General features: G+C 43.5%; 2 protein-coding genes and 1 long non-coding RNA gene across 12 annotated transcripts; 1 reads left to right on the forward strand and 2 right to left on the reverse strand.

The window, feature by feature from the left end:
- Positions 1-395: 395 nt before the first annotated feature.
- On the reverse strand, positions 396-28,654 carry AMER1 (APC membrane recruitment protein 1). 4 transcript variants are annotated; one of them, XM_045029224.1, is made up of 3 exons: positions 28,610-28,654; positions 7,468-11,011; positions 396-2,746 (listed from the first exon to the last, which is right to left on the reverse strand). In XM_045029224.1, the coding sequence occupies exons 2-3, from the start codon at positions 10,915-10,917 to the stop codon at positions 2,681-2,683; spliced, it is 3,516 nt and encodes a 1,171-aa protein (XP_044885159.1). In that variant the 5' UTR covers positions 10,918-11,011; positions 28,610-28,654; the 3' UTR covers positions 396-2,680. The 4 variants fall into 4 exon arrangements, with proteins under 4 accessions (XP_044885159.1, XP_044885158.1, XP_044885160.1 ...); XM_045029223.1 differs by lacking the exon at positions 28,610-28,654 and adding an exon at positions 28,225-28,326; XM_045029225.1 differs by lacking the exon at positions 28,610-28,654 and adding an exon at positions 28,018-28,086.
- Positions 28,518-79,349, forward strand: LOC123376944. Its single transcript, XR_006582004.1, has 3 exons — positions 28,518-28,653; positions 44,601-44,719; positions 79,229-79,349. It is a non-coding gene; the product is annotated as an uncharacterized LOC123376944 (long non-coding RNA).
- Positions 50,806-99,251, reverse strand: LOC123376942 (myotubularin-related protein 8). Of its 7 annotated transcripts, XR_006582003.1 has the most exons (16): positions 99,134-99,251; positions 93,744-93,866; positions 92,325-92,487; positions 89,368-89,525; positions 87,356-87,484; positions 84,389-84,523; positions 82,122-82,254; positions 80,063-80,172; positions 78,762-78,887; positions 75,999-76,048; positions 73,093-73,293; positions 72,531-72,659; positions 71,414-71,540; positions 70,131-70,473; positions 58,479-58,625; positions 57,623-57,656 (listed from the first exon to the last, which is right to left on the reverse strand). XR_006582003.1 is itself a non-coding variant. In XM_045029227.1 (15 exons), exons 1-14 carry the CDS (start codon positions 99,155-99,157, stop codon positions 70,180-70,182), a joined length of 1,902 nt encoding a protein of 633 aa, XP_044885162.1. In that variant the 5' UTR covers positions 99,158-99,251; the 3' UTR covers positions 57,605-57,656; positions 70,131-70,179. The 7 variants fall into 7 exon arrangements, 6 of the variants coding, with proteins under 6 accessions (XP_044885167.1, XP_044885165.1, XP_044885164.1 ...); XM_045029227.1 differs by lacking the exon at positions 58,479-58,625 and having other exon boundaries at positions 57,605-57,656; XM_045029232.1 differs by lacking the exons at positions 57,623-57,656; positions 58,479-58,625; positions 70,131-70,473; ... (2 more) ...; positions 73,093-73,293; positions 75,999-76,048 and adding exons at positions 50,806-51,584; positions 53,766-54,568; positions 60,458-60,477; positions 67,308-67,323 and having other exon boundaries at positions 78,760-78,887.
- Between the last annotated feature and the right edge of the window lie 3,613 nt (positions 99,252-102,864).

Genomic DNA, 102,864 nt, shown 5'->3' on the forward strand with positions numbered 1-102,864 from the left:
ACCAGCAGTGTAATTATACTGGTATAGGGTATTCTCATTCTGAAATAAGGATATTAGGCAGCAAATATTTTAACCAGTGCTCAACTCATGGGTCTCAGGGTCCTTTTTCATACAAATTAAAGTGATTCTTTCAACACATTTCTTCCCTATACTGTAGCTTCTAATCAGCCAAGAAAAACTGGCTGGGTACACTGAAGTGTTTGAAAGTAGCCAGAGCACGTTGGGCTCAGGCTTTTTTTATTATTATTATTATTATTAATTAATTAAAACACTCTTCCCAATCACTTTTCACTTTACTTTCAAAAGCCTTTTCCCCTTCAATTGTAACACCAGAGAAACACAGAGATCTGACTGAGCAATAAAAAACAAACCACATACACCAATGAAAAAGGGTGTTCTCTAAAAACCTGAAGTTTATTCATTAGAATTCAGTGAAAGAAACATTCATTTTAAAACACAGTAAATACATTAAGAAGTTTAATAACTAGTCATGTCAAGGACAAAAAAAGAAAACATGAAACAATTGGCTATCAAGAAAGGGGCAGGGGAGAACCTGGCTGCCTTCCCTTGGCTCAAGCTGTGCAGAACACACAAGGTTTCCAGTCTGCAATGTACTAAAGTTATTTGTAGAAACAGGTGACTTACTTCTGCCACATGCACGAAGGGGAGATCCTATAGTGCCTTAAGCAGAACTGATGGAAGTTTGGGAAAAGGTTAGTTTCTTTACAAGGGACATGTGCCTTCCCTCTATCCCTCAATTATCCTTTTTGCCCAAGCATAATCTCATCCATTTGTTTTTGTTTGCCAATAGAGGTGACAAAATAGGAGTGGTGGAGAAGGAGGAACAAGCAGTTTTCCATCTCAATGGAATGTCTAAGGACAAGGACTGTATAGAAAATGCATTGCCGTGAACTATCCATTAGTGGCAGGGAGATGGGGTGGATAACTGAACAGGTCTTTTCCCTAACTTCTAGAATAATACAGATCTGCAGGAAAAAGTGAGCTGCACAGCCTAAATACAGCTCAGCAGACACTACAGATAACTGCATAAGACTGAATACCTTTAGAATTAAAGGGGGGGCGGGAAGGGAACGTTAAAAGGAAGTGTGGGTCAAAATGCCCCAGGAATGTAAGCAGCACAGCCCTCCACCCAATTTGCATTTTAGTAACAGAAGCAAAAACCCATACAAGAAACAAAACAAAAACCATGCACACAATAATGAATAGGAACACTGTCAGGTTAAGAGTCATTTAATTAAAGACACACAAACCCCATGCACAGTGAAGTATCTCCACCTGCATTGCCATCACTTTCAAATTTAAAACAAAACTCTACTTTCAACTTTAATAATTTAGCTTTCCACCATTTCATTTGCTTTTTGCTCAGCAGTGAACATAAATTTGTCAATTCACTCCCTGCTCCTAGCCCATTTCACTTTCTGGGCCTCATACTCCATGCCACTGCGCTTGGGTTGCAAATCCTGCAAGGTGCGGGGGGGGGGGGGGAAGAGGCAGGAGGGGTTGGAACCTACTTAAAATCAAGAGGAAATCAAACTTTGAATTGAAAGTTTAAAAAAAAAAAATCCCCAAGCACATTCACAATGAAATTTCAGGCCTTTGCTTACTTGCGATGTTCCTTTAAATCACGACCAGCCACTAGGTGAACAATAGGGCCCTTAAAATTAGTGTCACAGTTGCCAGATTTCCCTGGACAATGCTGAGCAGCAGCCAGGGTTCTGGTGACTGCTGAGGAACGAAGCTGCTGGTGGGGCTGAGGAGGCAGGAGAGTTAGGAAGAGGCAGGAGCTAGGGTGAGGCAGCTGACTAGTCCCATTTTGGCAGGAGTGCCAGTGGAGGAGCTGCTCTGTAGCATGCTGGGAACAGGTAAAGCTCCCTGCACTGTAGGGAAGCAGGGGACGTCACTCCTGCTGATGGGTTGGAATTAGTGGGGGGCAGCACCCACTGCTCAGCCCAGCAGGAGGAACAGGGCCAGGGGGATGCAGTTGCCTTCTTCACTGCCTGCCCCAACAGTGACAGCCTCTCCCCCTTTGAGGAAACCTAACTGTTTGACACCCCCGCTCTCTGCCTCCCTGCTGGAGGGGAGAAGGCTGCAAAGCACAAGCAGCACTGCTACTACTGACTCGGTTAAGAGCCAGGACACCAGCTCTTCAGCATGTATGTTCAAAACCCGGGACTGCCCCAGCCAAGCCCACACTCTTGTCAGGCACAGAACAGGAGCTTTGCCTTGGTTTTCCTGACAGTTTCACTGGCCAAAGCCCCGACATCTCCCCTCCCAGATGGGCAAGTCCTTAAAAGGGCAGAATTCCCTTCCAGAGCTTATTTAGGTATCAAAAATGGACCCACCCTGCTGGATAAAGTCAAAAACATTACACACACACAAAAACCCCACCATGGTTTTCTAGCTTTAAAAGACAGTCAGTGATACTTTCAGAGAGGAGACAGAGACAGTCCACAGACTGGAATTAAAAACAAAGCTAAAAACAGCACTTGACAGATGTGACATTCCTGTGTCAAAAGATCTAAGTAGTGTCCATGGAACGGGTGGATGGCAGGATGGGGGCCGGCTTCTGATCTTCAGAATTAGCCCTCAATGTGTAGCAGAGAAGAGAGAGAGTTTCTTCATTGCACAGATGGTGGCAGCAGCAATTGCTTTTTCTTCGTCAGAAATGTAAGCCACACCATTTTAACATGATGCACAAGTAAAAGAAGAGTCCATAAAATTTCCCCTATGAATATAAAATGTAAAACTATACAAAAATAGATAAAATTGACCTCTCATATGTATAAAAAAATCCCAAATGCAATACAGAATTACTTGGTAGTCTGACCTGAATGTCAGTGGTTTAGACTGCATGTGCAATAGCCACAGTTAACCATGTGAGGACAGACATTTTGTGCAAGTGCCACGTGTAATAAAGTCCTTCTGTTTTTAATGCCTTGGCAGGACAACTGGCTGCTCCTGACAGTTGATTACTGACTCAGACACCACTTTCATTAAACAACTAGGCTACAGTTTTCCAGTATGGATGCCTAACTTCCACCAGATAAAGAGATGATTGCGTGATCCTGTAACATGATGAGCACTAACTGAGAAGTCAGACCATCCTTAGTTAGGTGCCCAACAGGAAGAACCCAGGGTTGGAAGATTTTGGCCATGGGCCTTAATTGCAATTTTATTTATAAATGCTGTAAGTCAAGCAGGGTGAAAGAGTCAAACCCCACACCTCCCCAAAACCCCCACAACCAGGAAAAGCTTTTTGTGGTGTCAGAGTGCCCCACCGTACAAAAAGCAGCGGAGGGTGTATCATTCATTTGGTCAATCCATTCGTTTTGGGTGTGTGTTGGGTTTTTTTTTTTTTTAATGAAACAGGTGTTTAAATTTTTTAAAAAGCAGCTACTATGCATGCTTAGTAATCAACTGACAAACTAGGAAATTAGAAGTTAAGGATAACTCTCCATCCTTAATCTGCCCCATTTGTGTCAAGATCTATTTTTGGGGGGCCATTGGGCAGGGGGGAGGGAAATAAGGTTTGTAATAGAAACACCAGCTGTTTCAACCATGAGGTTAGGAAGGCTTCCCTTAAAAACAACAGGGCAGGAGAAAGACCAGCGAGCTAACCCTTAGCATATGCTCTGGAGCTGAATGAAATTAGCGACACGTGACTGGAGAAGTTGTAGTGGGTTCCCCAAGATCTCTGCTGAAGTAAGAGAACTTGCAATTCCGTTGTCAATTTAATTCCTTTCCCTACCACAAAGCTCAAAATAAGTTGGAATTTGAAGTGTGCTTCTGAAACTTTTGCTTTTATTAATAAGCACTTAAGAAATTATTTTGTCATTTCAACCCATCAGCTTTTTTACATTAAAAATTTATAGTCCAATTTTTTAAGATTATTTCTACCAGAAGTCTGATCACCATGGAAGACTGGTCCTATTTACCCCTCAATAGACAGGAGTTTTAGGAGCATTGTAGATTAAACCTCATAGTGTTATGTCCCCTTCCCAGTTGTACTTTAAAAGTTTAATTAGAATATTGAAAATTCTTATTTCTTAACGGGGCAGAATACACCAATAACCCAGCAAATTGGAACTAAAATGCTTTAGAAATATATAATTTTATCAATTTTCTCTGTTGGGAGTTCAAATCAAATTAAGAATTTATGAAAAAATGGAAGAAAAACCTTTGGTATAAAGTCAGATTAACAAGTCCTAGCTGTATTGCCTTCACATTAGTTTATAGAAACAGTTTACAATAGGTCTTCCCATTACGTACCTACAACCAAAATGCTTATTATTAGAGACATGCATTTGTAAGTTAACATTCTTTTTAGCACTGTCACATTTATGCTTCACCAAAACTTTGGCAAAGGCCGCACCATTTAAAAACAAAAACCACAAAACAAAAATCCACACCCACAAGAGGTCTTTGGTGACATACTCAAAACAAAAACAAAAATTTAGTGTTAGAGACTTGCTCAGAGCAAGAGAAAGAGTGAATGTTACAAATACTTGTCTGTGGAGTAATGTCTTGGATCATGCTAGCAATATTTCTGAATGGCAGTAGGTAGAAATAGATCTGAGTTACGAAGTTGGGATCTGGACTCAGCCAGATCTGGTAAGTCCTAGTGGAGATTCTGAGGATTAGTGCACCCAGGCCTTCATTTAGGACAGTACTTAAACATATACTTACGCCCCATTGAAGTCAAAGGGACTTAAGCGTGTGCTAAATAGGGATTTATTCCTGAATCAGGAAAGGAGGCTCTGCCAGTGAGTTTGAAGCCAAGGGGGCTCCCTTTGTCCACTAGCAATTAGGCTTTTCATAGGATAATGTCAGACTGTGATACACCAATAACATAAATTCACTGCAATGATGAATAAACTCTCAATTACTGATGGCAGGTTTCACTGTAACTCAGAGTAGAATTTGTCCCATGCAATCCTACACCCCTCAAGAGGGCTGCATGATTGCAACGGAGCAGAAAGTAGCACAACAGGCCTACACGGTAACATTCGCACAGTGTTACCAATGCAATAATACTGAGGAATGGAGAGTTAATCCAGGTACAACACAGAAATGGGTGTTCTTGGTCCTGAGTTCCATTTTTTTTTTTTTAAGTGAACTGCCAAACAAAAAGCAAGCCTGGTTTTGCCCTTCGCTGTTCTATATGAATGTATAAAGACAGCATCTTATATTCTCTTTTCCACCGAAGCATCAGAGCCCCGTTTCTCTTTCTTTGCTGGAGGAAACACTGTAAATACAGTGACCGTGGAGAAACCTGGTTACAATTCAGATGTTTGCTAATCCATTTAGGAACATGACTCCAAACATGCATCATAGATGGGACTTTCAGCCTGGGTATACAAAACCATTAAGCTCCAGTCTACACTACAAATTGAAAACATATTTGTAATTGGGTTATGGGATAAGAGAGTTCTAGCCTGGTTATCTGATGTGACTGGAATTTATGCACATTTCAGAATCAATATTAGCTGGGGAGAGTATGTGACAGAAAGATACGTGTGGGACATCACTATTTAGATCTTCCACAGATTTTGCCAAAAGGAGGCAGAAAGAGGAGGACCTGATATATTTCTAGTTTAAAATTTGGCAATTTTATTTTTAAACCATTGAGAAAGTCTTTCTGCATCACAAATAAAAACAAAAACCAAAAAACAGGAAAGGGCAATTTTTTTAGTGCACTGTAATCCACCAGAAACCAGATTAAGTCCAAGAATATAAACCTTGACTGAGGCATGGAGAGACTCAGCAAGACCCAGATAGGAGGAAAAGAGATCTATACAAGAGACTGAAATCATGTATTTAAGACTGACAAGGACAAAGGAGTTTCCTTGAGTGAAGACGTGTTCTGCTCCAATAGCCCGAAACAGGTGCTTTCAAGAGCTTTGTCAATGCAATCAGCCCTCTCTCAAGAGCAAAGTGCATCCCCACAGCTTGCTACTTCCTCTGTCTTCCCTGCAAGGTGTGGGAGCAAAAGGGTGGCACTACGTCCAGCTTTGTGGTTTCCTCCAGACAGGAGAAAGAGAAATTGTGAAGCCTAATTTAGGCTGTTACATCCCGTATTCCAATTAACAGAATACTTTCCTCATATGAATTTATGCAAAGAAAATAAAATTCCAAAACACAAAACTTCCTTTTGAAGAAAAGTATCAACATCTGCAACTTAACAGCTACAGGCGTGATCCAAGTTAGCTTATATAAAGGATATTAATAATGTCCCATGTCTTAGGGAGATGGGACAAAGCACATAAGAAAAATATTTCAGCTGAACATTATATACCATGAGGTTTGATCATGCCAAAGAAATAAGGGGACAGTTGACATTTTATTCTTAAAGGGACACCATCAACATGTAGGTTGCTTTTTTATTGTGGGGGGGGGGGGAGGAGGGTGTTGTTTAAATAAAGTGAATTAAAAATAGAGCTGGTTGCAAAACTCCCTCCCCACTGCTACACACAACGGAAAACATCTTTTTGACCAAAATGAAAATCTATAGGAAAGTTCTCTGTTTGGCTTGAAATGTTTCTCTTTTTGAATGATGTTTGCTTTGGTGGGGAGAAAACACATATGCAGATGCCATACTTTCTCTCACTTCTCCACTGGGAAGGGATCTGAGGTGATGAGAGAGAGTGCGGAAAACATTCCAAAATGTGTCAAAAAGAAGCTTCACAGGAAGTAAATTGTAACAAAAACCTTTAATTCCTTTTGAATATTCCTCTAATTGTTAAGTAGTTCCAGGTACTGCACCTGTCTCAAGTCCCCTGCCAATCTGTAGTTTTACATCCACTTTTTCCTGTTTTTTTCCCATGTCACTGTGTGAAAGAGCCACATAAATGGGAGGAAAGGACCACACACGTGAAACCATAAATCTGAGTATGTATCAAGTGTTGCCAAATGCACAAAGCAAACACACTGGGAAGATATTATTTATCATCCCTCTGATGCTACAGTTACAGCCATTCATTTCGTGTTAAAAACATTCAGAGTTATGATTTTTGGCAGTTGATGGTGTTCCTTTAAATAGAGCTGCAGAAAACTAGCCTGAACTGGGAGTCTATTTCCAGGAGATTTTATTCCAACAGCAACTTCACTATGTATTGATACTCGCTCTGCAGAGTTTATTATAGTCAACAGAGTGGTGGTTCACACTGACAAAAACTGGTGCCTCAAGCATTAGTCTACGAAACTAGGAGGTGGCCTACACAAAACCACAACAGAGCACCCACAGCAGTGCAGAACACCAGCAGCATTGTGAGCGACTACATACTGCACCCAACTGCAAGAGAAGAGTTCATCTTTGTTGGACCAATTCTAAATGAAAACCACTCATTGAAGTCCACTTTCCCCCTCCCACCACCCCACCCCTCCCCTCCCTGAAAGTTAACCCTTGGCTGCCCTCCCTCACCCCTCCAGTATTAGCTATTTGGCTACCGTTACATTCACTGTAGTGCTTTGACAGCTAACGGGCAGCGTGTTCCCATGTACGGGTCCCCCTTTCAGCAGGTCTGCACTGGAGCTTCCATAATGCTCAGCAAAGCAAGCGGAGGGTTTTAAGGTCTCAGTGCCATCGTGAAACTGGAGCGTTCCTTGCGTGATGCCAACAAGTTTGCACTTTGCTCTTTTGTTAGGGGACTGCGTGAAAGCAAAGCTTTGAGGTAAGTCAGCCCCTTTTTCTCCCAAAGGTAGCACGCGAGCCAGCTTTTTGGCCATATTTTCTCTAGGATACCTGTAGGAGCTAGACACCTCTTGGGCCTGTCTTGTATCAGTCTGCAGAGGTAAATTGGATGGTCTGACCATGTGTCTAGGCATCTGAAGCATTAGATTACTGGCCCCAGTATCCTGGGGCAACCTGTCCGGAGTCTCCCTGGCATTGTTCCATCCAAGGGACACGTAAGGGGAATTCACTTCTGATTGCTCAAATGTATCCCAGTTGCCTTCGACAACGGCAGCCCTTGCAGTCGGAGTACAGCTCCACGGTTTCTCTCCCCCTGAAGAAAGCTCGGCTTTGTACTCTACATGCTGCAACACTGGCCAGGTAAGGACCCCATCAGCTTCTCCTCCTTCGGAAGAAGACAGCTGAATGCTATCCTTGCTTCTGCTCAGCCTGGGGACAGAGTCCTTTTTGCCACTGTCCCATTTAGACCAGAGCTGACAAGGCTTAAGGCCATTCCTGGAGAGAGGCATATCTGCAAGCTCCAACTCCAAGCGCTCCGTGTCAAGCGACCTGCTCCTTCTGTTGATGGAGAGTGGTGCTGGCATGGAGGGGCTCAAGCCGTGCAGGTGCAGATGATGGGGAAGGCTGCCAACACCCCAGTTACAGCTCTGGAAAGAGTCTTGGGGATACCCCAGGAACATTCGTTCATCACATTCGGCAAAGGACTCCTTTTGCACGTAGCTGTCATCAAAGGCCTCAAAGGATGCAGCAATGTCCTCGTCGGCATTCATCTCCAGATGCTGCTCACATTCTCCCTCGCCTTCCTGCTCCACATCCACTATGTCAAAAGTGACCATGGTTGGAAGGACAGAAAGGTTCTGAGTGAAGGAAGAACCTGAATCAGAGCTACCAAGGCTTTCAGAGAGGCTGGAGAAGAGAGTGCCGCTGCTAGTGAACTCAACCAGTGCCTGAGTGAAGTTAACAGCATGCTCGGGTTCACATTCACTTTCTGTCTGGGGTTCCCTGAGGCAGTTTTCCACTCGGCTGTGGTGTTCATTTTGAAAACAGCTATCAGGGTCATGTGTTCTGTAGCTGGGATAGGTCACGGTCACAGTTTTGGCTGGGACTAAGCTACTTAGTCCCCCAAACACTGCATGATCCAAATCAGAATCAAACACAGAGTTGTTTTTCATGAGCTGAATAAGGCAACTTCCTTGGGCTTTTTGGCCACTGTAATACTTTTCTGGACATAGTGTCCCCTGAAAATCCCTCCACTCGGGATTTTCCAGTCTCGACACTGAAATCCCAGCATCTACACTTTTGCTCAAAACTGGAGAAGCAACTTGCTCGCTACCAAGGCAACTCTGATTTTTGCCAATTAATTTGGCTGCTCTAGTATTACATTCAATGTATTGCTTGTCTCTGGGACATTTCTCTTTGCTGGGGACATCCAGACGTTTTGCAACTGGTTCCCTCTGAAACTCCCAATATAGCAGCTGTTTCTGAATAGCAGCCAGCCTCTCTTCCTCAGTCTCCATCACTCCGCTGCTCTGCCCCGTCATCTGAATAAGGTTCTTCTCAGCAGGGACAGCAAAGTCTAAGAAGCGGCTGAAGATCTCTGGATGAGATGCTTTGCTCTCAAATAAGGATTCGTTCCCGAGAGAGGGGCTCATCAGGGTGTCATCGGGCTCATAAAACTCATAAAGTGCATCACCGCTGTAACTGTCTCTTGGGAGACGGTCCTTCTTGATTTCCCCGAGTTCATCCTCTGGCCCTGGTGTGGTAGAGTCATAATAACCCTCATCACTATTGGGGGCAGATTCTTGCTGGTCACTGGGCGGTGTTAAGAGCTCTACGTCATCCATCACACCTCCAGCGTACAGATGGGCCGCCTCCTCATGTAAGCCGCAAGTCTCCAGCTTGCTATTCACTCCCTGCAGCTTGGGACTGTTTATGGGCTGAGGCAGCTTGGTTTCGTAGCGGCTGTCCGCCTCGGTGGTGCCCTCCCACAGCTGCTGGAGGTACTCCTCTATCTCCTCCGGCGTGGCCATCTCCTCCCCTCCTCCCTGGTAAGTGACAAGGCATGAGCTTCTCTTGGCAGCGTCTCTACTGCGCTCCACGGAGATCGTGCTCTCAGCAATACTGTCGATGTCTGGCTCAGCAATTATGTCTCCACACCCAGTGAGGGAATCAAAACTTTTAAGGGAAGTAACATCTCCAAAGATCAAGCTGAGCTGGTCTCCGGAGTGTACTGAAGGGGGGTCGTTGTCTGGGGAGTCAGGATGGTGTGCGTCTGGGAGGCCACCGTAGGGTGAGCTGGCACAGACAATAGTCTCTGCGTCCAATTTCACATCTAGAATATCGTCTTTGCCCACAGGCACCATTGCTGCATCTCCTTCCGAGCTACTTTGAGCAGCCATGAGCCAGTCAGTGTTTTCTCCAAGGTTGGTCGTTGTGCTCAGTGAGCAGTTACCATCCAAGCTCCCTGTGCATGGTCCGGGGAGAGGGGTGCCTCTTGGACTCTCCTCCTCAGAGGCTCGCTGGGTTTCAGCCCCTGCCCCTTGAGTTTTCTTGGCTTGCTCTCCATCCCCACAATCAGCAGCCCACTCCGCTTTCTCAGATTCAGCAGTTTTGTTCTTTCTGTGGCGCCGGATGCTGTTGAAAAGCCCCTTCAGCCCTTTCTTGGGTCTAGGGAAGGACAACGATTTGTCTCCACTGGGCTTTTTCTCAAAGCCCTCGGCACTCCCCAAGGGAGAGCTCTCCTGCCTGCCAAACTCAAATTTGACGCTGGCGTCTGTTGCCAAGTGAGCGCTCTGAGAGCTTGGCAGTGGGCGAGGATGCGAGTCCATCCTTCCATTCAAGGGGCTCTCCAACCGCAACCGCAACCTCCCTGTCCCATCCTCATACACAACGTCGCTGATCCCATCGTGCGTCTTACTTTTACTGAGACTCTTTTTGGAGGCTCCCTTCCCTTGGCCTTTGTTTTTTCCTCCAAAGAAGCTTGGCAGGGTGCATATGCTCCTCTTCCCCCCAAAGAGCTTGAAGGCAGTTTTCTTCAGCTTGCCAGGGGGTGCCTGCTCCACAGCCACGACAGAAACATCGCTCCATTCAGGCAGCCGGTCACCTGCTCTGCTCTCCTCCCGCTTCCGGTCTCCTCCCTCAACTTGCCTGCAGATGACAGATGGAGAGCTGGTTCCAACGGCCTCCTCTGTACAGCACGTTTCCATGGCAGCTGTTACAGCCAGGTATATTTAGCTGGAAATAAAGATTTTGGTAGCAAAGTCTTCTTCAGGGCGTGTGGACCAAAACATCATGATTGATCTAAAGGGACGAAAGAAAGAAGAGACACATGAGAAACCATTAATGCTTGGCTTGGAATCACTTGAGTGGGTGAAACAAGGCAAAGAGGTCAGGCACATTCATGACCACAGCTGGAACACTAGCTAGCGAGACCTCTACAATGCACTCGATAGGTTAGTTCTTTTTATCGTCTCTCCTCTCACTAATGACTGGGGTTTGAACTTAATGCTGGTTGCCAGACTGCTAGTTTGTTAAGCCTCCATTTTATCCTCAAGGCAGAAGTACCACTTCCTCAATATAAACACTTCCCATACGGAGAGACAGATTTGCTTTCTCTGGCTCATTGTGGTTGTCTGAGAGCACGTGTGTTGTGGCCACATCTCCACAGAGTACTGGACTAAGACCCACCAAACTCACTGCATTGACTTTAGTCACCACCAACTTTCCAGTATTAGTTAGCCTCCGATTTCAGCGCCTCTTTGATTCTCCGGAACAATTCTCCAAAATATTCCCTATTTTGAGCTTAACATTTAAATACAACCAATTCAAAGAGCAAGCACTAAAATGACAGTGTTTCTCTGAATAAAAAGAGTGATTTTTATTTGCACTAGATTTCACTTGTCTTTAAACATCTTTCAGGAAAGCTAGAATTACATTAAAAAACAGTTCAGTACAAACCTCCCTGATCAGATTATCTCAGAAACACCACAGATAGAGGCTTTAATCTCATGCTGACTCGATGTGAGCAAAATAAAATTATTATTTCTTTTTGGCGTTGGGACAGGGATGGGGGGGGGAGAGAGAGAGAATAAATCTAGTGAAAATTGTTATGCACTGCTGGTCTTTTAAGCCTGCAGCTTAGATTTTTCTGGTCTTAGGCCAGCAAAGCTTCTCTCCACCCCGAGTTTAAACAAAGGGCTGGACCACTGAGGCTCAGCACCTGGAGGCTGAATTTGAACAACCAGAGACCAGGGCTATTAGAGGGGCGCAGCGTGGGGCCATAAGGATCAGGAATGCCTTGAGGCAGCAATTTGAAGCTGAAAGCCACTAATATTTGTTGCTATACTTGGGAGTGCCGTGCTTGTAATGCTAGGAAGTAATTGTGTATTGGGGTCGGGGGGGGGAGGGGGGGAGAGAGAAGAAAAAAACCACCCAAATCATGGGCCTCCTAACACCCACAACTTGAGGGTAAATCCTGATGGCGAAGGATTTTACTGGAATCTCTTGGGGACCTGGCAGTCACTGGAGGAACAAGAAAGCAGCATTTTTATTGGCTTCTATTATTAATAAAAGCCTTGGCATTCACTCTGCTCACTAAAATTAATGGCTAAGCAGCAGATGGGGCAGGTTGTAATTATATTAAAGTGATGGTTACTAGAACGTTACAAAACAGAGTGATACGCAGGTAGCGATTTGAAAACTGAATTCATCCTCCCCTCCCCCCTACAGACTGTTGTGCTGCAGAGACAGCACGTATGGTACCTAAGCATGCACAAAGAATGAAAGCAAAGGAGGGCACTTTGCCACACCATACCTGGTTCTGCACGGTACAACTCGGGAGTTTAGTACAGTATTAGAGCTTGGGACTGGGAATTAAGGCACTATTTCTAGCTCTGCTGTTGATTTGCTGTGTGATCTCAGAGACGTCAACCACTCTATTGCTCAGTTTCACTCCTCTGAGAAGGGGGGGGAGAGGAGATACTGACCTGCCTCACTAATTTCACTGGTGTGTATAATGGACTTAGTGGTTCCTGCAATAGAAGCATTCACTTGTGACATACACAATATACCCACCCCAAGTTCCAATGTAGGAGATCCCTTGTTGCTTGGCAAACGTATGTAAGTCATTGGTAAATTTGATTAAACAACATTATTGGGATGCACGATATTATGCTTTGGCCATCCTTCCTGTTAACTCCACCCATGCTAGGGCGTGTGCATTTACCCAAGCAGGAAAGGGAAGGGAGGAATGAAACTTAGGGTATGCCTACACTGGCAGAGTTACATCACCAGCAGATACATCGCCACTCAGAGAGCACTGAAGGGAAACCGCTGTTGTGTTTTCACACTGTCAGCTGCCTGCGCAATAGCGTGTTCACTTGCAGTGGTATTCGGAACAGTGCACTCTGGGCAGCTATCCCAGAGAATCTCTTCCGCCGCTAAGAGTTGTGGGAAGGCGGAGGGGGTCGCATGGCACCTGGGTCCTGTCCCAATATTCCATGATGCATTGTTTCGCATCCCAGCAATCCCTTTCAATCCGCATTTGGCACCATCTTTCAACGGTTTGCATACTGAACGCTCTGCCTCTTCAGTCTGCGGGAATGGATCCCGCACTCTTGACCAATATGCCGCTCACTCTCACTAAACATGCCATGAATGGCAGTGGAGTTATTCCTTAAACCACAAAGGCAAGAGGAGTGCGACATTGATCTCGCCATGCCTAGTAGCTACGATACGAGATTTCTTGTGGCATTCACGGATGTGCTGACCACAGTGGTCCTCTGCTTTTGGGCTTGGGAAACAAGCACTGAGTGGTGGCATCACATTGTGATGTATGTCTGGGATGACGAGCAGTGTGGCTGCAGAACTTTCGGATGAGGAAAGTCACATTCATGGGACTATGATGAGCTCACCCCTATCCTGCAGTGCAAGGACACAAGAATGAGAGCTGCCCTGTCACTGGAGAAGCATGTGGCGATTACACTGTGGAAGCTGTCTACTCCAGACTGCTACCGATCAGTCGCTAACCAGTTTGGAGTGGGAAAGTCGACCACTGGACTCATGTTGACGGAAGTGTGAAGGGTCATTAATCGCATCCTGCTCCAAATGACCGTGACTCTGGGCAACGTGCGTGACTTTGTACAAATGGGCTTCCCTAACTGTGGAGGGGCAACAGATGGCATGAATATTCCAATTCTGGCAGCAGACTACCTAGCCACCAAGTACATTAATCGGAAGAGGTATTTCTCAATGGTTCTCCAGGCACTTGTGGATCACCATGGACATTTCACAAACACTGACACAGGCTGGTCCGGAAAGGTGCATGACGCACTCATCTTTCGGAACACTGGCCTGTTCAGGAAGCTGCAAGCAGGGACTTTCTTCCTGGACCAGAAGATCACTGTAGGGGAAGTTGAAATGCCCATTGTGATTCTTGGAGATCCTGCCTACCCCTTATGAAGCCATACACGGGACACCTTAACAGCAGCGAAGAGTGGTTCAACAGGCTGAGCAAGTGCAGAATGACTGCTGAGTGCGCTTTTGGCCATTTAAAGGCCCGCTGGCGCTGCCTATATGGGAGGCTGGACCTAGCCGATAACAATATTCCTATGCTTATAGCCACATGCTGTACGCTCCATAATATTTGTGAAGGGAAGAGTGTGAAAGCTTCATTCAGGGCTGGACCACTGAGGCTCAGCACCTGGAGGCTGAATTTGAACAACCAGAGACCAGGGCTATTAGAGGGGCGCAGCGTGGGGCCATAAGGATCAGGAATGCCTTGAGGCAGCAATTTGAAGCTGAAAGCCACTAATATTTGTTGCTATACTTGGGAGTGCCGTGCTTGTAATGCTAGGAAGTAATTGTGATTGGTGCAGACAATGCACTATGATTCTGTTTGCTTTCAGTTAATGGAATAAAGATTGCTTTCAAACCAAAACAATTATTTTATTAAACAACCACCACCAGAGGAGAGACAAACAAAAATAAAGAACACATCAGCATTGTGGGGAAAGGGGGAAGGGAGGGTCCCAGGAGGAGGTGGGGTCCCGGGACGGTTAAAGATTTGTGTATGTCCAGGTATCATATGCAACCTTGTCCTCTGGAGTACAGTGCAGCGGGTACTGTACTTCAGGAGGGCTAAACTGCAGAGGGACGGGTGTTGAGTGCAGTGGGTACTGGGAGTCCACAGGGCTGGACTGTGATGGGGCAGGAGTGGAATGCAGAGGGTACAGACTGAAACCAGGAGGTTGATAAGTGTGTTGGAGGTGTTGGGGGGGGTGCAGGGGAAAGAGTTTTGCGACAGCGGCTGCAGGGGAGAGCAGGTGTGGAACTGCTCGGTTTGCAGTGCTGGTAGCATCTGGAGCCTGTCCGCTTGGAACTCCATAATGTTTAAGAGCTGCTCCGTGGCTTCTCACTGTCCTGGCACTCCTTCAATTCTTTTTTTTTTGGGCCATGGAGAGCATCGTGACTTCACACAGAAAGTCCTCTTTAGTTCTTCGCGGCCGCTTTCTAGTTGTGCGCAGCCGTTCAGCCAGCAATAACAAAAAGGGCGGCTGGGCTCCCCAGGCCATATCTGTGAAGCCAAAATGCAACATTTTACAGAAGCAGTATTGTTTGCAACACACAGACCACGGATTCAGTGATTTAAAACACAGCCACTAGTCACATACCTGGTCACTAACTGACTGACTCCAGGCAAGCACACAGGAGCCACAAGACCCCCAAAATGGTGAGTAACCACGGGGGCAGGGGAAATCAGTGTCCCAGGATCATACTGTACACTGGGCACATGGCTCTTGGGGAGACCCAGCACTGTGGGGGGTTGGGGGGGGCAGAGGGGCTTATAATCATTACTGTCACCACACTTTCCACAGGCTGCGTTCGTTATGGAAGATATCCCGCTGCTGAAGGTCAGCAGGGAATCAAGGGAGGGTCTTCTCAAAGACTGCGGCTTCCGGTTTGGCCCTTATGCAGCTTGCCGGTGTGCAGCAATGACCCCCCCCCCCTCCCGTGATGGTACAGTGGCGCAGGAAAGTTACCCTTAATGGGGCAAGAAACAAAGCAGCTCTGCCAAAGAACCTGCAGCAGAAGATTGCCCAGTATCTCCATGAGAGTTTCGTGAAGATCTCTGAGACAGATTCCCGTGAAGTGAGGGAGTCAATCAACACCCTGTTCCACCGCTCAGACTAGGCATGTGGTGGTACGCGCATCAGACAGACACAAGCCTGTTTTCTGCAACCCTCCGGCTCCCAACAACTCGTTTCAGCAATTTCACAAATCAAAGCCACTTACCATGGGCCTCCTCTTCTGTTTGCACTTCGCCAAGATCCGACAGCTGTGACTGGCTAGCCTCCTCCGGGGTAGAGAAGAGCTCCTGGCTGCATGCATCTCTGACCTCCGAGTTGTCCTCTGCCTCTGGGTCTCCCTCCCCCTCTTCATCCAAGAATGCCTCCTCCTTGCTCGATCCACTCTCGATGGGTATGTGAGCCACCGAAGTATCCACAGTGGCCTTTGCAGTGGAGGTGGGGTCGCCACCTAGTATTGTATACAGCTCTTTGTAGAACCGGCAGCTCGTGGGCACAGCACCGGAGCATCGGTTTGCCTCCCATGCCTTGTGGAAGGCGTTCCACAGCTCCTTCACTTTGATACTGCACTGCAGTGTGTCCTGGTCATGGCCCCTTTCTGTCCTGCATCATGAAATCTGTCTGTAAGTATCGTAACTCCTACAGCTGGGGCGCAGCTGAGACTGGACAGCCTCCTCTTCCCAAATGCTGATGAGGTCCAGCAGTTTGGCATTTCTCCATGTGGGAGGTCGCCTGGTGCGTGGAGCAGGCATGGTCACCTGGAAAGATGCGCTGAGACCACTGCACACGTCACTGAGCAAACAGGAAGGGGACTTTCAAAATTCCCAATGAATTTAAGGGGGGGGGGCGCGCTCACAGTTGGTCACCTGGGGGCAGGTTCTGTAGAGTTCAAAACAATGACCAGAGAGGCAAGAACAGGCATTGTGGGACACCCCCCAGAGGCCAATCACAGCACTGTAATCAACCAGGGTATCTACACTGGCACCGCAGCGCTGTAGCCCAGGCACAGAAAGCTCTACACCTCTTGTTGGGGTGTTTTTTTTACAGCACTGCTACCGTGCAGTTTCTGTGCACTAACTGGCTTGGCGATGTGTACACCTTGGGAGTTGCAACGCAGAAAGCTGCTTTACTGCACAGAAACTTGCCAATGCAGACAAGGCCTTAATAAGACTTTCCAAAGGTTGCACCTTGTCAGAACATGCTGCTTCCTCCCACGCACACTCCCAAATCCCCATCACACTGAAGTGGTTGCTTTGCAATTACTTTAGCAGTTCTCCTAACTCCAGCAGGAGACAGACACTACAGGAAGTAGTGGGACATGGGCAGTCTACAAGAAATTCTCTCTCTAGCGGTCTGGGGGAGAAAAACATATATAAAGCACAACCAGTGCCTAGTTTGAAGGCTCTGCTCTAAAGGCGGCAAATGATCAAGGCAACAGGGCTCTGCCTTGCACTGTATAGCTTCTATAGGAAAGGGCCCTGCTCAGTTTCTGTTCTCTGTAACGGTTAGAGATGGGTCAAAACTGGATCTCAAATCCCAACCCATCTGATTTTCAGTTAGCGAAGCCACCTCTACAATTCTGATGCCAGGTCAATTCCAAAGCGTGAAGGGACCTATTTTCCACATCAGGTGGGGATGCAGTTGAAATCTCATGAAAGCCATTTACAAGATTATACACCATCTAATCTCAATCCAAACACCAACTCAGCCTTACATAGGTTGTAAACCTAATCTGGATATGGATGCTTGAATGCCTTGGCAGCCCATTGCTACTAAAAAAAAGTGTCCACCTAAACCAGCTTTGATAATGGTCTATGCTAAAGGGTGAGATTGACATAAACTGTCTTGTGTCAACCTAGCTGTGGAAGTGTCTTCACTTAAATTTGGCTCCTATCAAAGTCAGTGCCTCTCTATGCTGTAACACCCGCTCCCCAAGCGGCGTAGAGTCACAGACGATGTGATTAGGTCGGTGCAGTGTCAGTGCAGACACTGCTTAGCTTACGTCAATGGTTCCTGGCCTTCAGGAGCCATCCCAAAATCCCCACAGACAGACAATACAATTGATACAAGCGCTGCTGGTGAGGACACACGCCATTGACACAAGGAGCCAAGTGTGCACACACACAAGTGATTTAATAACTATGGTGGCTGTATGCCGACATAAATTAGGTCCATATAATTTTGTTCAGTTGATATGGCCTTTGTGTTTTTCGTAAAGCCCCAGTCCCTGGAATCTGCCATTATGTGTGAATCTCAGCTTTCACTTAAAATATAAATAAAGAGAGAGATCATAGTCCTCATGGCTGTGAAAAAAAATCTTGAAAGATGACCTGAAAGACCCCTTAAGGCTCAAAAGACAAATAAAAAGCACACACACACACCCTTTTTTTTTTTTTTATAAAGAGAAGACGAATCTCATTATTAAGCCAATCCCATTATTACTTTTGGTTCTGTCTCTTGTTTTTTTGACCACTTGGGCTTAAAAAGATGCGTTTCCAACTTGAGTTTAGTTAACTCAGGTTAACTAAAACAAAGTAAAATCCTCCTAGTGAAGACAAGACAGTTTGTAGTTTCCCACAGATTAGCAGGCCGAGGTAAATCCGAGCCTCCCCTAGAGCAGGCTGAGTTAAAGACGAGCTCCAGCTTCACTAGGAATTTTCTTCACGTCGAGGCTGACTCGACTGAAGAACACACTTTTTTTCGCCCGCTCCTGAAAATGCATCACTGGGGTCGGCAATACTGTTAGCACAAATGCTGGTCCCACAGCAGGGAGATGCCTGTTGTTGCAAACGGCATAGTAGTGGGGGAAAAAAAAAACTATTGAAAAAGCACTTCCACTGCAAAAATGTAGTACAAAAAATTTTTTAAAAAAATAAACAGGAAAATATTTATTTTAAAGTTCACCCTGGCTCAAAAGCAGCACTGCTAACAATGTATACCCACTCTGTAACCACAGGACTAAACCAGAAATATAGTTGCCAGGGGCAAAAAAGTATCCTTAAGAAAACGAACAAGGTTAGAAGCCATGGTGGGATGAGACTGCATTAGCATTAGGCTTTTTTTTGGGGGGGGGGGGGGGCTAGATTTTGTTTGTCCTAGAATAACCACCACCACCTATTACTAACATAGTGCTTTTCCTCAGTAGATCTCAAAGCACTTCACAATCTTTAATGTATGGAATCTCAGAACACCCCTTGAGGTAGGGAAGCATTATTATCCCCATTTTACACAAGGGGAACTGAGGCACAGCAAGGCTAAGGGACTTGCCCAAGGTCTCCCCATGTCCTAGGCCAGAGACCTAGCCATCCTTCTGCTCTCAGCAGGATAAACTCAGTCAACCACCAGCATTTTAAACATGTCATCATGCTCCGCCAGTATACAGTTATACAACCCAGTGGTTAGGACATCAGCAGCTATCTGCAGCACGGTCTACAGTAGCAATACCCATTGCTACTACTGGGGAAGCTGAACTGATGGCAACAGTATATGAGATGGTTTTAAAAAAAAAATAGCTCCTCGTCTACATCATTATACAAGGCAGGTTTACATATCACAATGGGAGAACATCCAAGTCCTGTCTGCAGTAAATGGTGGGTACTAATTATCCAAGTTTTTTTTCCTGTACAGACACACCCAGAATCTCCAAACAAGATCACAGCCCCAGTGGGCAAGACTACAGTCAGAGACAGGCCCTAACCCACAGTGCTTAAAAACTAAAAAACAGACATGATGCTGCAGAGTGGAGATGTATTCCAAGACTTGTGTTAGAGAATCATGTACCTGCACAACTGACAACTTCCTAGTGCTCTAGCAACTTTCCTTCTTTATCTATATAGACAGGGGAAAACAGTGTTCACATTGCATGCTGCCTGGCCTTGCTTTTGGCTGTGAGACAAATTTTTCTGATCATGCTGGCAAGAAGAGAAAGATATTATACAGACACTCCTAACTACAGCAGAGAATCTTGATAGTCAGTGGATCTTTCTATACAGTTACACACCTTCATCTAAGTATGGTGGCAAAACGCGAATGACTTTTGCCCAAATCATTTGCAGAGGATCATGCTGGCCCCTTAATGTTTTGACAAAAAAAGTTTAAAGAAAATCCATCATTGACTCTGTTAGCCGTGGTGTTTAAAAGACAACAAAAAACTCCCCCATTCTGCATTCTACAGACTTGGGAAAATATCACCGCTGGATTCAGGGACATTTTATTCCATTAATAGCCATGTGTAATCACCTTGTTGAGTCCCTCTGCTTCACGTGGACTGACACCTCTGATAGTAAACTGGCTGCTATCTTTTCATTGTGTTGCATCAGAGATTGTTTTCAGTCAATCAAAGAAAACTAATCAGTGGATGCACATGGTATTTACTCCAGGCTGCCACAGTTTGTTTAACCCTGTGCTATTTCTCTGCAAACAAGTTAAACTGGAGGCTAAATGCAGAGTCATTCTGTGCAGTAGACAGCGCTTTAAGTTGTCAGAGCCAGATCCTGCATTCCCACTGTACTTGGGACTCACACTGAAACCAATGGGAGTTTAGGATAAGCTAGGATTCACAATCATACCACGACCAATTAATTCTCACAGCTGCCAGCCAGCAGAGTACCACCACTCTCACATTACAAAGGGGGGGTGGTGAATTAAGAGACTTGACGAAAGCCACAGAGGGAGGGATTTGGTAGCAGAGTCAGGAATTGAATACAGAAGATCCTGAGAGTACAGATCTCGGAGCCAGGAACACAGCTACTGCTAGTGCTCAGGCAGTTCTGTTTGTTTAAAACAAAAATCTATATAATTAGGAATAAAAAAATAAAAACACTCAGTGACATATCTCCTACTTTGTCATTATTTTTAAATGCAAGCTTCCCACATGGCTTTAAAGCTTTACAAAGACTAGGAACTACCCTAGCGTTCAAGTCAAATATTTAAAACAGAACCCAGCTCTTTCAGGCACTTATTGTTCTGGCATCGTAGGCAACATTTGGGTTTTACTTGAATGCAAGAATTAAATTCCTATTTTTTTCTATGCCTTGGTGAGGAGCTGGGTGTTTCCTTAGTGGGAACACTGAGGAAATTTAGGCAGTTAGCAGCAGAGAACTCATGCAAAACTTCCAAGAGAGATTGCAAACAATGTGTTATCAGATTATCTGTTATCATCAGAGGCATTGTTTCACTCAAAATGTAGTTTCACACAGCAGTAGTTTCTCTTTGCAAGCAGCTTAGCAAAGGTAAACAAACAGTTGAGACGATATTTATAGCTATGAATAGGAACCAACAATGTCTGGAATGTAGCAAATATAACAGCACCAGATAGCCCAATGGTAATTCTACTACAGCCTTGTCTACACCACTTTAACTATACAGTGTGTATATATAGTTAAAGAGGTACAACTCGCCTACTGTACAGAGAAAAGCTGTACCAGAATAAGCACCGTTATACGGATATTATTGCATCCACACTAGAGGTTCTACTCGTATAACTGTTCGTTTAAAAAAAATAAATAAATCCACACACACTCTCACAGTTTAACTATTTATTTTGGTTAAGGAGCTATGTGTAGACGAGGCCTTATGCTGCTAAAATAGATCTCCCCAGTCCCTATGCATAAAATATGTAGGGCCCTACCAAATTCGCGGGCCATTTTAATCAATTTCATGGTCAGCAAGCTCCCTCCGTCCTGAGCCCTGTTGTGTCTCCTCCCCCCCCCCCCGCCCTGTGGAGATGGGATATAGGGGCTGGGGGAAAGAGACACCCTGACATCAGCGCCCGCCCCCTCCCCTCAGCACAGCAAGCAGGATGCTCCTGGGAGCAGCTCCAAGGCAGAGGGCAGGAGCAGCACGCCAGTGGGGGGAGGGACAGCTAAAGTGCATGGCACTGGAGAGCCTGCTGGGTGGCCACTCAGCTGTGCAGCTTAGAGGGAACTTAGGTCCTGACTCAAAAAGGATGTTTTGTTGTTTTGGGGGGGGGGGGGTGTCGCAAGGCTATTGGGCGGGGAAGGGGGGTTGCAGCACTGCTACCCTTACTTCTGCACTGCTGCTGGCAGCAGCACTGCCTTCAGCGCAGTATGGGCTGGCCAGGAGCCCAGCTCTGAAGGCAGAGCCACTGCCAGCAGCAGCACAGAAGTGAGGATGGCATGGGATGGTATTGCCACCCTTACTTCTGCTCTGCTGCCTGCAGAGCTGGGCCCTCAGTCAGGAGCTGCCACCCTTCAGCTGCCCAGCAGCTGCCACCCTTACTTCTGCACTGCTGCTGGCGGGGTGCTGCCTTCAGAGCAGGGTGCCAGACCAGCAACCACTACTCTCCAGCCAGCCAGCTCAGAAGGCAGTGCAGAAGGGTGGCAATACCATGACCCCCCTCCCCCAAAATAACTTGACACACACACCCCCCACAACTCCCTTTTGGGTCAGGACCCCCAATTTGAGAAACGCTGGTCTCCCCTGTGAAGTCCGTATAGTGTAAGATAACAGCACACAAAAGACCAGATTTCACAGGGGGAGACCAGATTTCATGGTCCGTGATGCATTTTTCCATGGCCGTGAATTTTAATGTATTATTTTTAGTAATATGACTATGCAGCCACAAACAGACAACTGTTGCTCCAGATGTAATCTGATGCAGTGACATCTGCTTGGGCCTGCAAACAGCCTGCACCGGTAGTCTGAGGAGCCATGAACCGTTCCCATTTGGAATGTTACTCTGAAGCCTAATGAGGATACACGGAAATGTCAACATCGTAAAAAGTATCAGAGGGGTAGCCGTGTTAGTCTGTATCCACAAAAACGATGAGGAGTCTGGTGGCACCTTAAAGACTAACAGATTTATTTGGGCATAAGCTTTCATGGATAAAAAAAATCTTCAGATGTGTGGAGAAGTGGGTTTTTTACCCACGAAAGCTTATGCCCAAATAAATCTGTTAGTCTTTAAGGTGCCACCAGACTCCTCATTGTTTTTAACATTGTAAACTATTTCACTGCTGAGCCTTTTAGCAGAAACATTTGTGTTCCTCTATTGCTCTGGGTGCATTGCCAAATATCTGAGTGGGATTTAGTGGAACTGCTACTAGCAGTCCAGGTTTTTTGGGGAGGTGGTGAAAATGAGGAATTAAACCCCTTTACCCAAATTTTGTTTTAAATGACCTTCACCCCACATAAGGGACAAAGATATAGGAAATGCACCCTCTTCTGAAAGCCAAAAGACTCATCTCCCGCCCCCACATCCCAAACTTCTACAAAGCCTGTTATGCACCGTCAGTGCAAATGCCTGCAGCACACTAGAAACACTGGGGGCAAAACAAACGGGTATACTGGACTGATTGTACTACACTGGGATGTGACAAGTAGTAACAGGCGGCGGGGGGGGGGGGGGGGGGGCAAAGTTGGAAAGGAGGTGTCAGTGTAATGTACTTCTGGAGTTCACGCCAAATAATTTAAGCTAGTGTATTGCATAGGACATGGAGGAGGAGGTGTGGGAGATTCAGTTTGGTGCTCTACATAACTCTGTTGCAGAGAGAATCAAAAAAAAGTCACCCCTCCCCACCATAAGTCACAAGTGCAAGTTCCATTTTACACACTGTTTTGCTGACACTGCTGGCAAACAAACAGCAGTTTGTAGAGAACAGTACTTACCTACTTATAACATTAGTATTCTGCTTTAGAAAAAAAAAACATTGTAGTTGCTGATACCAGCAGATATGAAAATTCTAAAATATGCTGCCATGGTCCCAAAATAAGCTGTCATAAATTACCTTTGTTAACAAAAACTCTGAAAGCATCACACAATTAAAGAGTGTCCTGTTGGAAAGCTGCAGTCACAGTGACCTTCCATAACAGAATATCCACCAGGAAAGTTTTAAAAGTGTCAGCACTGAGGCCTGGTCTAAACTGAAGTTTCATACCAGTATAATTATTATCATCACTGAAATTGTTATCCCAATACAACTTCTACTGTGGACAGAACTATACCTGTATAAACGTGCCTTATACACCGCTACCTCGATATAACGCAACCCGATATAACATGAATTTGGATATAACGCGGTAAAACAGTGCTCTGGGGGGCGGGGCTGCATGCTCCGGCAGATCAAAGCAAGTTCAACATAACACAGTTTCACCTATAACGCGGTAAGATTTTTTTGGCTCCCAAGGACAGTGTTATATCGAGGTAGAGGTGTACTAATACAGCTTATTCTGCTTTCCTTACAGGAGTAAGCTTTACCTGGATAGGGCACCTTTACACTGGTATAACTATGGCCACATGGGGGGGGTGTACTTCTTTAATCTATAGTGGTACACTTACACAGCAGTACTACGATTGTAGTTAGCCAGACCTTGCCCACCAGAACCCTAAGTGTACTTTTTGGACAGACATTTTGTCATTATAAAAACAAGCATTTTGATTGATAAAAATGGGATATAACAGGTGTCTCAAAGACATCTTGTGAAGAACCAGTTAAAACTGAGATACATGGTCACTTTAAGAAGGTCCACTAAACTTACCTGTACTGTTTTCCCCACCTCACAGAGTGTGTTACAAATAAAGCTGCACTGGGACAGGAAGAATTGACTGGATGGCTTAAGGCAGTGGTCCCCAACGTGGTGCCTGTGGGCACCATGGCGCCCGCCAGGGCATTTATGTGTGCCCGCCTAGTGCCCAGCAGGGGAGAGAGGCCGTGGCCCTGTGCCTGCTGGGGACAGAGAACTCAGGCTGCGGGCGCGGTGTTCTCTGTTCCCGGCAGGTGCGGGGCCTGCCTAGTGCCCCGCAGGGGAGAGAAGCTGTGGCCCCGTGTCTGCCAGGGACAGAATGCTCCAGGGCTACAGGCTGTGGGCACCGGTGTTCTCGGTCCCCAGCAGGCGCGGGACCCGCTTAGTGCCCAGCAGGGGAGAGAATCTGGGCCCCCGCGCCTGCTGGGGACAGAGTACTCCGGGGCTGCGAGCATAGGTGTTCTCTGTCCTCGCAGCTTCTCTCTGGCTTCTCTCTTGATTCACATATTATGTAATATTAAATATGATTTTTTTGTATTATTTAATGTACAAATACAAAATAAGCCTTGAAAAATTGTTGGCGCCCGCCACACTCTTCTGAAAACATGAATGTGCTACTGGTCACAAAAAGGTTGGGGACCACTGGCTTAAGGAGTGGGACACAGAACCTTTCACTCTAGTTCGTCAGTTCAGCCCAGATTTTGGTTGTGATGGAAATAGTTAGAACCCAGGTGTAGTGACCAATGGCGAATGTCTTGAGTTGGTGAGTTTCTGTCCAACTTCCAGGAAACAGGCATTCCTATCAAAAGCCACCATCACTATCTGCATCTTTGTATGAAACCAAGTCTAGCAGGGAGGCCAGAGATTGAATCAACTGGGAAACTGAACTCCTCTCAAATCCCTAGGAGGAAGCGCTACAAGCGGGAGGCAAATCCTTGGGTTGGGTTGTAGTACAGCTTTCTTCCCATTGTGTCCAATGTGTAAACAGAGGAAGTCCATCACCACAGTTGTCAATCCAGCAACTTTCCAAGCTCTAAATTTGCTTTTGTCACCAACTTCTGTTCCTCACTTAAGAGTTCCTCCCTCCCCTTTCAGAAAAAAACCAAACAATTTCATGTTTCACAGTGTTTGAGCATCAGAAAGATGGAATTGGAGCAAACTGACACTGACGTGTTGGGAAGCAGGCATGATCTGGCCATCAACTACATTCCTGCTCCAGCTCTGAGCTACTCTGAAAGAGAAACACATTCAGGGGATGGAATGCGAGTTAAAAAAACCTGGTGTGGAGGGAAAAGCAAGCTAAGCACTGACTTTATTTACTTTCAGAGGCGGCCAAAAAGGATGTCCATCCCCGCAACTGATTTTATCTGTCTACCATGACACCCACCACCTGGGTGAAGGTGAAAGGAGAACATCCATGCACCAATGGAACAAAGTCGTGGAAGAATGAAAGAAACATCTGAAGAAACAGCTCAGCCAAGAATAAGTCAGATGTTCTCCTCACGCATGCTTAGCTCATTATTATCACAGCTACAAGAACAGATAGTAAGCAAATTACTACAGAAGTTGCACTTTAAAAGAAACTGAATATTTTTGCAAGCAGGGTGTAAAAATAACAGCTCCTCCTGGAGAACTCCCAGCGCCTCCATTAGTCTGCTACAGAATTAGAAAGCAGATTCCTCCTACGTATGCATTCCTCTGCCTCTCCCTATTTGAAACCGTGTATGTACAGCTTTGTTTGTGTTCTTTGCTATTAAGCAGGGGACCAACTTAAGTCTGGCAACTGTCTCTCCTTCCCTTCATATCTGGCAAGTGTTTTACTCATTTACACAAAGAAAAAAGTCAGAAAATAATTACTACAATAAAAGCAAGAAAATGTTAAGTTTCCAACCAAAACCACAGATCTAAAGACCCAACACTGGGGACGATTGGATCCGAAATGTGCTACTTGGGTCCCTTTAATAATAAACTGAAATTCAAATACCAATGACTTAAATATTTCAATGCTTACTCAGGCTAAAACAGTGACAGACAGGCTTTAAGAATATGATTAAGTCCGTAACCTATCAGGTATAAAAACAGGATAAACAAGGGAAGCTGGATGCCAGATTCAGTTAATATGCGCTGGTTTTGCTATGCAATTTGTTTAAACGTTCTATATATCTGTTGTTGTGGACAGTGGGTTTCTGCTGGACTCAATGCTATTTGGGTCTGAATTCAGTGTTGTATGCCAGTATGAAGCACCAGCTGAGAGGTCTGATGAGGGATTTGTCCCAAAGAAGTTTGATGGCAGGTTTGACTGCAACAACAAAACTTATTGCAGTGTCTTTTCCTACCCACCTGACTTTCAGCAAGGCCTTCTGCCTGCCCTAATCTTCCACCTTGGCATTAAAAGGGGAGCAATAAGAAATTTGGGTTAGGACAAGCAAAGCCATTTACAGTCAAATCTCTTCAGTGCAAAAGTTGAAAGTATTGCACAAGCAGCCTTCTGTTTACAAGGGGTTCTGTGAATGGCTGGGTCAGATGATGACCAGCAAAGATGTGCAGTATCTATGGGCTCAATTAAATTGAAAGAAATAACAGTCCCAGTAAAGCCTCAAACACAGTCTCCTTTTCAATAACAAGTCAGAACAGCTCATGTGATTCTCAGAACCCCTACAAAGTCTAAGAGAGCTTCCCATCCATCCCCTACATGCAATACCAGGAATTTTGGGGGCAAAAAATGATTCAAGTTATTTAAAAAAAATTCAAATGCATTTTTGTTTGACGTTCACATAAACATCTCCCTATGGGGTTTGTCAAATTTTGCAACATTGTGCTAGCGCATGAGAACTAGCCACATCACTTCACATGGTCCAAGCTAAGCAAAACACAACAAACAGCATTAGCGGTGAAGGAGTTAATTTGCTTTAAGGGAGTGTGTTTTAATTAATGCCACAGGTAAAGCATTTTAATTTATTATTTTTAGTAAGCCAGCCTCAGGAAAATAACTTCTACTCACACAATGACAAACTGAAAGATAATCTTGTTACTAGGTTAAACTGGGAGGTAGATGTTTAGAGAAGCAAGAAGCCATCAGTGATTTAGATTTCTCAGTAGCTGAAGACACAAAGCTTCTGTGTTCCACCCTTACATATCAAATACCAGCAATTTAGAGCACTCAGGGGTCAACTGGTTTGAGCCTTGCGCGTGAGGAGGAGCAGTGAAGGGGAGACAGGAGAGGGAACTAGAACTCTGATCATCACTGGTTTTATTTCAATAGAAACCCTTGAGAAATGCAAAGTTTACACAGCAGAGGACAATAAACCATCTCTCACATTAACAGTGCGTACTCCTTATTCTGATGACACCATGCAGAGATACCCACCAAGCCAGAGCTATCTGGGGACAGGCAGAGACCACCCACCTGTCTCCCTGAGTCTGTTGATTCCCTCCCGGGAAGAGGGATTACACGTGAAAATAAACAGAGCAGACACAAGCACCCAGGTACCCAGGCGTGTGTCGGTGCTGGTGCAGAGGCGGCAGCAGGGGTGTGAGACACCAGCTGCTCCCACAAATCAACCACAACAAAGCTGCACAGCTCCGGGCCTACAAGGCGGGGGGATGGGGGAGCCCTCCCTGCATCCCTGAGCCAGCTGGCGCTGCAGCCCCTGCACAGTGGGGCTGCCCCCCAAGCAGCCTCCCGCACGCCCCCCAAGCCGGCCCGGCAGACAGCGCGCCGGGCCTGCCCCAGCTCACCCTAGCCGCGCGCTCGCACAAAAGGGAGCCAGCAAATCGCCGCTCGGACACCTGAGCGTGAGGGCCACGGGCACGGGCAGCGCGCGGTGCATCGCCCCGGGAGGGAGGGACGGACGGACACAGCCACATGCAGCCCGGCGACATGACTGCGGGAGGAAGGTGCAGCCCAGGCTCCTCCTGCTGGTGCTGCGAGCGCGCCCCACTTACCGCGCGCCGGCCGGGCTCCCTCGCCTCTGCCCCGGGCAGCGCGGCCGCCACCGCCGCGGCGGCAGGAAGTTCCCAGCCTGTGCATTGTCCGCGCTCTTCCCCCGGCGCCGAGCAGCCTCGGCCTCCCGCCCGCCCCACCCCGCACGACAGCCGGGGGCAGGGCCGCCGTGCAAGTGACAGGCTGGAGAGCCAGTGACGCGCGGCTGAGGAGGGGCCGGCCCGGCCCAGTCCAGCTCTGGCTCCCCGCCCCGACTTCCCTTCCCGATCCCCCACCCCCGGGGCTGCGCTTCAGCAGCGGAGCGAGCTCCCCGGCAGCTGGCTCGGCCGTCACCGCGGTTCCGGGGCAGGGAGGGGTGAAGGGAGAGAGGGAGCCGGCTACAGGCACCTCGCTCAAAGTGATGGGGCTCGATGCTAATGAACGAAATCCAGGTATTTCTCTCTCCTGTCGCGCGAATTAGTTGCCCTAGGCGAGTGTTTCCGCGGACCCCTTTTAAAGCCCAGCAGAGAGTGTGGTGGTCGGTGCCGTGTGATTGAAAGCAGCAGCATCCCACGCTGTGTTTGCCCACTGTCCCACCACCAGGATCTAGGGGGAGAGTCAGCAGGAGAACCTAGGTGCCCGTGATCTAAAGGGCTTTTCATTTCAAAAGACCTCCAAGTGCTTCTTAAGCTGTAGTCACAGAGCACCACTGAAATACTGCCACTGCTGGGGTGGAATGCGAGTACAGCCGCTGGAGGGAGAGTTTGATCAAAAGAGGATATGGGGTCCACTAGTGGTTAGTTAGGGAAAACTGGAGTTGGGACACCTAGATTCTGTTCTTGACTCTGTCACAACCACATGGGATTATGGTGTGACTTTAGGCAAATCATGTAACCTCAATTTGCCAGAGTATCTACCTCACATGACTGGTACAGTTTAATTAATTAACGTTTGTAATGTGGCTTGAATTCCTTGGATGAAGCAGGCTGTATATAAATGCAAAATATTATTATTTTTAACACAAAAGCAAACCTGCCTCTTACAAATCTGCCTCCCGGGATCTTTAATGTCCAAAGCCCCAACACTTAACATACACATGCTTTACTATTGATTTACTCACAGTAGTAAAGTTAAGCATGTACATAAGTGTTTGTAGGATCATGGCCCACAACTATATGTTCTTTAGTGTAGGAGCCATGTCTTCAAATACAAAACCTAGCACAATGGGGCCTTGATCTTGACTTATGCCTCCAGATACTACTAAAATATATATAAAAAAAATAATAATCCAAAGCAGATAGGACCTTGGGTTTGAAGTTTCCTCTGACAGACATGCATACAGTATACTGCATGGAGTTCCATTTATCTTTCTGGGATCAATGAACAGCTGACTTCAGGATCTGAACAAATATGTAAGATTTGCTATCGAATATATAGCATGTTAGTGACGTAGAGTAGTTCATTGTAACTGCATCCATCTACAGCGTATGTCTACACTACAGGATTATTCCGATTTTACAGAAACCGGGTGACATTGAAAAAAGGTGAGAAACGATTTTTTTCTCTTTTCTTTCATGGAGGGGGAGAGGGGTAAATTGACAACATATACCCTGAACCACCCGGGACAATGCTTTTGACCCTTCAGGCATTGGGAGCTCAGCCAAGAATGCAAATGCTTTTCGGAGACTGCGGGGACTGTGGGATAGCTGGAGTCCTCAGTCTCCCCTCCTTCCCTCCATGACCGTCCATTTGATTCTTTGGCTTTCTGTTACGCTTGTCACACAGCACTGTGCTGAGTCCCTGCTGTGGCCTCTGTCTGGAGATTTTTTCAAATGCTTTGGCATTTCGTCTTCTGGAACGGAGCTCTGATAGAACAGATTTGTCTCCCCATAAAGCAATCAGATCCAGTATCTCCCGTACAGTCCATGCTGATCAGCGCTCCACGCTGGGCAAACAGGAAATGAAATTCAAAAGTTCATGGGGCTTTTCCTGTCTACCTGGCCAGTGCATCCGACTCCAGATTGCTGTCCAGAGCGGTCACAGTGGTGCACTGTGGGATAGCTCCCAGAGGCCAATACCATCTAATTGCGGCCACACTAACCCTAATCCAAAATGGCAATACCGATTTGAGCGCTACTCCCCTCATTGGGGAGGAGTACAGATATCGATATTAAGAGCCCTTTATATCGAAATAAAGGGCTTCGTTGTGTGGACGGGTGCAGGGTTACTTCGGTTTAACGCTGCTAAATTTGGTATAAACACTGAGGGCTTGGCTACACTTGCAAGTTGCAGCGCTGGTAGAGGCTTTCCAGCACTGTAATTAGTAACCGTCCACACCTGCAAGGCACATCCAGCGCTGCAACTCCCTGGCTGCAGCGCTGGCTGTACACCTGGCCAGGTTGGGGTGTAGCGATTGCAGCGCTGGTGATCCAGCGCTGCTCATCAAGTGTGGACACACACCAGCGCTTTTATTGGCCTCCAGGGAATAAGGAGATATCCCAGAATGCTTTTAACTAAATTACTTCCTTTGTTTTGTTATGCAGCCTCTCTTTGTTTTGTTGTGAACTCCGATCGGAGCTCCGTTGAACTGCTTATCTAAAAAACAAACACTGATCACAGCAAACAGGAGCTATCTGTACCTGGCTGTGAAAGATCAAATGAGAGGCAAGCAGTTTGCTTGACAGAGAAACAGCGTTGGATGCAGGCTGTTTGCAATTAAGACTAAGGGTTCACAAACATTTTGTGATTTTTCAATCCAGGGAAGCTAACATACAGTGTTGGCTCCAAAAATCCACTCTCTCTATCTTCCCCGCTCCCTGTCACAGTACACCACCCTCCACCCCCCTCTTTTGAAAAGCACGTTGTTGCCACTTGAATGCTGGGATAGCTGCCCATAATGCAGCACTCCCAACAGCGCTGTAAATGCTGCAAATGTGGCCACACACCAGCGCTGGTAGCTGTGAGTGTGGCCATAAACCAGCGCTGGCCCTGCACAGCTGCATGACCAGCGCTGTAACTCCCAGCGCTGCAACTTTCAAGTGTAGCCAAGCCCGTAGTGTAGACCAGGCCACAGATACCTTGCTTGTCATTGGTGAGCGAACCCAGAACCTTCAGCACCAAAGACACAAGCCCCTGCCAGTTGGGAAGGAGGAATAACACCTTATTCTATACATCACCCTGATGTGTAGAAGTCTGAGGCTAGCCACCCAGGGGAGCATATAGTACACTGGTTTACCGCACATTACCATATCCCCCTATAATCATTCACACAGCCAACTATAATAGCCTGCTACAGTTAAACATTGTAGAAGGGTTGTGCTTTTAATGCTGAAGATACTTGACAATATGTTTAGATTAATAGATGTCATAGATTTTTAAGGCAAAAAAAATTATGATCTCTTCTGAATTCCTGTGTAATGCATGCATGAAGCCCATGTGTTACACTGTTTGAGCTAGAGCATATCTTTTAGAAAGATGTTCCATCTTGATGTAAAGTCTTTAAGTAATGGAGACTCCACCCTGTCCCTAGGTAAGTTTTTCCAGTGGTTAATTACAATCACTATAAAAAACTGCCCCTTATTTCTAGCCTGAATTTGTCTGGCTTCAGCGTCCAATTAGTGGACCTTGTTATGCCTTTTTCTGCAATAGTAAATAACTGTCTGCTATTAGAAATCTCTTCCTCATGTTGGTACTTGTAGACTGTGATCAAGCCACTTTTTAACCTTCTTTTGGAGAAGCTAAATAGATTGAGATTCTTAACTTTCTCACTCCGCCCATGTTTCCCTGACCTTGAATCACTAGTGTAACTCTTTTTTGAACCCTTTGCAATTTTTCAACATCCTTTTGGAAACGTGGGCTCCAGAACTTGATACAGTATTCTAATAATGGTCTCACTGATGCCGTATAAAGAGGAAATACCACCTCCCCACTACTTGATATTCCCGTTTATACATCTAAGGCTCTGTTAGCTCTCTTAGCTACAACATGGCATTGGGAGCTCATGTTCAACTGGTGACCTACCTGACCTCTGGAAGTGAGGTCTGAACATAGAATAGTTTCCCCAGGAATATGGTAGCAGCCTCATCCCTTGGGATGTTTAAAACTGCACTGGGAAACACAGGGGACAATCCAACTTTGGACACTGAGGTAAGAACTTGGTGGAACCTGTCAGGCTTTTTCCATTTCCAGCTTTTGTGATTACAGAACAATCCTCACCCCTTATAACTTTGATGGGGCCTATGATGCACAAGGTTCGGAGTCGGAGGACTTCAGAATAGTGATTCCTGCCTCCTTTGAAAGAGAAGATTCAAGACATGATTCTCAAGTGGTTAAACATGCATGACCAAAGCAACAGGGGGACAGAGTGCAGAGTCACTCCTGTTATACCCCTATGCACATTTTACTTTAAATCTGAACTGGGAGCATTGCAGGCACCTGAATCTCCATGCCTATGGTCCACTCCTAGTTAAATCCAGATTCTAATATAAGAGGTATATTTTGTATCACCCTGATACTGAAAAGTCTTCCAAGGTGCTTTCATGCCTTTCCTTGCACAAATGTGTCAGTTTTGTACAAAATTGTTTCCAGTATTGCCAGCTCTTGTGACTTTACCAGGAGACTGGCAATATTTGGTGTTTTTCTGAAAGGCCCAGCTCCTGGATTCAAGTGATTATGTGAGACTCTCAGCCATAGGCGCTGACTCCGTGGGTGCTGTGGGGCTGGAGCATCCCTGGGGAAAAGTTAGTGGGTGCTCTGCACCCACCAGCAGCCAAGCTCCCCCTGCCCCCACTCCCTCCTCCTCCTCCTCCTCCCCCGAGCACTCCGCATCCCCACTTCTCCCCCTCCGTCCCAGTGCTTCCCGCCCACCACCTAACAGCTGTTTGGTGGCACTTAGGACTTTCTCGGAGAGAGTGGGAGGAGAGGGCACGCAGCATGCTCAGGGGAGGAGGCAGAGAAGAGGCAGGGCGGGGCAGGGACTTGGGGGAAGGGGGTGGAAAGGGGGTGGGGCAAGGGCGGTGCAGGGGCAGGGCCGGGGGGTGGGCGAGCACCCACTGGGCAAGCACCCACTGGGCAGAGGGGAAGTCGGAGCCTATGCTCTCAGCTTTCATTTAAAAGAAAAAGAAGCAAAATAGGTTGTCTCTAGCTCTTACAGTTGCAAAGCAACACTTGAAAACATGAACCCTAAAGGTTCAAAAACCATAAAGCAAACAAAAAACTCAAATCAGCTTATTTTAAAAATATCATTATTCGGGAGGACCCGACTCATGAGTTTGAACAGATGAGGTTGGCAACACTATAGCCATCTGACAGCTCTTCAGGGATGTATGTGCAATGAGTTAGTGAGTCTAAACCCAGTTCTTTGTGGACAAGTGACACATCACAATTAGAATGAGTTGTCTTCCTTGTTGACAGTCTCAGTAGACAGGTCAAATACTGAACGTTCCATGGATACTGAACTCCGCTCCCAACCCTAGAAGTGGTCCCTTCAAGTCATGGCTCAGGCACATTGTCAGGGCAGGGTGTGAGAATTTTGAATGGCTGTTGCCTGTGCTGTATAGCTCTTGTGGCTACGTAGGAATGAAGCTCTCTGTTTATCCACAAGAGCTATACAGCACAGGCAGTGGCTGTACAACTTCTTACATACTGTTGTTGTCCACTCCACCAGCCAAGGCCCAAATGTGAATATGACACATGACAAAAACTCAGAATGAAGGACACAGCAAATTATGTTTGCAAGAAATGTAAAATACAGTGACACCTTCCCTCGGTGTAAATAACACTTTCATAACTTCACTGTCATGATTCTCTTTTTCTGAAATAAATAATTTTCAACAACAAAAATCAAATTTTATATGGACTGTAGGTAGCTTTGGGACCAAAATGAGGGACATTTGAGAGGCATGTCACCAATCCACAATAGTCATTCTTTGGAGAGGATGGATGGTCCAGTGGTTAGGGTGTAACCTGGGCAGATCTGGAGTCAATTCCCTGCCCTGCCACAGACTTCCCATGTGACCTTTGGCAAGTCATTTGTTCTCTGTGCCTTAATTTCCCATTTGTAAAATGGGATTTTCCTATTTCCCTTCCTCACAAAAGTGCTGACAGTGGCCTTGTCTTCACTGCTGGAAAGAGGGGATTTTTTTTGCCTCCATAATTAATGTGTGTGGTAAAAACACAGTGGAGGTCCCAAAATGTATTAGGTAAGGCAGTGGTATGGTGCTGATGCCGACTAGTTTACCTTGTGGTAAAACTAATATGCCTTGTTTTCACTGGGTTTTCACCTCGGGATAGTTCATGTGTATTAGTTACCCTGAGATAAAAACGTACCTTTTGTTATCAGTTAAGACAAGACCTGAGAGATGCTCAGACACTATGGCGATGGGAGCCATACAAGTACCTGAAATAAATGTGAGATACAATTAAATCAACATAAATACAAAAATAAAATACACATTAATGGGGCAAAAATCACTCATGAACCCCAACTAAAAATGTACAAAAATGCAGCCTGTTTCTTAGCTTTTAATGAAAATGTAAATAGTAATGAGGGGGTTGCTTTGCATAGCTAGTCACATTAGTGGGAAAGATTGTATTGTTATGTTCTCCTTTAAAGTAGGAGACACGACTCAGAACTAAGAAAGATTTGAATAAATGATTTGAAATCATACTATTTTCCATTAACCATGCCTATTTTACCTGCCTCCACCTATTACTGTTTTAAGATAATCATTTGCTTCATAACCATAGTTTCCATTATGTTCGGTAGATTAACTGTTTATAATTTAGTGTTTTCCTGCTGAAGCTGAATTACAGCTCAAATTCCCGGGTTAGTAATCTTAACGCAGTTCTGGGCTTAGTTCTGCCCAGCTGAACATCACTTCTCCTCCTCCTTTAGTTGTACAATCATGTTGGTTTTATGATTCCGGGACCTTCATTTTCATAGAGTTCAGTAGTTTGTTCCAATACTCCAGAATCACAAACTAGCTCGGGAACAAGTCAGCAAGATAGAGGGACAAGAGAAAATTGTTCTTGATTAGCTTTGGAAGGCCACCTAGTGGTTTTAGTTGGGTAACACCAAAGGACTCTGATCGAATCAAAGCATTTACAGCCATTTTTGCTGAGTGGTTATTTGTAGGCTTAGTTCCATTGTGCTCCAGCTGGTTTTGATGTTTGTGCTCAAGAATAGAAATTTCAAAACCTGCTGGCAAGGTCCCCAAACTATCCAAACTCCACTCATCAAAAGGATATTTACCAAGCTGCTGACTTCTCATTGCTATTGTACTTTATGTCTTCATCATTTGTTACGTGTTGCCATACCAGACCCTGAGTCCCTTTGCAGTGAGGGAGCCCTTTATAAATAAAATGTATTATTATTAACCCTTAAGTAGCAAAACAAAACACCCTTTCTCAACCAATAATACATCACGGATTGATTTTTCCAGGTTCAAATCATCCAGTTCCGCTTACCAGACCTGTAAAATGTTCCACCCACTTCCTTAGAGCTTTTTAGTCATTAAAATAAATGCTCTGTCATATTTTCCCTGGAAAAAAATGATGTGGAGGATGTTAAAAGGATACAAACTGTCACCGCCAACTTAGTCCTAGCAGGCTTTTCACAAAAGCTAAGATCAAAAGAAATCTTTATTTGATTGTTTTGAGCCAATTGAGAGTGCAGTTTTACAAATACAAACTCCTTCACAGTGGTCATCAATCCAGATTATCACAGCACCAAGAAATGAAACAGACTTCACTGATTTTTCCTGTCAAAGCTGAGAGAAAAAGTAAAGAGATGCACAAATGATGAAAATATGCTAGCTGCAGTCCTTAGATTTTTTCCATTTTAATAATCTACTCTGCTATTAGTAACATAGGAAAGGAAATGTTTATTTACAATAAATCATTTTAAAGTGAATGTTGTTCGTTTGCAAAAAAACAAGCCAATCTATTATGGACAAGTACAGATCATGGTTGGAAGATGTCACTGAGAGGTCATTTGCCATCAGCTTTTTGACTAAGTCTTTTTTCCAAGTTATAAAGATTTATGTTCATTATGGTAACTTTAAGGCTATTTTATTTGCATTACTCTCATTTGTTGCAAACCCACCTAATCATTCTAATTTCCACAGGTGTAATCAAAGGTGCGTAGAGGCGGCGGGGACAAGGAGAGGGAGTGTGGGAAAGATCTGGGGGATGCAATGGAGGCAATAAGCAAGTAAATGAGTCGGTGTGTGGACAGAGAGTGTCTGAGAGCTGCTGAAACTTCATAAATGAGCTGGAGGCTGGGCATAGACATGAGAAGCATGAATCAGAAATTTGCACACAAGGATGGAAGATAAAATATTAAATTGGCTCAATCCAATCACAGGAAAGAGACCCTCCTGGAGATGCAACTTGCCCTCCACTTTGCTTGGAGTAACATTTAGTATTTGATTTCCCTATTTAATTTTTAAAAAGAAGATTAAGACATCATGTTTTTTACTGATTTCACTCTACAGCTTCACACTTGCACAGCTGAGACTGCGTGGGTCTCCCTAGTGAAAATGTAACACAAAACCATGCTCATGAAACTACTGGTTGTATTAACATCAATATGATCTAATCTATCTACCTATGGTATTGCTATCATGCCTGTCAAGGTGTTATCTAAGCCCCACAGTATGCATTTAAATGATTCCTTAGTTTCATATAGTATAATAGTAATATAACACCTGGATCTTTTATAGCACTTTTCATCAGTGGATCTCAAAGTGCTTTACCAAGGTGGTAAGTATCATTATCCCCATTTGTACAGATGGGGAAATGGAGGCACATAGCAATGGAATGACTTGTTCAAGGCCACCCAGCAGGCCACTGGCAAATCTGAGGACAGGATCCAGGTCTGCTCAGTACCTGCCAGTGTCTGTCCACTGGGCCACAGTCTCTCCGGTATTGTTATAATACTGTTATTGTTATTATTAGTTTCAATTATTTGTAACTCTATATTTAATGTAAATTTTACTACTTGTGCATAAAGCTGATTTTACAGCTCTTCTATTTGTTTTCATGAGCCTAGAGACCAACCTTTAGTGGTGACTTAGAAACCTAGAAGGTCCCAACTTGTAAAGTTCAGCAATTTTTGAGTTATGTCCATGCAACTTTTAAAAAAAAAACTTAATGTCTTTGCAGCAGAAAAAGGCTATTTTATTCACACACATACAATTCAAAATAATTTACTCAAACTCCCCAACCAAATTCACTTTTGGCTAAGACTAAACATGGAAAATTTCAGCTCAAAATTTTTTCTTTGGAAAGTTCTGCTCACATAGACCAGAGGGGCTAGAATACTTTCTGGGGTTTTATACTTTGCCTGTCACTGTACAATCTGAGGGCCAACAAAAGTCTGAAGGAAATCAGAGCACTAGATCCTCAGCTGCTGTAAATTGGCCCATGGTAGTCAACAGAGCAACGCTGACGTACAGTAACTCCTCACTTCAAGTTGTCCCGGTTAACATTGTTTCATTGTTATGTTGCCTATCAATTAGGGAACATGCTCATTTAAAGTTGTGCAATGCTCCCTTATAACGTCCTTTGGCAGCCGCCTGCTTTGTCCACTGCTTGCAGGAAGAGCAGCCCGTTGCAGCTAGCTGGTGGGGGCTTGGAACCAGGGTGGACCGGCAGCCCCCCTATCACCTCCCTGCTCCCCTAAGTTCCCTGTGCAGCAGCCGCCCAGCAGACTACCAATCGGTAGTTCAACTGTCCCTCCCCCACTGCCATGTGCTGCTCCTGCCCTCTGCCTTGGAGCTGCTCCCAGAGACTCCTGCTTGCAGGGGGAGAAGAAGGGGGCTAATGTCAGGGTGTCCTTCTCCCCTCTGCTCCTGCACCCCACTTACCCCTTCTCCATATAGAGCAGGGAGGGGACATGGTCGGAGAGAGACAGAGAAAGCTTGGGGCAGCTGCTGCTGTCTCAACTTCCTGATCCACTTAAAAAGATAATACACTTAAGAGTGGGTCAGCTTACTTAAAGGGGCAGTGTGCATCTCTCTCTCTCACACACACAAGGTGTGTGTCTGTTTCTGTCTGCTATGCTGTCTCCCCTCCCTTGTGTTTGTGCTGCCTTGTGTGAGAGGCTACATTAACAACCATGTGTTAACTCTTGAGGGCTCAGACAAGTGCTGGTTCATCATTTAGCAGTAAGGCATTCCCTGGGAAATATCCCTCCCTCTTCCACCCTCTGACTTCACCACCTCAACCAAGCTTCACAATCATCATAGCTGTGAACAGTATTAAATTGTTTGTTTAAAACATATACTGTTAGTATATCTATATAATATATAGTATTTTGTCTGGTGAAAAAAAATATCCCTGGAACCTAACCCCCCCCCCCCCCCATTTACACTAATTCTTATGGGGAAACTGGATTCACTTAACATCGTTTCACTTAAAGTCGCATTTTTCAGGAACATAACTACAATGTTAAGTGAGGCGTTACTGTACACTAAGGATCTGACTCTCCGTGTTTGCTGATGCTTATTTCAGTGCAAAAAAGGGACAAAACACAGCCACCTAGCATGATGCTAGGTTGAGTATTGACTATGCAAGTACCTGATGTGCAGCATGTGATTGCAAACTACTTCCTTCTATCTCCTCACCTGTAGCATTGTCCCGGAGATAGCAAAACACAACAAGGTACTCTCAGTCCCCGCTTCTAAAAAGTATATAGGCTCCTAACTTCCATCTTGCAAGGCCCTAATCTTCAAACTACCTGGCTACCTCAAATATTATTGCTAAGGGTCTACTGTCTCCTATGCAAGAAAATCCTGGATGTGAGAAAGGAAATGCAATGAGTTCCTACTAGCAAAGTTTTCTTAAAATTGTCCTATAAGTGGGATTGGACTCCCTTCTCCCCATGGACATAAGCAGGGGTTTGACCCTTTAAGGCCACAGGTCTCTTACCATCTACTGAGGGCCTGTGCTTCCTCGCTAACCTCCCAACCAACAACTTTCTTTTTTTTTCCTTACTGACCACTGCTCCTGAAACCACCACCACCACCTTCATCAGGAGAAAGAGCTGTCACTGGACACTGGTTCAGACCCCACAAAGTAATACTGACAAGGTCAGGATTATCTTGTGCTGGGACACCCTATGGAGTTGAGGAGATAGAACAAAGTGCAAGACCAGATAGGAGCTTCTATACAGGTGAAATGGGTCTTGATCTGCAGACGCATCAGGGACGATCCACCCTAGGGCATTGAGAAGAATGGGCAATTGCTAGTATGTGCTACTAACCATTTAATTACAAAGTGACCACAAGTTTAAAAATCCCCACCGTAAAATTAATCTTCCCAGGACATCAGTAGGTATATACACTCAGACTGAGATAACTCAATTCACAGTCTGAATAGCATTATTGCCCTCAATGACACCAATATATCACCAAGCCTATCAGAAGACTTAGCATCACAAAAGGATCACCATGCAGTTTGTGAGCACAGTGTGACAGTGTTACCTCCTGCCACCAGCAGGCTGCCAAGAAACACGTCTCTGGGTACGTCTACACTACGGGATTATTCCGAATTTACATAAACCGGTTTAGTAAAACAGATTGTATAAAATCGATTGCGCGCGGCCACACTAAACACATTAAATCGGTGGTGTGCGTCCACGGTCCGAGGCTAGCGTCGATTTCGGGAGCGTTGCACTGTGGGTAGCTATCCCATAGCTATCCCATAGTTCCCGCAGCCTCCCCCGCCCCTTGGCATTTCCGGGTTGAGATCCCAGTGCCTGATGGGGCAAAAATCATTTTCGCGGGTGGTTCTGGGTACAGCCTCACCCCTCCCTCCCTGAAAGCAGCAGACAACCGTTTCGCGCCTTTTTTGCTTGGTGAACTGTGCAGACGCCATAGCACAGCAAGCATGGACCCTGCTCAGCTCAATACCACAATCGTGGATGTTTTAAACACCTCGCGCACTCTCGTGCAGTATATGCTGAACAAGGACCTTCGAACAGAGTCGAGGAGGAGGCGGATACGGCAGCGCGGCGATGACAGTGATGAGGACGTAGACACAGAATTCTCTCAAACCGCGGGCCCCTGCGCTTTGCAGATCCTGATGGTAATGGGGCAGATTTTATCCATTGAACGCCGATTTTGGGCCCGGGAAACAAGCACTGACTGGTGGGACCGCATTGTGTTGCAGGTGTGGGACGATTCCCAGTGGCTGCGAAACTTTCGCATGCGTAAGGGCACTTTCATGGAACTTTGTGACTTGCTTGCCCCTGCCCTGAAACGCCATAATACCAAGATGAGAGCAGCCCTCACAGTAGAGAAGCAAGTGGCGATAGCCCTGTGGAAGCTTGCAACGCCAGACAGCTACCGGTCAGTCGGGAATCAATTTGGAGTTGGAAAATCTACTGTGGGGGCTGCTGTGATGCAAGTAGCCAAAGCAATCACTAAGCTGCTGCTACGAAAGGTTGTGACTCTGGGAAACGTGCAGGCCATAGTGGATGGCTTTGCTGCACTGGGATTCCCTAACTGTGGGGGGGCGATAGATGGAACCCATATCCCTATCTTGGCACCGCAGCACCAGGGCACCCAGTACGTAAACCGGAAGGGGTACTTTTCAATGGTGCTGCAAGCACTGGTGGATCACAAGGGACGTTTCACAAACATCCATGTGGGATGGCCAGGGAGGGTTCATGACGCTCGCGTATTCAGAAGCACTACTCTGTTTAAACGGCTGCAGCAAGGGAATTACTTCCCAGACCAGAAAATAACAGTTGGGGATGTTGAAATGCCTGTCGTTATCCTGGGGGACCCAGCCTACCCCTTGATGCCATGGCTCATGAAGCCATACACAGGCAGCCTGGACAGTGGTCAGGATCTGTTCAATTACAGGCTGAGCAAGTGCAGAATGGTGGTGGATTTGGCCGTTTAAAGGCGCGCTGGCGCACATTACTGACTCGCTCAGACCTCAGCCAAACCAATGTCCCCTATGTTATTGCTGCTTGCTGTATTCTCCACAATCTCTGTGAGAGTAAGGGGGAGCCCTTTATGGCGGGGTGGGAGGCTGAGGCAAATCACCTGGCCGCTGATTACGCGCAGCCAGACACCAGGGAGATTAGAAGAGCACACCAGGAAGCGGTGCGCATCAGAGAAGCTTTGAAAACGAGCTTCATCAATGGCCAGGGTACAGTGTGACTGCTGTGTTTGTTGATGAACACCCACCCCCCTTGATTGACTCATTCCCTGTAAGCAACTCTCCCTCCCCGTTTGAGTACAGCTTACTTATGCAAATAAAGTCACTCTCGTTTAAAAATCATCAATTCTTTATTAATTCATTATAAAAAGAGGGAGAGAAGAAAGGGTGTGGTTTGGGAGGAGGATAGGAAGGATGGAGAAGGCCATTAAAAAAATTTCACATTAACGACAGCCTTCTGGTTGGGCTGTCCACGGGGGTGGAGTGGGCGGGTGCACGGAGCCTCCCCCCACGCGTTCTTACACGTCTGGGTGAGGAGGATATGGAACATGGTGAGGGTTGAGGGTGGTTACACAGGGGCTGCAGCGGCACTCTGTGATCCTGCTGCCGTTCCTGAAGCTCCACCAGACGCCGGAGCACGTCAGTTTGATCACGCAGCAGCCCAGAGTTGCATCCCGCCACCGCTGATCTTCCTGCCGCCACCTCTCATCTCGGTTGTCCCTCCTGTCCTCATGTTCATCCCTCCTGTCCTCACGTTCACTGGCCTCTTTCCTGTAATTTGATACCACGTCCTTCCACTCATTCAGATGAGCTCTTTCATTGCGTGTAACTTCCATAATATCCGAGAACATCTCATCTCGTGTCTTCTTTTTCCTCCGCCTTATCTGTGCTAGCCTTTGGGATGGAGGAGGGATGGTTGAAAAATTTGCAGCTGCATGAGGGAGATAAATATTTAGAAAGATACATTTTACAGAACAATGGTTATACTCTTTCACAGTGAACAGCACTATTCACCTAGCACATGTGATTTCCCTACAAGGTCGCATTTTTCATCTTAATAGTGAGTGCTTGCAGCTCTGGAGTTACAGATCTCACAGACACAGGTCCAGGCATCAGAATTCAGCTTGCATGCGGTCATGGTAAGCCACTGTCTTTCGGCTTCTGTAGTGATTTACCCCTCCCCCCAACGCATGGCTAATACCACGCTAGCTCCCTGCTAATCAACAACCTTCCCACCCCCCCACCCACTGCGTGGCTGGTAGCTTGGGGAAGATCGCCAGTGACCAAACACAAAAAAGATCATCGGCATTTCACTCCTCCCCTCCCCTCCCCCCGCTTCGCTACGTGCAGGAAAGGTTTTTTTTTAAGCTGCTGCAGTCCACGAACCCATTAGAAAAATGGCCACCCCCCTTACTTAAATTCCTGATTTTTAACCAGGTTATCCTGAACGATATCACTTTGCTGAGGATAACACAACAAGATAAAGAACGGATGCTTCTTGAATGCCAGCAGTCACCGGGACCATACGCTGCTATGCTTTGCCACGCAATGATACCTGATTACTTGCTACATGCATGGCGTGGTAAAGTGTCCTACCATGGTGGGCGGAACAAGGCTGCCTTGCCCAGAAACCTTCTGCAAAGGCTTCTGGAGTACCTACAGGAGCGCTTCATCGAGATGTCCCTGGAGGATTTCCTCTCAATCCCCGGACATGTTAACAAACTTTTCTAAGTAACTATACTGTCTGCGAATGCATCCCAAGTCCTCAGGGCAAATCAATCATTAAAAAACGCTTGCTTAAAAAACAATGTTTGCTATTTACAAAGGTACACTCACCAGAGCTCCCTTCCATGGCGTCATTGTCTGGGATAGTTGCTTGTGAGGGGAGCTGGGAGGAGGGTACGTCCGTCAGGGTGATAAAAAGCTCCTGGCTGCTGGGGCTCACGGAGTGCTGTGTGCTCTCTGCTAGGTCGTCCTCCTCTTCTTCATCTTCATCTTCCCCGTCTGCATAATCCTCAGCCATGGCAGAGATTACAACCCCCACCTCGGAATCCACGGTCAGGGGTGGGGTACTTGTGGCGCAGCCCCCTAAAATTGCATGCAGCTCAGCATAGAAGCGGCATGTTTTTCGACCTGCCCCGGACCTTCCGTTTGCTTCTTTGGTTTTCTGGTAGGCTTGTCTGAGCTCTTTAACTTTCACTCTGCACTGCACTGAGTCCCTGCTGTGGCCTTTATCCGTCATAGCCTTAGAAATTCTTTCAAATACTTTTTCATTTCGTCTTTTGGAACGCAGTTCTGTTAGCACTGAATCCTCTCCCCATATAGCGATCAGATCCAGTACCTCCCGTGCAGTCCATGCTGGGGCTCTTTTTCGATTCTCCGGAGACTGCATTGTTACCTGTGCTGATGAGCTGTGCGTGGTCACCTGTGCTGATGAGCTCTCGACGCTGGGGAAGCAGGAAATGAATTTCAAAAGTTCACGGGGCTTTTCCTGTCTATCTGGCCAGTGCATCCGAGTTCAGAATGCTGTCCAGAGCGGTCAGTGGTGCACTGTGGGATACCGCCCGGAGGCCAATACCGTCGATTTGCGGCCACACTAACCCTATTCCGATATGTTAATCCCGATATTAGCGCTACTCCTCTCGTTGGGGAGGAGTACAGAAACCGATTTAAAGAGCCATTAAAATCGATATAAGGTGCCTCCTAGTGTGGACGGTTGTGGCGTTAAATCGGTTTTACGCTCCTAAAACCGATTTAAACGCCTAGTGTAGACCAGGCTTCAGTAGGAATTTGTTTGGCCTTACCAGCAAGTTGAAAGATACTGCTGCTGGGTTTCTCCTCCTGCACTGGCAGCAATTGGTATTAACAGAGTACGGAATATGCACTCATCTATTTTAGTGGCTCTTTATGATGGCACGGCTGGGATTGGTTTACAGTGTGCAAAGAAAACAAATGGCAAATGCCACAGTATTTAAGACCAGGACTTCAGTGTAGAAACAAACTGAAGCCAGTAACAAGGTGAATAAGTTATATCTTAAGTCATTACCTCACTACTCAACAACAGACTGCTTCATAAAATCTAAAAATGGGCAAGGCCTATTAGACCATCCAGCCCATATCCCGGACAACACACAATTGTTCCTTGCAGTATATTTTCTAGTTGTTGTTTTTTGTGTCCAGTCTAATTTTAAATATGCCTAGCTAGGAGGTTCTTATTGTTTCCCCTCGGAGATCCTTTCACAGCCTAATAGATGTTGAGTAATAGATTCCATAACCCTTGAAATAACAATTAGATTGTAAGCCTATAAATAATGCAAAACTTTGTTCTGTTCCTGTCTGTGTTTTGCAAACAAATATAATCTTACTGAAGTCCACACCAGAGGGACATTTTGCATAATATTTCAGTAAAGACGAGGAGCAAGTGAAGTTTGTTTATATCTTACAGAAAACAACTCAGGGAAACTGAAGAGAGCTGCTATACATCCTGAGGATCTGATGGCATCATAAACCACTCTTGCAGTTACACAGTGTCTTGAGAGCTTTCCGTTGTGTCTATCTTAGCCGGTATGTAATTAACAGTGAGGTTTGGGATACGAATATAATACAACACGAACATAAGAGATATCCTGCCAATCCGGACACAGAATAAAAGCCCTAAAAGTCAAGACATTAAACTGCCAGGTTAAGTGCACAAGCATCTGGCTGTGAATGGAGAACAGTGACACCTTGTGGTTCTGAATCTAAGGGGAGTGCCCCCTGCAGATTTGGCAGGGGTGTTCTGTCATACTCTATACCACCTAAGCAATAATATTTGTATTAAAACACAGCACCGCATTTCCGAAACCCATTCATTCCTCAGTTCTTTGCTACTATGTGCATGATGTGCCACATATAGCATGCACCTCTGAAGGGTTAAATACTGTTTCGCTGTACATATTTAAAGGCAGCAATACAAAATCAAGTGTATAGCAACCACCTGCTGTTTGCAACATCTGTTAAGAGTGTAATGGGTAGCTGCATATGATGCCAGCTTTGAGCATTTACCCATTTAACACATTTCCAATAGCATCATTCACCTTCCCCACAGGAGGAACCAACCAGGCAACTTTCACTTATTTAGCTTATAAAGCAGTTAGGAAATCGCCTCCTCACAACATTTTGCAACAATGATTTCTAACTCAGACCTCTGGGAGCTGTTATTGTTAGTTCATGCACCAGGGAGGGTGCAGTTTGAGGCTAAGAAGTCCTCAATGTTTGATTACACACACGGCAGAGCTGGAAGTCTCATGAAATAGGGCAGATGATAGAGCTTACAACCAAACTACTTAGACTGTAAGATCTTTGGGGTAGGGATTTTGTGTTGTGTGTTTGTACAGTGCCTAGCACAATGGGGTCCTGGGTGTTACAGCAATAAACAACAGTCTGCCGGGTCATTTTCTGTTAGATCATTTTACCCACCTCTGTCCTCTTTAAAACAAACTTCTTTTTTCCATCATGTAGTGTCTCACCGAGTAACCTTGTCATCTTATTGATATTCCGCATTTCTTCCCTCCGCTGTCTCCAGGGCCGGCTCCAGAGCCCAGCGGGGCAAGCACCCGCCTGGGGCGGCCCTTTCCCGGGGGGGGCGGCAGGCTGGGCCGGCGGACCTGCCGCAGTCATGCCTGCGGGAGGTCCACCGGAGCCCCGGGAGCAGCGGACCTGCCGCAGGCATGACTGCGGAGGGGACGCTTGGCCCGCGGCTCCAGTGGACCTCCCGCAGGCATGACTGCAGCAGCTCAACCGGAGCCGCTGGACCAGCCGAGCCGCGCGACCAGCGGACCCTCCGCTGTCATGCCCGCGGGAGGTCCGCTGCTCCCGCGGCTCGGGGGCACCTCCCGGGCATGACTGCTTGGGGTGGCCAAATTTGTAGAGCCGCTCCTGGCTGTCTCCCTACCCTTTCATTACCCTGCCTTGTTGTGTCCTGTCTACAGTTAGTTTGGGAGCTCGCTGGGGCCGATACTCTGTTGTTTAGGAGGCACCCAGCACGTCTGGGCATCACATTTTGTGGTTTTTTGCTTGCGTGGGCTCCTAAGAGAAAGTATTCTTAACCAGAAAGCAAGCAGTCCAAATGCAGCACTGGCACAAATGTACACTCAAAGGAGCACTTTAATGTGGACATGCCAGTTGTATTACTGGTGTGCTGGTGATTAACAGTCCAGGTTTCTCTTTTGCAGCCCAGGCCAGAGAGAACAGACTTGACTGTTGCGAGTTGTGATTACATCTACAGTGTGGTATAGCTTCGTGCACATAGCCAGTCTGTGCTAAAATATCCTACTTATATTTGTCTCTCAATCCTCACCTCCTTCAACCCCTCCTGACCCACTTGTTTGTGTCATCCACCAGTGTCTTCTAGAGTTTGGGGTATGGACTGTAATTGGCTATGGTTTTGTACAGCCCCTGGCACAATGTGGCTTCAGACTAAGTGGGTGGGTAATATAAAAGATTAAAGGCTTTACTGGTGGTGTCCAGCATCTAAGACCAATTGCATCACAGTGAACTGTAAGTACTTCCACCCACGAGCAAAACAGCTGTATGTTCATGTCAACAGAACTTCTGCTAGTCATGACGGGTGGGCACTATGCGATGAATCCAGATAATGTTATAGATGTCTGAGCTGATAACTTGGAGGGGTGGGGGGAGTGCAGTAGTTTTAGTTTCCTATTTCAGTCAGTTGTTGGCTTAGTAGCAGACCCAGCTTAAAGACGGCTACACTGAGCTATCTGAGTGGAATTTCCGAAGAGCCATTACAGTTAGGATTCTGGGGTGTGGACACACAAACTTTTAAAGTGGTGTCTCAGACTGTTTGCTAACACAGGTAACCACTTTCGCTATGCTTGACTTACACAGCATTTAGAAAGCAAGGCAAGGGTCTTATAAAATACCTCAGACAGATAAATACATTCTTTGTGAGATGAGCGTTTGTAAAGCAAGGTTTAAATATTGGTGACATTCAAGGCTTTGTCTGCAAGTAGAGAGGGATCTGAACTTCCCCAAACACTGCCACGGTTCCATCCAGGGTGTAAGCCTGGGCCCAGCTCACATTTTAAAGAGTGGGAATCAGGAAAGATAGGTGGAGGAGGGATGGATAAGCACCCAGAAGTCCAGTCACTGGCCTAAGACACTTGGATCTGCAGCATGTTTGGGATAAAAGAGGCTCTCAGGAGATTTCAGGGCTTGTTTCTCCCACTCAAGCCAGACGTAGCATGGAAATAGCCTCTCTCCAGATTATCCAACATCTCCAATTTCCATTCTCAACCAGACCCTGGAAGTGCAGGGGCAGCATTGCAGCAAAAGTAGGGGCAGGGGGGAGAGCGTTAATAGAATTGTTTCTAGTGTCAGGACAGGTTCCTTTTGGTCCAGGTCTGGTTTGAAGTGGAGCCAGCTTTTTATATTATCAGAACTGCTTGTCCAATACCATGTACTCTGCACCAACCTCTCTCAGGGTACATCTAAACTGGAGCTGGAGTAATTTCTAGCTACGGTAGGGTATCCATGCTAGCGCTGATAAAGCCAGCACTTAAAAACAGAAGTGTAGTCAGGGCAGCGTAAGCGGTATAACAGGCTAGCCCCCCGAGTACATATCTAAAGTTTCAGATGAGATTGTACTCAGGGTAGCTAGCCCACCCCACAGCTTGCATCATCACAGCAACACTTCTATTTTTTTACTATGGTAGCTTAGTCAAAGCTAATTCAGGTATGTGTACCTGAGCTGGAAATTACATCCTTTGCTCCAGAGTAGACATAACCTCAATGAGTCATGGTGCACTGATCTGCTTGGCACCGCTAATTATGAGGCTGGGTCAGGACATTATTCATAAGTCTCCATTTTCCAGCAGTTCAGTACTTGGGCATCAAAGTTCACTCAGAGCTGACACAGCATGTGGCAGAGGGGCCTGAGAGTGAATTAAATCTAAGGCTTCGTCTACACTGGAAAAGTGCAATTGAATGAAGTCAATTAAAATAGTAAGGATAAACAAATAGCTAAACTATTGCACCTTCTATCATAGACAAAGCCTCACGAACTAAGGTTCACTAGAAATGGGGAGGAAAAGCTCCCCTCTCCCGTAGTATTAGATGCTTTTGTTTTTCACAACACACATTTAATGGCTGTATTATCAAATGGAATTTTGTAGGTCCTATTCTAAAGAGGTGGCCCTAGTTCATGCCATTTAGAGATTTAATAGCTAAGTGAAGTTGTTACTGCACATAACACTTAGCACAAAGACAGCTTTTCATCTTAAAAGCATTACCCAATCCTCACCACCAGCCCTGCGAGGTAGGTAAGTAAGGGAGGCAGTATTTCTAGTGGCTAGAGTACTGGACTGAGACTCAGGAGACCTGGATGTGGCTACGCAAAGAGCACTTTGCCGGTATAGGTATACTAGACTGGCAAAGTGCTCCTAGGGTGGACACCGCTCATATCATCCCCTTGCCAGTGTAGCTTATCCAGCTCACCCACCCAAGCATAAAAAGCTCTCCTGGTAAAAGTGCAGTTTGGCTGGTATAACTATGTTCACAATAGGGGCTTTTGACAGCAGAACATGTAGGTCACAAATCACACCTCTTCACGCCCCTGGCCAACACAGCTATGCTGGCAGAAGTGAGTAGTGTAGATGTGTCAATGAAGTCTCTTCTTGGCTCTGCCACTGCCTTGCCAAGTGACCTTGGGTAAGTCACTTCACCACTCTGTGCCCCAAGGATAATGATACTTACTGACTTTTGTAAATCCCCTAGAGAGCTAAAATGTTGTACAAGCTCTAGGCATTAGTGTTATCCCTATTTCTCATGCAGGGATGAAGCACAAAGAGGTTAAGTGGTTTGGCCAAGGCCACAAAAAGTGTCACTGTTAGAGCCACAATGAGAACTCGTATATATCCCAGTCCCATGCTTAGACTACGTCTTTCTCGCTGCATGAGCTAGTATATATATTTTGTGGGCAGTCAAATTGGGGTTGCCAATAAATTTAGCTCTTTTTTCTGTTCACCAGCAGACTAATTTTTATGAAGGTATTTATTATTTGTAACAGTTTAAAGAACAGTGTTTGTAAACACATTTCATCCTATGCCTGTGTGTGACTGGTCACAGAGGGATTGACTTTGTTCTTTGATTGGCTGACTGAAGCTTTTTAAACAAGAGATTAATTAACGGCAAACACACACAAAGGTAGTGAATAGGAATACTGAATACGTTTGTTCATGCACCAGTTCCGTTGCTCTCAGGCAAATCTGGGCAGTTGTATGAACAGCAGCCAGCATGTGAGCAAAACCCTTCAGTGAATAAAAGGGGCCTGAATGAGATTGAACCAAAGAGCTATCTGGAGCTGGGGTGAATGTTCGCGAACACTTGCTTTGCCGACTTGAGCCATGCTAAGTTTAAGCCTGCACATTTGTGTTATCAGCCAGTCACGTTCCCAACTAATATTGTGCCAAATTTGGATTTACATACAGCACCAAGAGGGCTTCCTATCTCTTCCACTAACAGTGAAATAGTATTTTACCATACAGGCCTAAATAGTTTAATCACAACAACATACTTTAAAAAAAAATTGTAGATTCATATGCACACAACAGATTGGATGAAAATTCTCTTCCCTTAATCCTGCCTTGAACCATCTTTAAGGAGAAGATTGAACAATGTATTTGAGTCTTTAAAAAGTTACATATGGGAGGGGAGCAGGGTTCAGGGGACTGCATATGAAACAGCCTTTTGCCTCTAGGTCACCATTTCAAATCCAGCCCAGGATTGGAAGGTATTACCAGTTGATGGCTGTTCTGTGGACTATGATTACTGTCTATATTACTAAGCATTTGGCTCAGTGCTATACAGCTAGTGAAATAGTTGTCCATATCAGGTACTGATTAGCCCCGTTTATCAGTGTCAGCAGAGGCCAAACACTGAATGGCCACTTTCTGACCCCCATGGGAATCGCAAAGGGTATGTCTTCACTACCCGCCAGATCGACAGGCAGCGATCGATCCAGCGGGGATCGATTTATTGTGTCTAGTCTAGATGCAATAAATCGACCCCCAAGCTCTCTCCCGTCAATTCTGCCTGCGCCTCTCGCGGTGCTGGTGTACAGGAGTCGATGAGGGAGTAGCAGCAGTTGACTCGCCCCAGTGAAGACACCACGGTAAATCGATCTAAGTACATCGACTTCAGCTACATTATTCACGTAGCTGAAGTTGTGTAACTTAGTTCGATCCTGTCCCCCGCCAGTGTAGACCAGGGCAAAGAGTAAGGTATGTTAGCGAGGAAGGGTATGAGAGTTTGCACTGCTGTTCTCCATCCACATTGCCACAGTGCTCTTTGCCCTGGTCTACACTGGGGGGGAGGGGGGATCGATCTAAGTTACGCAACTTCAGCTATGTGAATAATGTAACTGAAGTTGACGTACTTAGATCGACTTACCATGGTGTCTTCACTGCAGTGAGTCGACTGCTGCCGCTCCCCCGTCAACTCTGCCTGCGCCTCTCATGGCACTGGCATACAGGAGTCCACGGGAGAGCACTTGGGGGTCAATTTATCGCATCTAGACTAGACGCAATAAATCAATCCCCGCTGGATCAATCGCTACCCGCTGATCCAGCGGGTAATGAAGACATATCCTTTGTAGAGTGCTCTGACAAACTTCACCAGCTCTGAATTCACCCACACACAATTCTGATGTAAATCACAAGTCTAGCTGTAGCTTTTAGCCCCAGCTCAAAAGGGCTGAGGTGCACTTTTATAGCTTTCTAGGAAAGAGGTGTTTTTAAAAAAGCAAGACGGATAACACAGAGCAAAGACCAACACTCTTTACCCTATTGTACCTCCTGTCCTCTCCCCCATAAAAGGAGGAGAGAAAGCCAGCCTTGCCTTTCAGGTTCTGGCATAGCCAGACAGACATTTTTTGAATTTGATTGTAACAAATAAGGTGTAAGAGGACTAAGTTATGAGGGTATAACACCAAAATGATATAAAATACTTAAACCAGATTTTTTCTAACATTCTCCAGTCCATTCAATGCACTGCTAGAGGCAAGTTCTTTTCCATCTTCATCTACTGCTATCACCTTTTACCAGTTTGTCTGGTTTGTTCCAATAAAGCAAAGCTGCCTTTTGGAGATGTAATTTAAGTAAACACACACACGGCAAGTAATAATGACTGAATTATGGCTACCATGTACTGCATAATTGCTACTCCACAATGGCTCTTTATCGAGGTGGTCAACTCATTACATAGAACTTTGTCTTCAAAACAGTTGCTCTGATCTTCCCTTAAGATTGATGTTTGAGGTAGTTCACTAGCACAGGTGGGATCCCCAGCTGATCTATGGCACATGCGCTGTTGGTCAGTTTCAGAAGCTTCCTGACAGCCAACCTCGACTGAGACATCAAGGATTTTGGATGAGCTGCACAAGAAGGGGGAAAAAATGACTGTAAACTTTCAGGACATTCAAAACCTTCTACCTTAAGCAAAGAGAGCACCTAGAATGAGTCTCTCACAGCACACTCCTCATGCACTGTTATATTCTGCTTGGCTTTCGACCAGCCATAAAGGGGCTGGCAACTGCAACATTTAAAATGAATAAATTGCATTGCAATGCCACCTGGCACCTGGGAGCCATATCAATGGGTGTATCATGGATGATGATAGATACTGTTTCACAGTGGCATTCCCGAAAGCAGATGGGTTTGCGTGGTTCAGGTTACATAATGCAAACTGCCTGGCTCTGTGTTGTGAATTTTAATAAAAGAGAGCAATCTGATCATCCATGACAATGACATTTTGCTCTAGATGGGTAAAAGTCAAATGCTGCTGGGATACATCCTTTGGCCACATTCTCTCCCCCTCATGCCCCCGGTCATATGGTCACGCACCTACAAGCTCACTGAGGCGTCTGCCTGGCATTAAGGTACTTCATCTCCATGCCACTATATACACAGGAAGCAACTTGTCTGGAAACCATCTTCTTGTTATAGCTTTTCCCCTTTCAGTTTTTTCCTCAAAGGCAGGGGCATAGGACAAGCTCCTTGCAGTGGCTGGGCTACTCAACGTGTTAAATGATGAGCTTAGCTTCGGGGGTTTCACAAGTGCTGTACCCACACTGACAATTTTAGGGCAGTCTCACACTAGTACAAGTGCAGCTCTGCCAGATAACAACAGTGGAAGAACCAGCCACTAGCACTAGCACTGCCACTGGCGTCACCTAACTTTGCTAAGAGCATGTTAGGTTGGTAAAAGTACCAGAGCCCTGTCTACACGAGTCCTCCCACACTTGCTACCAATAGTGGAGCTGCACTGGTGGCAAATTCTGTTCAGAAGCGCTTTGAGGAGAACATCAAGAGGATGAAGTTAATGTGTCTAGCCATCCTCTTCTCCTCCACACCCATCTTCCATCCCTCTCCTTCCACATTCTCTTTCAGATTCTGGAAGACCAAATAGTAATTGTTCCTATGCATATTTCTACTCCTCTTGCTGCACCCTCCACAAGACACTAATTGATCCAATGTCTGAACCAAACTGCTGAGATCACCGTACCTGTTCACCCACTTTGGCACTTGATAATAACAGGAGGGGGGGAAGGAAGGAGAATCCTGAGTATCAGTTTGATTTGATTCCTGGCCATACTGACTTTGATCATCTGGTCTTCCCTCAAGATTCACCCTTACTCCTTGCTGCGGCAACATTTTCTGCAGTCAACTCAGTTGGGTTGTGGCAGTGGAGATTTTCAGACCAGGCTATATTGATGAAGGAGAGGAAGGTAACCTTCCTTTTAGGTACTCCATGTACTGAAGATTTGGTGGTTGGAGAAGGAAGGGAAGGAGTTAAACAGCTTTGAATGCAGAGGAGTCTTGTGGTGAAGCTACTACAGGCTCATTGGCTCTTTATGTGAAAACTCTAGGTCAGTAGCTCTCAAAAAATTTTTTACTGGTGACCCCTTTCACATAGCAAGCCTCTGAGTGTTATACCCACCCTCCCTTATAAATTAAAAACACTTTTTATATATTTAACACCATTATAAATGCAGGAGGCAAAGCGTGGTTTGGAGTGGAGGATGACAGCTCACTACCCCCCTGTGTAATAACCTCAGGACCCCGAGGGATCCCGACCCCCAGTTTGAGAACCCCTGCTCTAGGTGATGGTGAGGTGTAGTCTCGTGTGATCTACACTCACAGCTATGTAACCAATGGCCTTATCTCAAAACTGTACCTTCTTTAGCAACAGCAAGTTTCTGGGAAGCACTTGGGAAAAGCAAGCAACATTGTGTGTTTTAACCTGACCAACCAATAGGCAGCTAGTAGATTTAGCATCAGTTCATTGTTTTATCCTGAAGAATGCAACTACTTCTGGGGTGAAAAGTAGCAGTTACTAGCCGCCAGCAACACCACCCAACAGGTTAGGACAGGAACTGAAGGAAAAAAACCTGTGCCCACCTGAAACTCCAAGGAAGTTTAGGCTAGCAAAAAGCCCTTACTCAAACTGATCTCAAGTTGCTTTTTTGGAAATTGGCATACTATCCAAGTGATGTACTATCAAAGCTGTAAGGCTAGTGCAAGTTTCCAAATCTATGGCAGTGCATACAAGTTACCTCTTTCCCTGATCAGCAGCGCCAATGCCTCACTAGTCGGCGAGATCTTATCTCCTGCGATGCTTGGTAAGTACACATTGGCTCCAAAATCAAGGAGCAGTTTTGTGAATTCACTCCCACAACCATGTCTCAGGCAGATTTCAAGCACAGTCTTGGGCTGCTTGATTCGTGCAATTATTTTCTGATCAGTGCAGTTGTAATTGGGATCTGCTCCATAAAGCAGCAGCATTTTAAAACACTCCAGATGTCCATAGACCGCTGAGAGATATAAAGGGCCAGAACAAGCTGCAGAGTTGGCAGCCCACTCTGGGACTCTAGCTTTAACATTGACTTCTGCCCCATAGTCCAAGAGTTCTTGCAGAATGCTGACATCTCCATCTCTAGAGGCCGTGAGCAATGGAGAAGAGTTATTGTAGATGCTGCCAGAAGGACTGGCCCCTGCCTCCAATAGTGCTTTAACACAATCTAGGTGGCCATTACTAACAGCAGTGAATAGTGGAGTTTGCGCTTTCACATCTAGGCTGTCTACTTCTGCTCCATGGGCCAAGAGAACTTCTAAACTTCTCAGATGGCCCTTTGAAGCTGCCAGGCGAAGTGGGGTCCCTGGTACCCCCCAACCACTTCTGCTGTTAATAAATGTTTTGTATCTGTCTTGGCACAACAGTTCATCAAGAGTTTCATAATCATCCTGGGACGCTGCTTGGTTCAGCTCTTGTCTTTCTCCACCATCATCTTCATTTTCTCTGGGCTGGAGCATGGAGAAGATTTTGGTTATATCCATTAGATTCATTTTTGGTTTGTCTCTTAAGTATAACTCTCATCATGAACTGTGTAAAGCATGAGATCTATGGAACAAGAAACAGGATTAGGAACTAGTTCTAAAAACAGCTTCATTCTCCACTCTGGGGAATCTCAGACGCAAGTGGAGAAGCACAAGGACAAAATAATTACCTTATAGTCATTCCTTCCTCAGACAAACACTTACATATATTCCCACACTTAGGAATAACCACAGAGGAAAACCACAACGTTTTATGACAAAAAGATCTGGACCAATGCTCCAGTATGAGCATGGGCTATGAAACCTCAATCTACCTACACCCATGTAGGTATTCAGAAAGCAACAATCACTGTGGCACCTACTACTAATTCTTATCCTGGTTTTGTATGGATTTTTTGAGAGTGAAGGAGGAGGGTACTGGATTAGGCATGGAGCTAGGATTCACAAGACTTGGCTTCAGTACCATCTTGTTGTATGGCTCTGGGGAAGTCACTTAAGGCTAGATTTTTGGAAGAGTTCATCATCCAACTGCTAAATGAGGCAGCTACATTTACAAAAGTGCTCAGGACTCACCAGCTCCCATTTTTTTTTAATGGGAGTTGTTGGATGCTGAACAATTTTGAAAATCTGGCCCTTAAGCTCACCTTGCCTCAGCAAACACCATCTGTAAAATGGGAATAATAATGCTTAGCCAACAGCCACTTTTGCAAAGCACTTTGAGACCTAGATAACGTTCTCAAGAAGGTTTAGGAGCTGGCAGTGTTACTGACATTTACAGGTACAATAGACAACCAGCCTGGACATTTTTTCTGTCTTGCAATTTTTAAGTGACTGGAATAGCCATGTTGTATTATTATTACTATTATTTAAAAGAGAATTGTAGCATCAATTAAAAATGAAATTCTAATTAAGCATTTTCAGAATGGGTAGTAAGGGACTGAATTAAATACACAAGCAGCTGAATCTCTTACAGCAGGGGTTCTCAACCTGTTTTCTTCTTCTTCCCTGGAGGCCTCCCCAACATGCTATAAAAACTCCATGGCCCACTTGTGCCACAACTGGTTTTCTGCATATAAAAGCCAGGGCCAGCATTAAAAGGGTAGAAAGCAGGGCAATTTCCTGGGGCTCCACACCACAGGGCACACCATGAAGCTAAGTTGCTCAGACTTCTGCTTGGTGGCAGGGCTCAGGGTCCTGGGCTTCAGCCCCATGCAATGGGACTTCAGCTTTCTGCCCTAGACCCCAGCGTGTCTAACATTGGTCCTGCTTGACAGACCCACGAAACTTGCTGGGGACCCGGGAGAACTGCTGTTTTACAGAGCAGGTTTTTCCTATCCCTGAGCAGGGTAGCAGAACCAAGCTGCATTTACAGTTATCTTATAGACAGGGGAAACGTCTGACAATTGTTTCTTTTACACAGCAGCTGCAATGGAATATGGAAGTTTGCCATATGGGCTCAGTCCATTGATCCAGTTAATCTGGCCAATTCCTAATGCTTCTGAGGAATGTGAAATCCCCCACAATGCACCTGACCAGCTGTGAAATGCTATAACTTAGGGAAGGGCAGAAGGAATTCTTGACACATTCCAATCCCAAAGCATCTAGAATTTCCTTTAACAGAAGATGCGTCAGTAACAGCTCTATCCATTCCTTCTCCTAAATGATTCCTGCAAATACTTTTATTAGGAGCTGAAATTCTCTATTTGTCAAGTTTAGTTGCATAATGCAGCTGTCTATTCCTGCAAACACATCTGTGACAAGAACAACGCTAGTAATTGGATGATACACTTTATAATACAAAGCTAGTGGGTCAGGGGCGGCTCTACCTTTTTGGCCGCCCCAAGCAGTCATGAGCGGGAGGCGCCCCGAAGCCGCGGGAGCAGCGGACCTCCCGCGGGCATGACTGCGGACGGTTCGCTGGTCGCGCGGCTCGGCTGGACCTCCCGCAGCTGCGGACGGTTCGCTGGTCGCGCGGATCCGCTGGAGCTGCCGCAGTCATGCCTGCGGAAGGTCCAGGCGAGCCGCGGGACGAGCGCCCCCTCCGCAGTCATGCCTGCGGCAGGTCCGGTCGTCCCGGGGCTCCGGTGGACCTCCCGCAGGCATGACTGCGGCAGGTCGCCGGCCCAGCCTGCCGCCCCCCCGGGAAAGGGCCGCCCCACGCGCGTGCTTGCCGCGCTGGGGTCTGGAGCCGGCCCTGTAGTGGGTATCTACTTAGATGTAAACAACTGGAGACTGGGGGGAGGGTTAGCACCCCCCACCCAAATAATTAGAGATTGTATTAGTGAAGGAAATGCTGAGTTTGGAACAGAAGCTCATTTATCTCACTTTATTAAAAGCAGACAAATTTAGTTATGATCCAAAACTACGCATTAAAATGACATTCAACAGCTGTCATTTTATTATTTTTAACTAAAGCTCCAATAAAAAAAAACTAGTCTATGCCCCGATCTAAGGAGGTTCCCATGTACCATTCCATCTTAGCAACTACATTTTCTGAATTAGTTGAGTAAGTTTTGTGGCAGTTTGTAAATACATGAATCTGTTGCATCTGTATCTTCTAAACTTGTTCAAACAATTACCCTAAGTTAATACAGCAATGAAGCCTTGGAGTTCTAGAGGAGAAACATGAAAATTATACAACTGATTTTTTTAAACATAGGATTTGATTTGAAAGGAATGCAGAACTATACTTAAAGGAAAAGATATTGAAAACAAAGGACAGCTGTAATATTTACTAATAACAAATCAATGTATTAGAATAGTGTGCAAAAGCATCCCTGCAGTGACACTTTGATAGTGTAAATACTGTAGTGAGAAACATATTTCATATAATTACTGATCAGAATAGCCAAAAATGAGATATCGTCTATACACTGAAGCAAAACATGCGCATGTTTGATCTTCAGATAAAGAGAGTTCGGTCACAGTTAATAGAGTATAATACCAATACTACATATACTTACATATTTAAAACTGTGGTTACCAAGTTACTTTAAAGTTGCCAAAGCTGCCTGGCCATTATTATGTTGCTGTCTTACCTCTGTGAGGTAGTTGATGCTCACCTAGTGCTGTGAAGCAGGCAGCTTGTCCCAGTGCTAATTCTCTTTCACCTTTAAAAAAAAAGAGAGAGAGACGATCTTCCCAGGAGGATAAACCTCACCCAAGAACAGGGCACCAGCTCTATAGAACTGGAGCAACGCAGGTCGTCAGGCACACAGCTGAAATGCCTCTAGAAGGGATAAAGGCCAGGGCTCTCAGGCTAATTTTAGCCCCACAGGCGTTTTATCTTACTACTTCCATTCTTGGAAAGTTCTCACTCAGAAGGGTAAATATAGAGGGGTCGGATGGTGATGCTTTTAGGGGATGGGGGGGGGACAATCAGGCAGATGCTGTGGAGGGTTGGAACCAAGATATGAGCACAGACCAGACACACACAATACATTTGTTTCATTACATCCTCTCCAAAGTCAGTCAATTTTATGAAGATTTGAGTATATTTCTTAACTAGATTGCTGGTCAGTTTCCTGCCCTGGACTTACACCATACCTACTACTGTGTTAGTTACACCAACACTGGCAGTTTTTGAGATCTCTAAATGTTGCTCTGTGCTCTCCTACCATTCAAACCTATGTTCTCTCAGCCTCGAATCTCCCCTCTCCCCTGACACCTTTTGCACCTTCAGAGCAACTGCCACTGATTTCCAAGCTTTCAGTTTGTTTTATTATTAACCTATGGAGAGACTGAGCTGACAACTGGCCTGCCCTCATTTCTAAAAGGAGTGTGTGTGTGTGTGTTCTCATAAGAGCAAGTTTTCATGATGCTTTACTGAAGATGGTTTTCAGACATATGGACCAGTATACACCCACCTTCCCAACCACCCCTTTGGTATTACAAAATTAAGCAGCATGCAACAAGGCAAAAATCTCCAGTACCTTGGGAGGAGGAGGATTGGCAGTGTTTGGACAATGTTATCAAAAGCTGTCAGCAGGCAGGAGTGTAATTTTATCTTAGCCAGTTCATTTTAAACCTTTTGAGGTGGGGGAGTAATTGTCTGACAGTCTGAAGCAGCATTATCAGAGCTATGAGACAGCAAGAAAAAAAAACAAATTATCCAGGAGAAAGATCTCCAATACAAGAACTAAATCAAGGGGTACTCTGATAAGGAAGCCTTCCCCCTCCCCTTTTTTTTAACCCTTCAACAAGTGGCATAGTGAAAATTAGTTTGTGCGACACTTTGAAAATTGTTAAGTGCTATGCAACATTAAGAATTACTACAGGAAATTTGAAATTCACTGAAAACTTTGTAGACTTTCAGTCTATCTGGAATGTCACTAACTCCAAATATGATATAAAGCAGATTCTATTGCTTGGAAAGGACTAATTTCCCAAAGCTCAGGAATATTGTGAACAAAATTGATTGGGAGGAAAAATAGAAAGAAAAATGTGAATGAAAATTGGGAGTTTAAGAAGAGTTTATTGGATGGCAAGAAGCCATGATGCCACATCAGGAAAGAGGACAACTTGGGCTATAAGCATATCCTGGTTCAATGGTGAAGTAAAGGCAGAAATTAGAAATAAAAAAGCAATATAAATGGGGAAAAAAGGGAAATGGATAGCAATCAATACAAATAAGTTATGAAGAGTAGAAAATTGATAAGGAAAGCTAGAGAGATCAGGGAAATAACATATATAGCTGGCAGCATGAAGTACAAAGAGTTTAAGTATATAAGGAACAAAAGAAATTCTAGCAATGGTATAGGCTCATTATAGGTAAAGATGATAATGTTAATAATGACAAAAAAGCAGAAGCATTCAATATTCTGTTAATTTGAAATAAAGTAGGATGTTGTATTTGTATCACATAAGGATGATAAAGTACTTTCCAATTCATTAATAAGTAAGGAGGATGTTAAACAATGTCTATTAGGATAAACATTTTTAAATCAGCAGGCCAGGATAACATGCACCTAAGACGCCTAAAAGAGTGGGGTGAGGAAATCTCTGGCCTGCTGATGTTAATTTTTAATAAATCTTGGAATACTGGGAAAATTCCAGAAGACTGGAAGAGTGCTAATGTTGTGTCAATGTTCAAAAAGGGCAAGTGGAATAGCCTTGGTAACTATAGTCTCATTAGTCTGACATCACTGCGGGACAAAAACAAAAAAGCTTATATAGGATTTAAATTGATAAAGAATTAAAGGATGGGCATATACTTAATGCCAGTCAGCATGGTTTATGGAAAATAGTTTTTGTCAAACAAACCTGACTTCATTCATTGAAATTACAAGTTTATTTGATAAAGGTAACTGTGTAGATATAATATACTTGGACTTTTGTAAGGTGTTTGACTTAGTACAGCACCACATTCTGATTAAAATATTAGCACCATACTAAATCAATAAAGCAAATGTTAAAGGGATTAAGAACTGGCTAATTCACAGATCTCAAAAAGTAGCATCACTGGGGAATCATCACTGAATAGGAGTGTTTCTAATGGGGTTCTGCAGGAACTGACACAACTTTAGATAATGCTTTCACATTTCCATCAATGATCATGAGGTAAACATAAAAGCACTGATGATAAAATTTGCAGATGACACTAGTTCATTTACCCATACAAAAGAAGAGTTGGTCTTACTTCCCGCTGAAGTCAAGTGGAAAACTAACACACCTTAACAATTCTACAATCTTATTTCATACACTTCCCCATTTCCCCCTTGCCTGATATTAATTTTCCCCCATATCCCACCTTTTTGATGCTCAACTTAGATTGCAAGTGCTTTGTCCCAGGGGCTGTCCTTAATTACCATATAAAGCACCATGCACCTATCACGTTACATTTACATGTTAATATATTATTTCAAGGGAATGCTTGTGCCTATAGTGTGCACAAGTGTTCCATTTAAGTTACAGTTCTACTCTGAAGAGTAACTATATAAAAATAGAATCTTCTTCTGCCACAGATCTGCTGACTTCAGTGACAAAAATAATTTTTAGTTCTTTACTTGTATCATCTCTGATGAGCCAACACAGCTATGGAAAAGTGAACTGAAACCTATTATCTCTCATGTATCAATGGAATTCTTAAGTTGCACTCAGCTACACCTATGTAAACCCATTGAAGACAGGTAAGTGAGGATCTAATTTGGCCCACAGAACATACTGGTGTTGACATATAAAGGGGAAAAAAAGTTGTTTTAAACTCAAAAGCCCAGGTTCTCAGAAAAACATTTGAACTTGTAAACTGAGCAGATTTAATAGAGAAATTGAAACAGGATTTGTCAGTTTTAGAGAAGCACTGTTCAGAACAGAACTGCACTTTACTTGATGCTATGAACTCCTGAGAAAAGGAGTTTGTGACTAACCCCTTGTTCACTGATCCAGGAAAGCCCAAGTTGAGGATTCCATGTTTCTCCTCCAAACAGTTGACAGCTTCACTGAGAGCTCAATTCCACTACCCCACCACACATGGAACACAATGAGAGCGTTCAAAATATTTGTTTCTGTGCAATTTTATTCTGCATGTAAATTCGGTAACTAATCTGAGATCTTCAAACTTGCCAACTAAAAGATTTGTAGTTCCACCTTTAACACTGTATCAGTTTGTCATTTTATGTAGCCATGGAGCCTTAAAATTACACTACTGCCCTATTAAATTTAAATCGAACACTGAATCCCTATAAAAATTATACTACCAGTAAGAGAGGTGGAATATTAAAGGCTCTAGGACCGTGAAGACCACAAAGAATTACACAAAATGGGTCACAAGATTTTGGATACTTTATAGGCAAAAAAACATCTTCAGTAGAACGAAGAAGTGGTTTATTTAACTTAACTCTCAAGTAGTTTTATCCTAACTCAGATTTAGTTAATATGCTGTATTGACAGAAAACAGCAGATTTAATTTAAAAAATAAGTATCAATTAAGCTTACTAATTGCTGTACTTTTAGTTAATGCAAGGTATCTTCAGGAGAAATCAACTCACCCTAACACCTGATAGGAAAAAACAAGGCTTTGATAACATACCTACAACATCTAAAAATGGTATCTGCCTCCTCAAAGTTTAAGATCACATTCAGTGGTGAAAGGAAATTATAAATCACCCAGACCAAAGAAGTTGTCAAATAGACAATAAGCTTCCCTGACTTGTAAATTACAGCCTTGTAGACTCAATTCAATTCAACAAATCATAAGAAAAACCCAACGGAGGCAAATGAAGAATTTCATTGACATTGTCAGGAATATTTAAGATTACTAAAATGAGAAAAATCTTAGAAGCCTGCGAGGATTTAGAACTCCCACTTGCCAGGAACATTTTTGCCTTAGGATACAGAAATAGAATTTTCACTTTCCATACAGCAGTTGATACCATTGATCAAGGGCTGGTTAACACAAAGTGACCTTGGGCACATTTCTAAGAATCATCTACCTTTGACATTTTTCTTTAGCCAGCATCTTTGATTGGGGTGGCAGGACTGTGTTGAGGCAATTCACATTCATACTTGTGTTTCTCTGAGGCATCATGATCTAGTTAGTGGCTAGAGTTCTGTCCCCAGCTCTGCTGATGACCTGCTGTATATCCTTGAGCAAATGCTTATCTGTGCCTCAGTTTTCCCATCTGTCAAATGGGGATATCACCACCTATCTTTGTAAGGTGCTTTGAGCTTTATAGCTGAAAAGCATTAAATCAGGGCTACAGCCCAGATTTTAAAAGGTATTTATGTTTGTGCACTCATTGGGATTTAGGCTAACTACTAAAATCCCTTTTGAAAATGAGGGTTAGGCTCCTCAATCAATTAGGTGTTGCAACTACCTTTAAAAATCTGGACTTACATGATATATTGTTTTAGCTTTCTTTGATTCTGATCCTGTTTTTCACATAAATGTAGGGGGCCCACAATTGTACTCATTAACGTAACATTTGTCAAGATTTTTTGATCAGCAAGTTAACTGAATGTTCCGCCTCATTTCATTTGCATCCATTTCTGCTAAAGTTGAATAAACTATTTGAAAACTGTCATAAATAAAATCGGAAAATTTCCAAAGGGGGTAGATTTTTAAATAGCATGAAAGACAAAATCCACTTTTTGAAGGGCAAGTTTTATAAACAAAGACAAAAAATGTTAGAGGCCCGCAATATTCTAAGGTTCCAGTCTTCTACTTAAAGAAAAATAAAAATTTATCTTTAAGTAGGATCCCACAATACACAAACTTTGCTGTTTCTTAATCACACCCATTGCTTGTTACTACAATGTATGTTCTACTAATACTTGTCACAAATTAACAAATTTTAACATGCCTGCAATGAAGTTTCCATGCTGGTGTGATTTTATTTATGACCTTGTGGAAGTTTCATTGCTCAAGTAATTTAAAACTATAGTGGACAAAACTCTGGAGGAAGTTCTACAGAGAATAGTCCTGCACTGCCCCCTGCGGAATGCATGTGTATGAAAGAAAGTGGACTGACTTAAGGCTTTGTACTTATTTCTATGATTCTTGGAATTTAAGAAGGTCTGTTCAATTAAAGCAGCATCATTAGCTTCATCCAAAGCAGCAGTTTCTAATATTTAAATGCATCTTAGGTTTCAGAAAACTTAAGTTCAGAAATCTCTTTTCAGAAAGAAAATAGTAACCACCTGATAAAGAAAAACAGCAGGTTAAGAAGTGTGAATCTGCAGACAACGCAGTGGGGATGGAAAGAAAGCTGGTATCTGCAGAAAGCTACAGAAGCTTACACAACTGCGGAGAGAATCGGGCACTGGCTATTATACAGGATTCTTACCTAGGACAGCAAAGCAAAAATTGTGGGCTGGACACTTAGGACGGAAAAAGCCCTAGAGCCCATACTGGATTTGAGATTTAAAAAGGAGTCGATATAATTATCTTTAAATAGCACCTCCACCCGAAGGATTCCAAATGTTATACAAAAATTGATGTCCAAATCTATCCAACTAAACCACTTCAGCTACCACCGAACCGTGGCCACTGGGGCAACACACTGCAATTGACAGAGTAACTGCTGTTCAGAGATACAGGCCCTGTGGAACTGGGAATGCTGACTGCAGTTATTGCAGGATCAAGCCTTGAGTGCTGTCAACAGAAATATAACATTTCTTAAAGAGGCCTGTTTTACAATGAGATCTAGGGAAATGAGCTGCCAGGATGGGACAAGATCAGAGTTTAGAGAGTTGCTACTAAAAATGTGCTGAAAGTCATCCAAATGCCATTTTCTAGGGAGTCATGTGTGTCAAGGGAAGGTTGTTTTTGATGAAGGAAAAGAAATCATTGTGTTTCCTTCTAATATAGATAGAGAGGAAAGCTGAACATCACTCTGGGATAGCATGAAAATATGGATAGCATGTATTGTGATGGTTAACGGTGCTTCATTAGTATCATTCACCACAGATCAGAGACCTCTATTGACATTGAGTAGTACCTTACTCTGCAGGTAAGTGCCACTGAAACCAGTGGGACTGCTTGTGGAGTAAGGTACTAGTCAGCATGAGCCGGGGGGGGGGGGGGGGTAGGGAGGAAAAAATCACTCTAGTTAAGGTAACTTTGTGATTTCCAGTAGTCTTCATTGATTTGGCATTTTAATATTTTAAATTTTAACCCACGGTAGAAATTCACAAGCTAAAAAACTGACCAAAGAGAGAAACATCTCACAAAACTTCTTTACCTTAAAAATGCAAAGACTTTAATTTTATTTTTGTAGGAAATAAAAATAAAATTGTAATACAAATGAAGCGTCTTGAGCCAACCAAATTCATTTTGAGAACAGAACACAGTGCTTCTGTAGACATGGTACAAAAAGTTTGCAGCAGTGAATCAACTAAACTGATTACACATATGCAGCTTCAAGGAAAACAGCACATGGGCTTTAATCATACACATTTTTATACAACTGTCCCTCAAGAAGTACATTAAAGACAAAGTACCAACAGACTTACAGAAATAGCAAAAACATTTAAAGGTTTGAGCTGAGTACAACACAGAATTTTAGAGAAGTTCCTACAAAGACCAAATCATGGCTAGTATAAGAAAAAAGTACTACTTGGGCTCTGTTTACAGATGACTAGATCCAGTGCTACCAAGTACACCATTAGTACACTACTACAGTAATACATATATACATATGAATGAATGTTATGAGAAAAGAAAGGCCAAACATTTTAACCTAGTCTTTCTGCATTGCTTTTACAGTTTGAAGACACCAATGGATGCAGCAGCACGTGTGGTTTTAATACTGAAATTAACAAATCACATTGACTGCAATTGGCACTGAGCTGAGTACCATTAATGCTACAGATATTTAGGAAAACAAGGGTTTTAACACTGCCTCTTGTGAGAATTTGCTTAATTGTGTTAATCAAGTGATGTATAAAGTATTTTAATTAAAACAAAACTACTATATTCGGAAAGGGCTTCCTCCACAGAACCCACACAGAGCATGTGCCTGCATGTGATGGGAACGGAGCGTAAAAAAGGATCAGCTTCAGATTCACAATTTGCATTAGTCATTTCCACATAAAGAATCTGGTCACTCATTAAAATTGGGGGTGGAGGGGAGAGAAGAGATTAAAAATTGAAAAAAAAATTTTTTTTTGCTTCCAGCCCCACTATAATTTCTTATTGAATAGTATAAAGAACCATATTCTTAAATTTATTTATTTATTGCATAACTCACCAGCTCTAAAACTTGAATGGAAGACCAATTGTGCCTGAATGGGGTCTAATCCTGCAAGGTGCACAATGCCCAAAGCTCACTGACCTCAGCGGGAACTGGAAGTACTATGCACTTCAGAGGACTGGGTCCAAAGTGAATCTCCATCTGTGACTGAGAATCAGTTCAAATGCAAAAAGGCAATTGTATAGGTCATGATCCTACAATGTGCCAAACTCGCTCAGCTCCCTGTGGATTTCATTAGGCCTTGAAGGTAATCCAGGAGGCACTCTACACCTTGTGGAATTGGACCTATACAAATTAAAAACAAACAAAAAAACCAAAAACGTCCAGCTATTACTAGCAGTCTCCTTCCCTAGTCAGGCCGACTGGAGAGCAAAACCAGCAAGCACTCATACTCACCCTCTTCCCACTAGAAGAGAGTTTTTTCCTATGAATTTTATGGATGGAATTCCCTAACAACGGAAATACACTGCAGCTAGACAATGCCATGGGAAAGGGTTTACTCTAAAAGGGCCAACTAGAATTTACGGCAGCTGTGACCCAATTAAACATTCCTATTTTTCTGCCAAGCAGTGACGAGAGCACCACTCTACTTCTACTTGCACTGTAGAGAACAATTGCAAGACAAAGCATAATTTAAGATTCCAGCATTATGAAGCTCATTAAAATATTCTGAAGAATGTGAAAAAAAATAAAGCCATATTGCACCTCTTCCATCTCAATCTCTAAAGCACGTTAGAGTATCAATAGCAACAGCTTCCTTAAGACTAATACATTTTACAACCAGATACCCACACATTGTAACACTATCCATTTGTAGCATGTGAAGTGAGAGACTATATACAGATGTGCAACAATTAGAATTTCTAATTCAAACACAAAAAACCTCAAGTAGAGAAAACATTTATACAAACAAGAAACCACCCACACTAAATAGCGTGTTTTCCAGTTATACAAGTCAGAATGGAAAGAGGCATGTAACACTGTTCCGTTTACAGCTCCAGATAAAAGTAGTCTTGACTCAGTGGCCTGCATGTTATTGACTCTGGATAAATTACAGTAGTTTGTCTCCTATAAGATTTGTTTAAGGCAACTGCTTAGTAACAGTTTTTAGATTTCCTGTTACACTAGCAGTGGCCATATAATCAAATCACTCAACATCTTATCAGCAGGCAGCATGTTATAAACAGAACATAGGCTTCTACAACCATTTTGAAAGCCATAGTAGGAAGCCAATGCTAGTCGATAGGAGTCCAGAGGACATGCTGCAGTGCTTTAAACTGCCTTTTATTTCTGAAACAGAAAGTCTTCCTCTTGAATGAAAAGTTTCTAACTAGCTGGTCTTCAGATAGTCCAACAATTTTATGGTATCCCAAGAAACTATGGAAATGTTCCCATGACTATTACTTTACAGCACTCTGATTAGCACTATATTACAAATGATTTCTGATATACACTCTAATTGTACAAATATACATCTTAACAAGATGAACTTTGTTGTAAACAGTTGCCCTTTTTAGTTGTTTTACATTTTGAAGATTTACAGCCATGCACAGTTTTGTTACTGAAATAAAAAACAAGATCAAATGCCAAGATCACTATCAGTATGTAGAGTAATCCTACCAGAGCTGCATGCACATACTAATAGTCAAGCCAAGGATACAAGGGATTTGCAGAGATGTCAAAATGTCAGATTGTTCTAGATATTATACGTAAAGGTCACAATGTATCTTTTAAAAAAAAATCTATGGGTGGTTTAGAAGACAAGGTACTGTATGAAGACTTTATAAAAACATTTTGCAAAATGCTTTTGTACAAAGATTAATGGTATGGTTAAATCCAACAGTAGTCAGTGGAAACTGTTTTAGTACATACAGCATTTAATTTTCATTAAATGAAAGAAGAGTGTTGAAGTTTAAAATAATTGGTCCTGAAAAGTACCTCTACTGGTCTCATTTGCAATTTAAAAGTTCTCAGTTTCAGGAAGGCCTATGTAGGGTTTGATACACCTCTGCTCCTGTCCAGAAAGGAAAGCCAAGCTACACCTATTGGTCCTTTTGAGAAGGGCTCAACCAGCAAAAAGTGCCAGTGTGAAATTGATTTCTTATGGAAACTGTTGTGGAGAGGCAGAGGGAAAAGAAGTTCCCATTAAAATACAGTTTTCCATGGAATCTAAAGCAGCATTTGAGTCACGCGTACACTTAGAATTCTGGACCAACAGACTAAGATTAAAAGGTGTCTCCTTTTAACATGAGACAACTATGTTAGCATGGCACGCATGAAAGAGAAGAGGTTAGCATACAGGTTAGTTTTGATTTTAAGAGTTGGGCAGAGCCCTTTTCTCTTTAAAGCAGAAGGATTCAAGAGTGGATTTTCTTCTCTTGAGATGTGGTAATCACGGCCACAGAAGTATAATGCATTTAGAAGTGTTAAACTAATACCAAGATATTCAATGCATAATCATTTAAATGATGCAATATTTCTGGTGTATACCATAACTTAACATGTGTAAAAGAGTGGCTTTTTTTGTCCCTAACAGATCTTTTCACCATCAGAGTTCTGTATTTGATGTGCTTATTACAGTGTTTAAGCCGTTTAGATACTATGCAATTATCTCCCTCATATCCTGAAAACAAAGATTTTTATTTTTAAATCAGACTAAAAACAGCTTGCTTTAAAAACTGAAAAATCCACTAATGAAGAAAAAAAAAAGATGTAAAAAGGCTTATACTCATTACCATTTTAGGCACTATACATTCTCTGCCATTCATCTTTTTGTATTACGTATATTGTGATCAAACCCATAACAGGATATTTTCTTGCCCAAACTGCAAATGAGATACTGAGAGTAATACAGTCAGCATAAAACCAGAGCTAGTTTCCTTCTTACTATTTACATTGTTTTTCTCCCCCAGTCTCCACACATTGATCAGTTTGAACACTAAAAACAGCCTGTAGTCAGTTTCACATTCAGGGTTGTATGCTCTACAACAAGGGCTGCTGCATTTCATATTTTCATATTTTTTAAAACTTTGAAAACATTCCTATTTGCATTAGGTTTCCAACAATCTAAAACTGGGTTTTAAGACCACATAGTCTCTAGTACAAACGCTAAAACATGAACCAGAGGAAGCAGAAATATTTTCAGGACACTATACACAAGAGGCCATTAGAAACCTCAGAGATATTTTCCCTTTTTGTAATATATTTCCCCAGAAAAGTTCAGTACTGATGGAACACCTATTTCTTCTTCTTGTTGGGTTTTTTGTTTGTGTGTTTTCACCCAATTTCTCCATCTGAATTTACTGAGATTTAAGGACATCAAGTACTTGGAGAACACCACAGTGAGTCCATGACTCAGCCAGAATTATAACCCAGGGAGATTTCCTTTCCTTTTCTCCAGCCCCTCCCCTCCCTTCTCCAAACAAGATGACAATCCCCAATCATGTTTTTCACCTTTTTAACAAAATCAAAAAGCCCACTGTCATGAGAGGTACTGCTTATTATCACGGTTTAAAGCAAAAATATTTTTAAAAAGTTGCCTATCTGAATGCAAATTACCGAAAGGTATGCCAATAAGAATAGAGACTATGAGCAGTAGGATCATCCCTCTTTGGCTTTACCAGAATGGGAGCTGCTACGTGGTATTTTGTGTATAATGGACCTGATAATGAGAGATGTTGAGCACCTGCAACTGTTACTGAAATTAATGGAATGTTTTTGTTTTGTTTTAAAAGAGGGGGAGAAAATGAGCTTGAATGTCTTCACTGGAAAGGGAATGCAAAGTCAGCAGAGTTTGCATTAATGTTTTAAGATCAGCAATAACATTCTCAATTGGCACTTAGGATGTGCTATGAGGCGATCATTTTTAGCCTTCGTTTTTAACAGAAATACATTGCATTTGTTGTTTCTGCCTTGTTGTTAGGTTTGAGAGAAAGTACATTTCTAGTCAGAACAAAAAGTTATCCCCTTGTTGCAAGACCCACATTGGCAAGATAAAACAAGAAAAGTTCTGGGGTAAATTTAAACATTTCCCTCCTTTCTGGTTTGTAACTCGCAGGATTTTAGGGAAAACTTCACCACTGTCAAATGCAAATACTACAGTAGGTTTTTGTGTGGCTCAAGAACATTAAATCAAATAGGGATAGGATATTCTTAGACATGTTGGAGTAAAGAAAAGCTAGTGACTCAGGTGACCATCTGAGATCCTTGGGAAGTTGGCAGCAGTGACATATGCAAAACAGAGTTTTAAAAACAGTGACCACAAAAGAATCACGTACTACAGTTGCATATTACAATAATAAAAATTACATTGCCGTGGTTGGACATTAAGATGGTCTCAATAAAAAAAGGCACAGTTCCTAACAAATGTGCATAGGAAATGAAAATAATTAATCAGCCTCTGCTACAGTGTAGGATTCCATGCAGAGCATCATTAAACAGCTAAGAAAAGAGTCTTTTCAGCATATCCACATTTTAAGGTGAACTAAAATGGCATTTACATCTTTTCATTGCCAAAACACAAATCACATCTCTCCTACCCCAGTTATAAATACTCTGTGGCTTTTAACCCTCCATATCAAAGTGACCGAAAGCATCTTTATATTCTGAAAACCCAGTAATGGAAGTCATCTTTAACACCTGGTAGGAGAGACCACATTTTCACTGGAAAATGAGGTTTATACTCTCAGTCCAGGTAGCCTTCTAGGCAGCTCTGCATGCACATTCATCTTTTAATCTGTGGTGTTGCAACCCAAACTAAAAGGTAAAATCCCTTCTCTAGATTGTTCAAACACCTCACAAAGAACAGCCCCTCCACACACACACACACACATTAACACTTGGTTGTACATGGTCGAGGCTGCTATGCCTTCACAGGGCACAGATTTTGCATACCTTACTGCCACATTTGAATGGCTCACACAGAGTACACTATAAGCGCTAATCACTGGTGCTGCAGCTTTTCTTTTTTAGCGTCTGATTCTATAACTTCCATGGTGCTGTTAAGGTCAGGAAGGTCATGATGATTAGCAAAGTTCTCTTTGTTCTTTTGGTCCTGATCAGGCATGATGTCGACTTCCTCCACTATGGCACCATTGGTCAACAGAGCAGGTGGTTCACTTTCGTAGTCCTGGGGAGTGTTCAGCATCGGGGTTTTCGAAGACTCAACTGAGGCATTTACAATTTTAGATAAGGAGCAAACTTCATTTGGCAGGGGACCATCTAGGAAGGGCAGCTTCTATACCAGCAGAAAGGAATCAGTAAAAAAGATTAACAAAAGATGACACACCCTGACACCAGGGCCTTATGTTGAACAAATGTTAATAGTCTTGAAAATGCTCTCTCATCCACCAGTTCCTGAGCACTGCATCTCCCAGGTCAATGCCTCTTTTGCAATAAGCACTATAATATTTTATGCATAATCTGTATGCAACATAGCATTTATAAGAGTATCAGGAAAATGGCTTCTCTTAAAACAAAGTGTGTTTGAGGTAGCAAAACTACAATTTTCAGTGTTCATACTAATCTAGCAAAGGACTCAAACACCTCCTCACTAGTCCATTTTTAGGTGTCTAGTCGTGTGCATAGAAAGGAAATCATAAGCAGAGAATTTTGGTAGCAATTAAAAGCCACACTGCTCTTTTCTGCAGGCTGATAGAACAGAGATATCCATGTACAAAGCTACAGATCTTAAAAAGTGGATCTACACTATTTTTGCTGCCTTGTGAATTTGCATCCTCATTTTTCTCTGTAAAACAGGTCAAATTAAAGAAAACACTTCTATATTTAGCAAAATTTTCTTTTGTTACTGGTGAAAGGAGATGGATTAATTATGCTAGAGATTTAAGTGCTTTGTTCTCCAGGGGTGGCACAGCACACACAGCAACAGTGCTAGCTTCTCCCATGTACCTCAACCCTGTTAGGGAGTGACAACTCTACCGGTGAGAGAATGTGACCTATTTACTCTTTGGTCCCTCTGATATGAGGGAGTCGATTGTAATTGGGTTGTAAATGCCAAGTAAACAGATTACCTAGATATAGTCAAACAAGTGTTGGGATTCCATCCTGCGTTGATTTGCACCAGTCACCTAGAGATATATGGCTCCACTATCCTAGTCTCGGGCATATTTGCTCAGATCATCATACAGTTTTGTACACTATCCATGTGCAGGACTCACGTTTTCCAGGTCAGTTGCATTATTCTCTAACTTCATCTTCTGGCTCATGCAGTTGAGGAGATGGTCCAACACGCACTGCTTTGGATGCATCCCTTTGTCAAAGCGGTTATACATTCCACACCAGAACCTCAAGGACAGAAGGAAAGGGAATTAAAAGATCTGCTGTACTTTGTTGGTTGTGACAGGGAGCAATTATTGTTCCTGTTTAAAGAAGAGATTTTTCCACTAGTTCAGGCTCCACATTTACTTAAAAACCTAAAATCCTAGGTTTAATATGTCTAATATGAAGACAAGTTTTCATGAAGCTTTAGAAGGGTTCAATGAAAAGTTCTGAGGATCTATATATGCTTCGCCATGCCCAACATGGTCCAGAGGATAGGCTACCAGATAAGGAGGAGACTCAAGTTTGCTCTGCAGTGGATTTGCACTGTGAGCTTTTCAATTAACGTATGTGCCTTTAACTTTTCCCATCTACACCCTCATTTCCCAAGTACCTTGACTCTGCAGTAACACTTAGCACTTTGAGATTTATAGACTGAAACAGCATTGTGCACTAGTGACTGAGAAACAGGAAGTGAAATTGACCAATTCAGTTGCACAGTAGTGTCCAAGGTAAATAAAGATGGAAAACAGCATACATGATAAAAAATCCATTCCATTTTATAATAATTTCAGCAGCAACAGCATACTTCTGTGTATCAGTAGCACTTTAACACAAGAATATGTCTGTTTTTTTAAAAAATAACTATAAGGAGGCACTGTCTTTAACAATAACGTGTCCACTCTCTCTAAGGAAAGCTCTAAGAGTTGAAGTGACAAGGAATTTGGAAAACTACTCTGCATATATTTTAAATTATTCTTATTTTTTCCTGTAACAAGGAGGAGGCTAGTTGCAGATCAAATATTTAAAATAATAGTATTTGCACGTATTTAGTGGTTACCTGTCAATTTCAAACGGCTTTACTAGTTGGAAAGCATAGTTATTCTCATTTTACAGATGAGGAAATGGAGGCACGCAGAAGTCAAGTGATTCACCCTAGGACGCATGGCAAGGCATTTTAGTTATCACTTCCATTCCTGTGGGAAAAAAGTGTCCCTCCTCCAATAAGTGACTTACTGGAAACTGAAAGGTAGAGTGTTTGGCTTAAGTTCCTTGTAAGCTGTGAATCCCTTATACAGAGGATTCCTGAACTCCTGCTTCTTCTGTAATAGGAAAGGCCACAGGGAATGGGTCTTCTCAAAAATCCTGTCAATTACAAAAAAAAATCTAATCACTAACAGTTACAAACAGTGTTAGTATAATTCTAGCTGCACTGTTCAGGATTTGAGTAGGGCTGCATAGAAGATATTTATCCTTTCTATAGTGCAATTAGTGTGCCTTACAAACACAGACACACACTCCAGTCCAAGCCCTGGGTAGCTGGTAATTTAAATTAGACAATGGATGGAGTAAAGTGAAGGGGAATAAATTGACACCTGCAAGTTACTGTGGAGTTGCTATTTAAAACATGGAGTTTTTGGAATACATTCTTCTCTATACATGAGATTAAGTCTTTCACACTGCAGAGCACGTGCAAGAATTAAGAGAATTTTTCCCTAACCTTGATTACCTTTCCAATTAAATTTTAAAAGAGATTGAAGAGACTTCCAGACCTTTGCCCCATGAACTGCCAACTCACTTCAGAACCTCCCGTTCCCTATAGCAAGTCCCAAGGAAGTTGCCAAACTGACAGGAGTAGACGTGGTCATGGATTTCGAGAAGGAACCGCTCATTGAATTCAAATGCACAGGGAAACTGCTGCATGAGCTGCCAGACACATTCAGTGAACTGAGTGAAGACAGGGGACACTTCCTTTAGGTCACCATCCAGATGGCCACACCTGGAGAGTTAGAAAGAAAGCTACAAGTTGCATCCTAGAACATTCAACAATAAGAGAAACTCTCTGACCATCATGTGACCTGAATATTTACCATCTCTCAAGGAGAGGTGACCCCAGTAAGTCACTCTATATCAGGGGTGATCAAACAGGGGGTCACGAGGTTACTACATCGAGGGTCATGAGCTATCAGGCTCCACCCCAAACCTCGCTTTGCCTCCAGCATTTATAATGGTTTTAAATATATTAAAAAGTGTTTTTAATTTGGGGGGCGGGGGTCACACTCAGAGGCTTGCTGTGTGAAAGGGGTCACCAGTATAAAAGTTTGAGAACCACTGTGTACGGTTTAGGTGCCGAGACAGCCGACACTGAAGAAGAGAGTACTATTGAGGTTATCAGTACTGAGGTTGGAAGGTTCTGGGGCACATAACTCAGGCATTTGGTAGTGAGGGCACCACAGTCCACCAATTTAGTGGGTATCACATGTCCTATCTTGGAGGTTGATACTAGTACACTGGAAGGGTCCTGACAAATGAGTCTGTATTGTGAATCTGATGACTCATGTCTCAGTTTGCTAGGTGCCAAGGATGGCGATCTGTGCCTTGGCTCATCTCTGGAGTGGTCATAGAAGACAAATGGGGCCTCTAGGTACAGGTGGCCCAGGAGCTCAAGGTGCAATCTTGGGTCACCAGGACACTAACAGAGAGAGAGAGAGAGAGAGACTGACCAGATGGCTGAGCCCTAGCTACAGCCCTCCTCTCAGCATCTGAGGAATCTTGTATCAATCTCAAGGAAGAACAGCTTCAGACAGGCTTCCCTTACTCTGAGTGCATTTGGAGAAAGTGTGTCAAATAGAACACTGTTCTGTGAGGTGTCCATCTCCAATGCGGAATAGGCACTGGGAGAACCCATCATTAATAGGCAAAGAGTCACACTAAGGACCGATCTTAAATACTGGTGATTTAGTTTCTGCCATGAAGCTAGTACCACCCCCATCCCTCCATACTAACAAACTTATTTAATTAAAATATATATTTTGCCAATGGGTGACTAGGCATGTAAAAAACTTCACCATCACCAGTGCACAAGGAAAGGGCAGATACTGCATGGGTTCCATCTTGCTGCCATGGGTGGTAAGAAAAAACTGAGGGGTGGTTGGGCCTGTTCCGTACTTTATGCCCTCGGATGGAGGGTGCGTAGAATCTAGGGCACAGGCAGTGGCTTCAACAGACATTGCTGGCCAAAATAATCCAATTTGCACACAAAGACTGGAATCCATATGGACTATCATCCAAAGAACATTATAGCTTAGATGAGGCTCAGAACACCTCATATCATTTTGCAAAATGTTTGCTAGCTAAGGAAGGATTATTTTTCCTTTCAATATATCCAGAAACAAAAGGACCAGAATAAAGGCGGGATCATAACAGTTTAGCAAAGCAGGCAATTCTCCTACTATGGCACTAAATATTCCACACTGCCAGGAAAGCCAGTGGGTTGGAAAGGGACACTGCCTTCAAATCTACAGAAACAAGTAGTGACTTTTGCAAGTTTGCTTGGGGCAAACAAATTGTTCAATACTATTTTTTCCAAGCTAATGGCAACATGGTCTCTTGCTACAGAGAGCAAGCTGAACACATAGAGGGGACAAAATCACAGCCTGAACTCCTTCATTCCATCTACAGTATTGTGCAGCTAGCCAAATTACAAAGGGGAAATTCACCTTCCCATGAAACATTATGCACCAGCCACTACTAAAGGCAGAATAACCATCTCATCCTTTGTTCCTAGGCAATGATGAAATTTCACTCTTTCCTAAGAACTTGACAAAGTGTGCAAAAAGTAATTTAAAATTTATTCTGTCCTTCCTTTATAATACTGGTGAAAGTCACATTTAGTTTCCAGTCTTAGAAAAACAAAAGGTGAAAACAGTGCTTCCCACAAAGGGAATAACTGTGGGATGTGTTTGTTTGGGCTGCAATTCATCTTTGGATAAGTCCTTCTAAGGTAATGTTATGTGGATCTCTAAATGGGCTTTTCTTCCAGTGTCTCTCACACTAAGAAAAAATATTTATTGACTATAGTATTAAACAAGAGTATTTTCATATTGAGACAATCATTAAACAAAGTTCAGTTCAGTACAGAACCTCAGTTCTTCACCATTTAATGTTATAGAATAAGACGACTATTTCTTCCTAGTGTTAGTCTGGACCAAATAAATCTCTATTTCTCATTTGTTAATTAAATTACCATGCAGTGTAAATGGACTATCAATTAGAGAGAGTAACATTTTTATAAACCCATGGAAGGCAAATCTTAAATTGGTTAATACTAGAATTGTGGGCTGAAGTTAAAGCTGCAAATAATCTGTAAACGTTTGTTGGGATTTGCCTCCAACCCTGGTCAACACAGAAGGGCATCAGAGGCCAAAAAACCCTCCAAAACGTGACTGTTTCACACACAGTATCAATGTAATATCAACCCATTGCATGGATGGAGAAATGGAAGCACAGAGGTTAAATAATTTGTTCACCATTTTGTAAATCAATGAAAGAATATAGGAAAACATGCACAAAAGCCAAGAGTTGATGAATCCCTAAGGATTCCAATGGAAAAAGAGTAAATGCACCTTATGCTAGACACATACAGGTGGCAGTTTACCTTCATGCCTTCGCTCCTGTTACACCCTGAGTATAATCTGCTTTTACCTGTGTGAGAACTTGTGGCCCATCGCAATCCATTCCTTTTCTATTAGAACCTTCAGTTTCAAAGAGAGAGAAAGTAAATGAAAAACTACTAAGTTGCTTGGAAAAAAGTGAAATGATGCCTTAATGCCACAGAATTCTCGTAGCTAAGCTTAGTTGATAGTATCTGTCATACCCTGCATATTTATTAATCAAAGGTTGATGAAAATTATAGGATGATTTATGGAATTGGAACTATGCTCCATCACCAGTATTAGACTATTGCTGGGATAGGATGTTATTCTGAATCTTAATAGTCCTGTGAGAATCTTTGTGCTGTCACTTTGTTGGTGATTTTGCTTTATTAACATAAGAATTAATTTCAATAAATACATTACTACCCCCAGGAGACAAGTAAACCCTTTCAAAACATAATCCCACAGACCAGACATCTGGACATTTTTTCTTGAGGTATATGCTAAAACCATCACTGTTTATTCCACTACATAGCTATTTCATTCTGAAGAGACCCCAAAATATCTTGATATTCAGTGCAGCAAACCAGAATTAAGAAAATTTTATTTTTAAGAACATATAAATGGGAATGTAAGAGTATATTATCAAAATTTATTAATTTCTGGCCTTAAATGTAGCTGGATTTACTTAATTGAGATGTTTCTATTTTACCTAAGTATGAACCTGCATAAAACCCTTATCAAAGAAAATGTATGGGAGCAGCTTAGCAACGACATGTACAGCAATGCACTGAATAAATGAATTGGTGCCTTAAAGGCATATCTTTTTAGACGGTATTACATAGTCAGCCAGAAGTCATCATCCAGGGATTTAAAAAGCAGAAGATACCCATAAACTTACATGCAGTATTTCTTTGGCAAACATTATTTTGTTTGTTTAAATAGTTTCAGGATCTTTTTCAGGTATTTATTATATTCACCTAGGAATGACTAGTTTTATGATTTGTAAGGTACACTTTGGATGTTAAAAAAATGTCTTTTATATTATATTAGCACCTGATTCTGATCAGAACCCACTGTCACTGCAATATCGTACTATGTACCAGGCTGATCATGCTGAGGTCTCATGTTCCAATATTATTTATTATTTGTATTAGCATAGCACACAGGAGCCCTAGACCTGGATCAAGACCTTATTATACAGATAAAAGAATGTTGCAGCAGAATTTAGCAGCAAAAAAAAAAAAAAAGTTAGCAATTGACCTGAGGTAACAATCTTCTCAGGGCAGCACACTTGCATCTGTCCAGGAGAAGACAAACAAAAGTTGCACTGTTTTGCATTGCTTTCAGTTTCTTTTCAAGGGGCTAATGAGCAGGAGCCCATCTCTAATGGGTTTGTAACAAATGCAGGCGGGCAGCGATGCACGCACCATGTAAAGTTACATTTTACATTGACAATTTTGCACAAAAAAACAAGGCAACTTGTTAAAAGCAAATGGATGAAATTCACACCTGTGCAGAGGCTTTAAACAGTGATGCATGGGTTTCATGCTGACCCTCTGCACAGGGTGAATTTCACCCAAACAGAGAGTTTACTATAATGGGTCTTAAACCACAAGCTTCCCTCCCAGCCTCTTTGTAAGCCTTCACATCCTATACCAGAGGTGGGCAAACTATGGCCTGCGGGCCACATCCAGCCCACAGGACCATCCTGCCCAGCCCCCGAGCTCCTGGCCCAGGAGGCTAGCCCCAGCCCCGCCCCCACTGTTGCGCCTCCCTAACAGCCTCAGCTCACTTGCTCTGCCACCGGCACAATGCTCTGGGCGGCAGGGCTGTGAGCTCCTGGGACAGCGCAGCTGCAGAGCCCGGCCTGACCTGGTCTCTGTGCTGTGTGGTGGCGGCAGTGGAGTGGCCCGGCTCCAGCTAGGCAGCGTGGGTGTAGTGCCGCCAGCCACCGGTGCTCCAGGCAGCGCAGAGCAGGGGAGGTTGGCTAGAGGGCAGGGAAGTTCAGGGTGGTGGTCAGGGAGTGGGGGAATAGAGGGTTGAATGGGGGCAGGGGTCCCGGGGGGCTGTCAGAAATGAGAGGAGGGGTTGGATGGGGCGGCAGGGGTCCGGGGGTGGTCAGGGGACAGGGGTGTGTGGATGGGACAGGAATCCCAGGGGGGCCGTTCAGGGAACAGGGGGGTTGGAGGGAACGGGGGAGGGATAGCTCAGTGGTTTGAGCATTGGCCTGCTAAACCCAGGGTTGTGAGTTCAATCCCTGAGGGGGCCACTTAGGGATCTGGGGCAAAAATCTGTACTTGGTCCTGCTAGTGAAGGCAGGGGGCTAGACTTGATGACCTTTTGAGATCCCTTCCAGTTCTAGAAGATAGGTACATCTCCAATTATAAAAATAAGTAAAAAAATAAAGTCCTGTGGAGGGGGGGAGCCAGGCCACAACGCCCTCCCCTAACCAGCCCTCCATACAATTTACGAAACCCGATGTGGCCCTCAGGTCAAAAAATTTGCCCACCCCTGTCCTATACGCATGCACATCTTGCTGAGATACCTCATTAGCGGTTCTCTTATGGATGTGCAGGGATATAGAGATTTGAGTCATAAATCATGTACCAGCTTTTTGTACCCATGCTACTCAGAGCAATTATAACTTAATATATAAATAACTTTGCTTCTGTAGGTCACTGACACTCTCAAAAAGTCTGCTGCTGAAAGTGATCTAAAGAGCTTAATCAGGGCTTGTTTACATTCCAAACCACTTCACAAAGTTACAATGCATATTTCATTTTTAAAACCAAAGCATTTCTGTTCTTACCATGAGTCCTTTAAATGTTCTATAAAATGGGTCTAAGAGGAGGCTAGCCAGTGAACAGACTTGAGCTGTACGATCCCACCCATCTGAGCAGTGGACTAAGACACTGGCTTTTTCTTCTTTCACTGCCTGCCAAGACGACAATAAATCAGAACACAATTTAACAGCTTGGTAGTTGTGGTAGCTAAACAATCCCCTTCATCTCCCAAAGTCTGATTTATCTTTAATAGAGTTACCAATCGGTACATTACAGAACAAATACAGAAACATGGCCCTCACCTCTAAAAGTTTTCAATTTAACTTTAAATGTTACCTCCCTCCTGATTGTGTAACAAACAACAAGGAAAAGTCAGGATGAGGAAGGACAGAGATTTCAGCAATATGAACATACAATTACTCAGCATGTATATATTCATATCCATATCATCTATATTTGTATTTGTTGCTGACACTTCTTGTGGTCATTATAGGCGAAGAAATCTTAAAGAAGGATGTAAATGAGGAAAGTTCACACCGTCGCTACTCTGGGACTGGGAATTTTTCCAAGGAAAATTAGGGAACAGAAAAAGATCATCACGCAAAATTCCTCCCATATTTGTGTCTCTCTTCCTTTGGACTGGTAGCAGAAGATGAATACAAAATCATTTCTCTTTTAAAAAAAATCAAGAGAAAGGAATTCACAATGGAGCAACCCAGAGAGGAGAGAATATTTATACAAGGCAATTGATTTCTACCAATCATTTCCTGCATTCCCTTTGAGGTTAATGAAGAACTGTTTGCCGCAGCAAATTTGCTCCTTCTACTTGAGCTGCAGAAAAGTCATGCGCCTTACAATAGCCCATAGAAAAAAGAGGCCTGTGTTAAAAGTTCAAAATTATGCCATCCCTGTAGCATATAGTGACAGAAGATGATAAACGTACTCAGAAAAACCCTCACTTAAAGCACCACAATTTTTGATAAATATTCAAAGTGTTAAGAAAAGTTATGAGTTGTTTGCAATATTAAATTACACATCAGGGCACCTAGGCATCTTTTTTAATTTTTCAGACTGAAGTAAAATAAAATTAATGCGGACAAATGAACAATGTTGCTCGTTAGAATATACTGGATAGGTCACAGTTTCAATCCACGTAGGAAATCACTACATTACAGTCACAGGACACACACAGAGAGACAATTAGGTCTCCCAGTTCTGTCTTTACTATTGCAGGCTCATTTTCTAGTGTTAAGTCCAAGCTAGTGTTAAGTGTCCAAACAATGGGCTTCCCCCACGTCTCTTGGGTTTCTATTGGGGAAAGTTATACCTTAGCAAGAAAGACCCCAGCATCCATTATAGCTTTAATGTGCCGTAACCAGCCTGAGTTCTCCAGGCCAGTAAGGAAGTCACTCATTGAGGGAGATTTTGTTTCACACACTGAAAACAAAAACACAAGAATTAGCTGAGATTTCTCAAATAAAATGCACAGTAACCATGATTTTTTCAACCTCCTCCCCTGAATAACAGTGAGAAAGCTTGGTTGATCCTGAAAGCTAATGTTCTCTGAATATTGAAATACAGGAATCAATTTTCTCTCTTTAAAGAGCTCACACACTATGGATATTGTGGGTGTTTACACACGATTAAAATTCTTTAGCTTGCAGAGGGCTCTAGTATTTAAGCCTGGAGTATCGTTTCCCTCCTCCTTTCACCACTATAATCAAAATCTCATTTCAAAAGCACTCTCTCCAATCAAGGCAGGTGATTAAGGTGTTGTGTGTTTACCCATCCCTTCATTATAGGACATCACCACACATATTCAGACACCACCAGCATATAATCACGATAAGAAACTGACCAGAGAAAGGCGTGGAGTTCTAATTTCTAGAGGTAAATGACTTATCTAACCTTGAAGAGGGCTCAGATAATATGTTGAAAAGCTTATAATGTTATAGTTCAATAGTTCCTCAGCACCTGTGAGAGAGACTATCATTGTCAAGGCCTTCTAACCAAGGGGATAAAAAAGGAATAAACTAGCAGTTATTCTGCTTTTTCACCCACTCCAAAATAAGTCATCCAGCATGGGGTTCTCTAGACTAGAGAAGTACTCTTGCATATGCAAAACCCTCTGTCCTGTCTAACCTAATTTCTCTCCAAGGCCACTATCAAACCATGGATCCTACCAGACCAGCTGACCTGGGCATCAGCTATTTGATCAGTCCATAACATTACATTGCCAACTCAAATATTAACCTCCTATATATTTTGAATGACCATGTTTGTACTATATGCCTCCTGATACTGGGCAATGGGACAAGAGAGAAGGACTTATAGTATCAGCTTCACAACGTTCCCCAGCCTCTGCCAGCAGAAGGATGTTAATACTATAGTTAATAAACCAGCAGGAAGTACTGTATCAATACTCTCACTCTTCTCTTTCATCACTTAGGGTCTGAGTCCCTTTTCAGTTTTACACCAGAGCAGCTCCATCTACTTCAATGGCACGGCTCCCAGTTTACACCAATGTAAACAAGAGGAGACTCAGGCCCCTAATCCCCACTGGTCCAGAAGAGTGTCCCCCTCAAATTCATCCCAAATCCCACATAGCAGTGCAAGACCCTAAAAATGCGCACTCACATTTAAGAACAAATTTAACTGAAGTTAAAAACAAATGAAAAAATAAAAATTACGTAGTGCAAGTTGTTAACTCTCCTGCAGGAGAGCTCTGAAACCTAGTCTCTCACATCACACAGATTGCTCATACCAAAATAACCCAAATAAAAATAACTTATTTCAATTGCATTTCAGTATTTCATAAACTAAACTATAATCATCTTAATGGTAAAAGGCTATGATCTTCTTACTTGTTTAATTGTTTTTATTTTTGTATGTGGTTAAGAGATTGTTTACATTCAATTATATAAAATTTGCTAAATATTAGCTTCTCTTTTAGATGCATGGTAAAACTGAACACAATGCCTCTTATCAGATCCTTTTTTAAAGTATGCAGTATTGTTGCAGTCATGTCAGTCCCAGGATATTAGAGAGACAAGGTGGGTGAGGTAATATATTTTTTATTAGACTAACTTCTGTTGGTGAGAGAGACAAGCTTTTGAGCCTACCTAGACCTCTTCTTCGAAAGCTTGTCTCTTTCGCCAACAAGTTTTTAAAGAACATTTTAACATCGGATAAAATACTGTAACACTTGGAGCCTTTTCTATAAGCCGAGCACAAAGCCAGGTATTTACTCTCCTAATCTGTTTTCTATCCCATGCCCCAAAGCGCACACACAGTTGTGTACACAGGATTTGTCTATTGTGGAGTGCGAGTTATGTCAATAGGTGGCAACCAACACCACATGGACCAGTCAAAGGTAAGTGCCATACCTTCCAAGAGTTTCTGCAAGCTGCTCCGCATCACGTGGATGTTCTCTATGCCGATGAATTTAAAGTGAATGTTGTCATAGTTATCTTCATTCTCATAACCCTTACCAGCAGCTCTGTTTGCCATGGCATTTAACTGTAGAAATCAAGTGGGAAAAAAAAAACGCATAAGCAAACCTGGCTCACAAATGTTTTTCATCTTCCAGAACAGCAAATATTGGGCAAAGCAAGTTCACAGAAGTGCATGGTGGGGAACATTGTTTGCTTTGTTTATTTTTGCCCATGAATTGTTTCCAATAGTTTTACTAAAATTATGTGTGTGCAGTCAACTAACACTAGGCAAAGGCCTAAGAAGAACTTGGATGCCAATTTCAAGCTGCCTAAGACAAGGTAGAATCAAAAGCTTGTTTAACCACAGAAGTTTGTTATCACAACTGAGATTCATTTTCTCTTTTTAATTGAGACACTAGAAAAAAGCAACAGATAAAAGCAATAGTTACATATGAACACATCTTTCACCTAGCAGAATATTTTTATAAAGCACCATAAATGTGCATGGTGCTGCATAAATAATAAAAGGATTCCAAAGCATTTTACAAACATACAGTTTGTTTCATCTATCACTAAAATGCAGCCAACTCAGAGGTGGAACATGGCAGCTGTTTATCAGCAAACAGCAACAATGTGCAAGTTTACAACAGCAAGAATACAGTACTCAATTGAAGTTGCAGGAAGAAGTTAAGGAAAAGGGATGTTGATTATCCAGAATGGAATTGAGCCAGTCCCATACAAAAGTTACCATAAGATCCAGAATGGCCACAAGTGGACAGGACCTCAGTTTTAACTCTCAATCCCAAATCCATGGATTTTGGAAGCGGAGTAGTTTGCCTCCATGGAAAGGAATGAGGTAGAGAGATTCAAATACACAAGCCTAGTAGCACAGAGTGAAAATAAATCTAGGTTATTTCATTCTACTTAAACAGGTTAGACACTGGTGGGATGGAGAAACAGGGCTAATTATAATCTCCTCCCTTGCCATCGAGTGGATTATCACTAAATAGCCATTAATTTAATCATAAATGTTGATGGAACACCTGTCAAAGTACACGAGAGCCGCACAAATGCCAGATTAATGCATTATGATCAATGTTACTACAAACAAATGATTATGGAACAAACAGCACAACAGAATTAGCTCTAGGAAACACCATACTCAGCAGCCGAAGACTTGCTGAAATATCCTCTATGTTTACATGGAGGCGACACCTGATTTGCACCCTTTTTGTCCCATTTCCAGTCAACTACAGGTAATGCCAATACCCCTAATAGTAGATGAGCTCACTATTTCAGATTCAAAATGGCCAGCAGTATATTAGCTGCTGCTTTTTTTTTTTTTTTGTAGTTGTAGAATATGCAAATCCCCACGCTCCAATTTCCTTATGCCTAGAACTCCTCATGAATAGGTCCACAGACATCTCACCTTATTTTCAAGCTATTTATGTCTCAAGATGTAATCATTAGATGTTTCAGTGCAACTTCATGCAAACATTTCCTGATCGCCTAGGTCAGAACTATTACTGAGCAAACATCCCAGCATTGACGTTTTAGCCCTAAATTGCCATTACTGAGGTAAAAGTAACTCCATATACTGTAATGGCAGGTTTCACAGTGCACTAGCAACTTTTATTCTCACCAATGCAATATTAATTAAAATTACTTCTATGTCAGAAAGTTGCAGGAACTGCATTTCTTCAGACTTTATGAAACCAGATAACCCTTGAATGCCACTGTGCCTCCCAACCATACCAATACTGGCACTTCAGACTTGTACAACCAGTACTTTAACTCCCCTCTCCATCTCAATGATGGACTTGGGGCCTAACCGCTGTACTGGAACACATTCCACTATCTCAATCAACCACTAAAGGTCATTAAAGTTGGGCTACTCTTAACTTCTGATATCTAGAATACTCTAGGAATGAGTGCCCCTATGGTCACCACAGTTTGATCACGCACAAACGAATGGGAGGAGGTGAGACATTAGGTCCAAGCACAGCAGCTGAACACTGAGTTTATCATTAAGGAGTGGTGAGCTGGACACCAGTTCCATGGGGAAGGAAGGAGTGGCCTCTAATGTCCCCATCATAGTTTTAGCAAAGCTTCCTCATACTATACTAGGTTAGAGATCTGAAAACCATGATCCATTGGAAGCAGTGTTGACATAACAGATGTGAACTTTAGGAACATCCACAAATCCCATTAAGTGATACCTTTGGCCTTGTGTCTACAACATACATGAAGGGACTCCCCGGGTTGGCTTGTCTAATTGCCTGCAGCATCTGTTCATCCTCCAGACAGCGAGCACTGAACCCAGAGAGAGGCTGGCTACAGCGACATATGGCAGCCTGAAACACACAATAGTTTATTGTAGAGAAAAGATCAAAATCAGGAATATTTATTGCTCTGAGGGACACACTAAAATTGTTGGGGATGCTTCTAAGCCTGGTCTCTGTTTCACTGTAAATCTTCCGTCAAGTGGACAAATCAGTGAAAAATTCCAGCTCATGCTTCTAATGAGCTTTGAGAGTCTGAAGTAGGTTGTACTTCTATGGAGACAATTATCCATCCTCCTCTCAAATGCATTGCTCGTCTGCCTAATGACTCCTATCTGTTGTAATAATTGGGCCTCCAAATTTACCTTAATTGTGCACTCAACTGTTAAAAGTATATGGAAGTTCATAAAATGTCATAACCTATAACAAATGTTGATGGGAAAAGATGCAAAAGGGAGATAGAACTGAATTAGTCTAAACAAAAAGGCCAAGTTGATATGATTCAAGGACTGTGTTGAAATGATGCTTGCTAAAAACAGAAGATATGGAGCTGGAATTTAATGAGCCAAAGCTTGTATGTCGGATATTATATCAAAATAATGAGGGCGTGACATACTATACTTTGGGAAAGTATCGGTATAGAATTGCAATACTGCATATAAAGCATGCCATGTGAGGTAGCAGGGGAAAGGTTATGATCAGCTGAAAGACACTGTTCTATCTAAATATGTGTATCACCAATGCATATGAAATTATAAGAATTGTGTTGTATGGTTTTCACTCAAATATGCTGTGGGTGTGGGAGGCACCCAAATACCAACTGTCAATGACAAGAGAGGTAATCAACACCCGGGTGGGTGCTGTTGAACAGACATCACCAATCACTGTCTGGCAAGGGAGCTACAATGCAATGACTCACCTGCACTGATGAAGTGGTGAACCAATTAATAAATCTGCACTGCTCACCTTTAGCAGAGCAAGATGGTATATTCCTGAGGTACAGTGCTGGGAGGTATTTTGCTAATGCCTTTCTCTGTGTGATTCCTGAGTGGCTCTGGGACCATTCACGCAATTTAGCTGGGTGTGGGGCTCCACATGTGGTTGTTCTGCTGAGTGATAGCAGCGCCTGGAGGGGTTTGCTGCTTGTCACTAGCAAGGCATTGTAAGAGACGGCCCAGGCTGGAGAAATAAAGGGGCACAGTGGTCCCACTGTCCCAGGCTGCACCCCGGGGATCTTGTCACAGCGGGGATGGGCTATTCCACCTATCACTCCCATTTTGGGTCCTTAAAACAACGATCTTGTGAGGAAAGTACTAAAGGACCAAAAATGAACAACAACAACAACAGATGGAAAGAACAGAGGAGACTACTGGAGTGAGCTTCAAATCATGGATGCCACTCCCACCATTTCCTGGGACTCCGGGCCTTCACCATCCTGATCCTGAGAGGCGTCCTGATCAGAAGGGGCCGGAAAGAGAGGGACTGAGGTGACGCTATCATCTCTACCAGCTCCAACTGAATCCCAACCACCACGTGCAAAGATAGTTATTACCATCTTCAATACCATCTAAGAGACTGTCAAACAAGGGGACTTTTCTTTCTAAGCCTCGACTTTAACAACAGCAGCATCTCCAGCCCATCTCAACTAACTTCTCTTTTCCCCAAAAAGACAGTTACCACCAGCTTCGATTCCATTTAAGAGACTGTCAAACAGGGGGTTTTCCTTTTAAAAAACTTTCCCAAGCTAAAGGGAAGAAGGGATGCTGTGAAGTATTAAATAAGGCTTTAATTTTAACATTTCAAATGCTTTAACTGTTTTTCCTTCATTTCTGTATCTTTAAGAAAAGGTTAAAAGGATTTTTAACTGTGTGTTTGCCATGCTACCAAGCAGGCTGAGGTCTCCAATGTAAAAGCCCAGATATTGTTTAACCCTGTTTAATGTTGGACAGTGACTGGTTTATTGTAATGCATACAACATATCCCAACTGTTGCTGTCCCCGCTCCCCCTTATCTACTCCCCTTCTCTTGCTCTGACTTCCTCTCTTCATGACTTTAGTTAGCTGTTATTAATCCACACTTGTAGCAATGCTGATCTTGACTGTACACTTGAGTAGTTTCTGACAACACAACTCCATGCAATTGTTGTGTCAAGGCAAGCTTCCTTAGGAAAGCACCTCAAGCTTAACAATTTAACGGTGACAGTATTTTGCTACTCTCTGTGCCTGAAACAATGCTGAAACAACAAAGCTAAAAAAGCTGCATTCTACTCTTCAGTTAGAACAAACTTCACTTATTCTGAGCTAATACAAAAAAAATAGGGATTTGTTCCAAGCACTTTCCTCCTGTTCAAAAGTCAGAAAATTTAGCTGAGTTAAGCTACAATTTGTTAAAGATTGTCCACTGTAACTAACTTAGTAGCTTACAAACCCAAAAAGGCATTTTTTACAATTGGTCAAAGTGAAATTTCAAAGAGGAGGTTTGAAAGGATCATGCTTTTTTATGCTGGTTTAGAGGACAAACTTTGCCAAGTCATTGTTTTATTTGGGGAAAAGGGGAAAGAAAGTAACAAAAAGGGTCTCAACTTCTGATAGCTGAAGTTGTGTTTGTTTAGAAATTTCTTCAAATGTATAAAACAATAGTTACCCTTGCATATCCATTCCTCATAGAAGGATCTTAAGTGCTTTAAAAACAATTAAGCCTCAACTCCTTATGAAATAGGTCAGCATTACCCATATCTCATAGATTATACCAGGTCACCTAGCAAGTTAGTGGCAGAGATACAACTCCTGGCTTCTGTTCTAACTCCCCCAATTCTTCTAACAACTTGATCACATTCCTTCCATATATTAAAGCTGGGTGGGCAGCAAGAAAAATAATGAGACAAGCAGAATGTGCATAACTAACATTGTTTTCTTTGTAAAGGTAGGAAAGCACTGGGATGCGCCCTCTGCTTCTGAACTTTGCACTTCCAAGCACAGTTGCTTTACTAGCAGCCTTTGGCACCACTATTTCTGGAGGGTACGTGTTGCAGACCTAGAGTACAAATGGGGGGGAAAAATCCAAATATTAAATTATTTGCCAGCTTGATATTAAGATGCCTGAATAATCATTAAAGATTTGTTACTTAGCTTTAATAAACAGTAATCATGGATCAGCTTGATATACAACCAAAATTAATCTTTCAAAAGATTGAAACAATGAATGCTGTTTTTCAGACATGTGAAACACTATCATTAATATGGATGCACGAAATTTTAAGTATACTTATGATATATTAATTCCAATTTGTCCTTGAAGAAACAAGACGAGCAATTCATAAAATAGTACGGTTATACTAATAAAATGCTCTTCTGCGGGTCATGGCTCATGTAGAAGCAAAGACTAGAAGTGAAGAAAGGTTGTTAAATTAAATAAAATAACTTCCCCCCACCCCAATGCCCAGTTCATCTTGGAATGTGCTCCAACCACACAGGGTGTATACTCACAACCTAGTGTTACCCCGATATGCGAATAATTTTCAGCACCCAAAAATTTTAAGGCTTGGAGTCTTTTCAGTGTACACTTCAGAGACAAACTATTCTCAAAGCTGGGCTTTACTTAGATTTTGTTGTTTTTAAACCTAAACTGGGAAACCCTAGAGGAATTAAAAATAAAAAGATCCCAAATGAGAGTTACACACCGAAGCCTAAATTTCAAAAGTGACTAATGATTTTGGGTGATCACCTTCAGATGGCTGAAGAGGCTTAATTTTCAGGAAGTGCTGGGAACAACCTTTCAGCGGTCCCAAGTTGGGCATTCAAAAACTGAGGCACCAAAAATTACTGGTCACTTCTGAAAATTTAAGTCTGTGTTCCTTGGTGGATATCCATTGCCTGGTGGCAGAAGTATACACACAATACAATTTAATAGACTGCCGCCTTTCTCAGATTTGACTGCTTTGTCTTTTAGCCAGGAAAGGGATCTTTCCATGTACCATTTCCAAAGAAATATAGAGAACATTTTAAAGCAGCTGTCTAAACAACTGATGCTTAAAATCTTTCTTGGCATAAAGCTTGTTGGGTTTAACTGAGCTTAAAGAGAAGAGAGAAGAAGGCAACTGGCAATAGCAGCTCAGTAGGAGTGGAAGAATCAGGGATTTAGGCACGTTTTTTCTGAGCCCTGGTTTACACTTGGGGGGGCAGGTGGGGAATCGATCTAAGATACGCAACTCCAGCTATGAGAATAGCGTAGCTGAAGTCGAAGTATCTTAGATCGACTTACCTCACATCCTCACAGCGCGGGGTCGATTGCTGCCGCTCCCCCGTCGACTCCGCTTCCGCCTCTCGGCAGTGATGGAGTTCCAGAGTCAACAGCAGAGCGATTGGGGATCGATTTATCACATCTACACTAGACGGGATAAATTGATCCCCGATAGATCGATCACTACCTGCTGATCTGGAAGGTAGTGAAGACCTGCCCTGAGAGAGGATTGAAACCAAGTAGAGAACAAGCCAGTTTTACTGCTTTTGTTCTTTTCTCTTTGCTCCTACCTAAGAAGGCAGAGTGGTTCCACTGCTCTTCCACACATCAGATACCCCCCTGGGTATGTAGATATGGGGAGGGGGGTTGGGGAAGTTCCCTTTTACCTAGGGAAGCTAAAGGAATCTTAGTTTCCTGGTGAGTTTGTTTGATGCTTCTATAGAAAATGAATATTTGGTATTTTCCCAGTGGGATCATGCAAATCAAGCAGACTCTGCGGCTCTCTGCTCTTATACAGTATCACTATCTCTGGCTTCATATCAAGAAGATAATGCTTTAGATAGGCTGAGCTCACTTCTCCCAAGGCATCAGTTATGCAGCAGTAGAAGGACTGTTCCATGTCATTAGTACAAATAAAAGGATGTTGCACTGAGTGGCTACTTTCCACAATAAATTACCTCATAGTCTTTATTAGCATCCGTTATTTCCCAGAAGTCATTTGGAATTCCCATACGCTGATAATCTACTTTTAAATCAATCAGCTTCCATCCTATCTCACGGTTATCTTTAGGCATTTTGGGGTTATAAGAAAATGCATAAAGTTCTTCAGGTTTCACTGGGGAGAGGAAATTTAAAAATTAAGCCAAGAGAAAAATGTAATACACATGCAAAAGAAAGTGAAATGTTCATAACTTTCTCCTAAAGATTGTCCCTAGGGTCAGGCACACAGGGAAAATCACCGTTGCGCAGTTAGATTACAACTAAATGAAAGCTAGTAGAACCAAACCTTTTCTGTTTCTTTGGTATATCATTATACCAAACATTTAAAGCAGTCAGTAAAGAATGATTGGGAGACCTAGAAACATACATATGTTTTTATACCACACCAGGGGACTGAAGAAAAAAAAATACAGCAAGTTACTTGTACTTTTATAACATGACCAACCAACTATACTAATAGTTTTGTTAGTACTTTGTTATGTACTTCTCCCCCATTCTCTTTAGAGGAAACTTTTTGCATGCATGCTATTAGAGACTGAATACATGTTCTCACTAACTCATGAAGATGAAAAACTTGTAAACATTGTCCATTAGAAGATGTTGTCTAAATTACCACCTTCTGATTTAAGATATCATATATGTTGTACGGATTCTTTACCTTTGTTAACAACATCATAGATGAAAACTGACACAGTCTGAAGTATCTATTTTAATTTTCACCATTTCTGTTTGTTCACTTGTGGAACTTTATTCAGCCTGAAAAAGGTATCTAGTCTGCTTCTTGTGCACTAGCAAAATGTTGCTGTTCAGGGCATACTGAGAGAGCAGAGGTATGGTTTAAATAAAAAAAGAAAGTTAGTGAAACACATTTCTAATCACATTAGGTGATATATGATAGAGTGTCTAATGACAAAAATATGAGTTAAACACCTCTCTGGATCAAGGACTATATTTATGAAGGGCAATACGTAAAAGGCCAAAATTGTACATATAATGTTCATTCATATATACATATATGATCCTGAGATGCATTCAAATTCATATTTTAGTCATTGGGAATTGCCTCTGCTCAGGACCCAACCAGATCAGGTCCATACATAGCGACTGTACCCGTATCATGATGCTAAACACAATACAAACATCCACCATAAAACCAAGTAAGCACTAAAATAAGTGTTTTTAAATGAATAACTTTTAAAAAGTTTTAATTTTAGACTTAAAGCAATTTATTTCCTACTTAGAATCATACAATATTAGGGTTGGAAGGGACCTCAAGAGATCATCTAGTCCAACCCCCTGCTCAAAGCAGGACCAATCCCCAAATGGCCCCCCTGAGGATTGAACTCACAACCCTAGGTTTAGCAGGCCAATGCTCAAACCACTGAGCTATCCCAACTTAACAGATTCCTTTAAGAATACATTGGCCTTTTCCAGCAACGCATGAAGAGTTAATCCATAAACAGCAGAGAGCAACTAACACTTACAGCTTCTGCAAAGAGTTCACACAACACAGTTCTTATCAGCTTGTAGCTTCCCATTTCAATAGTGTGCTCTCCTTCCTGAAGGAGAACTTGATAGATCTCTTGAGTATTACTGTCAGCCCAACAAGGGCTTCAGGCTGAGTCTGACAAATGGTAATTCCTCCATCCCCTCCACACCACACCTCCAATTTCCTTCCTTCTCTTAAAAAAATGCAAGTCCTGTCAATAACTCACTCAGTTGATACTCAGGACAGCAAGCTCTCCTGAGACAGATTGAGTCCTGACAGAGTCTGATAAAGTACCCAGTTTGCCAAACTGGTAACCCTCAACTGTCAATCACATACTAGCAAATAATGAATAATTATTTGCTCTGCCAAACCAGATGAAGCAGGCATACAAACAGAAATCTTAAACTGACAAGAGTAAACTGAGAACCCATGAATAGGACAGAATAGTTACAGTAAGTTACACATGCAGCCACAGGGCAATAGAAACCATCTCCTGCAAGTGATGGTTACCATAGTATCTGTAATATTTCATAGCTATAGGAAGAGTAATAGCCATTACAGAGCACCAGAAACTTGTGTATGATCATTTGCCAGATTACAAAATTTTAACTCTAATACTGTAATAAAGAGACTGAATAGCTCAGGAGATTAAATGAGGGTTATCATATTGTAGTCTTCTAAGTCAGTGGTCTCCAAACTTTTTTGATCGCGCACCTCTATCAGTAAAAAAATGTTGAGCACGCACCCCCTGCATTATCTCCTGGAAATGTAAACAAACTTGTTTGTCTGAGCGATTGGCTGAACAAGAAGCAGGACTGAGTGGACTTGCAGGCTCTAAAATTTTAGATCGTTTTGTTTTTTAATGCATTTTTTGGGTACATAATACTACATTAGTAAGTTCAACTTTCATGATACAAGTACTGTAGTGCAATCTCTTTATTAGGTGAATTGAAAAATACTATTTATTTTGTTTTTTACAGTGCAAATACTTGTAATAAAAAAATACAAAGTGAGCACTGTGCACTTTTTATTCTGTGTTGTAATTGAAATCAATATATTAGAAAACATAGAAAACCTCCAAATACATTTAAATAAATGGTATTCTATTTTTGTTTATGCTATTAATTGCACAGTTAATCTTTTTAATTGTGTGGTTAATCTTTTTAATTGGTCAACAGCCCTAGTAAATACTGCATTTGCTTGCAAGCTACTGGCCCTCTTATGAGGGCCAGAATTTTGTGCTTCAACAGTGCACTAAGTAAACAGCAGCTCAACAGTGGTGGAAATGGCTTAAGATTTCAAATCCTTCCTTCCTGTGCTGATTGAGGAAAGCCAACAGCCTGATAACCAGGATTTTCCCCATTGCACAAACATACTTGCCAATTAGTTGCCTTTAGATTTCAAAACAGACTCACTCCTGAGTACCTGGCTGTGAAAGTTTAAGCAAGGATGTATACACTTCATGGCAATCCCGTTCATGTCCAATGACAAAGTGTGCCACACGGAAGTTCTTGCAGTGAATAAGCAACGGGCATCCAGATGTGGTCAGAGGCAACTTCTCCACAGTAGCTATATGATGATGTAGAATCTGAAAAACAGGAAGGGAGACTACATCTTTCTGCACCAGCTGACAAGTGAGAATTATAACCAGATATGAATGATTCTGCAATAATATTTGTGAGAAGTTTCTGCTTATCTAAACATTTCCTTACAACACCTAGTCCAACACCACAAGCTCCTTCTTTGCTAATTAGAGACAAATTACCTAGCAAACATGAAAATCCAAATAGCCCCTCAAGTTGGGTTATTTAATTAAGGGGTAGGCAACAAAATTTTTTATTTCCTTTGCACGGTCAAACTGCACAAAGGAAAATGAGAGCTTTTCAATTATAATAGCTATTGATCAGTCTATTTTTGGTGTTGGAAAGTACCTACATTTGGGGGGAAATCATGGACACACACTTGCATTGCTTAATGCCAACATTAACTAGGATGGAAATGATACAGCAGTCACTGAATTGCAGTCATTTTTAAAAAAAGATGACCCACAAGATACTGAATCTTATTCTCAAACGAAAACAGATACACTAGCAGACACAAGAAACAAGTTCCTGGAGATTTAAAAGTTCTGCAGATACATAGTGCAAGTCTTCTACACCATATAGCACATCTTCACCAGATACACTCCATTGGCACAGCTGTATCAGTGCAGCTGTAGCATGGTAATGTAGACTTGCCCTCAGACTGAGGTACTGCTGCCTTCAACTCTTCATATATCCAAATGCTGTAAATTAAGATATTGTGGTCTAGCGCAGGGGTAGGCAACCTATGACACGGGTGCCAAGGCGGCACGCAAGCTGATTTTCAGTGGCACTCACACTGCCTGGGTCCTGGCCACCGGTCTGGGGGGCCCTGCATTTTGATTTAATTTTAAATGAAGCTTCTTAAACTTTTAAAAAACCTTATTTACTTTACATACAACAATAGTTTAGTTATATATTATAGATTTATAGAAAGAGACCTTCTAAAAACGTTAAAATGTATTACTGGCACGTGAGACCTTAAATTAGAGTGAATAAATGAAGACTCGGCACACCACTTCTGAAAGGTTGCCAACCTCTGGTCTAGCGTATTGAACTTGGGGATGGAAGTCAAGCAAGCTGGGTTCTGTTCCTGAATCTAACACCGTCTAAAGGATAAGAACTCTATTTTTGTAAGACACTTTCATGTAAAGTGCTATAAAAGTTTATTATTATGACCTCCGAATTAATGGAACCAATTACACACAGCCAGAATCAGACATTTAAATTTATATTTTTACAAGTTCCACACATTACAACATACCCAGGTTTCTTTTCGGACTTCAGCTGAAGCATCCACGTAGATCAGATGGGTAGCTGTCAGGTATAACGTCCCATTTGCTGGCTTCCTATTGGTATAACGATCTAGTAATTTGACATTTTCTACCTGCAATATGGAAAAGGGAGAAAAATCAAATCAACGTATAGCTAAAAGGTCTGTAATTTACATCTGAAGTGCAGCATGTATAAATGTTCAATGCACAGCTCAGAAAGGATGCTTGAGTAAAGGTTTCTCCTGCAACATTAACTCAGCCATATTGCACATCCTGTATGTTTTATGCTATAGATTAATAAAATACAGCCTTGAAAGATTCTGTTCACCCTAAATGATTAATTTTTGACAGGCAACTAACGTTTTAATTCTCTCTATCAAGCATTACAATAATTGGTGAAAGACAGACAAGTAGATTTTGTGCCTGAGATGGTAATAAAAGTTTGCCATTTTGCAAGGTTGCAGAGATATTTTAAGGTTTAAGAAAATACAGGAAGGAAAAAATGCTGCATGTGTAACATGACCAAGTTAACACTGTGGTAGAAACAGCCCTCTGGAATTTCCTATACTTCTGGATGCCTGCTTTCTCAATTCTAACACTGCATTAACGTTGTTTTTTGTACTTAGTTTACCTGGTATGTAGTTTCTTAAAGAGAAGGAGAAAGTACTAGTAACTGTCTATATAGCAGAGTTCTTAAACATGAACACCCATTTTTCTAAGCCACACTAAGATAACCAGTAGAGTCAACAGAAAGTTACGATGCTGTGAAAAATATGAACTTATGTTTAAAGTTTAAAATTACTGAATTGATTTTCTTCAGGCTCATGTCCTTCTTCAATGAGGACAATACGTAGTTAATTTCGTTTTAGCAGATGAGCAAAAAATAGTGCAAAAAATTAGTTGGAATGTATATAGGAAGTGTATCCCTCACTCTCACACACACACACTCTTCACTCCAATAAAAATCAAAAGTAAAAAGTCACCCTTGGACTGAGAGAAAGCATGGAACATTTCAGGCCAAAAAGAAATGTAAGAAAATTCTAAGCAACTGGAAGTGGAGGGTTAGAACACAAGCCCCATTTCAACATTATATATTTTAAATCTATAGCAATAAGCACCATAATGGCCCTTTATCAGTCCAATAAGGAATAGCTGTGTGGACATTAAAGTCCCTAATGCAAGTGTACTTAATTATCCCTCCCAATACATACTAGACCTAGTGTTTAAAAAAATTTATAACTAAAGAGTAACAAGATTGTTAACTTTACTGAAAGGGCCACAGCAATGAATTAACAGCTGGCAGGGTATGCTTACCAAGCAAACATAACAAGTCACTTGCAAGATTACCCACTATTTTGAAAGTTATTTATATTTTGTTTTATTAAGTTGTCCTCTGATTTCAGCCACACATACACTGGTGTGGTGGAGTAGTTGTACATTCTGGAACATGGCAGAGTTAAAATGTTCAAAAGCCCTACTCTAACCACTTCATGGACCAGTATCCTTGAAAAATTCCACTTGCTACAACCAGTTATAGTGGGGAAGTGCCACATGTCAGTGACTGAAAATACACAACTGTTGTATCAAGTAGTTTACCATACCAAACTTGTTAGTGACATCTTAAACAAATGTCAGGATGTTCAAATATATGCATTCTTTACATGAAGGCAAAAAAAAAAAAAAAACACAGAACATTGGAAGAAAATTATGTTTTAAGCTTGAATCAATCCTGGCAAAACATACCAGGCTGAAAGTAGAGCTAGTCAAAAGTAATGCCTTTTTATTTTTTGGTGTTTTCTGTTTTCAGTTAAAACCCAAAGAATCCCATGAACATTTTTTGATTAAAAATTAAAATTAAAATGTTTATCTTAGATTCTTTTTGTGGGAAATAAAACAGCTCTATTTGACTGTGCCTAGGTCTGAAGTTTTAGTCACAAATTACTTCAACATGGGAAACAGCAGTTCAAGCTCACCCACATCATCCCATCAATGTGACTCAATTTTCATCTTAGGCTTCGTCTACATTGCGTAATACAGCAGCACAGCTGTGCCACTGTAAGGCTCCCATGTAGCCACTCTTTGCGGGCAGAAGAGCGCTCTCCTGCCAGTGAAATAAAACCACCCCAACAAGCAGCAGTAGTTTTGTCCACACAGGCACTTTTCATCGGTAAAAGCTTTTGTCGGTCAGGAGTGTGTTTTTTTTCACACCCGACTGACAAAAGTTCTACCGACAGAAGTGCTAGTGTAGACATATTATTTCAAAATAAGGTGTCCATACAGTGAGTTATGGCAGAATAGCTTAGTCTGCAATAGGTATGCTGGTCAATTTCCTTGTGTAGACAAGCTAAGGTCATGTTTACACTTCTACTTATGTTGGCAAAACTTATGTCGCCCAAGGATAAGTGGTAAGGTGCACAGAACCCTGTCGGTGAGAGAACTTCTCCTGCCAACACAGCTACCACCACTCATTGGGGGTGGATTAATTATGTCAACAGGAGAGCTCTCCCCCATTAGCACAAAGCAGCTACAGCAGCTGAATCAGTACAACTGCACCACGGTAAGCTCTCAGAGTTTTTGCGTTGTCAGTTTCAGCGGTGATAGTGAACCAGTGAAAGAAAAGCACTGGTTTGTGTACTCACTCACTTCCACAGGCATCAGAGTGTGTTTACGTTTGCAACACTTCCATCCCTGAGCAGCGCACTGCAGGCAGCTATCCCATGGTGCAGCTCTCTCCACTTTGAGAATAGGTCTTGTGGGAAGGGGGGAGATTGTGGGGCACCTTAGGTCCCTGCACAGCCTCCTCTCCCCAAACACTGATCAGCTCCAGTAGCTCATCATTGCTCCAAGCACGGGATCGAGCAGGCATTGTCACCTGGCCAGATGATATGTGAGCACTTGCCAAGAAAACAGGAAGAGGAGTTTCAATGTTCCCGGGGCTTTACAGGGGGAGGGGTGGATGTTTGTTTACTTAGCAGCAGAACTGCTGGCCAGAGTGGTCACCTAGGCACTGGGATATCCTGCAGAGGCTAAAAGCTCTGTAAACAGGAAGAACTTGCCTTCACTTGCACATCACCACAAAAGCATCACTGATAAGAGCTGCATGCTTCTCGTGGAGGTGGTTTTCTTTCTGCGGAGAAACTTCTGAGTTTCACCACAAAAAGTCATTGGCAAGTGTAGACGCTCCCACGGTTTTTGCACCAAAGGAAGAAAAAAAAAAGACTTTTCCCACTTTAAATGGCAAGTGTGGACATACCCCAAGTAACACACTGTATAGAATAAGTACTGTTAATGAGTAGCAAAACTGAAATTCTAAAGCAAAAATACACAATGCTCATGACAGTCCACAAACAAAGCCACTAACACAACTTTTAATGTAATGAAAAGAAGTTCTTGTTTAAACACACTGGAGACTACAACAAAATCAAACTAGTTAGTCTAGTTGTCTGAATTCAAGACACTTGGTAGCTCTCAACCATAACTCATCTTTGTCCAACACATCAAAACAACCCAAGAGCCAATGGAAAAATCCTGGGTAGGGATACTCACCTCATCCCTAAAAAACTGAAAATTTAATGAGTCATTTCATCTCACCTTGAATCACATGTTCATTAGTATTTTTAAAAGTATTTGCTCTCACAAAAGCAACTTTAGACCTTGAAAGAAGCAATAAAATACACTTAAAAGATCAGTAAAAATACCTGTGGGCACACAGGATCCCATCATCTAGTGCAAATAAAACTTTCATTATGGGTTTTATTTTAAAGATCACAACAGAAAAGCACAGATTATAAGAGCCATGTTCAAGTTCCCACATATGTAACTCAAGAGCGAACAGATACTCTAACCTCATAATTAAACAATAAAACCTTAACACAGAAAATCATGTTCTTTACACCAAGGGTTTAATCCTACACATCCTACTAATATGAGCCCTCCAGATTGCAATTTAAGATCTGTTAACCCTTCACATTATTTTATGCATTCCTGGGACATCCATCAATGTAGTACTCAGCTACAGTTTTGACTGGCAAACCGGGGGCACTGGGGAAGCGGGGGGAATGAGGGGCAGAGCTGGGGTGGGGGCACTGGGAAGCGGGGGGAAATGGGGGGCAGAGCTGGGGTGGGGGGCACTGGGGAAGCAGGGGAAATGGGGGGCGGGGAAGGCAGAGGTGGGGTTCGGACCTGGGTTGGGGGGCACTGGGGAAGCCGGGGAGAATGGGGGGGGAAGGCAGAGGTGGGGGGCGGTAGCTGGGTTGGGGGCACTGAGGAAGTGGGGGGCAGGGAAGGCATAGGCAGGGGCGGAACTGGGGGGGCACTGGGGAAGCCAGGGGGAATGGGGGGGAAAGCAGAGGCGAGGGGCAGAGCTAGTTTGGGGGCACTGGGGAAGCCAGGGGGAATGGAGGGCGGAGCTAGTTGGGGGGCACTGGGGAAGGCAGAGGCAATGGGGGGGGCGGGGAAGGCAGAGGTGGGGGGCGGAGCTGGTTGGGGGGCACTGGGGAAGCGGGGGAATGAGGGGCAGAGCTGGGGTGGGGGGCACTGGGGAAGCGGTGGGGAATGGGGGCGGAGCTGGTTGGGGGGCACTGGGGAAGCCGGGGGGAATGGGGGTGGCGGGGAAGGGGACAGAAGCTAGGTGGGGGGCACTGGGGAAGCCAGGGGGAATGGGGGGGCGGGGAAGGCAGAGGCGGGGGGCGGAGCTGGTTGGGGGGCACTGGGGAAGCCGGGGGGAAATGGGGGGGCGGGGAAGGGGACAGAAGCTGGGGTGGGGGCCCTGGGGAACCCGGGGGAATGGGGAAGGCAGAGGTGGGGGGCGGAGCTGGTTGGGCGGCACTGGGGAAGCCGGGGGGGGGGGAGAATGGAGGGGGCGGGGAAGGCAGAGGCAGGGGGCGGACTGGTTGAGGTCACTGGGGAAGCCAGGGGAATGGGGGGGTGGAGCTGGGTGGGGGGCACTGGGGAAGCCGGGGGGAATGGGGGGCGGGACGGGGACAGAAGCTGGTTGGGGGGCACTGGGGAACCCGCACGAAAGGGGGGGCGGGGAAGGGGCCAGTAGCTGGGGTGGGGGCACTGGGGAACCCGGGGGAGCGGGGAAGGCAGAGGTGGGGGGCGGAGCTGGTTGGGGGGCACTGGGGAAGCCGGGGGGAATGGGGGGGGCGGGGAAGGGGACAGAAGCTGGGTGGGGTCACTGGGGAAGCCGGGGGGAATGGGAGGGCGGAGCTGGGTGGGGGGCACTGGGGAAGCGGGGGGAATGGGGGGGGCGGGGAAGGGGACAGAAGCTGGGTTGGGGGCACTGGGGAACCCGGGGGGCAGCTGGCACTGACGGGGCCTGGAGCGGCGCAGTCCCCGGACGGGGTGCGGACCCTGCCGCCGGAGCCGGCTCTCTCACCTTCGGGGTGGTGATGTGCTCCATGGCCCCGGCCCGACCTGCCCGCTCCGCTCCTCACTCGGGAGCCACCATGGGTCACAACGCGGCCTCCTCCTCCGCCATCTGCACAGGCCCGTCCCGCCCCTCTCGCTCAAACACCGCGAGACTCCGTCGCGAATCCCGCGGGAAGCCCAGGCCGCCATCTTGGCAGAGGGCAACTTGCCCAGGCCTGTGTTGCTGGGGGCCCATTACACAAGCTGGAGGGCTTAGGCCAAAGGGGCCTAGAGAGGAGCCCGGCCAGGCCGGAGAGGTGTGGGCGGAGACACAGCGAGGGCTACAAGGGCTCATACAGGGGCGGGTTAACAGCGCCCATGACTTCAGAGCAGGTCTGGAGGGATCCTGTGACGGGCTCAGCAGTCGTTTTAAACAGGGGCTCCAGCTTTCCACCTGGTAGAGATGGGGCTGCCAACCCTCCAGGATTGGCCTGGAGTCTCCAGGAATTAAAGATTAATCTGTAATTAAAAATTATGTCGTGAGGAAATCTCCAGGAATACATCCAACCAAAGTTGGCAACCCTAGGTAGAGACCAGCTCAAAACCAGGCACCCTCGATGCCAGAGCCAGGAGTCCATACGTTATTGTTGTTAAAGTCTCGTGCCAGTCTCATGGTTTTTGAGGTTCCGACTCATGATTTGTGGGAGGCAGGGCAGGGGGTTGTGGTGCAGAAAGGGTGCAAGGTGCAGCAGGGGTTCAGGGCAGGGGGTTGGGGTGCAGGAGCGAGTGTGGGGTGTGGCAGGGGGCTCAGGACAGGGGGTTCAGGTGCAGAAGGGAGTGCGGGAAGCGAACAGCACCATATCCCTGCCCCCCCCTCCCCTGGGTGGGGGCAGAGGGCTCCCTGTGCTGCCCTTGCCTGTGGGTACCGCCCCCAACGCTCCCATTGGCTGCGGTTCCCCGTTCCCGGCCAATGGGAGCTTCAGGGGAGGTACCCACAGGCAAGGGCAGCACGGGCCCTCTGCCCCCCCCCCCACCTCCCCCAGGGGCTGCAGGGACATAGTGCCTGCCACTTCTGGGAGTGGCACAGGGCCCATGGCACCACAAGGGTGGCAATCCCACGGGCCTGATCCAGCCATAGTTTGCCCACCCCTGTTAGATAGACAGATGTTTTCCTGTAAATCTCTTAGTTAAAGATCTCAATCATTATTTCAGTTCCGGTTTCCAGCAATAGTGAAAGCTGGATGCTCAAAGGAAGATATAAAAGCCCATAATCCACTTAACTGTCCCACACTATGTTTGTAGGATTTCTTTTTGACCCCCCTCTAGTGTTCATATTCATCCCTGAAGAAAGAAGGTGGTAGTCCTTATAAACTTACCTTAGTTAGTGGCACTGCAGATCCTGCTTTTGTTTGTGTGTCATTTTTTTAATTTACTAAGCTATTCGCCTTAATATTCTACAGAAGCAAATTTCACACATTAATTATATACTTTATTTTAAAAATTGTGTTTAACTGTTTTTACATTTGTTTCATTTTAAATTCATAGCATGTAGCCTTCTTGCTCTCTTAGATAATCAGACTTGATACTGGAGAACCACTGTAATTACCATTCACCCAGTGCTGCCTCCATAATCAATATTCATGATACCTTGCAAACTCAAGGACAGTGAAGTTTTCCCAGGTGTGTTCCTAGTACTGTAAGGCAAAACCACATTGAGTCGGCTGAGGAGTTACTTCAGGAAGAATAAGCTTGTATCTATCCTACATTTCCTGAAATGCTTACATCAAATGTGAAATTAGCAACTCTTCTGATGAATGAGCCGGCTGAGTTGAAATATTTAGAAGCAAAAAACTTTAGGTTTTTGTTTGTTTTGTTTTGTTTTTTGTTGTTGGGTTTTGTTTTTTTATGCACCTTTGGAAAGTGGGTGAAGGACTGAATTTTTCTACTTCCTCACTGCTTTTGCTATGCATGAATCTAAGCATCCCGAGTCACGGGTGATTTAATTAAAGGAGAAATGCTGAAATACCATATAATTTTCCAGTTTCTCTGACAAGAGTCCAGGACCTTCTTGAGTAAAACAGATGGGAACCCCCACAATTATAATCTACCTTATTTATCTGGCAACCTAGCTGTGTGGGATGGAGGAAGTTGAGCATACAGAAATTCCAACAAGGAAAATACATTAAGCGAAATTAATCTCTGGTGTAATTTCCTTGGCTTCAGTGATGAATGTGAACCATTATCTCCAATCTCCTCTTGCTTCTCTGGGTTTTGGAAATGATGCTGTAGATCAATCCAAATCTATTTTTGCTTTACGGTGGTGGTATCTTTTATCATTATTAATAATAAACATTTGAAATAATGCCACTTAAATTCTGCAGCCAGGCTGGTCCCTATTGTGCTAGGTATTCTACAAAAACATACAATAAATTTCAGTCTCTGTCCCAAGAAGTTTACAACCTAAAAGATGAGACATTACAAGGGAATAGACACACAAGCAGACTGGTATGAGTAGCAGAGGAAATAGGCTACAAATATAACAGAATGGGCACGTTTCTTCACCAGTCAGCAGCCGTTATCACAACTCACTACCTGCCTATTCATTATTAGGTTGTAGACGTGAGTTTTGGGGCAGGATTTAGAGGAGGACAAAGTGATGGCTTTATGAATTCTGACTGGGAGCTTTTCCCCACTAGTGTGCAGTGACATGGGAGAAAACACAAAGGTCAGAAAAGTGGCTGATCATGGCTGACATCACTGGCAAAATGAGATGAGGAGAAGGAGGAGATTACAGTGTCAATGTGTGAGATGACCAGGGGTTAGACAAAATATTATTTTGACACAGTAGCTGTGGCTTCGCTAGTTTGCTAGAAAGCAGGGCTTTCAATGAGTTGATCAACTCATTGCTGAGGTAAGGCTGAGCTTTGTTTCATAAGATTAACCTGAGATCTAATCAGCTGGAATGTCTAAAAAACCTCTGCATTAAACCCATCATAGCACTGGCTCACTAAGGAGGAATAATGTGGATGTTGAGATGAACTGGAGGCATGACCATGAAAGAAATAGCTGGAGTTTCAAGGTGCCTGCAACAAAAAATATGCTTAGTGGAGGCCTCAGTATCTCCTGGTTCCAAGCAGTGCCATTGTTGGAGCAAAGGGAGACATGTCACCTCAATATATCCTGCGCCAATGAAGGGCTTCAGCATCACAGTAGAACAGAAATCATTTTAAGGTGTGTCTAAGGGTCCAGTCCTGCATACACTTAAGTCAATTGCAAAACTACCTTCAATGGGTGTTTTGCCTGAGGAAGGTTGTCATATATACCCTAACTAATTGAGTCTCATGATTCAGTGAGATAAGCACTATAACTCCCATTTTACAGATGGGGAAACCAAGACCGAGCAGCTAAGTGACTTGGCCGTGGTCACAGAGAGAGTCAGTATCAGAATCATGATTAGAACTTCTTGATAGCCAGTCCTGTGCTCAGACCATAGCATCAAACGCAAATCCTTCCTTTCTCTCTTAAGGCTTCATTCACGCTTTGTGCTGTGAAATCACCATTGCACACAATTTGCATCCTAGGAAAGACCTGCAAAGTCTTCATATGGGACTGATATTTTTATATTAATCCTGCATTTCACATTATTAATCCTTGACTTCCGTGGAGTTACAACAGGGATTAATTTGGTCTTAAGTATAGATCAAGCTAATCTTTCCTAGGAGTCTTTATGTTTGCATTTTTTGAATAATTGAAGTGGTT

The sequence above is a fragment of the Mauremys mutica genome, chromosome 9 (assembly GCF_020497125.1).
Source record: "Mauremys mutica isolate MM-2020 ecotype Southern chromosome 9, ASM2049712v1, whole genome shotgun sequence".
Lineage (NCBI taxonomy): Eukaryota > Metazoa > Chordata > Testudines > Geoemydidae > Mauremys > Mauremys mutica.

Bases quoted from the DNA above. Each gene is read 5' to 3' on its own strand.
- AMER1 (XM_045029224.1), bottom strand. From the start codon at position 10,917: ATGGAAACGTGCTGTACAGAGGAGGCCGTTGGAACCAGCTCTCCATCT. The intron at 2,747-7,467 runs GTAGCCAAATAG...TTATATTCATAG, and splicing joins GCACTACAGTGAATGTAACG to GGGAAATTTTATGGACTCTT.
- LOC123376942 (XM_045029232.1), bottom strand. From the start codon at position 99,157: ATGGAGCACATCACCACCCCGAAG. The intron at 92,488-93,743 runs GTATGTTGTAAT...CCTGTTTTTCAG, and splicing joins AAGTCCGAAAAGAAACCTGG to ATTCTACATCATCATATAGC. The intron at 82,255-84,388 runs GTATCACTTAAT...TGATTTCTACAG, and splicing joins TTGTAGACACAAGGCCAAAG to TTAAATGCCATGGCAAACAG.